Genomic DNA, 133582 nt, shown 5'->3' with positions numbered 1-133582 from the left:
GTTTATTAGCTGTTTTCTGTCATTGTAGAATGAATTATCAAAAAATACTAATACAAAATAAAAGCCAATTTAAGAACGAAAAGGCAACCGAAAACCCTAAATTGGCAACTTACGTAGTTTTGGAGATATCTCGTGAAATGTGTACGAAAACAGGGAAAAAATTACACTAAAACTGGTCGCATTTTTCAGAGTCATCTAATGTCACCTCCTTGGTCCATCCTATCGGAGGTTCCTTGCGAGTTTCGTAGCAATCTTGCTGATTAGATCCCTTGTTTGTTAGCCTTAGGTTCGTGACTTTCCTCTGTGGTTTGGTTACCCAATCTTCTATCACTCACCTGAGTGTACCGGGGCTTACCAGGCATCTATTCCGCTTGGTGGTGAACATAGGAATTGAGGAGAAGAGGCTATGTGTCGCATTTACGTGCACTATCAAATACCTATGCGATGATGAATGATACGCCGTTGAGTAACATGTTTCCAGACTGAAAAGTACCTATCCAGTTTGCCAAAGAAATCCTGATCTCTATGAGGAGCGTCAGGCGAGCCATTAAAAGGAATGAGATGATCGTTCACTTCCAGACCGTCCAGACCTTAGGAAGCTTCGGCAACTTCTGCCGCGACAGGGCTACAAAATAACGGGGCCCCTAAGGCTCAATATCTGTGATATTAGATTAAGATAGGTATTTTTTTTAAAAATTCAATCCAGCCAACTTAACAACAAAAAGCTTTTAAGCAAGCTAAGCCTAAGAGTACAGAATTGGTTAGGAAACCTAGGACGAAATACAGTAAAACACTAATGGCTCCGTTCAGTAATAACCTTTCGAAGAGACAAAGCCACTCCAAAGCCAAGCCAAACCCATTCGAAAATCTACCGGAAGGCTAAAGTGCAAGTTCACGTACTCGCCGCTTTAGCGCTGATTGTTCTGCCATTTCGAATTTCGATATTTTTGACACTTCAATCGTCAACAATGTCAACAACAGTGTGCAAAGTTTGCTGCAAAAAGTGAATTTTGTGTAGTTTTGTGGAAATTCAGGATGGCAGAACGTCTTAATTGCACTGTCACTCAAAGAGATGTCCTTTTTAGGAATTTGTTCATTTTTGTTTAACTCGTCCGTTTAAACGTTCGAACTTCCAACGGGTTTTTAGGTAAGTTCTCTCTGATATACCTTCAAATCGGTAAAGGAAAAACCTCTACCGGAGAGAGCTCTCAAATCGGGAAGGTTATTACTGAACGAGAGGAATAATGTTATTCTTTTAGAGCGAATTTCTTAACCGAATGGTATCATGTTTGAACTCGTTGGAAAGGCTTTTGCTTTCCAATCGGTTTTGAACCGGTACTAAACTGGTTTAGTTATTTATAAATCGGTTCAAAACGTTTAAAACCCGGTTATGAACCGATATGTAATTTTCGCCGGAAAATCAATTCTATTACTCCTAAAATTATTTTGGAGATCTCTTGAGTGATTTATGAATCGGTTGACAACCGGTAAATGCTTTGCCACTTTTTTTTAAAATTAATTTTGCCCACGATCCAAATTTACAATGAATGAATCACAAGTCCCATATGCTATTAAAGCTTACCACTGTATTTATTTTCTTTTAGAGATTCAGCACATGATTGTTTTTTTCCTGTCTTACATCAAATTAAGCAGTTAATGCACAAGAATCCCCCAAAAAATAAACTAATTCGACAAGAAGTTAACACATCGACCTTAATCTTAGGTTTTGGAGATGGCGACAATCGTTCCATATAGGCAATAAGAAAAGCCGAATTGCAGGAAGGAATAACAGTTTGGTTCCGGGTAGTTAGTTGCTGGTACTATTATACCTTGAACCACATTGAAAAAGGTTACATTTTGGGGAGCCACTTAGATATAGGTCACAGAGTGGGTAAACCGGCATCGTTACCAACAAATGATGCGTCCGATTTTGGAGAGGTAATAGGATAAAGCAAGGGATAATCGTATTGATTTCTATAAGATAGAGACTTGTTCCTTAATCCCCTATAATCCAAAACACTTCACTCATCTTGCTATCGGGCTACAATCTTGATTTTCGTGACTCAATTTTGTTCAAATGTCACAAAATGCTTTGAACTTTCAACTTGTGTTATCATGGTATACATCAAAGATGATTATATATGAAGAGTCATCATGAAATTAACTAGAAGAATATCTAATTTAGTTGTATAACATGGTTAATGCACCTACTCTTTCGAGAGCTTTGCATTTATCATGCTTTTCTGCATTAAAAACTTTGTTTTTTCATATGTAAATTCCATGTAGAAACCCTTTTAGAATTATGGTGAACGTTAAACATTTTCAGAGTATTATTTTAAATTTGCTTAAACACTTCGCAAATACAGTTATAAATTGACGTACAATATTCGCTATAAATGCTTCTGAAATATTAAGCGTTATTAACCTATTAGCTGTGTCTAATAATAATGCATGAGATATGATGCTCTTCATTTTTATAATTGCCTAAAATTGCTTACAGTATCTTGATTTATGTATTAATAGAATATTCCTTCGAATAATCCCTCAATTAAGTGATTTTTCTAAAAAGAATTTTGTTACACCATAATAAGTGAAAGTGCCCATACTCCGTACGATGCAAAGCTTCGTAATGGCTCTAAACTTCACAAAAGAGCAGTAAAATCAAATTTTCTCATTTTCCTCATGTTCTGTAATATGGGCGCTAAATGGTTAGAGATATCGACTTGGAGTCTTCGGATGACCCCCTAATAAGTCAACCTGGGTATTATTAATATGATTCTCATTGGCTCCGTTCACTAATAACCTTTCGAAAAGACAAAGCCACTCCAAAACCAAGCCAAACCTATTCGAAAATCTACCGGAAGTCTAAAGTGGAAGTTCACGTACTCGCCGCTTCGCTTCAGCGCTGATTGTTTTGCCATTTCGAATTTCGATATTCTTGACACTTTAATCGTCAACAATCTCAACAACAGTGCGTTAAACGTTTGCTGCAAAAAGTGAATTTTTGTGTAGTTTTATGGAATTTCAAGATGGCAGAACTTTTAAATTGCAATTTTATGTCTTTTTGATGATCTTGCTCACTTTTGTCTAACTTGTCAGTTTGGATGTTCAAACTTCCAACGGATTTTTAGATGAGTTTTCTCTGGTATACCTTCGAATCGGTAAAGGAAAATCGGAAAATCCTCAACGGGAGAGAGCTGTCAAATCGGAAAAGTTATTACTGAACGAGAGGAACTTTTTCCTATGTTTCTCAATAAATGTGATTGTTTTTCTTAATTAAGGGTTAATAGATTTCAGATAAATTCCTTTACTTTTTCGAAAATGGTTTGAGGAACTATATTTGAGGTATCACACTGTGCAATGACTCTTCGAAAGTCTCTTATGGTTCGTTTCTAAGATGAAATTCTCTCTGCTGTCAGATTTAATCCCCAAAGTGTGTCTTGGATAAAGCATCAATTTCAATAAAATTTCTCACTCTCTCTCTATAAAATCCCTGAGTCAAAACTGTTCAACTCCAATTTTTTTTCTAGTCACTTGAATCTCAATTTTGTTTAGTTAATGTATGAAAATAATACAAGTGCATTAACAAAAGGAAAATAAATCACCCAAAACAATTGAGTTTGGGTACAAAAACGTGTTAAACACTAACGGAAACAAAATGATTCACTTAAAACAATTGAAATTGGTACAAAAACCTGTTAGACATGATTAGTTGTTCCTCATTCAATACAATAACTCCCACTGATTCAATAAATTAAGGAGGATACATAAAGAAACCCCATTAAAACGTCGCTCTTTTGCCAACAAGAGTATTTTTGAAAATGAATAGAAAATTCTTTAAATAAAATTAGAGAAAAAGAAGAGAATTTTAAACATATTTCTTGGGATATTCGAACATGGTTGTTGTGGCACAAGACTGTTCTCAAGTGCTTCTACATTATCGACTTTGCTTTGTATTGGTGCCTGTCATGACTGTTTGGTAGTTTTAGGACATGGCAAAGATTGTCGGAAAACATTCGAGACATGAATCAACACAAAGAAAGGTCGATAATGTAGAAGCACTTGAGAACAGTCGTGTACTAAAAATACATGTTTGTATCTTATTGGAGTAGCACTCTCATAAATAAAACTGCCATAAGTCAATAATACTGTCCAACAATACAACAAATATAACAACAATACAGTAAATAATACTGTCCATAAGTGTGTAAAAGTGTCCACAAGTGGAGAATTTGATATTATCAGAAGATCCAAATTATTTGGGGGGATTAGGGGAATATTTTAATTAATTCGCTGGAGGTTATCGAAAGGAGCTATATTAAAGAACTTCCACTTAAAATTTCATTTTATTTAGTCAAAAAGAAAACGAATTACAAACCGTTATACCCTTAATCTGTCCATATGTGTAGACTCGACCCTATTTTCTGCAGAAAACTTAAAGATATCTGACGAAATTATTTGACGGGTGGCGTGATGCAGTTGGATGACAACTTTAGCCTCAACCGATTTTCGAAGGTTTTCCCGTGAGTTCTCAGTGGGTAAAAGTCAGCGACCAGCATTAATATTCTCTACTCATTATTTTCCTTGAAATGACGTATGGGAACAGACATGGTCTTTTTTAGTACTTGAGAACAGTAATGTGCTAAAAAACATGGTCACTTTTTCATTGGAATAGCACCATAAGGTCTTCGATTTCATAATAAACTTGAAAACAGTAAAGTACTAAAAATCCGTGTTCGTTTTTTCCGTTTTTTCATTGCAATACCACTATAACTGTGTCATTACACTTGCACATTAAAATATTATTATGATTCACATTAATTGTCGCTGGTGAGAGTCCAAATGTGAAATTTGTGTGTTTGAATCATTTTATATTCAAAATTTGATCTATTTTTTGATAAAAAGGTAGACTTGGCCCGCAAAATTTTTTATAAATTGATTTATAGCATTAATGCGAAAAATTAATGCGATTTTCTCTTTAATTTTTTAATGTGAAAAATATTTATGCTTTAGACAAATTTAAACTTATTTTTGCAGGCCAAGTCCACTTCTTTATCAATAAATAGAAAAATCCCAAATATTAATTCACTCAAAGACACAAATAACATATTTGGATGCTCACAAGCGACAATTAATGTGAATCACATTAAAATTTTAATGTGCAAGTGTGATAACGCCGTTATGCCGGCTTCAGAATTCAGGTCTAGCCCAGTTACCGATGGTCTCAAAAATCACAATAACAAGCAATTTTATTGATTTTTCAAAATCTAATGAATCATTTGCCCTTAATATTAAATCCTAAACAACAAAGAGATTTCCTAAGAAATCATGCTTGATGGGGAATTAGAGGAGTTAAACCAGATAGCTAAGCCTTAGGGCCCAAATAGATTCAGGCTGATCCTCGAGAATATTTAGCCTGTAGAACTTAACAATAAGGATTTATCCCAAACTGTCATTTACTTAGGGCTTAGGATCATCAGTTAGAAGTCCTTTGCATAAATTTCCTTTACGTAATCTTTTATTATCGAATTTTAAAACCTAAATACTCTCGAGGATCAGCCTGTATCTATTTGGGCCTTTAGGTCTGAAGCCCGTATAAATCACAGTAGATGCATGGTGGTCTCGAACTAAAATATCCATGTTTAAATGTACTTCAAATGAAGTTATTTTTTATTTAAATTTAAAGTTGAAAAATTAATTACAAACAAATGATGTGTATTGTGCATAAAATGCAATATTAATAAAATGTCAAATATGTTAATAAAATATCTCAATTAATTAACTCGTGGCTCATGATGACTTCAAAGGTGAAATGGGACAAGAGTGAGAGGTATTGTGCATAATTTTCAATATAGAGAGGAGTGCTCTCAAAGCTCTGCATGGGGTGACTATTATCAGTTATTTCATCATTAAAATCTCATATATGAAATATTTTGATCACTTGTGCCTGAGCATAACACCCGCTGAGTGTATTTTTGATGGTTTTGGTGGTTAAGCCTCAAAAGGTGGCATGAACCATAAGAAAATCACTTAATAGTTGGATCACGTTCTATATCTTTGCTGGGTTGATGGGTGGGTTGGGTTGTGTGCGTTTTCGTGGAAAATGGGCGGGTTTGAGACACAATTCAATCCCAGACTCTATGTCACGGAGTTAACATTTGTTATCGAAGCTCATTTAAACTAAACAAACATCAAGTTGAGAAATCCATGGGAATCAAGCCAAATCTCTCATCTCGTGTCACCACATGCGTCACACGCACTTTTATCAAAATAGACACACCAAATATTCCCTCGCATTTCACTTTTCCTGTTCCCACTGAATTTCCCATGAATTTTCCTCCACGACTAACATAGCCAAAAATTTTCCGCAGTACACCCATAACCTGGAGCTGCGGAAAATTCACCATCCAGCCCCCCTGCTACCACTACCACCCCCCTCTTCGTAGGGAAAATTTATCGCAATTGTCTCGAAAATACGAGGAACATAATTTAATTCGCACCAACATTAATCAGTCTCATATTTTTTGCATGATTTTCTACATTATAATCTCAGGGATTTTCATGGATTTCCCCACTAATTTTTCTTCTTGTGAAAATTCTACGGTGTGGAATTAAAATGATTTAACATTTTTCATGTACCCTGCCTGTATCCCTGCCCCCGTCACCCCCGCCCCCTTGCTATTTTAGTTTAAATTGTACTCGTTTTTAGGGCTAACGATCGATAAAAATCATTTGCAAATGTGAGAATTTTTCTCTATGATAAAGTACTTTGTTAATTCCAGAGAAAATGGTGTGAAATGTGTCGGGAGATAAAGTGTTGGAAAATTTATTCTTACATTTTCGCTCTGGTGAAAATGTCTGATTTATTTCAATTTTTGAATCAGCAGTGCATAAGTAATTCATTGCAATTCAATTTATTGGCATGAGAAATGGAAATGTGCAGAGAACTCTGCAGTTGAATCGAAAAACTTCTTTAGAAATTGAGTAATCAAAGAAGAACTAACAATTTTAATTTTTGGTTCTCCTGTATAATCACTATTTCAATTTATATTTCACAAAATTCCTGCAATGAAAATTATTAGGAACACTGAGGAAAATTTAAATGGAATTTTCTTAATTCTGTGTGTATTTTATTGCACAATTCTTAATAAAAATAATAGATAACAATTGGTTTATTGTTCTGGTTTTTAGTACAAATAAATAGAGACACATGAACATACAGTGGCGGCTGAAATAATATAATCACTTTAATAAATAAATATATTCATGCCTCACGTCAAATATGTCTTGTATTTTCCGTAAGAGGTCTCTATTTTGACACAGGATACGTCAATAGTGAAGTTCAACAAGGATTTTATTATTTTCTTGGTAACCTTCCCTTCATGTAGAAGTCATTCTTCATTAGAAGGTCTGGATGTCTAGCACCAGGTTTATCGAGTATTCTCATATGGCCTACTGGGTGACAACCAACCTTCCAAGTTCCAGCTGAGCGTAACCTTAGAGCTGCTATGCTCGCTTCCGATTTTATGAAAAGCAGTAGTGACGGCAAGATTAACATGACCTCCAGAGCAGCGGTTGGCGCTCTCCTTATAGCCTCTGTTATCGCAAGACAGGTCATTCTTTGAAGCCGTTGTAGTGCCCGCTCCGAATTTTTAAATTCGATACTCGGCCACCCTATCACAGCTCCGTAAGAAATTATTGGCCTAATGATAGCTTTGTACATCCATAATACGATGTTCGGCGAAAGACCCCAAATCTTACCGAAAAGTCATTGACAGCTGAAAAGCGATCTAAAGCGTGTCCGGGATTTAAATGCCAAGTTTTCGACATGATGATGGTCACAATAGGAATTGAGTTTTGCTTTGATTTTTTTTTTTGACTTTTCAAGAGAATTTCGTCAGCTTTTCATTTCTGAAAAAAATATTGTAAAAGGTTGTGTTTTGGCTGAGAAAAGTGATAAAAATGGAGAACCTGCGCAAATTGATCGTGGACACGTACCTAAAGAATCCAAAAGCGAGCTATTCTGAAATCGGAAGGATCACCGGAACGTGACCATCCACGGTGCGAAGGGTTATATTATGCTTCAAGGAACTCAGGACTGTTGTTCAAAAGACAGGATGTGGCAGAAAACCTGGAGCTGTAGACAAGAGGATGGAGAAGAGAGTGTTGGCGCTTTTCCAGAAGCAACCTTGCCTTTCAGTCAGAGATGTGGGCAAAAATCTGGGTATCTCCAAGAGATTAGTGCAGGGAATCAAAAAGAATAATGGATTGATAACGTACAAAGCTCAAGCTGCTCCCCATCGCACGGAAAAGCAGAGGCAAAGTGCCAAAACGAGGTCGAGAAATCTGAGTGATCGAGTTTTGAAAGGCTTTCAAGGATGCATTTTGATGGATGACGAAACTTTGGTAAAAGGTGAATTTACTCAGTTGCCCGGCCAACAGTTTTACACGGCGAAGACTCGTACGAGTGTAGCCAGCAAGTACAGGTTCGAAGAGTACGACAAGTTCCCGAAGAAATATGTGGTTTGGATGGCAATCTGCTCTTGTGGACGTCTCAGCGAAGAATTTTTCATGACAGGGACGATGAACGCGGATATCTACATTAAAAAGTGCCTCCAAAAACGACTTTTGCCACTGTATCAAAGCTACGACATCCTTCCTCTATTTTGGCCTGATTTGGCATCATGTGTCATTACGCGAAAGCCACCCTGGAATGGTTTTCCAACAACAATGTTAAATATGTAGATAAGAAGGTCAACCCGCCCTGCCTGCACTCGAGAAGTCCGCCCCATTGAGAAATACTGGGGAATTTTGAAAGGAGACTTGAAGAAGAAGGCTAATCCAGCCCAAGATTTGCAGGACTTCGCACGAAAGTGGAAGAAAGTCGCCAGAGATCGTGGGGACGACCTTGTCCAAAGCCTTATGAGGGGAGTAAAGAAGATGGTGCGAAGATTTCGCAGAGAAACCGCTTGAATAAAAAACCATAAAGTGGATTTGAATCACAATGAAATACCCTTTCAAGAAATATAAATAGTATTTTTATATGTACTATAGTTTTTTAATGAGAGTCATTTGTCTTTTTGTATTTAAATTAGGGACACGCTTTAGTTGCTGCATTACTGCGATTTTCCAGGTGTCCGTTCCAGGATAATTTATTGTCAAGTAAAATACCAAAGTATTTAACTTCCTTGTGAAGGACAAGTTCCTGCTCAAATAGCTTAGGTGCTCTGAGTCCTTCCAGTTTCGGTTTTCTCTTGAAAACGGTTAGTGCGATCTTACGGTAACTGACAGATTTCCGAGCAGAAACCTCTACAATTATATTTTTTCCATTTCCTAATCAATTTTTTATATTATATAGCCGTTTACGTGCGACTATTTGATAATTCCCCCGCCGTGTTTGACAGTACGTAAGAAATTAATTTGAACAATTCTTTGAAAAAAATCAACGGATTGGAAAAAATGTAAGAGTGAAAAAATACGTTTTTATTGGGTGATTTTATTATTTTGGCCGCTACTGTATATAAACAACAGTTCAAAGGGGTGGAGGAGGGGTATGTAATATGATAGTGTACAAAATGTTTATTGAAATATCTGTGAAAAATCAGCAAAATATCGGATGATGGTGCTATACCAATGAACAATGAAAAGAGGAAGTTCTTCTTCTGTATACTTTTTTAGTACATGACTGTTCACAAGAACTTCTCTTTGTGTTGGTTCTTGTCTCGACTGCTTTTCCCAGTCCTCGTTGTGTTCTAAAATCACCAAAAAGTCGTGGCAGAAACCAACAGAAAGAAAGGTCGATTACAAAGAATTACATGAGAACAGACGCGTACTAAAAAATGTTCAGGAGTAAAAATTTCATTTAGTTTCCCATTAGTACATTCATGTACTAAACTTGATGGCAATGAAAATTCGCTGCTTGGTGAGTTTGGAACTTATAGCGATCAGATTTTTTAGATTTTGCAAAATATGTGACTTTTTTTTAGTACACCCATGTGTACTAATTCAACTAAACTAAAATTTAATGTTACGCACTCGAAGCAATAATAAAATTTATAGTCAGTATTTAAAACGTCCAAATGACGTTAAATCATTAGCAGCACAGTAATTTAGATAACAATAAAAAAAACAAATTATTTTTAGTATTGACCTTTAAAATGAATTAAAAAATATGTTACACTTTTAGTGAAATTAATTTCTCTCTTTGTGTGTCAAAAGCAGAGGTAAAAAAGAAAAAAAATATCGTGCAATATTCAACCAATATAAACAATAAAATTTAATGACGACTATACTGACGATACTAACAATACAAATAGTGAGCAATAATAAAATTCTTTTGTGTATAAGTCCTGAAAGTGAATAAAAAAGTGTATTTTGCTGGTTTTATCATCACTTTTTGGCGTGCTATAGGTATAAAATATCTAACGAGAGGTAGCAGAGAATATGAGTAATTATTTAGATGAAAGAACGAAATGGTTCAATCTGTACAGTATAGCAAAATTTTGAAATAATGCATAAAGCATAATATAATTTAATTACTCCACCTATGTGGTATTCCACAGTGGTTTTGGTGAGAGGATATTGCTGGAATATTGCACGGGAGGAATCGTACAATGAAAACTTTTCACATGTGTTTACGTGAGCCTCAATAAAATTACCATGAAAATTATGTTTTTGAAGAGGTAGAATGAAAAAGATCTAGAGAATTTTGTATAATAATTAAATAGAGCGAGATTTTGCACAAAGTAACTTTTTCAACTTATTCCCTTTCTGGCAACATCTCTATATAAATTGCACAATATTTTATCTAAAGAGTATATACGGAATATAATGTGCAGCCGGGTAAAAAAAAGTTTGTCTTGATGACAAGATGGGATTTTTCTTTCTAACAATCCTTAAAACTTTTTATTGCTCTAACTCTGAGAAAGTACAATGTATATAATCCCTCGAATTTTCTTTCCCTCCATAACTCCATTTTCCACCCCTGAGAGGTTACAATTTCGCAAAGTTATGCGAATCTTATTTCCTTGTTCTGCCTTCAGCGGCCTAATGGCGAAACGGTAAGAGACATTAACTTTCGTTCTTTTGGTTCCTTACCGTGTATTTTTAAATTTCGAAAACGGCTTTTCAGATCTTATTTTGAAGGTTGTCTGGTTTAAGATTTAGCCTATAAACCATTCAAATGGTCAAATTTGGATTTAAGTAAAAGGTCTTAAGATTTCCAATCTAGCTGTATTGGCTTTAATCGGTTTTGAATCGGTAGAGTAGGGGCAGACTTATAGGCTTTGCACATACTCTACCTTTGAACATTTCATATTTTTCCCATATGTCTTAAACCTAAATGGAACTTAGCATCGCATAATTATTATTATCAATAAACTCAATGAAATGGTTATCAGAAAAATCACTAAGATTTTTTTATACATTTAAAAATAATTAATATCCATTGAAAAATACAGTGCCCGCTTTGTAATCCGGATGATTGGGAGACAATATGACAGATGTCCGCTTCGTAATCCGGATGGATTTTTTGAATTTGTTCAACGTCTCGAAAATATAATACAAGTCTTTTTCTAGAATTAGATTAAATGATTTAAAGAAGCTTTAAAAAGACATAATTAGAGAATTTTAAACTATTATACTTGATTTATTAAACAAAAACTTCAGAAGATAATTCATTTTCATTGCTGAACACATATGCTTACATGACCTCAAAATTATTTTAAATGTAACCGTCGATAACTCGTCCGGATTACGGCGATCCGGATTAGAGAGCGGGCACTGTATTTCACTTTAAGCAACATGACTATGGCAATACAATTTTTATAATTTCAATGCTCACCGCTAGGAGCGCGATATATAGTGTCCTTCATATATATTTGGTAGGGGAGACCTGGGCAGAATTAGGCACGCATAGAATTAGACAGTGGCTGAGGGATGTTATAGCGTGACTTTGAAGACCTATTGAGAGAACTACCAAATGAAAATTTCATTTGCTGGCTAATTCGGCCCCGGTCTCTCTTAAGGAGTATTTCCTATGGGAGCTTCTTGGCACCAAGGTATGATGGTGTCTTATGATTTTTCTGGTGCATATAGTAGATAAACTATTTATTTCCACCATCAGTTGAACAGCGTTTATGGCATGACGGATGGTTTCTCTCTCTCTGTTACGGCCTGGCCCATTATTTAAATTAAACATTTGTAAATTTGTAAACAAATTGGTATGAGAGAGATGACAATAAAACGAATGAATGAATATAAGGCTTAACAATTTGGTCAGACAGGGTATTCCATTTGTAATCACAAGCGTAAGATTCAGTTATTTCAAAACTGTATAAACGTCTATTAGACAGATGGTGCTATGAGTCAGGTAGGGGGAAGTGGGGCACCTTTAAAATTTGATTTTAAAATTAAAATTTAGTTCAATCTAATTTTGAGCGGGAGAGAATGAGATAGACATATGTAAAACGTATGAGAAAGAAAGTGATGTGAATTTTGATTTTATGAAATTTTTCTGATCTAAAATGTGTGCCGGAACTATAAGGATCCGTCTCATTTTTTACCCCAGGAAAATTTCACTAAAGCGAAATTCAGATTATTTTCATTCTGAAATGTTTTGCATAAATCTCTCTTACTCTTTCACACTCTTCTCTTCTTTTGAACATCACACCAAATTTAATTTAGTTCAATCTAATTTTGTGTGGTAAAGAATAAAATCAACATTTGCAAAACACTTGAGAGAGAAAGAGCTGTGACTTTAAATTATACAAAATTTTCCTGATCTAAAATATGTGTCCAAAATTACTGACTCAATTCCTAACCCAAATTGATTTTTCAATTACTTAAATGGATTTATTATGCTTCCAGCACACTTTTAGATAAGGAAAATTTCATTTAATCAAAATTGATAGCTCTTTCTTTCTCAAATGTTTTGCATTTGAATATTGATATTGGTGTGACGTTCAAAAAAAGAAGAAGAAACAAAATGAACGCAAAATGTTTGAGAAAGAAAGGGATATAGTAGACTCTCTCTCAATCGGGCATTTCGGGCATCAGAGATTTGGGCATCAAAAACATTGTAAATTCCACAAAAAGCGATAATATATGAAGAATCACGATAAAACAAGAGAAACTACAGCGAATTTGAACAAATTTGCTTTAAAATCTAACGTGATAATATTGTCAATAAAATTTTGCACCCGTTTGAGGGAGAGTCTACTGTATGAATTTTAATTTCATGAAATTTTCCGAACCAAAAAGTGTTCCGGAACCATTACTGTCTAAAAAAGATATTTTTTGCACAGCAAAATAGACTTTTTGACTAAGCGAATGGTCCTACTGATCAAAACTAGACTTATACTGAAAATTCTAATATATATAGTGATCAAATAAATCAAATTATAATTAAGGTCGGTCCTCAGGAATATTTAGCCTGTAGAATTTGGCGGTAAAGGATGAATCCAAATTCACTGAAATTTTAGAATCATGGATTAAAGTATCTTTCAATAAATTTCCTTTATATATTTCTTTACCGCTCATAAGACTTTACAATTTTGGGGCTAAATATTATTTAGGATCAGCCTAAGTCTATTTAAGGTTAGCTTTTTTCCCAGGACACTTCTAGAACCTTCGCAAGCAGATATTTCTTTTGAGAACTTCTTGAAGATTTCCGGATATACGATTTTTTAGTATCAAACATTAGTATATCCTTATGACCTTGAATTATTCTTTGCGATATTTTTTCAAGGTTAAAATTCAAAGGCCTCAGAAAGATTTTTTTAAAATTTTAATGTATAAGGATTCATTTAACATTAAATTAGATATAAACGAAGTATGTTAATGATGATGGAACATATTCAAAATGTCCTAATTTGTTCGAGCATTCTGCGAATTGTCCATTATGATTTTCTCTGGTAGTGTCTCATTGCATAGTTGGAAAATTGTCAAGAATGAAAAATTTGTAGTAAGACGGAAAATATTTCATAAATATGTTTGGAGTATTGTAAAAAAAATTATTGAATGACACAATTGTCCCCTCCATTCCCCTATATTCTACGCGCAAAATGTAACTTTATGGCTTCACAATTGCGCCTTGTTTCAACTTAATTAACCTGAGCGAATTGTTCACTTTTGGCATATTTTGTGAGGCTTCTGCAGTCTTGTTTACTTGATGAAGACATTAATTAAATGAATAATTTATAATGAAAGATTCCTTACAGATATGTACACTGCATCAGCTGCTACATGCAAAATTTTCTTTTTCCCATCTATATTTTTCCACTATTTGCATGTTAATAAAATTGTTCCCATTCCCCAGAATCCCCTTTTTTTCCTGCTACGAGCACTGTGTGTCACCAAGGGGATGGAGCTTTGAAATCCCTGGGTGAGGGTGCAAAATTCCCATTGGAGCAGTTTCTATTTCGAGAGTTTAGGGGGAATGGGGGAGACATGGTAGCACACAAAAAAAATATGAGGAGACACATAATGAATATTTTGGTGGGATTTTTTGGTCATTGAAGCATAAATTTCCATAATTTTTCAATCTTCAAATAAATTCATACATTTGTGTGTGTGTGTTTTTTTTTTCGTGGCACAAAGTGCAGATATATCATCGTCAGATATCATACTAGCTCTCCACTCAACTATTTACCAGAATAAAAAATTGCTTTTGTCCTGTAGATAAGACAGGGATTTTCCATTTTCATGAAATTATATTTACATCAACAGATGAGAGGGGTATTAAAATTTGATTTGCATATAGAGAAATGCCATGGGAGTAGAGACAACGTAATTTAACCCGTAATTTAGAATGACACTTTGTGCAATTATTTAAAATTAAAAAAAATAGAGAGAATAAATGTCACATGGATAACTCGGTGTAGCAATTTAAAATTTGAATTATTTCTTTCAATGCTGTGGGTGACACTTTAGACTTCAGATAAATCTGGATAATCCTGATAACATCGGTTATCGTTTTATTGTGATAATTAATCCGTACGTCAGGATTGTGATATACCTGATATCTCAGATAATCCTTGGTACACTTGTATAATAAGATCTGAAAGAGAAATACAACATTTTTACACAACATAATTTACGAGTGACAGTTTAGATATTTGACAATCTGGATAGCTACATCCTTCTTCTCTGACCTATGATATTTTATCAATATTACGATTTTCGATCAAATAGTTTTAAACTTTAATGATTGAGAAAAAATTGAATAATACTACGTAAGTTCCATATAAAATTTTGGATAATCCATCTGTGTCAGGATAACAAAATCAGTGTATTTTTTCAGTTTTTTTTCAATTATGTAAGCTTAAATTAAAATTATCTAAAAGAACTTAACTATATCCATACTATAACTGTTATGTACCTACAGGTATTGCATCTGACACCTTGGATAACTGTGGATAAGGTTATCCATGATTATTTTTATCTTGTTCTCCGGATTTTTAAGAGATGAATTCTCAATTTTCCACCTAAATTGCTTTAAAAATTTTAAGTGACCAGAATTTACATTAAAGGATTCAACTGAGTTATGCCTGAATATTTGGATAACCGATGATAATATAGATAACTACCTTCCACCTTATACTTGATTAAAATTTATCAGAAATCCCGAATTTTAGGACTTCCTTTGTTAGATTATTACTTAAATTCAGTTTTTCTGTCTAACACTAAGCAGTTATTTATCACCTGCTTGGATAAAAATGGATAATCTTGATAATTGTTTTTTAAATTAGTCTTCAGGTACTTAAAAAAAAGCTCAGCTTTAAATTATATGGATTTCATAGAGAAAAGGTATGAGAATATTTTTGCGCTTTAAATTTAAATTAAAAGATAATACAAATGAGGTACATAAAAAATTCGGATTATCCATGACAGCTTAGATAATTATTTTATCGTTTTTTTAAATTAACTTCTGAAACAATTATTAATTTTTATCAAAAAATTTCAAATAGAAGTAGAGAAGTAAGATTCAGTAATATCACGCAAGTTGCGATTAATATATTGGATAATGAAACCTCTAGGATACTGCAATATCTCTGTCATATCCCTTTTTATAAATTGAATCATTGAGTAGATATTTACTTTGAGTAATTCATACTAAGATAGTTGTGGCAGGTTAATTATTTTCATCTAATTCCTGAAACATCTGACATTTTCTAGTCAAATTTTATTAATTAATCCCCAAAAAAGTCTCGAATGGATCAAAAGCACAAAAAGGCTTAATTCCGAATATTTTAAAATCCCGAAGTCTCAATACAGAATGCTAAAATCCGAAAAGCTAAAATTCCGAATGGGCCAAAATTATTACTGGGTCGAAATCCCGAAAGGATCAAAGAAAGTTATGAAAAGCTAAAATCTCAAAAAGAAAAAAATCCGAATGGGTCAAAAATTTGAAAAGATAAAATTCTGAAAAGCTTTAATCCCGGAAGTCAAAATTACAAATTCTTAAATGTACTATCGCTACTGTCACGATTGCACTCGCTCTTGCTGGAGATAAAGGGAAATTTTCCATGTTTCGGAAAATTATTCTACACATTATCCCTCGTGTAATTTTATTCTTTTCAGAATTTTTTGACCCATTCGAGATTTTGGTTTTTCGATCTTCGGCTTTTCGGTATATTGACCCATTCGGGATTTTGGCTTTTGGGTTTTGGACCCGTTTATGACCTAGTTTGACAGAAGACGTGACTTGTGTTGGTGAAGACATAATGTAATTTGAATTAGAACGGATATTATGTCTGATAGGGTAAAATGAGGTAATTTGGAACCATTTACAATTTGGGACATTTTAGATTTTCTTATTGTTTCACAGATGAGCAAAGAGAAAACAAAGACCGCGAAATATAAAAAAAGACGATTATGAAGAGGAGAAGCTTTTGTTCCTTTTGAATATCTAAAACAGTGAGAAAATCTCAAATGTCCCAAACTGTAAATTGTTCCAAATTATAGGGTAAGGAACCTACGTAACAATTTATTGACAATAATATGGTGATCGTCGGATGGGAAATTTCAGTCCAGAGTAAAAACTCTTCTTTCCAACGGTGGGAAGAAGAGTTTTTTATTCTGGGCTGAAAGTTCCAAATGACCTCATTTTACCCTATAAAAACTTTTCATAGAGCTTTTTATTTTATTTTATCAAATTGTATTATATTTAATCATAAATCCTGGAATAAAAGGAAGATTTGTGACATGTCGCTTATTCAAGATGGTTTCTGAAAGAAAAAATAGGGTTGCCAGAAGGTATAAAAAATGAAAGAATCCTAAATTGAAAATTTGCGAAAAATTGTCCCAAATCGTCAAGTTGATATCGCGGGATGACTTGACGAGATGAGACTTAACGAAACTTTAAAAGTGACAATTGAGACAATTTTGACAGCTTGGATAAATGTATTTGAAATCTTCTATCCAATAAACGGGATGTCTAATGAATATTATCACAAATTAGAGAATCCTTATCGCTGTTTTTTATAATTCAGCTCGGATTTATGGTTATTCTCGCACTTTTTTTTCTGAACTATTTTTCTCCTCATTCTCTCAACATGGTACATGTGACTGTAATTATCAACCATAAATAAAAGTAATGAGATAGTACGTAAATTTTCAGTTTTTGACATGTTGATTAATGGTCAGTGTGTTACTCATACGTTCGTTGGAACTTTTTTTTTTGCCACTCAATCCCTCTGCATTCAAATGAAAGCTCTCACTTTCTGGTCCAAGCACAAAAAAGCTCTCTTTCCACCTCCACTCTCAACATTTTCCTATTCAAACTTTCCCCAAAAAAACCCCATATACATATGTGTGTAGGGTGAATGTATATGAAATTTTAATTTAAACTTTCACCCAGGGTGAACAAGTGCAACTAAATGCTGAAAACTCGTCCATTTGGCCGTCACAGAGAAAAGGGCTGAATTATTTGAGGAGGAAAAAGGTTAATGTTGCGTGGTCAAATTCTTAATAGACTTTTTGGATATTTTGGAGAAAGAGCTGGGCAACTTTATGATAAATTGCAAAAAATGTTCATTCAAAGAAATTTCTGCTCATACAGCTTCTATAAAATTTAATTGTCTACACTTTGGACCACCATACTAGCAAAAAAAAATGCATTACTTTTGTGGATACTACAAAAATAAAATAAAAATATAACCTGGCGAAAGGAAAAAAAAAATGAATAATTTACAATGTAGAAATTTTCTTTTGCTAGAACAGCATTTTTTCTCAAGATAGAGTGAAACTGAGGCCAGAAATATGCTGTGAAAAAGGGATGAAAAAGTTTTGTCTGCTGAAGTCAATTATATTAAATTTAATTATATTGTACTTTGAGATAAAATATATTCTCTCCATTTTTTTGTTCATACTTTTATTTGATTGTTTGCGAATGTAAAGGAAAAACTTGGCAAAAAAGGCAGGGAAATAGCACATTTTGCTTGCAGTTCCAAACAAGAACCGACGAAGAAAAGGAAGTAAGAAAAATGGGGCATAAAAAGACAATTAATTCACTTTGTGCAGATTTAAAACAATAAATAAATAAAAATACACAATGGAAATAGGGAAACAATGAGGAAACATTAAAGAATCTCTAAAGAGAGCAGAAATTTGAGATCTGCCACACTGGCGGCTGTTTTTTTCACTGACAACGATATGTTACGTAAATCAATATGATTACAAAAAGAAATAATTAAAAATTTTATTTTTATGTTTTTAAAAGTTAATTATAGAAATAAGAAAATTTAAACTTAGCACTCAAACAGACAATGAACTTAGTAATAAAATACTAAAATGTTTCAAATTTGAGGTTGTCTTTGTTTTAAGGTAAGTGCGCCAAATTTCGGCCACTGTGAGTGTAATTTCGGCCAAGCAATTAAATGAATTACAATTATGGATTTAATCTTCGAATAGTCAATGAATTTATTTTGCTTTTAAATATTTATTCATTTAATTATGTATTAACACAAAAATAGTTAAATGTTAGGTATAATTTGAATTCAAATCGTGTTGTTGAAACTCAATGTGGAAAGAGTATTACAAAAAATGTGACAGATCGCTTGTGTTTCTAGAAGTCGTGTGATTGTGGAGAAGTACAGAGGGTTTTCCTTCGATGTTTTCCATGAAAATTGATTAGTTTTCATTAAAGATTCTTTCTATTTAAGTTAATAGTGAATCATTCTTTAAATTTCGGGTGAAATTTTTTAGCTGGATCAGTACCGGCAAAAGTGAGCAAAAATATCCGGATCAGCTTTAAAGAAAATGTAAGCTTTTCCCGAAAAATCCTTATAGAACACAATTAGTAGCTTTAGAATAGATCTTTCAAGAAAAAAAATGCAGGTAACATAGGAATTAAATCAGGAAATATTTAATTTCTTATACAGAATAACAAAATATTGGGTCATTTTTCTGGGCACTGTATTTTTGGAACTGAATGAAATGTAGGTTCAAATTTGACATCATATTCAAGCTTTCCAAAAAAGTTTTTTGTAACATTTGACACACAATTGAAAAAAAACTGATCTTATATTAGGCTAAATGGAGAAAGAATCTGAAAATGGTGATTTTAAAAGGATTTACCTTTTGTAAAAAATATATTAGCACGTTTCATTTTATTTCAAAAATTTTATTTAAAAAAAATACTTAAGGTTCTTTGAATATAATAATTATTATTAGATAATTTCATTATAACCATTTATTTTTATAAGCATCAAAAAATTAAAAAGTTGATGTAGATGCCACAACTTTATGGAATATTTTTTAATGGCTTTCAATACATATCCAAACCCAGGGGCATGACATTTCTCATGTTTCCCATATGTTTCTAGCGAGCCGAAAAAACTTTTGAATTTATTAGCTATTTTCTGTAATTGTAGAATGAATTAGCAAAAAATACTAATACAAAATAAAAGCCAATTTAATAACGAAGAGGCAACCGAAAACCCTGAATTGGCAATCTACATAGTTTTGAAGATATCTCGTGAAATGTGTACGAAAACAGGAAAAAATTTACACTAAAACTGGCCGCATTTTTCAGAGCTAATGTCGCCCCCCCTGTCCAAACCATTGGAAGTTTGAACGTTTAAACTGACGAGTTTTACAAAAGTGAGCAAGTTCATGAAATGGACATTTATCTTAATAAAATTGCGATTAAAACGTTCTGCCATCCTGTAATTCCACAAAACTACCCAAAAATTCACTTTTTGCAAAAAGTGTCAATAATATCGAAATTCGAAATTGCAGAACAATCAGCGCTAAAGCGACAAACACATGAACTTGCACTTTAAGCTTCCGGTAGATTTTCAAATAGGTTTGGCTACGCTTTGGAGTGGCTTTGTCTCTTCGAAAGGTTATTACTGAACGAAGCCAATGAGGATCATATTAATAATCCCCAGGTTGACTTATTTGGGGGGTCATCCAAAGACTCCAAGCCGATATCTCTAACCATTTACCCCCCAAATTACAGAACATGAAGAAAATGAGAAAAATGGATTTTACTGCTCTTTTGTGAAGTTTAGAGCCATGGCATAACGAAAAGAACTATCAATTTCGTTTTTTATACAGTAAAAGTTTAAAAGATCTTCTAGTTAAAAAAATGTTAATTACATCTGTTAGGCTAGGATCGGTTGCAACTCACGTCACAAAAACAAAAAATAAATAAACTTTTGTAAGTTATATATATCCTTATACTTAGGAAACATTGTATCCTTTAGGCATGAAATAAACTTCAAAATTGAATTGAAAATCAGGTGTGCCGGAACGATAAAGATGTGACAAAAGCATTACTACCCCAAAATCGCTACACTGCTGCCGATAATCTTTTCTAAGAAGCCATCTCCAAAGTGATCCACATACCATCTTTTGGTGATAGTGTAAAAGATCCATAGTTAAAAACAGGGGGTATAACAGTCCTTGGAGATACGTTAACTCGGTATTTAGAAAGTAAGCTGGCTAATCCAATCTTAGCCTGCACCATGCCAAGTCTCATTGCAATACAATTCCTAGGGCCTTCTCCAAACGGAAGCCAAGCATAGGGATGACGGTTCTTGATGTTATCTTCGGTGAATCTTTCAGGATCGAATTTTTCGGGATCTGGGTAGATTTCAGGATCATGATGGATTGCATGTACTGGGATAGCTATATAAGTTCCCTTGTCGATCACATGATTGGTGTTAGGAACTGAATAATCCTGGCCACAGAGTCGTAAGAGATAATCAATTACTGGATATTTCCTCAATGTTTCTGTTCAAGTAGATTTTAATATTAAAATTTGGGAATTTGCATAATTTTACAAAATCACCTTTTATGATTTGATCGATATACTTCATCTCCATGCATGCTTCATACGTATATTCATCGTTGTATTTTTTCAGGATTCGATTCACTTCTTCTCTGGCTTTCTCTTGAATATCTTGATGTTGAGCTAGTTCATAAACAGCTAGTGTCAGAGTTGATGCAGTTGTTTCGTAGCTTGCATTGAAAATTGCGTACATCTGCGCAACCAATTCTTCAAATGTTATTTTTCCTAAACCCGTAGAGTCACTATCGAGTTTTCCCGTATTTTTGATTTGCATTAAGAGTGATAGAAAATCATCCCTCTTTATGTCATTCTTCTCACGATACTCAACGATTTCTTTGAAGAATCTCATGAAGAATTCTGCTACGTCGGTTTTGATAATTTTCATTTTCAACATGCGACTGAAATCTTGAAACATTGTTGAGAATATAACACGCATGGCCTCGAAGAAGGTAAATTCATATAATCTTTTTCCAATTCTTCGAAATTCTGTATTGGGTTTCTTGAAGCTGTTACATTCAATGCCAAAAGCACAATTTCCAATGACGTCAGTTGTGAATAGCAAAAAAATATTCTTAATTTCAATTGTTTCCTTCTTCTTTGCAAATTGCTCTAAATAATTTTGAAATTCTCTAGCAACATTTACTATTATATTGTGCATCATCTTCAATTTTGCTGTTGAGAAAGTAGGGCTCATTTTATTCCTCAAAGTTCTCCAACGTTTTCCAGATACAAATGCCAAATTACCAGATAGAGGATCGTCTTTTTCATTACAGTAGGTTCCCCTGTCAGTGAAGTACTGGAAGTCTCTTGTTAAAATACTTTTCAACAATTCTAAATCTGTTGGAATAACAACGGGCATTAGAAATATATAAATACCACCAAAAACGTTTTTGCCCTTCAATTCTTTATAAATTTCTGAAAATATATGGATTCGATGATTGGTTATTTCCGTCATTTTAGTAAATCCAAATGGAAATTTAGGTTTCACATAAGGGACTCCTCTCAATTCCCAATACTCAATCTTTTTCTTCACATACAGATATCCTGCCACAAATATGATAACTATTGCCACTGGGATTAGACTCAAATCCATTTTGGATTTATTGAGGCAAGGCACTGTCGCGGTCAATTTTAACTGGGCGAGATCTCTGAATGTACTAAGAAAATTTGTATGATTCGCAATTTGTATACCTAATTACCCTAATTATCATTACATGTTATTTGAATGATTCAAAATAAAAAGTAAGACTATTATTTGCAAAAATAAGGATTTAATTGGTGTCTTTAGCGAAGTCGTATTATAGAAATTTTTTCTCGGTCATTTTAATTTATTTCTAAATGTCATTCACAAATGTTTATTCAAAAATAAAATCCTAGCTCTAAAAATAGCTTATTAGAACTTTTATGTTCTATTCAGTAATAACGTTTCGAAGAGATAAAGCCAGTCCAAAGCCTAGCCAAACCTATTCGAAAATCTACCGGAAGCTTAAAATGCCAGTTCACGTGCTGCCATTTCGAATTTCGATATTCTTGGCACTTCAATCGTCAACAATATCAACTTGTCAACCAGTGTGTAACCCTATAAAAGAAAATCCTCGGTGCTTCTTCAAACGACTTTTCCAAGACACCAATTAAATCTTTATTTTTGCAAATAATAGTCTTACTTTTTTATTTTGAATCATTAAAATAACATGAAATGATAATTAGGGTAATTAGGTATACAAATTACGAATTATGAAAATTTTCTTAGTACATTCTGAGATCTCGCCAAGTTAAAATTGACCGCGACAGTGCCTTGCCTCAATAAATCCAAAATGGATTTGAGTCTAATCCCAGTGGCAATAGTTATCATATTTATGGCAGGATATCTGTATGTGAAGAAAAAGATTGAGTATTGGGAATTGAGAGGTGTCCCTTATGTGAAACCTAAATTTCCATTTGGATTTACTAAAGTGACGGAAATAACCAATCATCGAATTCATATATTTTCAGAAATTTATAAAGAATTGAAGGGCAAAAACGTTTTTGGTGGTATTTATATATTTCTAATGCCCGTTGTTATTCCAACAGATTTGGAATTGTTGAAAAGTATTTTCACAAAAGATTTCCAGTACTTCACTGACAGGGGATTCTACTGTAATGAAAAACATGATCCTCTATCTGGAAATTTGGCATTGGTATCTGGAAAACGTTGGAGAACTTTGAGGAATAAAATGAGCCCTACTTTCTCAACAGCAAAATTGAAGATGATGCACAATATAATAGTAAATGTTGCTAAAGAATTTCAAAATTATTTAGAGCAATTTGCAAAGAAGAAGGAAACAATCGAAATTAAGAATATTTTTTCGCTATTCACAACTGATGTCATTGGAAATTGTGCTTTTGGCATTGAATGTAACAGCTTCAAGAAACCCAATACAGAATTTCGAAGAATTGGAAAAAGATTATTTGAATTTACTTTCTTGGAGGCAATGCGTGTTATATTCTCAACAATGTTCCAAGATTTCAGTCGCATGTTGAAAATGAAAATTATCAAAACCGACGTAGCAGAATTCTTCATGAGATTCTTCAAGGAAATCGTTGAGTATCGTGAGAAGAATGACATAAAGAGGGATGATTTTCTATCACTTTTAATGCAAATCAAAAATACGGGAAAACTCGATGGTGACTCTACGGGTTTAGGAAAAATAACATTTGAAGAATTGGTTGCGCAGATGTACGCGATTTTCAATGCAAGTTACGAAACAACTTCATCAACTCTGACACTAGCTGTTTATGAACTAGCTCAACATCAAGATATTCAAGAGAAAGCCAGAGAAGAAGTGAATCGAATCCTGAAAAAATACAACGATGAATATACGTATGAAGCATGCACGGAGATGAAATATATCGATCAAATCATAAAAGGTGATTTTGTGAAATTATATAAATTCCCAAATTTTAATATTAAAATCTATTTGAACAGAAACATTGAGGAAATATCCAGTAATTGATTATCTCTTACGACTCTGTGGCCAGGATTATTCAGTTCCTAACACCAATCATGTGATCGACAAGGGAACTTATATAGCCATCCCAGTGCATGCAATCCATCATGATCCTGAAATCTACCCAGATCCCGAAAAATTCGATCCTGAAAGATTCACCGAAGATAACATCAAGAACCGCCATCCCTATGCTTGGCTTCCGTTTGGAGAAGGACCTAGGAATTGTATTGCAATGAGACTTGGCATGGTGCAGGCTAAGATTGGATTAGCAAGCTTACTTTCTAAATACCGAGTTAACGTATCTCCAAGGACTGTTATACCCCCTGTTTTTAACTATGGATCTTTTACACTATCACCAAAAGATGGTATGTGGATCACTTTGGAGATGGCTACTTAGAAAAGATTACCGGCAGCAGTGTAGCGATTTTGGGGTAGTAATGCTTTTGTCACATCTTTATCGTTCCGGCACACCTGATGCAATTAACATTTTATTAACTAGAAGATCTTTTAAACTTTTACTCTATAAAAAACGAAATTGATAGTTCTTTTCGTTATGCCATGGCTCTAAACTTCACAAAAGAGCAGTAAAATCCATTTTTCTCATTTTCTTCATGTTCTGTAATTTGGGCGGTAAATGGTTAGAGATATCGGCTTGGAGTCTTTGGATGACCCCCTAATAAGTCAACCTGGGGATTATTAATATAATCCTCATTGGCTTTGTTCAGTAATAACCTTTCAAAGAGACAAAGCCACTGCAAAGCGTAGCCAAACCTATTCGAAAATCTACCGTAAGCTTAAAGTGCAAGTTCACGTGTTCGCCCCTTAGTGCTGATTGTTCTGCAATTTCGAATTTCGATATTATTGAGACTTTTTGCAAAAAGTGAATTTTTGGGGTTTTGTGGAATTACAGGATGGCAGAACGTTTTAATCGAAATTTTATTAAGATAAATGTCCATTTCATGAACTTTCTCGACTTTGTGTAACTCGTCGGTTTAAACGTTCGAACTTCCAACAGGTTTTTAGGTAAGTTCTCTCTGATCATATGTTATATCATATCTCAGTTTCGAGGTCAAAAAACAGTCTGAGAGAAAAATTGCACATGGATTATGCAAATGTAGCTAATAAAATTCTCTAATAAAGCTAATAATAATTCTCTATCAAACCCAGAAAACAGATTGTTAGGGACAGTCCTAGTTTTCGAGATATTTTTGATTAAAGTTGCCAAAAAGTTCGATTTTTCCATGTTTTCTTACGTATATGAGACTACAGCGCCCCTGGTGTCAGCCAATAATTTATTGGGCATCTAAAGGAGAACAAATGTTCCCCTACTAAGAAATAAATCGGTTCAGCAGAATCGGAGATATAGGCACCCGAGTATCAAAAAAACGGCAAAAACGTTTTTTTTTGCCTAGATTCCATGCGGAAAAACAAAATAAAATTAAAATGATAAATATTTTCGTAAATCATTTGACCCTAGTAATAGAAAAAATAGCATGAGAACCCAGGGACAAAAAAAAGTTTAAAATTGTTGCACAGTGTAATTTTATGCCTCGACACGATTAATAATAATAGGATCCATATGATAAATTTATAAATTTATTTAGGTCTCATCCACTGAAATTGAATATCTAATTAAAAATAACGCAGGGTTTACAACTACCCCGTGTTTACAACTGCCCCAGTTTCCCCTATACCAAGAAAATGTGTGAAAGAAAAATTTACTGAAATCGTAAGAACGTTCCTCATATATTGGACCATTCCTCATTAAACGAAAAACCTTGAAAATCATTGAAAACTTCACTTTTATTATAATTATAAAAAGTCTTTAACCCTTTAACGACGAGACAGTTCTCGCTGACCGAAAATCAGAATAAAAATGAAATCGATAAACAAAACTTGTGAAACGTCTTATAACCTTCAAAAAGCCAAGAGAGTGATTTGGTGTATTTTTTGTCTTTATGGACGATAGGTATAAAAATAGCCAAAAAATTTAAGTAATTTTCCTAACAATACCAATGACTGATAATTTTCACTCTAATGAAAAATATTATGCTTAAGTATTGTAGTTTATTTTTCCAAAACGGTTTTGCTTAAAAAAATTGGATGTATAAAAAATAAGTAAAATCAATTTTCAATATGAGAATTGAAAAGAATCGTAATTTTTGAGCTTAAAAATTTACAACACAGCAAATAGCTGGAGACTTGCAAAAAATATCCTAGATTCATTCAATCTTCTACTTTGCAATTACGTACAAAAATGAGAAAAAAAATAACTTTAGATAGTCAGGAAAAATTCTTTTCTTTATGGGACACCGGTGTTCCAGTCGTCCTTAAAGGGTTAATTTCCTAACTGAAATTTAAATTCAAAATCTTACTTACCAGGAAGCTTTAAATCGATCACAGTGCCACCTGACATCCCGTCAATATGACATTTGCTGTCACTTTCTTGTGATTGATTTTGGCATGGCTGACAGTAGATGTTGCAGAATTTTGATCAGCCTCAGTTGAGGAGTTTTTCCTCAGAATTTTTCGGAAGTAATGCCTTAGACACACTTACGACTTAAGCCGAGAGAAGGCTTAATGTAATTGTAATCAAAATAATGATTAGATTACATTTCCATCAGTTTCTGACTAATCCGTCTCTAGGCTTGAGTCGAGAAACGGCTTAGTTAGTGGGAAACTGTATAGGGGAAACTAGGGGACCACCAAACACGGGGTAGCACTAAACACTGCGATTTTTTAATCAGATATTCTACTTCAGAGGACAAGACTTATAGAAATTTATAGGCATTATAGGGATGCTTGTCCACTGAAGAAATGGTCGATATAGTCCAAATAGTTTAGAACTAAAAATTAGTGGTTGGTGGTACCCCGTGTTTGATGGTGCCCCAGTTTCCTCTAAGGTTATAGTCGGATTATCATTTGAGTTAAATATTTGGTAATTCTGATAATTCTACTACAGTGGTAGCTTTTGTAATTTGCTGTACTGTCAGTCTAATGATAATAACGCCACCATTCGGTAAACAGGGACAACAATTCTTTGGCGAGTTAATGGTAAATCTTACGTTACTATTACCCAAAGATTAATTCCCCAGTTTAGAAATTTTTTTCAAGTAGTCTGAATCTTCTGCTGCTCCTGTTTTTATCTCACATCGTAATAATTCAGTTTCTTGTTCATTGTACTTTACGAAAAGTCTTTATTATGGTTCTTAACCCATTCAGTCAATGTACCAGAAATACTTGAGATAGAATGTTCATATTTTGGGATTAGTTTCCTACAGATTAGTAGATGAATTTTTTGAAAAGAAAATTTTTTTATCTCATATGGGGGCGCGGGGAGCCTCTGTCAAACACACGTCTTAACGGTCACTGAATTTAAATTTTGTGCATTAATTCAATACAAACTCTATTGCTTTAGATAGAGTAACTATCCAAGAACACCAATTGGCAACTAGAATTCAAGTCAGGAAAGAGGAAAGAGGCCAATTTTAACAAATTCGACGGGATGTCGTATTTTTCGTCCGCCAATTTGAGCAAAAATTTTGCATGACCTTCCGCGAAGCAAGAAAATAATAACAAAATGTATTTTCATCTCTGTCGGACTATTTTTCTCAAGTAACTGAATAACTAACGTTACTAAAAATCCATTCCTGACAGCAATGCAGATAAAAATTGCCCAGAAATAAATCATAAAAAATCACTCAATTTGCGTATGATGTATAATACAATGGTATGGAATGGGTTAATTAAATTGTTTGATATTGAATGCTGTCCGAAATTTGACACAGTTCCTCCATGTTCTTCTTTCCATGATTTCTCTACATTTTGAATTTGAATTTGTAGAGTGTACGGCCAATTTGACAATTGGTAACCCAGTCAATGGTGGCGGAACCCAGAAATTCTAATCTTTCAATTTTTTTATTTTGAAATTAAATTTATTCAAACTTAAAAACAGGAGCTTTTCTGTTGTTTAATAGAAAATCTTGACACAATTCTTTTTGTCCCCAGTGATACAAGGAACTCCAAAGCCTTTTCTATTTAAATACCAAAAAAAATCTAGCAGTGTCCAAATAACTTTTTAATTAAAGAATTTATATATCTTTTACTCATTTCCACGTTTCTTTGCACACTTTATTGCATTTGAATGGAGTCACAATTTTAGCAGGAAATCGAAAAGTAGCGGAAAACTTTTGGGGCAGGGGTTATTAAAAGAATCTTATTTTTCGAGATGTTATTTTCAATAAAATGTTTATTTTGATTTTTTTTCTTCATTCGGAGTATTTTCCTTGAGAGAAAATATATTTCACAATCAATTTTTTTTGTGGGAACGGAGAAACAGGAAGACATGGAAAGGGGGGAAGATGACAAAAGGACAAAAGGAAAATTGGGAAGAAAGATCAAAAATGAAGAGGGAAAATAAGGAACTTTTGGTATATTGTGATTTGAGTGGAAAAATTAATTGTTCCACAGAGTTGCACACAGGTAAACAATGTAATTTAATAAGTTTACATTTTGTCCTCTTTCACTGTCCAATTCGTTTGGGAAAATCCATCGGGAAAGAGCCATGAAATTGAAACGCTGTGGTTTACAATTAAATTGCTGTTTGTCTCTTTGTCTGGTTGTTTGCAATGTCTATTTGCCGGAGGAGAAAGAGGGATCAAAATTGTTTATTTATATATTATTTCTCATTTCTATTTGTCTAAGTCATTTTTCTATTTTCTTTATCTCTTTTTTTACTTTACTAAAACACTACGGACTCTCTTCACCGCACAAAACAGTCAAGTTTATGTCTCTGACAAATAAGAGCATCATCATCCACAAGTTTTTTTTCTAGTTTTTTTTTCTTGTGGAAAATTCTCAAATCACATTCAAATATGCGTACTTTTTATTATGGAGAAAAAATTTCACGGATATGTTTGTATAAATCGCGTGATGCTAAAAGATTTGGCACAACTACAAAATGGCATTAACTATTTGTTTTATGCAGAACGGTTCCTTCCTGAATAAGACACTATCCTTATGCGATTAAATTTTTGAATCCCAAAAAGTGCTTTAGGTACATCATGCATTCTGATTGGCAGGAATTTGAAAGCCTTTAGAACGCTCACGGCTTTAACAAATCGGAAAAATGATGCAATTTTAGGCCACGCCCCTAAGGTAGATAATTCTGATTTCTTTTGTATTTTCAATGTGCAATAATGGTCTGCTGCAAGACCTCTTGTTTAAATTATGCATACTGATTGGTTGGAATTTGAAAGCTTTTAAAATGTGAAGTTTCAGCCAAACAGAAAACGTGATAGAAATATAGGCCACGCCCCTACGACAAGTATTATCAACTTTTTTTGTATTTTCAATGTGAAGCAATGGAATACTACAACTTCTTCCGTTAAAAGTGCCTCCACCTATTCAATCTAGGGCATATCATGGATATTCTCATCGATTACAATTAAGCCACGCCCCTTTTAATTCTTAAATGAAGGCAAAAAGGATTGTACTGTAAGTGTGGGCGACTTTGCCCTCTACAAGTGACTTTGATAGCTTTGATATTCTTCTGTTCGTAAGCGTTTCTTTAATTTTAATGTTTAAGAATGGTTTTCACTAACCGGACATGGTAGGTCATATTCAGGGGAATGACATTTCCTATATTTCTAGCGTGCTGAAAAAACTTTTGAGTTTATTAGCTGTTTTCTGTCATTGTAAAATGAATTAGCAAATAATACTAATACAAAATAAAAGAAAATTTAGTAACGAAAAGGCAACCGAAAACCCTAAATTGGTAGCCTACGTAGTTTTGGAGATATCTCGTGGAATGTGTACGAAAACAGGAAAAAATTTACACTAAAACTGGTTGTATTTTTCAGAGCTAATGCCACCCCCCTGGTCATATCGGTAAAGACCATCCTTAAGTTCTAGAAGTAAGTAAAAGCTTATGATAACGTTTTTATGGATCTAGAAGGTTCAATCATTTGGGTAGCAGAGTCTCCATCTCTATAGCAAATACACTGTCGCGGTCCAGTTTTATTTAAAAATAAGAAAAAAAACTCTATTTTAAAGGTGTGACAAATTAAGAATTTTGGGAGGGGCAATAAACACAAGAGGGCGTGTCTTGTATTACGATATGGAATTATTTTCTTCCCTATGTCCATGATTTCAATATGGAAATTCATTATAAAATATTATTTAGAAAACAAAAAAAAAGTTGAAATGTTTAGTGTTTCTTTTTTAGATTTCATCCAATTGAGGGCGTGGTTTCGTTTTCTGGGATATGAGGCATTTAGCGTCCGTCCCAGTTAAATTCGTAAGTGTAATTTGCTATAGATATGCCCTACTATCCTCATATTAAACATTGAAAATTGAAGAAAAATCAACGTTAAGTCCGCATGAATCTCATAAGGGGGCGTGGCCTAAAGTCACTTTTTTAGGTGTAGCTTTCTGAGGAAGCTTGTTATTGCCTCTCTACATAATATGGAAATTTTCAAATAGTCATGCCATTCTGCAGGGATACCAATGAATTAAAATAAGAAATGAAAAAACTCAGTGATGATGAAATTGGACTTTTCATTCTTATCTTTCAAACTCACTACTATTTATCTGACCATTTTCTTTCATTTCTTTCTCTTTTCGATCTTATATATATATTTTTTTTTCTCTGTAGCTCTATGAGATAATTCAGCTTTCTGTCAATATTACAAATTGAATTACAATATGTTGATTCCCATTGTTGGTTCACTCAAGACATTCCCATTCATCTTGTGAGATTGATGACGAAAAATGCGAAGAAGAGAACTGTGTAGGGATCACCAACTTTCAGCTTTCCACCTTGTTGCATTGCAGCGGGATATTCACCTGGAGAATTGAAGAGATGGGAGAAAAGAATTGCATCACTTGAGGAAAAATCACAAACTCAGAGGAGCACATCCCAGGGGATTGGCTATCTTAAGAAGACCGCACAGTTGATAGAAATCATGGCATTTCATTGTAAATTTATATTGAAACAATTCTACAAAATCCTTAAGCTCAGATAACTTCAAGGGGCTGATCACTTTCAGTTTGCTTTCCTTCAAAGTTTTAGAGTATTTTGATTTGAAAGGTCTTTTTCGAAATAAACATTACTCAGGCAACTTTAAGATGGCTTATGGTGGTATTCCAATGAAAAATGAACGTATTTTTTGGATATTTTGCTGTTCTCAAGTGGTTCTGCATTATCGACATATTTTGTGTTGGTTCCTGTTTGGACTGTTTCTCCCCAATATTCGCTGCGTCTTAAAACCACCAAACAGTCGAGACAGGAACCAACACAAACATAAGTCAATAATATAGAAACACTTAAGAACAGTATTGTTCTTCTTTTAGCACTTTACTGTTCCCAAATGCTTCTGCATTATCAACTTTTCTTTGTGTTGGTTTCTGGCTCGACTGTTTTCCCTCTGTATTCGCTGTGCCTTAAAACCACCAAACAGTCGGGACAGGCACCAACATAAACATAAGTCGATAATATAGAAACACTTGAGAACAGTCTTGCGCTTCTTTTAGTACTTTATTGTTCCCAAATGCTTCTGCATTATCAACTTTTCTTTGTGTTGGTTTCTGGTTTGACTATTTTCCCCCTGTATTCGCTGTGTCTTAATACCACCAAACAGTCGGGACAGGAACCAACAGAAAGAAAAGTCAATAATACAGAAACATTTAAGAACAGTAAAATGCTAAAAAATATGTTTATTTTACATTGGAATAGCACTATTATTCTTGATCATCTTTTAAAGCATAAAATCCTCTCTTCATTTTTGTCGTGCACAAGACTATTATTTAACTTATTTTCAGAAAATAAATCATTGGACTAGCTATTAAAATGTAATATTATAATGGGTCAAATTCAATAAAAAACTTACTGTAAAAAGTAAGTTGTTCGAAGCTTGAGTCGTGCGAAGGTATCTCGCTTTCCCCTACAATACCTTTGCTGTTCGTTTTATGATCTTCATTTGTTCTAACTTGTCGGTAAATTAAAGACCTTTAACCTTCTCCTGGTAAAGATTTAAATCTGAGCAGTAGAATAGGAGCTATGGTCATCTGAATGCCGAAAAACGGCAGAAACAAATTGCCTAAATTGCAGGCGTTAAACAAACCCTGATACAAATTTTTTAAATAATTTTTGTAAATAATTAAACTCAGTGAGAATTATTAAAAAAAATAGCGCGAGATTCTCTATAATCTACTAAAAAAGGCAATAAATAACTAAAAATTAATTTTCCGTAGTGATTAGCCCTTTGGTTGACAATATGCCATCATATCTCAACAACTGTTCGATAAAGCTTCAATTGTACCATGTCTTTTGGTGCACTATCTTCTGAATTAAATACATGAATTCTTCTTGGAAATCCAGCTCAAGAACTTTTGCCCCATTTTTCCTTCACACCAACCACACCATTTTTCCCAGAAAATAGTGTTGATTCTCCTTGTGGGTGAATATATATTATACAATGTATAATATTTTGCTGTAGTGCTCGCAATGGTAAATGTTTTGTTGATATTTTTGTGACAGTTTTTGGAAAAACTTGTTTCACAAATTATTATACTACAAAAGCGATATCTTTCGGGAAGAATTTTCAGAGACTACAAAGTGGTAGCGTTCTGTAAATCCCGCTATATTCATTTTATTCATTTGTGCAAGTAATAATTTTCTGGAAATGCTAAGTTTTTATTAACCTTTGTGGAAGTTGACATTTTCAGGATGAATTTGAAAATATATTCATTTCTACATTAAATAACTAGAAAAAGCGCTCTCTCAGTTTAATTAACTGTCACTGCGGTTTTTGACATCTATCCTTTAAAATGTGACATTAATTTGAATTCGTGAAATTCATATTTCAATATGGAAGTTGTTTTAAAATTTTGAAAATATATATAACCAAAATAAGATGATATTTAACATATAAATAGAGCCCTATAATTTATACCTAAAATGTAAGATTAATGCCCAAAACTATGACTTTAATATAAACTCCTAACGACAAATTCTAAATTAATAGATTGTGCAATGTCACATTCATGATTGTCAATTGAAACCTAAAATTTAGTAACAATTCCTAAAGTCAAAGTTTCGCCTAAAATTTGACATTGGAAATTAATACCTACTCCTACTGTCAAATTTCTAAATTAAAACTTATACTTATTTTAACCTTATAATATTTCGTTCAAAATGGAGATCGACAATTTATGCTTAAAATGTTAGATTATTGCCCAAATCAGTTATTTGAATAGCTCAAAATAGAATATCTAAATCTAAAATAAAACAAAGTGTAATGAAAAAAAACATCATACACAAATAATTTGATATTTTATTTCAATGTCAAAAAAGTTCTTCTTCTTGTTCTCTTCTTTAAAGTTTTTGTAGGGGCCGGATGTCTCTTGACATCCACACAGCCCTTAAAAAAGCTCAAGAATTATTTTTGTAAATATGATATTAATGCCTAACGTCAGAATTTAAAGTTAATAGACATTAATGAAATGTCAAATCCCATGAATCGCAATTGTTTCTAAAATTTAACAATAATGGCTAACATTAGACTTTTTTGAATTCACTGTTGATTGCTTAATAGTGAATTCAAAAGTCTAATGTTAAGCATTATTGAAATTTCAGAACATTGTTAGATGTCTAGATTTGGCTATATAGACCCGAATGAGTCCGGAGTACCCTAAGACCCGAGTGAGCCTAAACGTAAAATAGAAGAAGTAGGGTAAAGTGATATAATTTGGAATTAGTGTTACAAGTTGGACAATTCGCCGGTACAAGTTGGACATGGCTTTTTTCTTGATAAATACAGTAAAAAATTTGTTTTTAATCACAAAGAACCAAATTATAAAAGTAAAGCATTAAAAATATACAAATAAAAATGAAGTACTAAATTTATCAAAACAAAAAGCCCTGTCCAAATTGTACCATTGTCCAACTTGTACCACTGCACTGTCCAACTTGTACCACTTTACCCTATGTCAAGATTTGAGATAAAGGAAATAAATTGTTCGGTATGAAAATAGTGATTGGTAATATTGCCTAAAATTTGAGCATAATACTCGACGTAAAATTTTTAAATTAACCGTAACAACCCGTCTGACACAGTTAATTCAATTCTTTCGCAAATTCTCAATTACTGTATTACCTCATTAAATACTCTGAACTACAAGATGAAAATAATTCAAGAAAATTGAAAAAAAAAAATAAAATGAAAATGCGAAAAACGGTGAGCAAAAAAAACTGTACGATTAATTTCTTGAACTGTGCAAGCAGGTTATCTGCAGCAATGTTCTCGCTTACTCGAGCGCAGATGGTGTACTCAAGTTCAAACTTAAACTAAAAGAGCACACATACTCGACTTACTTCGATGCGAGTATATACTGCTCGCATGAAGTATAGGGGTAACTTCAAAATCCACTAATGCGCGACACTCGTTCCCTAAAGAGCGCCGTGCAGCATCCCCTAAGCAGGGCATGCCCCAAAGCAGGTTTGCAACATTATTATTACATCAAACACGACTAAAATCTTTTGAAAAATATTCCATATTGTCAGTGATAGCTGAGCAACGCTCTGCAACATCATTTTCGTAGTTCCTGTGCTCATCTCTAGGAGCGCAAAATGGTGTTCTTTACATATATTTTCTAAGGGGTATTTTGTATGGGAGCTTAAGGTATGAAAAATTTGAAAGAGGTAAGATATGAAAGATAGGGGTTAATTCAGGCTTTAATTGACGCTTGCCTGGTCAGACGGCACAGGTCCAGTTCATACAGTTGTTTGAAAATTATTGCCTAATGTCCCGGCGGGACCAAACTACGTATAAATTGTGTATATACGTTGTACGAATACTCAGTATCATCATGTACGCCCATACATTTTACTCAGTACTATTTGCACCAAATGAGACCCGAAGTGTGCTTTTGTGTGAGTGTGTCCGTGTGAAGTATTATCTCTTACAGAGTAAATACGCAGTACTACATACATCGTAAATATAATAAAAACCCCGTATGACAGAAAATGCTGTTGGCAGGCGTGTTGTCAGCTGTTTTGATAACGGGAAATATTTTCCATTGGAATATTCTGTTTACAAATTATGTGTTACAATTATTAGTAATTTCAGTGATTAAATGGAAATATTTTCCATTGGAATATTCTGTTTACAAATTATGTGTTACAATTATTAGTAATTTCAGTGATTATAATAATATAATAATTATGCGACGCTGTGTTATCTGTAGAAAATAGTGAAGTGAAAATATTAAAGAAGTTGCAAACCTAAAATACGCGTGTTTTTATTCCATTCTGTGAGTGTTTTTGCAAAATATTTTTTTTACACGATACTTTGTGATTATCTAAATTGTTCAATCGTTGTCTCTGGTTAAATAAAATATATTAAAATCCTTGTGACTTCTATAATTTCCTCAATATTTGGAAATAAAAACGGCAGGTGCATGTGACAAGTTTGTTTGGTCGCCATTTGGTCGTGTGCGTCTGTATGTGTGTGTTGACAGTTATTTTGCAGTTACAAGTAAGTAGTTTATACGGAGTTTTCATACAAATATGTACTCTCAGTACAGAAATACGTAGTTTATACTGTGTATGTGAGTGAACTTGTATTTTTGAATGACAAGTCCTCATCAAATACATAATACATGTGTAACTATGTATTTTTCCTCCACGAATAAGTCGTATATACATTGTATGTCATGTGAACTGTGTATTTTGGTCCCGCCGGGGTTTGACAATCTAACCTAACGTCAAATTTTAAGATAATGAACACTGTTTCGAAGAGTTTGACAATTACAGTAGACTCTCTCAAATTCGGGCATTTGAGACTGAAATGTTACCCTAATTAGAGAGAAATTCGGGCATCAAATTTGGAATGCAACGATTTTTGTTCACCTGCATACTCAATATTAAGTTTACATGCTCATATTGATTATATGTTTCATGAAAACCCCTTAATAATACAAAATGACATCATAACTGAGACAAATCATGGCAAATCTGAGCATATTTGCTTCATTCGATATAATCAATCGTATTTGAAAAATGTCAAAAACTTTTTTTTCAAATTTAACTGCTGCCCGAATTGAAAAGTAGCCCGATGTTAAAGTAGTCGAATTAGCGTGAGTCCACTGTATTGCCTAACATTCAACGATAATTACCCAAGGTATTTAAATTAAAAATTACATAGTTTAACTTCGTAATTTTGTTTGGAAATTATTTTTTAAGTTTTAAGAATAATGCATAACGTCATACTTTTAACTTTACAGGTAAATGGGTAAACTTCATAGTTGCTTTTAAAAATAATTGTGTAAAATTTGGCATTAATATCTGACGACATGATCTGAACTTTAGAAAGCATTGTTCAATGTAAAAGTAGTGTTTGAAAATTATTGACAAAAATTGAAATAAATGCCTAAATTTCGAAATAAACCTAAAAATATTTATAGGCAGTGTTTTGTGTTTTTTTTAATTAAATATAAATGTTAACTGTCAAATTATTAAACTAACAGATAGGTTGTCTAATGTCAAAAAACTGTCAGGAATTAATACCCAAAAATCGATATTTTTGCCTAATTCCAAATTGATAAATTAACAAATTGATTGTCCAATGTCAAAAATCGTTTGGTAATTATAAACTAAAATTCAAATTAATTATATCTTTCGTAAAAATTGAAATTAACTGACATTTGTTCAAATGTTAAATTAACATTTCGGATTTGTTCAATAAAATTCGAGATTTTTGTCTGACGTCTAATGTCAAAAAATGCATATACTTTGGCTTCGAACACTTCAAATTTTGTCCGATATTCCGAAATGTGTGATAGGCCAGATTCAATGGGAAAAGGCCAGTGTTCAAAAGTGTTCAAAGCCAGAGTATGTGCGAAGGCAGAAAGACTTCCCCTAATACTTAACGTAATAATTTCGAATATTAATACCCTCAGAAATTCGACATCAATACCCTACGACAAATTCTAAAGTTAATGGGTATTAATCCAATTTGCAAGTAAATTTTTGGATTTATTCCCTTTTAATCAACATGATCAACATTAATTTCTAACGCCAAAGTTTAAATTTGCTGTTAAAATAGAGTTCAGTTAGAATAGTGCCTAGAATTTGACAGAAATGCCTAAGGTCAATTGTTAAATATTTGAGTTGCTGGAGCCAGAAATCCACAAGGGATCGTCTATTTGAAATGGAGAGTGTTTTGTGTGAAGAAACTTGAAAAGCTTCATCCAGCTGGGGGATTTTATTTATATAATGAAAGTTAGTGCAGGAGCAATGGGCAAAGGCCCCCAAGGGAGAATAAAAGAAGTGAGCAAGAGACCAGAAACTAAAGAACAGATATATGCTCTCAGTGAGAAGTGTTAATTGAAATATTTACCATTTAAGACGTGAACAGTCACTGTGAATGGATTGGCATTGGATGGTAGACAAGTGTATTTTCCCGAATCAGGACTTTTGGCTCTCTGGATGAGTAGATAGGATGTAGTGATTTCACCCTTTTCTGTGATTACAGAAACACCCCCACGTGGCGAATCATAATTAATTTCCTGCAGTGAGAGATTGAGAATTTTCTAATTAAACATCACTTGGCTCAAGTGAAAGACCACCGATGATTTTCTCTGAAGCTGCGAATGAAAGGGTACAAATTATTTTCCTATTTATTCACAATTAATTAGATTGATTAATTATAAGTGACTCTCTTTTTTCCAATGTGACTAAAATAACCAAAATAACCCAGGCAATATCAGCTACCATTGAGAGAAAATTTAACATGAACAATCAGGTTAAATCCCCCTAATGAATTTTCCATGATGTTCCCAACATCATATAATAGTAATTTTCAATAAGCATCATTAAAAATTCACCATCAACACTTACGATATTATTGTGTGTCCATTGCATGCCCGGTGGTGGTTCTGGTAGATGACGTACGATACACTGTAGATTAAATTGCAAAGTTATTTTGGTATGGACATTGCCCATGGGAATATTGTGGTGCATTTTCTCACCGTCAGATTCACAGTGGACCCTTTGTTCACGTACAAATCCGGACCACCGATGATTGTTGTAATAGGTTCTGCAACAGGAAGAGAAAATTGGAAAATTGAGGAGGAAATCTTATAAATTAATTACATTGTCTTATCACATTTTGGTTTTATTTGGTGCCTGTGGCTAAGAATCAGGCTCAAATTAAGCAATAATTGGACAACATTTGCTCCTCAATTTACACCATTTGTCGTGGACAGGATCTCTCGCACCAAAATAATTATCCCTAGCGTCTCTTATCACTTTTCCACCATCCTCGCACGATGATGTTTTCTTTTTCGGGATAGACAACTTTTTCGGGGGTGAGTAAGTCACTGGAAAACGAGCTTTTCCTTGCCAATTCGAAATTCAGAATTTGAATCTCTGTTTTTAGTACATGCCTGTTCTTATTTGCTTCTGTGTTATCGACTTTTCTTTGTGTTGGTTTGTGTCACGACTGTTTCTTTCAGTCCTCGTCATGTTCCAAAACCACCGAACAGTATGAAATGTATTCATTAGAATAGCACCATGCAATTTAGTAATTAGTACATGCATGTACTAAACATGATCTTAATGAAAATTTGCTTTTCTATGGAGCCATTTACACGGCCGCATTGGATTGAGATTGAATTGTCCCAAAATGGGATTTTGGGACAATTCAGTCTGAATCTAATGCGACAGTGTAAATAACCTCAATGAAACCGTTTAGATTGCGGCCTTAGATTGAGACTTAATAATCCAAAGTCAGATTTTGGAACAGTTCAATCCCAATCTAATGCGGCGGTGTAAATAGCCTCTATGTGTTGGAGATCACAAAGAAAGGAATAACCACAAAGTCGATTATGCAGAAGCATCTGAGAGCAGTAATGTACTAAAAGACATGTTTTCCCCTTTTTGAATCCTAAATGGAATAGCACATGATCTACATGATAATCAATTGTGAGTGATATCTTCGGCAAAGAGCCCGAAAACTCGCGTCCAGTGACACAGAAAAAAATGGATAAGTCCAGTAGGGGGATTCTGTAATTTTCGTGGCATTGTCATGCGTGAGTTCGAAACCTGACAATGCCAATCGAGCTTTTTTTTGTCATAGCATATGAGTTCGAAAATGCAATTCACGGATTTTTTAATGAAATGCCTTTACTTAGTGATATTATGCAAATACAGTCTGTCTTGGTTGATTCAACAACATTTAACAACATTCATTGTCATTTTAATTGCCAGAAATCTCAAATATGTGACTTCTGACAATGTCACGCGAGTTGAAATGGTAATGCCATGGCTACAGAATCGCATTTACGAAAAAGCTCTCCTGAGATTCAAACCCAATTTGTCATGTGGCATTGCCAGAGCGTTACAGAATTGACCTCCAGGAGATATCTTTAAAATAGGTTGCAGAAACGTCACAGAAACGACGCAAATTAATTTAGGAGCTAAGTTTTCGGCCTATTTTCAGTATCAAGTTAGTATTACCAACGGTTCTTAACCAATACCGACTAATATTCCTACGTAAGTTTTACTTCTTTTGGTTTTTCTTTCTTTTTATTATTAACTGATGTCATCGTAATTTAAATAAATAAGTTCTATCCAATAAAGACTTCCATTTAAAATGATTATTTCCATTTCGTTGACGTAAATCCTTTAAGTAAAATTCTCGGAAGACAAACCTTATTTCTTGAATCAGTTGAGATGTAATTATTTTCGGTAATAATAACGTAATATTCAGGTAAGACAGTGTATAGAGGTTAGAGAAAATTCGAAACAATTACAATTTATTTTTGAAGAACGTTTCCCTTTCGTGGTCACTAGAGTTGGAAAATTTCAAGAAATTTCATTAAATTCCGCCTAAAGTAGGTGGCGACTGCTGTGAAATTTCTGAAATTTTACCATCTCTAGTGGTCGCTGTCTGCTTCAAAGTCCGTTTCTTCATATACCGACTGCTACTGAGGTCTATCGTCAAAGTCAGTCATTGGATCTACCTCGGAAGACTCGACACGCCAAAGTTGGAGTAGTGAGGCATTTGCTTCCTCTTCTGGACAATAAGTCCGGTCTATTTCGTCGGAAAGAGAGACAAGATCACGGCTAGAGTACCCCTGAGTCCACACTATTCTGTGTTGGATCCTACTACTTAGTCGCCGTAAACCATCCGGATTTATCGTCAAAGTCAGTCATTGGATCTACCTCGGAAGAGTCGCCACGCCTTAGTTGGAGCAGCGAGGCCTATTCTCCCTTTTCTGGACAATAAGTCCGGTCTATTTCGTCAGAAAGAGCAACAAGATCTAAGTGCTCTCTAACTGGTAAAATTCAGTAAACTTTTTCCAGGAGCTAGTTCTGACTTTTTGGCTACAACACCATGGGAACGGAAAACCCAGGTTGACAAACGGCGAGCCTGCTGTCCTGGCCCTTACGTAGAAGATGCCGTAGCCGTATCTCAAGATGTGGGATGCTGCCGCATGAGGACGATTCTTTCCTACCAAATGAAATAACAACAGCTTGGCCTTGCGCGTTTGCTAAAGTTCTACGTCAGAAAATCGTTAAGTTTGAAGTTATCGCTACGCCTTTCAAATGTCGCTGGCTTAAGACTTGGTCTCGTCCACTTGCTTTAATGGTCGAAAAGTCTCATCCACAACAATATGATTATAATGTGTGTAGATGTGGTTTTCAATCATCAACATCACGACTTTTTTTAACATAATCTCACATTTGACATTTTGAATTTAATCGTTATTCGAATTTGTGAGTCTTTACTGTACAAACTTCATTACATTTGGAATTAAACTTTATTCAATTTTAAATACAATTTTCGTTGAAATGAGTTTTAACGAGCTTGGAATTTTAAAACTAAAATTTTAGATTTTGTTTCGTTAAAAATATATCATAAATTTCGTTAAGTACATTATTTAGAAGTGGCGGAGGATCGGAAGGTGTGGTCTGCTAACCTAGGTGTCCCAAGTCCGCGATCCTAATTCGGACTTGGACTTTCGTTAAGTTAGACTTCAAACTTTGTAAAACGTAAAATATATCATGGTATTTCTAATAAGTAGTCATGACTTCCTTCTCCCAATTTCTCAATTCAATTAATCATTCTCTTTTTGACTTCTATATCCCAAAGTTAGATAAACCAAAGCAATTACTGTTCACGTACTTCCATCTCAAAGTTACGTGCCCCCTGGAGCTTTCTCCTCATTTGGGGGTCTTCCTGGTGAGAGATATACGCTTTTCCAGCCCACAAAAAAAAGCGAGAAATTCTTTCCTTAGACATCCTCATTTGGAGGTTGCAGTGGGAGGATGATGACCAACCCCCAAAAAAAAGAAATCTTCCACGTCTATCGAGGACACAATGTTAATGGTAACACCCTAATTACTTTCTCAGCATCATACTGAATTTATTGCCTCCGAAATCAATGTGTATTGATAAGTTTTGCTCATCCTGCTGAAGCTCATTTGTTTGCAAAGAGCTTCTGAGGGAATTATTAACAATGTTATTATCTTCATTACAATCCAATCTATTGGTCGCAAGTCAATCCATCGCCTTTAATTCAATTAATTAGCAAGTTTGATTTTTCAGCTTTTGCCTTCCATATTCCGAGATTTTATTCCATATCCTTTTCCTGTGGTCTTCGCAGAGAACTACAAGGGGCTCCCTGAAAACTTTTTGATGGAAAATTAATTTAAATAAAAAAAAGACAGACGAAGATTGGCGAGAGGACTCCCCAAAATATTTCACAAAATGCCTTGAGGTGGAAATTTTGGCGTCTTTCGCAGAATTTGTTGATTATTTTTACGAGATATGGGGGGTTGAAACATGGTTCAGATTATATGCTTAGGTTAGACACTTAATTATTTCTCTTTTAATCCTCAGCTGTCTTAAATCTCAAGTACAGTGACTTTGAGAAAATTTTCGAAGAAGCCAATTAGAAGCAATTTAATTGAAAATGTGACACTTGAAATTCCTATGGGTGTTTTTGAACTGTTTCTCTTCTTCCAATTTCCTATACATTTAATTAATTAAAAAAACATTCAGTAATCCTTTGTTCCTTTTTAATGAAAAAAAAAAGAACTATATGCCAGAGTTATTGAAAATTAATTAGTTTGGCAAATATTGTTTAAGCATTCGAACACTGTATTCGTACACTTTGAACTATTTTCGGTATTTTATTGATTCTCTCCCAACTGAGAACTTCAGTTAAATACCTTAGCATAGGCGTGGTTCTATGTTGATATTTTACAGTGAAAATTCCCTGTTGGAATTTTCTAAATATTTTACTGAAATATTAATAATTTTGTCAATAACCATAGGGATTTATTAAATCCCATTGAAAAATTCTCGCATGAATAGGAAAGAGCTGATTTGCCAAATGGCATAAAAAATTTAATACTTCCAATAATTTAGTCCATCAAAACTGTAAAAAAAAGAATTCAGAATTCCGAGATAAATATTCCAAGACACATTAAATTCCTCAAAAAATATTATTTCTTTTTAAAATGGAAATATTATAGAATTTAAATGGGGGGAAGCAGCCGTAAGGCATAATGAAAATGAATTTTAATTATTTTTATATTACTTTTTTGAGCTATTGGCTCACATTGACCCAGATACTAGTGGAGCAATTAAACTACACATTTTAATTTATTTTTCATGACTAGAAAAAATTGTAAAATCCCAGTTAATTATAAAAAAAATAGTAAAGACTTCACGTTTCAGACGATCTCTGAGAACTTATGTAACGCTGTTTGTATGTTTGTCCATTCGTTCGACCGTTACCACGCATAGAGGCCAAACGGTAAGAGATAGAGACTTGGGACCTTCGTGAGACCTCCTCATAAATCGACCCTACAAGAGAATGTCTTGAGTACACTCAGTCCCGGCATTATGCACTTCGAAATTATGCATCCGAGGAAATTATGCAAGTTTGCCTACTTTCGGGAGTCAATTTATGAAATCATTTTTGAAATATGCCTGAATGTATACTATTTTGTGACGCGGGAAATTTGAAGACACTATGCTTATTTTTCAGTATAAAACTTCAATTTCTTTTATTAAAGTAAAATTATTAAATTTTCTTACAACTTATTGAAGAACTCTGGCCAAAGAGTACTGTTTGTTAATGAATTTCTTTTAAATAGTTAAATCTTTTTGTTTTGACTACTTTTACTCCGCGCGAAATTCGTTCTACGGCCGATTCATTTAAAAGAAATCGCCTGCGGGTATGCAAATTTTTTCGATGCATAAAGCCATTTCGCGCGTTTTTTTCGGTCCCGAAAATGTGCATAATCCCGGAACTGAATGTAATTAATCTGAATTGATTTTTTGAAAAGTTATTCCCGAAGGATAAAGTTGTAGAGCACTCGATCTATGATGTAAGTGTCCCGGGTTCGAATCACCTTTCGGTCACCAGGAATTTTTCTGGCATTAAAAGTATTCCGATTGGATCCGATGAGCTTCACTGCACTTGATTCCACGGGCATGCGACTTACAACCTCATCCCGTACAAGAAAAACTAATAATGCAAGTCTAGAAATCCCCTTGCGGGAAGACCTTCCCAAGCAGCAATTTTTTCTTAAAATAGTCTTGTAGAATTCCCTTAGTAAGGCACTATTGAACCAAAAATCTATTTATTTACCTATAACGCTCTTGCTTCCATCACTGAGATTACTATAAGTAAAGTGGCGCACTCTTAAGAATCTTAAGAGCAGCTATAGGAATTTCAAACAGAAAATTTTCACTTTAAGTCTTTTAAAAGTGCACTAAAAGATTTGTCTAATACTTGGTTCTATAAGGCAGCTATTTTGCTTCTTGGTTTGTTCCTTCATGGAATGTTGTGCCAGCAATATTGTTATTATTATTTCCGAGGAGTGAATAATTGGCTTTCAGAGTGAGCCGTGAGCGGCGATCGGCAAAATAATGCCGATCTGGAGCTAAAATCGACAAATCGGCACTATTTTGCTAAGAAGTTGACAGATCCGCACAATTCGGCTAGACATCGGTTTGGTGCCAATGATCATCAAATTAGAGTAGTTTTACAAATTTCGGCATAGTTGCATGTAAGCGTCCAAGTCTTAAGATTGAATTAGGGTAAGTGTGCCAAATTCCGGCCAGCTTGCAATTTCGGCCACCTTTTGTTCCTCGAATTTCCATGAACTTTTAGATTTTACGTACTCTAGAGATTATACAATGCAAAAGAATAACAAAAAATGTAGCTACGACAAACGAGATGACGTGAAAAAGGCATTGGAAGAATTCCCGATGAAGGGCAAGGAATATATGAGAATGAAGGTGGCCGAAATAGGGCACCAAAGCTATGTCTATATTTTTATTTATTTTAAAATGTATTAAGAATGATTTTAGAGTAAATAAAGACGGTAAACTCTTTACAAGCTTCCAAGCAACACTCTTTCAGAAGAAAGAATAAAAAAAATCAATTTGTATTTAAAAGGGACAGATAATCCTAACCGGCTTATGTAGGTGAGATTCTTAACGTGAGCTAACTCGGAGTGCATGCAAATTCGATTTAGAGCTGAAGTTGGGAGACGCCATTCAGTTATCTTGAATCAAATTCGTGAAATTATACAAATTTTGTATTTAAACCAAAATATCAAGGATTTGGATGAACTGATAGAAAAGTGATATATGGATGAAATGTAGACCAGAATGTTCTCTATAATTTTCCCATAGAACATGATCTCATCGATTACTCAGAAGCCAAGATAAGCGAGGTTTTTTGTTTCTTAACTCGTTTTTTCATCCAGAGTGCCCCAAGTAGTCATTTGTTGAGCTTCAACTATTTCAAAGAATTGTTGTATTTTGCGGGACTTTCCATTTAAAACCATATTTTAAGTGTCTTGGTGGAGTAGAGGCAGTCAAATTGGCATCTGAGTGATTTCAAAGTGTTAATATGGGAAAAATCAATTTTTTCACACTTAAACGGAAAAATCGGAGTGATAGCGTAGTCTGAGCGGAAAATGATGTATGGACGAAATGTAGAGACAAATGTGTTCTACAATTGTGTCGAAGTAATCATCAAAATCGGTTTAGCGACAGTCGAGATAATTGAGGTTATGTGATATTGAAATTGGTTTTTCGACTGTGGCGCCCCTGGTGTTGGTCCCACGAAGTTCAAATATTCTAGAAAGTTGTAGCATTTGGTGAGATCTTTCGTTTAAGCCCTCATTCATCAAAATCGGTCACATAGAACCGGAGATATGATTTTTTGAATTTCGTGAACTTTGACCCCTCATATCTCCGGTTCTATTGAAACCACAGCGCACATACGCACCATTTTGGAAACGTCCTAGACTGGACTACAACATACTAAAATTTCATTAACTTGCACAATGCCGTTTTTGAGAAAAATGTCTTTGAATTTCGATGAATTTTGACGCTATCACAGCGCCACCTGTGGTGACTTTTTGAACTTCCATCTGAAAGTGCTCATCGAGACAAAACCAAAAAGGTAAAATTTATGTCGATATGTTAATTAGAACCGGAGATAGAGGCCGGTCAATGTTCGAACTTTGACCCCTTATAGCTCGGGTCAGGGGTTATGGATCGACTTATGGTTTTTTTGTTTGATAGGTATAATCAACGGCTACAACATACTAAAATTTCAGCCCGATTGCATAAGGAATTTTTGAGTTATTTAACTTTTAAGATTTAAAAATTTTCTTTTTAATAATAGCGCCCCTAGCGGTGGTTTTATGAACTTGCGATGTTAGAAGGGGAAGTGGCATTTCACGAGAGCTTTCCAAAAAGCCCTCACTTTTTAAATTCTGACAATTAGAACCGGAGTTATGGCCATTTTAAGAATTTTTTTTTGGACCCTTATAGCTCGGGTCAGGGGGGTCGGGGGACCTTAAGTTTGGTATTGATGGAAAGCTCTAAGGCCCAGCTATAACATACTAAAATTTGAGCCCGCTCGATGCCATAGGGGCAGAGCTGTTGAGAAAACAAAAAAGGGGGGTCTTCAAAATGGCGGAAGGAGGGGTGGGGGGTGGGGGGTCAATGCACCATGTTGCAATTTTCATATGATATTTAACCTTTGCCGAAAACCGCAAGTCGATATCTTTTTTAGTTTAGGAGCTATTAAGCTCCAAAGAGCGGCCGGACGGCCGACCGGCCGGCCGGGAACGTAACTTAGCCCCCCATATATTCGTGATCAGGAAGTGGCGAAACACATTTTGGCCAAGTTTGAGCGCGATCGGAGGACATGAAATTTTGTTAGGATTATAGTAGGTGAGATTGTTAAGAATCTCACCTAATATTGGGGAAACTGTACCAAATTTCTGCCACTTTGAGTACAACTTCTGCCAAGCAACTGAATTAATTAAATTATGGATTGAATTTTGGAAAAATCATTTTTTTTTTAAAATATTAATTCCTTTCAGAATGAGGTAAAACATAGATCATTAAATTTTGGGTATTATTTGAATTAGAATAGATTTATAGAAAGTTCAGTGAGGAAATATCCTTACAAAAAAGTGATTCTCAAAAAATGTGAGTTAGTTCGCTTTCATTCAAATTGAGAAGTGTTAAAGGTGGGTTTTGTTTTTGTTGTGAATCGTTCTTTAGATTCCGAGTGGAATTTCCCAACTGGATAACTAACCTTACTGCTCGAACTCAAAGAGAGAGCAGTTATATAATCGTCTTTTTTTTCATCTTGTCACCGTCTTGGAGCTTAAACGGTAAGAGATATCGACTTCTGGTCTTCGATGACCCCCAATAAAAAAACAATATCTCCAGACGGTCATTGTTCCTTTTCCTAAAAACCATGTTTTTTTTTGTTTTTGGTTTTTCTCAAAATTGGCCCAAGATTTTTCAATGATTTTCGGATGTATTTTAGAGGTACTCCAGACGAAAATATCGTCCAAACATACCTATGACCGGATAATTCGCCATTTTCTATTATTAAATTATTTGCATTCCGCAAAGCTTTGACCAAGGCTAGGACGCTTTGCCATTTCTTGTGTAAAATTATAGACATATAGTGAGTGCCTTCCCGGTGGGGTTATGTTTACTACTTCGGCCACATCCTTTGCTTCCCTGAGTATCTTATCAATTTTAGTTTTTTTTCAATTTCTAAATTGTTAAATGCCCAAAAAAATAAGAGAGCAATTCCTTTATGAAGAGATATTGTGAAAAAGGTCTGGGAAGAGTTCCGGAAGGCAAGTTGCTATGGGAATCTGCTCGTTAATTTAGGGTGCCAAGGTTAACTGTTCAAGATAAATAAACGGAAGATATCAGGACTCTTTGGAATATTCTATCCGTTCCATTCGTTGTTTCACACAAGATGATAACATACAAAGTGGACGAAATTTCACTCAAAGTGGCCGAAATTCCATGCAAAGTGGCCGGAATACTACCAAACGCAATATCTGTATTTTTATATTATTTTAATGGATGTATATTTATAGTTTTAAAATATTTTTAAGATTGATTTAAAGAAAATAAAAATGACAAATTCCCATTTAAGGATCCACACAATACTCTTATAAAAGAAGTAACAAGGGATTTCAAGATGTATTGAAAATATGTCATTTCAAACTTGGTACTTATTTGGAACTATGCCGAAATTTGGAAGACTTTTTCTAATTGTTTTATTGTAAAAATTCAAATGCAATTTTTAAGTGCTTCTCTTAAAATACTTAAATCTCCAAAATGCCACTAAAATCGTCACTGTGCGATATGTCCGCGATTTATTTGTTTTCATTTGAATTATTATTTTAAACTTTTAATAAATGTCCTAAAAGGTTTTCAGGAAATTTTCCTTTATCGCAGTTTTGTAGCTTCTCTTTTCGAGGGAAAGTGTACAAAAGGTGTGTAACTAATTGCTGAATGTGCAAGGATCGATTGTCTTACACTGTACAATTCCAGTTCACAGAGGCGTAAAAATAATTGTGTCCCAATTATCCCTTCAATTGTCGTTATTTGGTGCTATAAATAGCTCCCTATAACTTGATTTTGTACAAATAGGTGCTTCATTTTACACAGCAATCTCGTGAATTTTCAATTTTACGCCATTCTCGCAAGCCAAAATAGATGTACAAGGGAGTGAATGTGAAATTTTAAAGTGCAAAGAGCTTTGGCATAAAGTTTATGGAAGAACCATAAAACAATCCCCAACAAGTCGTCATGGTTCCCTCTCACTTACTCATCAATATTTCACTTTAGCTTAAGTCGTTTCCTGAAAGTCTCAACGATAAGTCGGCCTTTGTGGATATCAAATGCCCCACTAAAAAATCAATTAGGCTTTTTCCCTAAATGAGTCTGAGAGAATGATGAAAAATTTTTCCATAAATATAGATAAAAGCACCCGAAAAAAGCTTCAAAACTTTCCTGCATTATTTGTGGGGATGTTCAAACTTTTGCAACATCGTTGTTCATCTCTCTTCCTGAACACAGAAAAAAACACGAATTTGCTATACGATGCCTAAACTTGCCCCTTGAGCTTTATGGTTAATTTTGAAGTGGTATAAAAAAAAACTTTTGGACCAGTTGAATGATCATACAAAAGCACATTCGAAATCTCTCTCAGTCGATTATTAGTTTTTTTGGGGCATAAAATTTATCTACTTGCAAAAGTTTATGGGAAAGCTCGTTTTTTTTGCAATGCCCATAAATAAACTGTAGATGTAGATAGTTCATGTAACTATTTGAATGACTAATCACCCAAAAATTCAGCAACTCTTATGCGTCATCAACAATTGGTGTAAAACAACCAGAGCTTTTTTGCTTCAACTTTTGAGAATTTATGGTGAAATTGCATGAGTGTAAAATATTCCTCTGTGTCAGAATTAACCAGGCGTACTCAACTTTCGAGATTTTATTCAATTCAACAATTTTTAGCATAAAATAAAGGTGAAACATTGTGTTTAAAATGGAAAGTATGATAGCGTTGTATAAAATAAAATTCTATAGAGTTTTTCCTGGTGATATTTTTCACAAAATAATAATTTAAATATGATATTTCTTTACTGTTAGAAGGTTCGTGTCTAATATAAAACTTACGTTGATCTGTTATAATCCCCTCAAGAATGTCTCAGCTAAAATAGAAAACCTGGAAGACTTTCTGGCAGAAAGAATTTTAATTTTTTCTTTGAAGTGATTAACTGATAAATTGGTGATAAGAAATTGAGGTAATAGTGATAAGAGATTAATTACGATTGGGGACCGCCTCATAAATCGGTCTCTGCATCATTAACATGACCTTCATTTTCACCCCAAACTTAGGTAGGTACGTTTTAGAGGTTTCTTAGGCGGACATTTCGTCCATATACGAAAACACAGTGGAAACATTCCTAATAACGGTTTCTCAAGGTTAAATTTTATAAAGGCTCTAGAGAGAGTTTTTCTCATCCGAATGGTATCAACTTTGGGCTCGTTGGAAAGGTCTTGGAATTTCCGATAAAACTGAACCGGTTCCAATTAGTTATGAATCGGTATAGGGGAAGGCTTTGATCGTTCGCACATACGCTACCTTCAAACACTTCACATTTCTCCCATATTCCTTTATGAAACTTACCCATGGCTATATATTTTAATATCTAGTCTTAAATCACACCTTCCCTGAAAAAAATGAGAGTCTAGCTCCTTTTTCCTGGTCTCAGGAAGCAAAAATTAGAAACAGGTCTAAAACTGTAATTTTGATGTACAATTTTGCACAATTAATATCACTGTTCTGAAGAACAAGTATCACAGGGCGTAGAGGGGTTATTAGTATTTATATTTATGTAAAAAAGATTTGGGCTAGAACAGACCGTTTTTGTGGGTGGAAGAAAATTCACAAACTTGACTCACATTGATCGATCGCACATAGAAGACATTGCTTCTTCGCACATTTTCCAGAAACTTCATTTTAGATTCGATCCTTCATATTCACATCTATTGTAATCTACCGATTTGATCCACCACTAAAAAGTAAAACTTAAAAACCTTGAATTTGATAAACAAGAAGTAATTTGACTCAAATAGTCCATAGTTGAGTAATTTTTAATCAATTTTGCATTTCTTTGATGTAAAAATATTTTTCAAGCTTGCACAAACTGAAAGTGCAATGAAAGAATCACATCTACCATAAGCTCACACAGCTTACAACTGGTTTTTTGAGCATATTTGACATAACCTCACTTTTGTGTTGTTTTTCACGTCAAAGAAAAAAAAATTCTTCGGAAGAAATTGTTTTGTGAAATTTTTGGCCTGTTCACCTGCTGAAGCTCAATCTCCGTCCTAAATCCCAATTCCTGTAGCTGTAGGGAGAGAGAAATCTTCAATGATGCGAATTCAAACGTTTTTGTGCATATCCGGCTCCGTGGAGGAATGGTGGAATCTTGTGCAGTCTTCTCGCTTGCAAAGTTTTAGTCAATTTTTAGCTTAAAAACTTATTGATTAGTGTAAATTTGGTGATATTTGGACTTTTCAAGAATGTATTCACCAGATTTACCGTTTCCAGAATAAAATTCTCATGGAATCAAGCAAAAACGTGGTTTTCAGTGTCATGAAAACATTTTTTAGAAAAGTTCCAAAAAAGTGATACTAAAACGTTTTATTCCTTGTACAAACGGTTTAGTCAAGTAGATTAGAAATTCCTTTAAACAATGATATGCAACTTTTAGTGTCCGATGCAAAATATGCAGTAAAAATGGGGTGTTCAATGATGACGTGAATCGTGTGCGAAGGTGGAAACTTGATTGAACTTTCGCACAAATCGCCATTAAATTTTCATTTTCACGTTGGAGAATGTTTTTCATGTTGGAGAATCGATACTGTTTGCATGGTCGTAAGAAAAAATCACTGAACTTGAGCATAATTTTTATGTGCGAAGCATCAAAGACTTCCCCTAATATTGCTTGACATTAATATTATGGGCCGCTCTGCATTTGTGGTGGGTCTTCCCTTTTACAATTGTGAAAATAGAACAAAAGGAAGTGAAAATCAAAAAGAAGTTAATAAATTCAGAGAGTATGAAATTTAAAAGAATTATAAAATAAAAGATTAAATCCTAGAGACTTATGGCCTCTACACATTGGGAGCAAATTTTGTCAAAAATTGCTTTTTTGAAGGAAAATCCCTGCAGCGTTGTAGGGGGAAACGTCAAATTTCTGTCAAAAACGCAATTTTTGACGAAAATTGCTCCCAATGTGTAGACGCCTTTATGAAATGCTCAGAAAGCGTATACAACCCATTAAAAAGTTTGTAAAAATTTGTACTTTTTGAGAAACACTGTTTGAAAAACGAATTCTTGACGATTATCTTTTGTTTTTTACAAACATTTGTTCGGACATTTTTGTTTATCTGGTAAAACTTTTCGAACAAAGACAAAATTTTACGATGATTGTTCTGAAGGTTTACGAACATTTACGAACAAATGTTTGTAAAAGAACAAACAATGCTTGTCAAGTAATTATGTCACGAACAATGTTTATTGATAAAACTTGTAAACTTTTACGAACTTTTTAGTGGGTTATGCCCTAGACACACTTACGACCTAAGCCGAGAGACGACTCAGTGGAAAATGATGGAAATTTAGTTTAACCATTATTTCGAATATAATTACGCTAAGCCGTCTCTTGGCTAATCCTCAGGTCTGTCAAGGCCCTTATGCCGGCTTCAGACTGGAGGTTTAGCCCAGCTCCCGATGGTCTCAAAAATCTTAATAATAAGCAATTTTATTGATTTTTCAAAATCTAATCAATGATTTGCCCTTAATATTCAATCCTAAACAACAATTTTCTAAAAAATCATTCTTGATGAGGAATTAGAGGAGTTAAGCCAGATAGCTAAGTTTTAGGTCTGAAGCCCGTATTATACTCTATACGAGCATTTCGTCACTCCCCAGTAGGAGTTCACAAACATTTACAAACATTTTCACGAAATATTTTTTTTCTGTGTATCGAACGGGATTTTTTCATAATTGTTTATCTAGGTAATCTTTAAATGTATCTGATCAATTTGTATACAAACAGAGCCATTGGCTGTTTTCCCAAAAATTTTCCAATTTGTGCTGAAAAAAATCTTAAGTGTTCGAATTATTCTCTTCATCTAGCCTTCGGGCCTTTGAATGTCGCAATTTGAAGTCATATTACGCGAGATCACTGAGAATCCTACAAAATATCAAATGGTATGTAAAGAAAATTTTATTTCGTACAAAAGTGATTGAGTCTCGAAAGTTGTGTAAACGTCTGTGAAGTTGATGAAAATTTCAGACATGTTTTGTGGGTGGACTTGGGATGATTGTGCTACGTTTTCTTTCTCGGTTGTGCGGACTTAAAGTTTGGCTAACAGCAGTGGCTTGAAGGGTCTTGAGGATAATGCAGTGGGAAAGTTTGATTAAAGTACTCACCAACAATGGACAGATACATGGAGTGACCAATGGGTGGTGTTGTGGAGACCTGGCACTCGTAAACCCCCGAATCTCTCTTCTGTGGATACCTAATCTGTGAGACGATACATCATGTTTAGCTATATAAGTAACATTAATGTGCACATTGGAGATATTTATTAAAATATCATTATCGATCCATGTCCTTGGGGAAGGAAAGAGGGTTACGAATCATCTTTTGGGGGTGTACAGAGTTAGTTTTGTGGGTATGAGAAGGAATGGTAATGAGGTTTTAAGCACTTGGTCATTTTCCTGCTACTCACCTGTAGTGTCCAGTCTTCAGTTTGTGGATTGTGAACGCTTTGGAATCTGAGGTCTGACGTGTACGTAAATCTTCCTGTTGTAAGCAAATGTATATCTCGATGTCGAATCCAGGAAACCTAAAATATGCCACCACACATGCATCAAACGTCTCCATCATGCAAATGTCTCTATTGAGGATTTAACACAAATAATACCACATCGTAAATTCTGTAAGAGAAATTCCCGCATGACCACATGACTTCCCAAAAGTTCAACCCACCGATTCCATACGACTTTGGGAAACACAAGAAAAAATCGCACAGTTGCAGTCAAAAGGGCATAAGTTGGTTTGTGCAAATAGTCAGTTAATTGAATTTGTTCTAAAATTTAGGGGCGGTCAACTACGATCAGCGAGTGAGCAGTGAGTGACAGATCGGCTGATCGGCGCCGATTAGTCACTTTGATTGACATCTATTTTAAACCGTTTAAGGACAGAATCACATTGACAGTAAAATGCTCGCCGTAGCCTCACCGTATTTTGTCAATTTACGCATTTTCATTGCAATTCTTACGCAAATTTTTCATTACCGTATTACCTTATCTCATACTCGGTGGCACTAGGTGAAAATAGTATAAGAAAATTGAAGAAATAAAACGAAAATAAGATAAACGGTGAGCAAAAAAACTGTACGATTAATTTCTCTTACAGTTTTTGTGCTCACCGTTTATCGAATTTTCGTTTTATTTCTTCAATTTTCTTATATTATTTTTACCTAGTGCCACGGAGTATGAGATAAGGTAATACGGTAATCAAGAATTTGTGTAAAAATTGCAATGAAAATGCGTAAATTAATGAAATACGGTGAGCATTTTACTGTCAATGTGATTCTGCCCTAAGGCTGTCTTGTTGATCCCCTACTTTATTAAATATATAAAAATATATAATATATATCTTTTACCTAACATAGTACTCAGTAGCGACAATACAAAATTACTTAAATTTTAAGTCGCTACTTATCCCTCGAGGTCCTGTATTAAATTTTGCATAACGGTGTTTAGGGAATGTTGTTATGTTATATATCAAGAATTATAACTATGTATCCTATGAATGATTGGCATATACAACCTGGGAAGGAGTTTTCCACCGTTTTCACTCCGGAGGTTGGTCATCAACGCTAAGACGGCGGTGGCCGCATAAACGCAAAACATATAATTACTTGAAAAGGACTCGAGTGTAAGCACAATAAATAATTTTTTTTATTTATTTAATTCATGTCCCTGTATACTAATAATACATTATGTGGCTATAAATAAATAAATAATATAGAAAAAGGAAAGATTTGTGTCTCCTGCTTCATTAGTTTTCTTATAAGTTATTCCTTGTTCAAACCAAAAAAAAAAACACTCAAAATCGCTCCAAATTAAAAAACAAAGTCGGTTATGTGGCATAACTTTAGCCTCAAGATAGAAGAATAGGTTCACATTTTGAAGTTATCTCCTTATAGGGTAACGTGTGGTATTTCGGGACACTCTTTAGCACTTTCAACTTTCAAACAACTTAACGACTTCTCAAATTTTTTTTTCTTTGTTGCTACAAATATTTATGTTCCTTATGCTATCCAGAATAAGATTCTTATCGAAAAATGTTGAAAAACGCATAATTTTTTATACAAAACAGCAAAAAATGTAAAGAAGTAAGAGTGGTATATTTCGGGACAGTTGGGTTTTTCGAAACAGACAAAAGTCGCTATTATGCAAATAAATTTCAGCGAGCCTGATTATTTACCTTTAAGTAGAAGTTCTAAACTTCACTCTTTCATAAGAATTTTGTTTAAATTTCACTTTTAAAACGACCTAAATTTAAATAAACTATGCACTTGTTGTGTTGATATCTGCAAAATTGACCACACTGAAGGGTCGTTAAAAGTGAAATGTCACATTCACAATTCACGCGTATTTAATACTTTAAATTAAATAAAATTTCAGAAGTTTTATGTTTACCTTAAACGTAAAGAGCTTAATATTTCATATAGAACTTAAAAATAATAAGAAAAGAAATATTTATAGGATTTTTGATGTATCCCAAAATACCCATATTATGTCCCGAAAAGCACCTTGTCCAGAAATACCACACGTTACCCTATAGCCAAAATCTTGAAAACCAAAATTCCGAATGGGCGAAAATCTCGAGCAACCACTAATTCCCTTTGCTACCACAAATGAAATTGTTTACTAAAATACAGAAAGTTTTTCTTTGCCCCCACTAACGAAACCAAATTTCTCAAATTTTGGCTGTACTTTATATTTTGAGGTTTTAGCCCATCCGGATTTGCTCCGGATTTTAGCTTCCGGGATTTTGGACTTTTCCTGATTTTGTCTTTCGAGATATTGAGCCTTTTTTGAGATTTTGGCCTTTTCTTGATCTTAGCATTAAATATTTTGGATTTTTCAGGATTCCGGCTTCGGGGAACTTTTCTTGATTTCGTCTATGATGATTTTGAACATTTCTTAATTTTGGCGTTTAAGATTTTGGCCTTTTCTACATCTTACCGTTCAATATTTTGGACTTTTCGGGATTTCGACTACCGGGATTTTGGCTTTCGTATTTTGGACTGTTTCTGATTTTGTCTTTCGGGGTTTTGAGCTTCATTGATTTTGGCTTCCAGGATTTTGGCCTTCTATGGATCTTGACGTTTAATATTTTCGGTTTTTCGGATTCTGTCTTTCAGGATTTTGGCCTTTTCTGGATCTTGCCGTTCAATATTTTGGAATATTCTATTATACTCTATTATACTCATAGAAATGGAATAAATACATACAATAAATACATAGTTTTCGAGATTTTGGCTACCGGGATTTTGCACTTTTTGGGATTGCATTTTTCAGGATTTTTAACTTTTCGATATTTTGTTTCCCGGTATTTTGAACTTTTCGGAATTTTGACTTCCGTATTTTTGACTGTTCCTGACTTTGTCTTTCGTGGTTTTGAGCTTTTTTTTGGCTTTCAGAGAATTGGACTTTTCTGGATCTTGCCGTTCAATATTTTTGAATTTTCGGGATTTCGACTTCCGGGATTTTGGCTTTCGTATTTTGGACTTTTCTTGATTTTGTCTTTCGGTGTTTTGAGCTTTCTTGATTTTGGCTTCCAGGATTTTGGCCTTCTCTGGATCTTGGCGTTTAATATTTTGGGCTTTTCGGAATTTTGACTTCTGTATTTTGGACTGTTCCTGATTTTGTTTTTCTTTTTTTTTCTTTTTCTGGGTCTTACCGTTCAATTTTTTGGACTTTTCGAGATTTTGACTACCGGGATTTTGAACTTTTCGGGATTTGGCTTTCGGAATTTTTATCGGGATCCCCAGACGATAACTTACTAAGTTGTTATGAAATCAGGAAAAATTATGGTATTCGTTGTTCGTGATTTTTATAAATTTTGCCAATTTATTTAGAAAAATTCTAAACTGGATATTACAATTATAGTTTTTATGAAATTACATATAAGTTCCTAAGTTTTATCTTGAAGTTAATTTATCAGAAATGGAAAAAAATTAATGTATTAAGACTGGCAAATGAGGTGTAGCCTAGGATACAGTTCATTAAAAAGGGTAGACAATAAGCCTGAGAACGCTTCAAAAACGTTTATATTTGTTGTCGTAACTGATTTTTACAATATATATTTTTTTAATTTGATAGTAAAATCTTCTTTTATTTACTAATCTAGTACAACTTTAATAGTGTCAATTTATTTTTTTTTGTATCTTAACTTCATCAAGTGGATCAAGTAAAGTATTGCTAACTTTCTTCTCAATCGATTTTTGACATGAAACCGATTTTTCGATCAGGGTTTCTTACAAAGTTTCCTGAAATGCAAGATAAATATTGGAATAAATATTGAAGCATCTTTAAAATAGTTCTATGCCGCTTTCACTGCAACTGTGCGAAATCAACCTCAACATCCATCGACCGTGTGGAAGTTTCGTGCAGAAGTAATTTTCATATACAACATTTTTCGCAATATAGTTTGAAGCGCGCCGGAAAAGGAGCTTTTTATTGCTGGCGGAAATGTCTCTATCTCATTTCACGTTCTACCCCGAACTCGTGGTTTTTTTTTGGTCGTCGCATAAACCTACACCGAATATATAAAAAAACAACAATAAATTCTTTCTTCTTTTCCCATTTGGCTATAAAATTATTGCGTGCATTTCTGTGTGAAGAGATCTCATCAAAGTTTTCCCTGCAGAATATTCCGGAATATGACCCATGTGCTTCAATCAAAATCAACAATATCCTCCTGGATATATTCCCCATTCACTAGACAAGAATATAGCCATTATCTATGAATTTTATGAATTAGTGGCAATTAAAAGCGGCAATGAAAGTATTTTATTGAATTCTCAATGCTGGATTGTTGTAAAGTTTTTACCATTTAACGAGAATCAAATAGTTCATTAAAAGCTCTGTTAGATGCATATCTGTTCACTGATTTAGCTTTAATAGCTCCATTAAGGACTTGTTAAGACTAAATTATTTATTAATATTTGTTGTGTATTAAGAATTAATTTTGCTCTAATCTGATAAATTCTTAAACACTTGCTGATTGTTTTTGAAGGATCGTTAAAGACGAGAGATTTTAAATAGGTTTGAACTACGAAAAAAATAAAGGAATTGACGAAAGCACAATTATAAATATTTTTTGACAATTTCAATATTCAATTATTAAAACAAAATAATTAAATTTTTGGGAAAATGAAAATACCAAAAATATTTTGTAAAATATTGTGCATATTGGCTGGAATTCAATTCGACGAAAAATAAAAACAGAATGTTTTACGAATTTTTTGCACAAAAAGCAATTTTTTCTAGGTTAAAATAAATAACCTAGAATTTCTGAATAATCTAAATTAATAAATAACCTAAATATCTAGGTTAAATAAATAGGGAAATCTGGGGCAAAATGTGACAAAACTGATATTTTCTTCATAAGCTCACAGGAAGAGATACTTCTAATCAACCTGGAAAAACAATCATTGTGGTTTGTTTCTAGGATAAAAGCTCACAGTCTGCTTCTTGGCTGAAGAAATTATCTGACAGACTTTAAAAAATAAGAGAATTAAAAAAAAACAACTCAATTAAATAAAATTTAATAGAAATTGTTTTAAAATAATTTGAAAAGTTCCACATTGTTTACCGTCACATATTTAAAATTATTTATTGTTGTGATGCGTAATATTCACAAAGCAAACTCAGAGGCGACCCACATGTAAACTCGTTGAAAATGCAAGGAAAAGGCAGACAAACAGCGCTTTTACATTTAAGACGATAATTCATGCGAGTTGCTCATATGCCACCGATAGACATTGAGGATTTGTTGGAAGGCAAAGCAAAATAAACTGTCCTGATCCTGAATGGGTTGTCCCTTGATTCAGTACCGTTGGCATTCAATTTCGTCTCCTTTAGCCGTTTGAGTGACAGCTGACAGCTGTTATTCAAACGGCTAGGTTGTGTTCTACAACCCTTTAGGAGGAGACAAGGCTTTAGCCGGTTTCCTGGTTGATATGGGTTCTCCTTGAGCAGCATGATTCTTGCTCTTCAAGGGTAACAAAAGTCTTCAATTTAGTGAAAATTGTGACCAAAAGCTTGATAATTAAAAATTAAGAACAGTTGCCAGCGCCACTCGTGGGAGACAACAGTGCCCTCAAGCGGAGGAATTGCTTGTCAGTATTTAAATTATTGACAATTTGATAATTTTATTTTTCAGCGAAATTAAAGGCCTCTGCACATTGGAAGCAATTTTTTTCAAAAATTGCATTTTTGACACAATTTTGACGTTTCAACCTATAGTAAGGTGGGGTAACTGGATCGTTTTCCGAAGAGTGCTACTTAAACTCTTGTTTTTAGACTGATGAAATTCTTTTCTACTTCTTTTAAATCCATAGAATTATCCACAGTTTCATTGAGAAACACAATATTAAAAAAAATTATCAAAAATATTAAAGAAAATTTATAAAATAATGATAATACTGAAATAAGTCAGCATGCACTAACTGGGTCACCTTTTCGCTAATTCACTTTTAATTAAACCTTTGGATTTAAAATACATTTTTCACAAGGAAAAAAAAAACAATAAATGTTTTCAATCAAGCAGCTGTCATTAGCGAAAATATCACTGGTAGAAAATTTTTAGTGAAGAACCCATCTGGCACAAGATTGAAATGAGTCGATTACACTCACTTATTTAATGCATAAAAATATTATTTTTGCTTTTTCTCAAAGTTGAATAGTTATATTATGTTACTGTAGTGACAATATTACGGAAATAAAAATAAAAATATTATTTTAAGTTGATTTGTCATAAACGATCTCCAGATAGCGAAACGCCCGGATTAGCACACTTGACTGTACGGCACTGCAGGTAATTTCCTTCATAAAAGCAATTTTTGATGAAAATTGATCTCAATGTGTAGAAGGCTTAAGCCATTTAGCTTTCTCGAGCTTTTAGTAGGAAAAATAATTAATATAAATATAAAATTGTTATGAAACTGTTTGTTAATTAGAGGAGTTTTGTTTAGTGGTTTACCTTGAGGTTCGTTAAACGAGTTATCTGGTTTTATTTTATAACAATCTGTACTTTTTTGAAAAATAAATAAATGTTTTTTTCCAGGAAAAATGTATACTCTGGATGAACTATCTTTCCCCACAAAAAATTTTCCAGAGTTAACATTTTTCCTATTGTTATTTTCTTATTGATTTTGTTGAAGTTGCTTACCAGGGAAAATAAGTTTTAACTACAGCATAATTCGTATAATCCCAAGGTATCATATATCTCATATTTTGCCTCAAATATCATTTAATTTTTTTTTTATGAAAAAATTGAGATTTAAATTTTAATGAAATCCTCATGCTGAGAAGTAAATTTTCATACCATCAAATCCCCTACCAAGCTTAGTTCTTTTTTTTTTCTTTTGGAAATATTGTTTTAGTATTTTGTTTAATTTACTTGTCAATTTGTTTTAAATGGTTTTTTGAAAGCGTCATTGGTGATTTTTTTGTTACCAGAAATCCAAATAAAAAAAGGATTGCTGTAGCATAAATATCTTTTTATGAGACCTTTATTGAGTGCTATTCACGAACACCGATTTATTGTTCAGATACTCAAATCGGAACATTTATGCGTGAAATATCGAATAAAAGCTTATTCTGTCAGATTATATTTAAACTTTTGCAGTATGAATGAACTACAAATTGTTTCACAGAGTTTTGAAATTACAAAAACTACGTTAAACCAAATAGTTTAGCTAGATTATTGTGGGTGTTGAAATGTTTAGTGATTAAGGAATACGGAAAGCTTGACATTGATTGATTAATGTAAGTTTTAATAACTCTGAAGAGTTCAGTGAAAACTTGTTAGTCTCGGGCTAAAGTTTTCAACAGTTGAATATGGAGAACATGAGACGAACAATACCGAAGACCGCTGTGACAGTCATTGTGATAACTGTCAACTATATCTGTCACTTTTCTGTCAAAATCAGATTTTAAATGACAGAAACTTAAAGTCTTTGAGTCTCCCACATTTGAATCGCGAAAATAAAACGAACAATGCCGAAGTGGAACGAATGGACATTGTTATGACAGTATAAATCTGTCACTTTTGTGTCATTATTTCAAATTATAGGAACATCAGGTAATGACCATTAAAATTTATCATAGTATAATGAAAAGAGATTATAATTGAGGAAAACGTTCTCTATTGAATTCTTCATTAAATGACTATCCTTCTCGTAATTATTCTATGAGACATGACAAAGATTACCTGCCATAAAAAATCCCATTAACCAAACACTTTCAGCATGAATGGCCATAACTGAACTCTGTAGATGGGAATATCTTTGGACTTGCCGAGCTTTCAAATCAAAAGTTATAGACATTAATAGATGACGGCCTAAAATACGATTCGTGTGAATTGCGCACCGAATTTGTTCCACCTGAAAAGTCACGTAAAAATTCGCCTTCCAGTGGAACTTTTACAGCCCGAAGAGTGCCAACGAAAAATGCAGGTAATTTCATTTTACGATCGCGATAAATAAATATTTTTGCGCTGCTGCGAGGCTGTTTCTGAGCTTTTGCTATTGCTAAATATTGTGGGTTATTTTTTTTTTTTTGATACAGAAAAGTATAGCTTGAATAAAAGGTATTCCTCTGGTTGATTATGAATGATGATTTTTCTCATTATTGCCATTAAGATGTTACGGCATTAAAACGCATCAGTATCAATTATACTGTGAAATTACGGCGCGGGGTGGCAAAAAAGATAATTTGCCCTAATGATAATCCTCCATCATGTATGAAAAGTCATCGATTATTGTTTTCCACCCCATTTTGCGCGAGCTTTCGAGATCCAATGGGATAATTTCCCAAGAGGTGAATGTTGTGGTTGGATGTGGTGTACCACTAACTCCTGTAAACATTATGTTACCAAATACGAAACTGCAGAGGAGGAAAAGGTAATTTTCACGTTATTGAAATTACTTAGGGGAAAGCGCGCAACCTTCGGACGACTCAAGCATCGTACAATTCAATTTTTCTCTATATTCCTTATGGATTTTATCCATAGGGTAAGTGTGCCAAATTTCGGCATAGTTGCATGCAAGCGTCAAAGTCTTAAGTTTGAAATGTAATATTTTAAATTCAAATTGATTTTTTTTATTCTTTCTTTTGTAAGAGTGTTGCATGGAACCTTGTAAAGAGTTTACCGTCTTTATTTACTCTAAAATCATTCTTAATACATTTTAAAATGAATAAAAATATAGACATAGCTTTGGTGCCCTATTTCGGCCACCTTCGTTCTCATAGTTCCTTGTTCTTCGGGAATTCTTCCAATATCTCTTTCAAGTTATCTCGTTTGCCCAAGCTACATTTCTTGTTATTCTTTTGCATTGTATAACCTCTAGAGTACGTAAAATCTAAAAGTTCATGGAAATTCGAGGAACAAATAAGGTGGCCGAAATTGCAAGCTGGCCGGAATTTGGCACACTTATCCTAGTTCTTTTCTGAAAATTTGAGGCATTAGACTATTAAAATACAATATTATAATGGGCCAAATTAATTTATAACACATAGAAAAAAAAATGATTTGTGCGAAGTATAAATTGTCCGAAGGTAGCGCGCTTTCCCCTACAAGAACGGTAATTCTATTAATACAATTCTTATGCCCTAGACAAACCTACGACTTAAGTCGAGAGACGGCTTAACGTAATTATAATGAAAATAATGATTTGACTAAATTTCCGTCAGTTGACCACTAACTAAGCTGTATCTCGGCTTAAGCCGATTGACGGATTAGTCAAAAACTGATGTAAATGTAATCTGATCATAACATTGATTATAATTACGTTAAGCTGTCTCTTGACTTAAGTCGTAAGTGTATGTAGAGCAGAGGTGTGCAAGAACCGTTTGAAACCGATCAAACGTCAAATGAAAATTGTACGTCAACGGTCAAAACGCTGCCCGGATAAACTTATTTTGACGTTTATTTGGTTTAAAACGGTTCTTGCTCACCTACGATAATGTGTTATTGTACGTCAGAAATTAATTGACTAATTCATGTGGACCCTCTTAAGATTATGTAATGAATTTATCGTTATAATAACGTAGGATTTTCGTAACAATATCGTAAGTTTTACTTGAGGAACTTTTTTTGGTTTACTTCTTATTATCGTTCATTTAATTGTTCACACTGTACAAATGATTATTAAAAAGTTATCTTGGTTAATAAAATAAATTTACGCATTATTTCAATTACAACTTTAAAATCAGTGAAAATATTTGGTAAGTTTTTCGCAAGTTAGCCTAAAAAGATCTTCCTGATATTCCCTATGAATTAGCTCAAGGGAAGAAATATTGAAAAAAACTGTACAATAATTTCTTTGTAAGACTTACTCGACACTTTCACAATTAATATGCAAAATCTTATTTACCTGTAGGTAAAGACCGGAGTAGGAATAGTCAGAAAACGGTTTTTACTGCTTTTCAGAGAGAGAGAGAGAGAGAGAGAGAAGTGTATGCAATAAGCTCTTTTGGAACTTGTTATCGTTTCGGAGATTAAACGGTAAGAGATATCAACTGCCGGTCTTCGGTAACCCCCCTTAATCATAAAAAACATTATTTACAGACGTTTTTTCTTATTTTTCACACCCCTCCGTTTTTGTGTTTTCTCGAAAATATCATAGACACGTAGGGTAAGATGGGGGTAATTCGGAATGATGTCTATTTTGAAATTTTGAGATTTCCTCACTGTTATCTAATACGGGTTTCAGTTCTGAGACTTAGCCATATGGCTTAACTGCTCTAATTCTTCAACAATCAAGATTTTTGGAAAAATTTGACTTTGTATTGGATTATAAAGGACAAATGACATATTACATTCTGAAAGAGCAATAAAATTGGTTTCTGATTAGGAATTATAGTCCGTCGGGAACTGGGCTCAATCTCTAGTCTGAAGACCGCTTTAAGGGAATCTTTCCTACTTGTTCCCTTATGCCGTCTAACTTCTCAAAACCATGTTTTTTTGAATTTACTTTCTTTCTTTCTGGATCCATGAGCGATAAAATTTTCGACATCGAATTTTCGAATATCAAATGATCTAAAGGCCCAATTTATCATCCGTATTGCTTAAATTTGGAAAGGAAACGAAAAGTAAAACGGAACAAAATGTGCGGACAAAAAACCGCGCGAACAGATAGGGTGGAATCACCACTTCTCGCCAGTGCCCCACTTCTCGCCACGTATATTGAAATCGATATTTTCCACGATTTATGAAATAAATGACCCGCAAAGTTACTTGTATTTTTATTGCTCCTAGCTCCTACGTATAGAGTCGAAAAACACTAATTTTTTGTTTTGAATTTAAATGTTTGAGCATTTTTTAGAGGAATATTTTAAGCAAGTGCATCGAATCCAATATTTCTTACCAAACATAGTAAGTGTCATGAAACTTTTATCGAACAAAATTTAATTTTTGAAGAAGTAATTTGCCTATTTAACATTTAATTATATTCGGCGAATACATAAAATTTGTATTTAGTTATTTAATATTTCATTTTATATAATTTTTATGCAAAATGAGGCATGGCGGAAAGTGGTAATATTCTAAAATTGATTCACTGCCTGTCGCCATAGCTTTTCAATAGGCGACGCTAACTTCACTTCATAAATTCTCAGTTGTCAAATCTACTTTGTTTACTTTCTGCAATAGGCCTATAATGTGATTTCTCAAATAAAAGTGAAGAAAAATTATTTAAAGTAAATACTAATAAGGTGTTCATGAGGAAAAAGAAATGCTGAATGTATTCTCTGCATATTATTGCTCAAAATAATCAAGTATGAATTTTTCCAAGTGGGTGGCGAGAAGTGGTTATAGAACTGGCGAAAAGTGGTAAAAAATGGCGACAAAGTGGGTATTTTTGCATTGTTAATAAAAACCAGTTTTTTAGGTACTCCCGCGTTAAATTGTTTTGACGAATCTAGAGTCAATATATCTAAGGAGCTTTGTGTAAAATTTGAGTTATCTGATAATAAGGGGTCAAAAGTTATTATACAATTAATTTCACTTTTTCCAAAAAGTGGCGATAAGTGGTTACTCCACCCTAATTCAAAAAGAGATCTATCTCGTGAGATCAAGCATTCCTTAAAGCTTTGCCATCTGTTTTTATCTCTTGTTTGGGTAATATTTTTTTTAAGGCAAACCATAATATCCTGGAAAACTATAATATCCTATCACTTAATTCTACTCCTGGATATTTCTATTGAATCATTTGTAATAATGGTTTTCAAGGTCAAAGGTTAAAAAGGTTATAGAGAGCGAATTTATCAACCGAAAAGGGTCATATTTGTTGTCGTTGGAAAGGTCTTGAAATTTCTCACAAGGCCGAACTGGCTCCAATCGGTTATGAACCGGTAAAAAAACCGATTCCCAGTAAGTTATTTTGAGTGAATGTTTTGAGTAATTGATGAATCGATTCAAAAAGTCGGTTGTGAACCGGAAAGCGATAAATGATGCGAAAGTCCTTTTGAGATATAGCGTCTAAGTCACGAGTTCGAGGACTTCACAAAGTTGGGACACTTTACCACCACTTTTTCCAAAAGCAGAAGTTCTATTCTGTTGATGATTGAGGGCAGGTCGTCTGCTTTTGAACAAGCCTTAATACCATTAGTGAATTTTTAAAATTCATTTCCCGATGAATGCAAAGAATGGATTATTCGTAGGCTGGCGCGTTTGGAAGCTGATCACCTTTCCCTAAATCTTGTTTGAAGTTCACCTTATGATTTCTTTTCACTTTTTTTTTATTTTCTTAATGTTGAGTATCGAAGAATTTACAAGGTATTCAAGAAGTGTAAAGTAATAATAGAAGTTCTGACGGATGCTTTAAATTAAATAATATTCTTGAAAAGTTAGAAATGTAAGGGATTTTCAAATACAAATTGTGAAGGTGTTGGGAGAATTGGTGTACAGCTTTTTAATCATATTATCCTTCCCTTGAAATTTTCCAACACCTCCCACGGCTTTCCCCAAAATCCACCCTCACCAGAAAAGGTGTCGACGAGATTGCGAATTTGGAGAAAAACAGACACGAAGAGCGACCTATAAAATTTGGTGTTAAAATTCGCTACATTAAATAATTCCTCTGTTGTTCTTGTGTAACATCAATTGCTTTAGTGGAAAATTTATTGGACTTTATCGAGTAAAATCCCGCGTGTTTTCTTCCAAAATACACGCCCCCTCGCACTCCTTGGAGCTTTTCACACTTTTCCACCATTCTCTATCCTGCTTTGCAGCCAAAATATCGAATGAGAAAACTCATCCCATGAACCACACGAACAGACAGTTGATGCAAAAATCAATTTTCAATTTCCAAGACCACTCACATCAAAATTGAAGAGTGATGGAAAAAAGGAAGAAAAAAGCATCTTTCATATCTCCTTTACACCTCCATACCTTGTGAAGTGTATTGCAAACAGTTAATCAACATAAGAGATTTTCTTATTTACCGAAACTGCTCAAGTATAGATTGTACTTCAATGGGGATGCTGTTTGGAGCACCTTTTCATCATAAACTTTCTCCACCAAAAACCATCTGGCCATCAAAGCCATCGGAATGCACTCCGACGTGACGGAGTGTGCCTCTAACAACATTTTGCATAAATTTGCAAAAATTATTCTTATTAAAATCTATGAGCGCATTTAAAACTTTTTTGCCTAAATTTGCTATTTGTGAGATTTTAGTGTGTAATTTAATTTGAGAACTTTGCTGAAATATATTCAGCATTAGCGTCATGAAAAAATTAAACGGCTATACTGTTAAATTTTAAATTTAAATTTGACACAAAAATGACACATGGAAAGTTTGTAATCATTCAGATGTTTTTCGGAGTTATTCGCTTAACAAATCTTTGTAAAGCCTTTTATTTCACTGAAAGAAACCCGAAAAAGTTAAAATAACTCTCCGGAAATGTTAATTTTACCCTGCAGTATTGACCCTAAATCGGTGTAAATATTACCCTTTTTAGGTGTGTTAGGGGTTAAAGTTACCCTTTTCACGTCAATTTTAACCTTAAAAAGGTGTAAAATTAACATTAAAAAATATTGATATATTTTTACACCTAAAAAGTGTTAAAGTTTTGAGGAAAAAAAGTTAATCGCATCCCAGTTTTTTTCTCAGTGTTTAAAGAGGAACTTTGATTCATAACGGCCGCCCCTTTCACTAAAATAAATATTTTAAATCAGTTACCAGAGTTATCATGTATAATTAATACAAAATTAGTTATATTATATTTATTGAATAATACACAAAGAAACTTTATTCAGATGAAGAAGGAAAATAATTGGGAGACTTATAAGGTAACTGCACCAAATTTCGGCCAGCTTGCAATTTCGTCCACTTCTTTTGGTCCCCAAATTTTCATGAACTTTTAAGTTTTGCATACTATGGAGATAATACATTGCAAAAAACAAAAAAAAAATATCGCTTTGACAAACGAGATGCTGTGAAAAAGGCATTGGAAAAATTTCCGGAGAAGCAAGAAACTATCAAATTCTAGGTGGCCGAAATATTACCCAAAGCTATGTCTACATTTGTATTCATTTTATGTATCAAGAATTATTTTAGAGAAAAGCAAAGACGATAAACTGTGCTTAGAAATAAGTCACAAAGAAATTCACTTTGTACTAAAATTATTACATTTCGGACTTTAGACTTTAGCACTTGGAGACAACTATGCCGAAATTTGACACAGTTACCCTAATGGATGCCCAAGACGTATTTTCTTTTCCATATTGTCTTGTACAATTCCCTAAGTAAGGCATTGTAGAATGAAAAATCTTTTAATCTCATTATAGCGCTCTTGCTTCTGTCTCTGTTACTACTTACAATAGGGATGGCTTTCAGGTTTCGTACACGCTCTGCCTTCGAACACTTCATATTTTTCCCATGTTCCTTTAATAATAAATCTGATCTATTTTTTTAAGGAAATGTGTAGGGAAAAGTGCCCATGCTTGATACCATTGGAAGCTTCGTAATGACTAATTTTTCCTATGTTTCTCAAGAAACGTGACTCCGCAATATGTTTTAAAAACTGTCCACTTTCCTATAGTTTTTAAAATATGGTTGCGATGTGTCACATATATAATATATTGTGAAACATAGAAAATTTAGTCATTACGAAGCTTCCCATGATATTAAGCATGGGCACTTCCCCTAAGTGTATTAACCAAATTTGCATTTTTAGTATAGATAGATAGTATAAACCTTATAAGTAAAAGACAGTATCGATGATGAATTTGAACACTTATTCAGGAATTTCATAAAAAGTAAAGAGTGGTTTATCAAACTGGAGATTTAGGGTTCTATTTTAATAAAAAATATTTTTTTAGAACTTTACTGTTCTCAAGTGCTTCTGCATTATCGACATTTCTTTGTGTTGGTTCTTATCAGAACTATTTGGCGGTTTTAGAACACGACGAGGACTGGGGAAAGCAGTCTAAACAGGAATCAATACAAAGAGAAGCCGATAATGTAGAAGCCAGTAGAAGCACTTGAGAACAGTAAAGTATTAAAAAAATGTTCAGGAGAGAGATTTTCCCTTATTAATTTTCATTGGTATAGCATCAATATGATGCTATTCCAATGAAAAAAGGAAAAGGGAAGGTCTTTCTCCTGAACATTTTTTTAATACTTTACTGTTCTCAAGTGGTTCTGCATTATCGACATTTCTTAGTATTAATTCCTGTCTTCACTGTTTTCCCCAGTGTTCGCCGTGTTCTTAAACCATTTAACAGTCGTAACAGGAACCAAACAAAGAAAGGTCGATAATGCAGAAGCACTTGAGGACAGTAAAGTGTTAAAAAATGTTAGGGAGACAGATTGCTTTTTATAATTTTTCATTGGAATATGTAGCACCATTATGATACTATTCCAGGAAAAAATGAAAAGGAGAAATCTTTCTCCTGAACATTGTTCTTAGTATATGACTGTTCTCATGTGCTTCTGCGTTACTGAGTTTTCTTTGTGTAGGTTCCTGTCACGACTGTTTTCCTCAGCCTTCATTGTGTGACAAAAGCACCTAAAAGTCGTGACAGGAACTAACGCAAAGAGAAGTCGATTATGTAGAAACACTTAAGAGCAGTAAAGTGCTAAACAGAATTTCTTTTTTCCTTGAATTTATGTTTGTAAGTTACTCCTGATTTGATGTACCTAATCCCGTATGACAGAGAATAGGAGCACCTTACCGATAAGATCTTAAATAATGGCTATTGGAATTATTTAAAGCCTTGACGATGAGACTGAAAGATATTATTTAATAGTTCTATTACAATGAAAAAATAACAATTTTTAATACTTCACTGTTCTCAAATGCTTCTGCTCTATCGACTTTTCTTTGTATTGGTTCGTAGATCGACTGCTTTCCACCCTACAGTTCTTGTCGTGTTCTAGAACTACTAGTCATAACAGGAACTAATCCAAAGAAGAGTCGATAATGTAGAAGCACTTGAGAACAGCAAAGTGCTTAAAAAAAAGCATCTTAATTTCTCATTTGTGTTTCAAAGCGAAAACACATAATTTTAAAGAGGGATTCATAGTTAAAAATCCAACTAAATTTGCTTTTTTTCTACCTCATCTTTTATTAAATGTCACAAAACCATGATTTCTTTAAGCTTACTCTTCATTTTGTCATAAAGATCTTTATAAGTAATGTGGTTCTATGATAAAAAGTCTTGAAGATTTCTTTCAAGTATGTTTAAGTTGCGTATGCCGCCGGATTGCCATTACTAGCCTTCTTAGGCAAACGGGAGTCCTCAATTCAAAAAATTAAAAAATTGGTTGTTGGTTCAAAGGTGCCTCACTTCTCCCTATTAAACGACAATGCCAACAAAACGAAAAATTAAAGAAACAAAATGAGAACGAGTTACAGTTTTCAATGTCCGCCGCCGTCTTAATATTGATAGCCAACCTGCACAGTAAAACGGATGAAAATCTCTTTCGCAGACCTCAATAATAAGAAGTCAATAATTAAACTCATAGAAAGCACATTTTTTGATGAGCATTGCGAATTTTTGGCAAAAGCTCAATAAAAGCAAATGCAGAACATAAATTTTGCCTCAGAACATTAATGCTCCTTGATTTAGTCCGCCGTTGTGAACTTTCGTGACCCACATTTCCGATTCTTTTGCTGTCTTCCCAATCGTACATCCGCAAAGATAGCGCAGTTTTCCCGCCACTTTTTCTGTACCTTTTCCCCAAAGTACCCACCAAACCCATCCCCAAAATAAAATTTATATTCATTGTAATACAGAAGGATAGAAAGAAGAATGATTGATTTATACCGTTTTGTTGCCCAAATTGTGTACACGACAATTGAGTTGGGCGGTTTTTCCCACGAGGGCTGTAACATTTTTGGATGCTGACACATCAAAATATGGTCCGTGTCTCTCATGATGTGGCACACTCAATTCCGTTGCAACCTCCATCACTGAATCATAAAAATTATCAATTTGATGCAGACTCACATCCTTCTCATCTGCTGTGTCAAATGTGTCTGTCGTTGCTGCTGCAGCATCATTTAGTGTCCATGAAAAGAGACAATGGGGAGAGAGAAAAAAAAATCGTTATGATGTCATACATTGAGAGTTCAAAGGTGACGAGAGAGCATTTTATGCAAGAATATTCACAGGGATTGATTTTTCTCATGGCAATAATTAATTTCAATTTTCCACTGAATGCTCTGGGGTACGCAAAATACATTTGTGAGAGAGCGTTTTTTCTCCATCTGAAACATTTAATCAATTCTACAAGCTATAAAAAACAATAGAGTGGGGGAAATTCGCTGGATTGTAGGGAATTCCAAGACCTTTCCAATAGTATCATTCATTTTGAAATCGGTTGAGTCATTTTGTTGAAAATAAAAAAACTACGTAAGGGAAAAAAAGGTCACAAAAGGTCACCATTTTTATTTTTTAAAGATTATCTGCCTGAGTACAAAATAATAACCAGTACCTAGAAATCTAGCTTGTAAGATAATAAAATCTCCTTACAAGATGTATTTGTTTCCATTATTATTAATTTTCTTGTTACTTGGGATGCAGAAGTGTAGAAACCGATTTTAATTATTTTGTAAATAGTGATGGAAAGTACCAAAAACGCTGTATTTACAGATCAGATTTAAATAACAGACTTTTGATCTTTTACGCTGTATTTAATATATGAAACTTAGCATAAATCATCCCAAGTAGCAAAAACTAGTCCTCATGACGCAGATCTTACTAAGACCGACGTAATGACTTATGACCCTGCTTACGGCCCCTAAATACTAGAGAAACTTATGTCCATATTTGACGATTTTCTCTAGACAAGCGTAGGTAATTTGCTCCAATATGTACATAAATTTCTCAAATATGTGTAGAGGCTATTAGTCATATTCGAGGTATTTAAAAGTTATATGAGAAGGGACAAATAAATTTAGTCTTTGTGTCTTGACATGTTCATCAACATAACATGTTCTTCTATAACATGGAAAAAATATCCCGAAAGAGATAAAAAATATAGTTGTACTTTTCTCGCCCTGCCGAAAGTTATGCAAAATGTATGCACGAAGTTATTCACGGAAAGTTTGACATCGCGCCGATTTTGATAATATTTTCTTCCATTCTCTTTTTTGTTCTGATTTCTTAGTGACAAATTATTATCTTAGATAGTTTCAGTACATAAATAAATGGTGTTTAAACCTGACTTATGTAGAGCGTACGGTCTATTCGACAGTTGTGAACCCAGTCGAAGGCCAAACTCACCAATCCTTATCCGTCAGTTCGCGCCACTTGGCGCCTTCGAAGTAGAAAGACTGACCCCCGGTAAGGAGAAATAATCTGATATCACCTACTTCTAGCGGCCCATCGATATTTAATCTTTGCCGAAAACCGCTTGTCGATATCCCTCAGTTCTCTCTTCAAAAGTGGTTATACGACGGACGGGACGGGACATCCACGAAAATTGATTTTTAGCACATTTGATATTTTTGTCTAAAGAACAAATCCGGTGATCGTCGGATGGGAGGACGGTCATCCCAGAATAGCAATTATTTTCTTCCCAAAGAATGAAATTTTCCCTACATTATGATGTTCGTGATCTATGAGTGTCAAAAAACAGGTAAAAATCCAAAATTTGGGCCCGATTTGACGGAGTTGGATTTCACTTCGGACCACAGAAGCTGAGATTGTAAAGAACCTCAGCTAAAATACGCCAATGCTTTTCCTATAAGAATCTATGTACGAATATTGAAAACGTGCTCCCAACGATTTTACATTAGGGGAAACCGGAGCATCACCGAACACGGAGTAGCACGGAACACTGTGATTTATAAAAGAGATATTAGACTTCAGAGGACGAGACCTGTATGAATTCATGTACCGCTCCTTGTTCGCTGAAGAAATGATCGCAATAGTCCAAGCACTTTAGAAATAAAAATCAGTGGTTGGTGCTAAATCATGTTCGGTGGTGCTCCAGTTTCCCCTATGATCAATAATGTTTCAAAATATGAGAAAAAATAAATATACATCAAGGGGTTATTCATATGCAAATAGAGTGGCTCGAGTTCCCGGGTTCCCTGAAAAAAAAATGTATGGGTTCCCCGTCAGTTCCCGGGGAGTTCCTTGAAAAAATATATAAGTTCCCCGGGTTCCCTGAGAAAATACATGGATTCCCCGGGTTCCCTGAAAAAATAATGGGTTCCCCGTGAGTTCCCTAAAAAATGTAAGAGTTCCCCGGGTTCCCTAAAAAAATACATGGGTTCCCCTGGTTCCCTGAAAAAATGTATGAGTTCCCCGGGTTCCCAAAAAAATATATGAGTTCCCCGTGAGTTTCCTGAAAAATGTATAGGTTCCCCAATTTCCCCGTGAGTTCCACGAGTTCCCCGTGGGTTCCCTGGTCAAACTGACTCGAGTTCCCCGAAATGAGTTACCCTTTGATATACATGAATATATGTACATAATTGCTTTTTCGAAGGAAACCGTCTGCACTGTTGAAGGTGGACATGTCAAAATTCTGTCAAAAATGCAATTTTTGATGAAAATTGCTCCAAATGTGTAGCGGTCTTAAAAGACATAACAATATTCAATTATTACTCATTCTAATTTTCCATTTGTAAGTTGAAAAGCGATTGGTAAATTATTCGTTACTGTGACGTCGCTCCGACAATACTAAGTTTACGTACTTTTTATTGCTGTCAAAGAAGTAAAATTTTAGTCATTCTGCTGACGTTGCAATCAAGGCGCTCAAATAACGTATTTGTAACCTAATATTGTATTCCGGTGTCTGGTCATAGAGTGCTACTTGGGCTTCACAGTATACCAAACAAACATTACATTACCAGATAGATAGAAAAATATTAGGAGGGAATTTCTCAAGAATTCAAGTACGCAAAATTAAGCTAAAACATTACACAAAGGGAATGGGGAGTCAGTATATGCTAATAACTCAAAACCGAGGGATTATATTGCTGTCTCATTGGCATTCAGGCAATAAAAAGTTCTTTTGTACGTGGAGGTGATGCTTATATCTTGTGAAAAACAGGTAGATTGGGTGAAATAGGTGGAAAATTCATTTTTAATGGCTAAATCATATTTCTGTCATGTTTAGGAAATTCCCTCATTATACACTCATCCCTGAATGAGAGGATTCAATGGGTAAATTTATAAATTGAAAGGGATCAATAAATCCAGCAGCACCCCATATATTCATATTTTCTTCAACAATTTTCTTTGGCATTCTTCCCTTTGCGGGGAGAAAAGGTTAAAGGGGGAAGGGGGAGGAGTACGGGGGCGCCAATGTACATGATTGTAAAGAATATTTTTACCCCATTTCCAACTGATTTATTGCACTTTTCTCTGCTCATGGAACATTTTATTGCAGGCCCCATTCTCTCAAGGGAACATCAATTGCTATAGAGCGTGAGTTCATGTTTGTTTCATTTTCCGGAAAATTACTTTTTGAAAATAAAATTAAGCGCGAATTTTCCACAAAACGATAATTTGTGATATAATTAAATAGCACTCGAATCCCAATGATGCAGTGCCCCCGAGGAGAGGAAAAAAAATAAATTACAGAAAAGAACTTTTCACCCTGAAAACTTTCCGCACCAAAACCACAAATGCAGTCACTTTTTAAGCTATTTTGTGCTTTAAGTGGCCGCAAGGGGTGTCAGAAAAGTTCCTCGGTACTCAAATTGGAGTGCCATTTAAAAAGACATAACATATAGTATTTAATATTTATCCGATAGAACCGCAATTATACCGAGTTTTGCAGCAAAGCTGGATTGGCTTTTCTAGTTGGCAAGCTTTCACCCGGCGCCCCCATCGCACCAACATTTCTATGCAAATTTTATTCATTATCAAATCCCATATAAAATAAACATCTATCCCAGAGATTTTCCTTACAATTTAAATTCAGATAGGCGGTCCTATGATGGCAAAATATTTTCTCAAATCATTGGACAATTGGTAGAATTTTTCGGTTCAATTTTCTCCCCGATAAAAGAACCATCTATTGCTTTTGTGCTTTTGTGAGTAGCTCAATGGGAAATTATAGACTACATTTATTGTCGAAAAAAAGTCCGTATACAAACTTTCTAAAGCCCACCCAGTGGACTACAAGATTATATACAGTGGAGAAATTATTCCAAAAATTCTGCACAATTTCCTTCAAATAACTCAACCATAATATTTTTTATAAAAATATATACATATTAGTCACGGGATAAATTTAATTTCATTTCTTTTTTATAATATGAACTTATCTGAGTTATTTTATTTTATTTTGTTCTTCTGTTGGGAGCCTCTTCAGTTTTTATTGTGAAAGCAGTGAAACCTCTCTTCATTACACCACACATGACAGCAATACAGATTTATTTACACGTAATAAATGTTGGGTAGTAAAATTTTATATAAAAGCTCATGATAAAGTACTTTTAGTGCAATTTTAATCATAAAAAGTCGTTACTTTTTTTTTATTGCTACAACTCCAGAGAGTGAGCAATATATAACCTGCAAATATTTCCAGCTGTCACCAGAATTTCAGGCCAAATGGTTTGAGACAGAAACTTGGGGTTTTAGAGAGACCCCATATAAATTACTATTCCCATAATTAACATATGCTTAATTTTCCATCTAGCTTGCTCTGCTTCATAATGTAGAAGATTTTTCCGCCATACAACGGCAAAGTAGCGATCGTGTCCTTACGCTCCTCGCCATTGGCAACCCTCCCCTATTCCAATCTCAAGGTTGCCTCCCTGACCTGCTTCAGAGTGTGTGGTATGACACCCTGGCGTCATGTTTGGTGGAGTCAGTGTGTCATTGGAAGGCTCAAAGTGCGAATTCTAGGCCTGCGAATCCCAAAAAGAGGGCCAGCGCCTGTTGAGTGTAAGCATCAGTAGTCGGGAAGGACTACATTAAGTTGAGAACAAATATTTTCTTTTACTTCACATGGAGTTCCGGCTTGAGTGAAAACGGATTGAAAGAATTTGCTATGAATCGCCTACTATTGGGAGCTCATTTGTAAAATTAATTTTGAAATACTCCCAAATGTATTCATTTTTTTCACGCGGTCAATTTGAAGTACATTTCTTATGAACCGTTAGTGCTGAAGGTGCTGAATATTGGCTGAAAAATTGGCGTCGAAAATGTTTTGCATACATCACGGTGTTCACGTAATTTATTCCAGAGATATCTCCTGCATGTATGTAATTTTTCTGTGTCACTGGAGTTAATTCGCGGGCTTTTTCCTGTTTAGAGATTTTCTTTGAAAGCTGAACTCCCTGAAGTTGAATTATAAGTGAGGTTAGAATTTTTAAAATATCTGTAGTGTTCTGAATAAAAGTACAATTGGCAAAAATTTTACAAACATGCCCACTTCTTTGTGAAAGAATTTAAAAAAGGAAGAATATATTCTAGGAAAAACAATTATTTATTAATAAATTTATTTGAAGATGCTTCATAGATGGCGCAACGCGTGCAAGAAACAAAAAGTTGCGTTCTAAGTCAGAGAAGGTACAAGAAATGCAGTAAATTGAAGTGAAATTACAAAATTCTCTATTTTATACCCTAAAAGAAGCTGTTTACTATCTGAAGACTATTAAGACTTCTGCATTTCAGGTTATGTTAAAAACTTTCGAATAGGGTAAAGTGGTACAAGTTGGACAGTCACTGAGAAAAAAGAGGGTGCGATTAACTTTTTTCCTCGTAACTTTACCACTTTTTAGGTGTAAAAATATATCAACATTTATTAATGTTAATTTTACACCTTTTTAAGTGTAAAATTAACATGAAAAAGGGTTACTTTAACCCCTAATACACCAAAAAGCATAATATTAACACCGATTTCGGATCAATAATACAAGGTAAAATAAACATTTCCGGAATGTTATTTTAACTTTTTCGGATTTCTCTCAGTGGTGGTACAAGTTGGACAGGGCTTTTTGTCTTGATAAATTTAGTACTTGATTTTTATTTGTGTATTTTTAATACTTTAGTTTTATAATTTGGTTCCTTTTGCTTAGAAACAAATTTTGTACTGTATTTATCAAAAATAAAGCCATGTCCAACTTGTACCGGCGAATTGTCCAACTTGTAACACTAATTCTAAATTATATCATTTTACCCTATAGTTTATTAGAACTAGCTTTTTCTTAAGATTGCATAGTCAGAGAAAAACTATGCGAAGCCATGGAAGATATGAGGAGCAAAGTTAAGGCAAACAGATCGTTGTCGGATTATAAATGAGATTATTGCTATTCACATTTTTTAGGTTACGTTCTAGTTACACTATTCTAATTAATTAATCCTTCTGCCCAAAAAAGTCGTACGCTTGATAAAAAATATTGCGTCGTTGTTTTCTCAAGTAAAATTATTAAGGTAATGTTCTGTAAATGCTTCACGTATGAATATATTTAAAATTTTTACCAATAACCTCAAATTTTTCCCAAACATTCGACATATTTTGAGACAGAGGGAGTACTAAAATTCGAGGGAATATTTTTTCCTGATTCTATTGATCAAGTATGGATAATCCCAGATGAGATAAAATACAACTATAGGAGAGTTCAAAAAAATTAGGAAATTTTAAAGTATGAGAAGAATTAGGAAAAAAAGATTTAGTATCCAAAAATCTTGAAATCCAGAGATTTTGACAGAATTTTGACGTTTCCACCTACAGAAATGCAGACGATTTCCTTTAAAAAAGCATTTTTTGATTAAAATTGCTTCCAATGTGTAGGGACCTTAAAGCAGAAAATGAATTTAGAAGTGCTTAAAGTAAAGGAGTTTAGCTCTATATTTAAATTTAGGTTCAGTTTCGAGGTTATGTTAAAAGATCTTAGGTGGTTCTATGTACTACAAGCTCTACCACTACTTAAATTCTGTCTTTCAGATTGCAATATTTTTTACTCCATATATTTTTGTGTAAGGTTATTGTTGAAATTTGCAAGTATCATATTTTCGAGGTTATGCTAAAACTTTTAAACTAAAACAGCTTTAAAAATTAGCCTATGCTCAATCTCAAATGTAGAACGTGTATAGACAATCTCCATAACGTTATAGCTCTCATTTCTAGTCTGAATTCTAAAATTCAGGTGTTAATTGCTGAGGTTTGCATAATTAGAACTTTTGAGGTTATGTCAAAAGTTTTATGAGGCTACGTTATTTTTTGTTCTACAAGTAGACCGAGCTCAAATTAAAGCAAATTTAAACAATTTTCAAAATTTATTTATTACAATTCTGGTTTAATTTACCAAAATTTGGTTATGTGTTGATTTGTAAGGCCGGATTGTTTGAGGTTATGTTAAAATCTTTAAGCTGTCATTTGCTAAATTCATCTTGTATCTGTAGCATTGTCAAGCTTTGAATATTATGACTATCTTTACTGAATTTGTTTGTTGATCTTGGGCGATTTGTGTGGAAATTTTTTAAGATTATAATTTTTGAGGTTATACCATGTCTGATCAGTATAGACCATACTTAAGTTCTAGAAATAAAAAAAAGCTCATGAACAGCGGGGGGTCGAAGTCACTCGTACTTACGGTACAATCCCCTACAGTATTTATTTACTTCTGAAAGATTTCTTTTTCAATTAAGTTTAAGGTGTATTAAATCGTGTAATTTAACATCATTGATTTAGCATGTACTGGAAAATAATTCATAAAGTGGAATGTTTAGCATAATATTGAAATACCGTAGGGGACAGGTGCCATGTTCCACTTTGCAAAATCCTAATTTGCCTGGAAGCTTTTTTGTAATGAAAAAAGTTTATTGAAAGTTTTCTATTTTTGAATTAAATCAATCTTCTAGTACTCGTGTACTGAATTTGTTGAAAGAACTATGATACCGCAAGATTTGAAATGACAGAATGATTTAGGGGAGATTGAGGCATTTTGGACATAATTGTACGAAAAGTTGATTTTTTTTCCTGAGAAAAGCTCATGAATAACTTTAATTGAGTTTTGCAATTATGAAATAAATGCAAAAGTATACCCAGCTGAAGAAAACAAAATTGGATAAACTTTTGTAAATATTTGGTGGAAAAGGATTAAATCATTTCTCAAGTATTCTCCTCATGAATTTGTGGTGTAGTAAATTGCGTGCCAAAATTCCATTTAAAATAACTTCCAACGTCAATTTATTGCGGCAAATGCGACAAATTCCAATTTCAACTTAATAAAACATTGATTTCGCTTGCAAAACCCTCTTCATTGGCGGTCCTTTTGGGGTTTTTCAACCCAAAATCACGCAGTGCTCGAAAGGAAAAATTTTTCGCACACAATTTTCTGGCACATCGACTGGGGGTGTTTTGAGGAGTTGATTTAGCCGTTGAAAAGTGAAAGGGAGAGTATACCAAACCGGAGTCCATTCTTCAAAATAGAATTAATTTATTTATAAAGCCCCATTCTCGTCATCAGAAATGCTACAAAAAAAAAAAAAACAAGAAGGATAAAATGAGGAGAGAGAGAGAGATTTTCCCATTATTTTAAAATTAATATTATGGGAAAATACACTCAAGGAGCATTATTTTTTAATTCACAGATTAAATATTAAAGTTGAGTTTTTCATCTCCGGCAAGTCCCTGACTTTTGCAAGTGGCGTATAAATAACTCTTATGTGCTCTTATGTTATGAGAATTGTGCGCTGTAATAAGTTTTGAAATGGAGTGACAGAGGTATAAATGGAACAATGTCCTTCCTTGTCGTAATTCAAATCCAACATATATACACAAGTGGAGCATCCCCCAGTTGAATAGGGTGCCAAGGAATGGGTTGAAGGTGATATTTGAGCTTTTTCCCAAGCTTGTCTACCCCACCCAAAAAAAAAAAAACGAAAAACCATAGTTCGGGACAATGGATGGAAGCTTGTAACGAGAGAAAACTCATATGTGGTGGGGGCAAGGGGGGTGGTGGGTAGAAGGAAGAATTATTTGCAAAAAAGGGGCGTGTGGATGAGTTTTCCATTTGAGAAACAGGGGAAATAGATGCCATGAAAAACTTCAGGAAATTTAAGAAATATTTCAATGTCGCTGTATCAACAATCAAAACTATTCATGGTACTCGGTGTAAAAGCCATTTTGTGGCGGAATTACAATTCTGAGTTTATGATGAGCTTTCATGAATAAGTTAGCACATAAGTCTGGATATAACAATAAAACGGCTCAATATCCGATAGAGGACCTAGACCTTCTCTCAAGTGAGATTTCTAGTAATGAATTATTAATTTTCATCCAGAAATATGATTGTTCAAGTTATCTGGATATATAACTCAAGCATCTTTAAGGCAAGTGAGTTTCTGGAGACTTATAGGATATCTTGAAAAACAGGGGTGGAATGATAACTTTTTGATACTATCTGATCGATAGTATCGATAACACTGTGCAACAAAATGAAAACTTTTTCCGTGTGATTTCAAATGACCGGTATTTTCGGAATCCTTAGTGTCTCCTGAGTGATAACTCCGAAGAAAGTTATGGTCTATCACGTCTAGTTTCTGAGCTAGATTAAGATGAAAATCTTTAAGAAATTGGTTAGAAATATTTTATGAAATTTGTTTTTCTCTCAAAAATGGTACATCCTGGGATGTTGACGTCAAAGGATGACTCAAGGATGTGTAGAGGAGGACTCAAGGAAAATTTTCCTGGAACAAACCATATCCCTATCTCCTCATTTTCTCTGAAGTATTTCAGATTTTCCTCATAAATCCCTAAATATCCTTAAATCCGTTAAAAGGATGCATAGGACGACTTACCTTTACAAATAGTCTATTCTTCTTGAAAAAAGGGTAAGGGTCTCTGAAAATCTTAGGCTCTTAAAAGGTATATTATTTAAGAATTACATATACAAAAAATAGATCAAAAAATTTTAATATAGCACAGAAAAATTATTTATTTATTCTAATATTGTAGTTTTGCTGTTGCACAGTGTAATTATATATCGGGTAGATTAAATTGTTAACGAGATTTTGAACGTTATTGGGCAATGGACTATACCGTTCTTGAAAGAATGTGACTGTTGATAAATATTTATATTAACAGATTTTTTAATAATTTAATAATTGTATTAAAAACTACAGAAAGTGCAGCTATCATTTCAAATTTTCAAAATTGACAGTTGCTACTATCGAAAAGAAGTTATCATGTCACCCAATCTGGATATTTAGGTGAGATTCTTAACAATCTCACCTACTATAATCCTAACAAAGTCTCATGTCCTCCGCCATACATGGATGGCTAAAAAACGTTCCCGTGCGTTCGTTCGTCCGTTCGGCCCCTCTCTGGAGCTTTATATCTCCTAAACTAAGAGAGATATCGATGAAAGTGGTTGAACAGACTTCTGTCCGCTTGGTACGTAATCCCAAGAAATTTTGTGTTTATGCCCAGAGAGCGATAATCAGAACAAGTGATTCCCTACCCACAATTTAACTCAAATAGAGACAGGAAAAACTTCCTGCCCCCACCCAGGCTTGAAATGGGGGCCTTTTGCAATCAAGGAGATTGCTCTACCAACTGAACTATGGGGGCACTAGTTCTGATTGCCTTTGCCACTGATTTCAACCAATTGCCATGTGCACTTCAACTGGGGAATCAGTAGCGCAATAGGCAAGGCCGTTGGCTCTTGGGTGGATCGAAAAAAAGCAAAAGTGTAAAAAACAAAGTGGAAAAAGCGAAGATTCCCGATCCCGCTATAAGGGGTCAAAGTTCCAAATTGACCGGCCTCTATCTTCAGTTCTAATTTACATTTTGACCTAAATTAGGGGTTTTTGGTTTCGTTTCGATGAGCACTTTCAGATGGAAGATCAAAAAGTCACTACAGGCAGCGCTGCGATAGCGTCAAAATTCATCAATATTCAAACTCATTTTTCTCAAAAACTCCTTTGTGCAAGAAATCAAATTTTAGTGTGTTGTAGTCTAGTCTAGGACGTTTCCAAAAAGTGGCATTGGTTCTCTGTGGTTATAATAGAACCGGAGATATGACGGGTCAAAATTCACAAAATTCAAAACGCCGTATCTTCGGTTCTATTTGACTAATCTTGATGAGTGAGGACGCAAATTAAGGACCTCGCAAAGCGCTACAACTTTTTAAAACATTTTAACTTGTTGGGACCAACGCTAGGGGCGCCAAAGTCGAAAAAATAATTTTCATAACACATAAACTCAATTATATCGACACGTGCTTAACCGATTTCAATGATTACTTCGGCATAACTGCAACACTCAAATAATTTCTAACTGAAAATTGTAATTTCAAATTTAAATTTACTTAAAATTAATTTTTAATGAGGAATTGACGATAGTAGCGACCCAAAAACAACATAAATTTTAATACTTTTCCTACTGTAATTAAATAAATAAGCACAAAAATAATTTCACTTTTGAGACTTGAACTTCCGCAGTACAATTATCTCAGTGTACACAACTTCCAAGAATATCTTCCCCATGATGTTTGTCATGTGATGATGTTACGAACAATGTTTGTGAAAAAGCACAAACTTTTACGAATTTGTTTGTGGGTTGTACGATTTACGAGCATTTTATAAGTTCTCATGTGGATATTTACAAAAATTTACGAACAATTTTATTAAATAATTTTTCTGTGTAGTTGCTTGATGCAAGTAGACTTCTTCTTCTTTCGTATGACAGGAAAAAACAACAAATAAATTAATAAAAGACAAGATTACAAGACATATGAACAAATAGCCTTTCTGAGTTGTCATAAATTTAAATCTAGGTTTCTTAAGTAATCGTGGGCCGCTTGAGGTAAACGGTCCAGACTACCAAGTCCACCCACAAAGCCTCGTCTTGGACAGTCGTATTCTCGGTGTAATATGACGCTATTTAACGGTTATTGTTTAAAATTAGTTCACACGCCAAATGTCAAAAAAAGCATAGAAACGGTTTTGCCTAGACTACGGATACAAGTGTTTATTGAACAGAATATTGTAAGAACATTTTTACGATTAATAGGGTAAAGTGGTACAAGTTGGACAATGGTAAAATTTGGACAGGGCTTTTTTCTTGATAAATTTAGTACTTCATTTTCATTTGTATATTTTTAATGCTTCAGTTTTATAATTTGGTTCCTTGTGCTTAAAAAAAATTTAGTACTGTATTTATCAAGAAAAAAGCCATGTCCAACTTGTACTGGCAAATTGTCCAACTTGTAACACTATGTCCAACTTGTATCACTTTACCCTAATCAGATTTTTTCATTTGAATTTTTAAATGAATTTCCCATGGAATTTTGGAAAAAAAACCTCAACTTTCTCTCAAAATGTATGCGCTAATTTAACATTTGAATTTATCTCTAGCATTGGTCATAATTACTGTGAGTGCTTTAAGCAAACCACAATGAAGTGCTAAGTCCCCTTTTTAGCCATATTTTGCAGAAAACCCTCCGCAATATGCTGAATTTCATGAAATTTCAGTGGTCTAATTGGGTAAAATTTACTACGAGGGGTATATATCCGTGCAAAAGGGGTTTGGTATAATCTTGTAATTTAGCAAATGGAGAAAAATGTCCAGATTGGTTGTTTATCTGTTTGGTGAATGGCTCCAGTGAATGCCATTTTATTAGATAAAAATCTATAAATTCTCTTGAGGGCTCAACTGTTTCGCATTTGTGTTTCTTTCCCAAACCCTCATACACCAAAAGTGCTAAAGATAAACAAATCTCTTATCTCACTTTGTCATACAATGGTTGAATTTTGAAGTAAAAATTTTTCGTGAATCATCCCTGTGGATGTTCCAAATGATGGAACGGGGGGGAAAAGAGGTCTTGTAATGGGAAAATGTGTTGGGTAGGAGGGTGAGATAGAAAACATTTTAGAAATATTAGATATTCTTGCAAATTGCTTCACATGATCTCGAATCACTTCTCTGTATGTGTCCTCCTATTCACCATCAACTTTTCCTGAAGAGGCAAAAAAAGGGGGAGGAAAATATATATACAGATACACAAGGACTCAGGGTGAAGAGATGAAAATGTGATGTTGATTTTGCTTTTTTTTGGCACTCTCCATTTTATAGAAAAGATATATTTCCCAACAATAGATAATGGTATCAAAAGAAATGCTATTTGCAAAAGTCTTTCTGAATGAGTGAACTTTTCTGAAAAATTTCTCAACAGAGAAAGAAATCTTCCTTTCATCACCTAAGCATATTCAATTGGAATATATTTTGGATGATCTGCTGAGAGAGTGAGATACGTAAAGTACATTTCTACAATTTATTCTCTATTTGATAGATTCTATTGCTTTTTACGCATTATTCGTCTTTTTCGACTTTAGACACCACAAAAGGCATTAGTGATACAAAAGTTGGATAGAATTCAGTCTGAGACGTACCCTTTATCGCCTCTTGGGATGCAAGAGGACTTTTACTCAAGAAAATAAATTCAGAAAGGTCCTTAACACCCGGAGAAAAGGATAAGACAATTAGCATCAGACTGCGCTTTGAGGTATTATATTGGGATTTATTTAAAACTCTTGAAAGATTTAAGCTGCTTGAGTTACTTTTAAGCTCTTAAATGGTATATTTATTCAACGTTGTATTCCGTGTAACTTCTTCGATTTTGTATTACAGCACTCAACCATTATGAATCGTAGGGGAAGTAGAGGTAAATCTGCACAAAATTTAATTAGATAAGATGATTGCATAGTTTCCCATGAAGCAAAACTTAACCAAAGTGTACTGTACATATACAGACTTGATATTTTCGAGCCCTAGGGGAGACCGGTGCAGAATTAGCCAGCAAATGAAACTTTTTAATATGTATAATTTGTAAAACAAAAAAAAATGTTTGCATCTTGCTGATAAATAATTGAATGAATAGGAAGACAAGTATTTACTTCTTCGCATAGGGTAAAGTGATACAATTTGGACATAGTGTTACAAGTTGGACAATTCGCTGGTATAAGTTGGACAGGGATTTTTTCTTGATAAATACAGTACTAAATTTATCAAGAAAAAAAGCCCTGTCCAACTTGTACCATGGTCAAACTTGTCCCACTTTACCCTAAGTACAGAGAAAAAAATATTTTGTAAAATTGTTCGTAAATGTTTGTTTGAATCGTATAACTCACAAAAAAGTTCGTAACATGACCACTTGACGGGTATTTTTTGTACTTTTACAAACATTTGTACGTAAATGTTCGTAAACATACAAAAAATGTACGAAAAAATTTGTCATTTGTTCGTAATTTTTTTTTTGTTTGTCTAAAGATCATTTTATGAACAATAGCCTCAATTCTGAGACCAAAATCAAGATCAAAATTTCAAGCTGTCAAATATATCATCCAAAATCAAGATTTCGTATTTTGAAGGATTTATGGAACTTAAAGTTTTAGCTAAGAACCAAGATTTCAAGATTTTCCCCACTTGCCAAATGTCACTTCTGACAAATAGGGTAAATGTCCTAATTCAAAACCATTTTCAGACGCTTTAGCTTTGACAGAAGATTCAACACATTAAGTCCATATTTTTTCTGAAGAGAATTACATAAATTTGCTCTTTGACTCTTCTAGAATGTTACTGTTTAGTGAAAATTCTTTAGATATAATTTAAAAACTTCTTAAATACAAGAAAAATACGCGAGTGCAAAATGCTTCTATTGGAAACAAATTAATCCAAATGGAGAGAAGGTAAAGTTTCTAATTGGAGACAAACAGTATATAAGTGAAACCGCAACGAAAGGCTTCCAAAACCTTATTGAGTTGCTGTTGAGTGCAGGATTTGTTCTTATTCCTGGTCTTTTCTCCTTTCCCATCTTAAACAATAAGAAAATCTCTCCAAAAAAATCATATTTCCGGGGTTTCCTATTGAAGCATTTGCAGACATTTCAGAAAAACCTTTTTTGTTCACGAAATAGGCAATTATTTCATTTGAAAACTTTACGTACCTTTAACAATAGAGATTAGCACTTAATTTAACTAAAATTATCCAGAAATATGACATAAATGTTAAACAAAACGAATAAACAACAGTCAATTTATTCTGTTTTTCATTGGAAAACATGGTCGATCGATGAAAAATTCGATGGTGAAAAGGTACGCTTTTAATTTTTCTGAAAAATTAACAAATCAAAATTTGTAAATATGAATGGATATTCGCTTTATTTACAGAAATATAATATATTGTATAATATACTATGTTATATTATATATTATATTATATTAGATGAGCACATATATTCTGTCAGTAGAAGAGGTCTAAAGTTTGTATTATATTGTATATTATATAATATATTTATAGGTTTGTAGAAACCCTGTTTGCGGGAATGTTTATTATTCATCTGTCAGCTGTCACCTAAAAATTCGAAAATTGCAAGTTAGGCACAGTTAACAGCGTCATCTGTCGAGTACTGGCCAGTCAGTGACAATGAATTCTTATCAATTTGTTTGTTTCCTTTTCTTGTTTTAACGTAAAAATATATGGTGAGCCTATATTGAGCTACTGAGGTATAGGATAATGCATGAAGTCAATTTGGGTGAACGATTCGACTAAACAGATGCAAAAATTGAGAACAGTTACCAGCGCCTCATACGAGAGAAAACAGTTTCCTCGTATGGAGAAGAAGTTTGTGAGTGATAATAAATTTCCCAGGATTTTTTTGTTTCTATTTTGCAGTGAAAATATTTTTCTGCAAAAATAAGTCATTTATTTTTCTCAAGATGGGAATTCTGAAAATAAATGCTGGAAGATACCGCAGATTAAGATCAAAATAATTAAGTGATATTTGAACTTAATTTAAAGAAGAGCTTTTACAAAGCTTTTTAAAAATCAGAAACTTAAATTTAATAAATTTATTTACATAGTTTTTTATACGAAATTTTAGTCAACCTTTAACCTTTCTATGCTTGCAAATATTTGTAAGAATTTTGCTAATATGAAATTTTGCGAAAAACATGTCCCCTATATTTATTTATTTGCCAATATTTTTAAAATTGCTGTTATTTATATAAATCACTGATTGAACTAAATGTGTTGGCAAATATCTAATTACAATAAAACAATTGAATTAAATTGTTTGCATTGATGCATGTTTTCTATTTTAACAGCGAAAATATTATTTTTGAAAATAATTTGAGCCCTAATGAAATGAAATATCGAGAACCAATTAAATCAATCAGATTAATTAATTCATGCTGTACTGGTACACTATGGAGGGAAAGTCAAAAAGAACAAAACATATTTTTAGATAATAAATCGTGTGGGGGAAGTTTGTGCAGCTTCGTACGGAAAATGAGGTCCTAATTTAAAAGTTTTTAATGAATGCCAAAAAAAATCTCTTATTTATTATGTTCTTAATTTCACATCACAAAATTTCTGAAAATCCTATAGAGGAAAATTAAAATTTAGCAGCGATTTTTACACAGTTAATTGACCTAGTTTGCTCAGCTTCGTACAAGATTTATCCACTTACGTACGCATTATTTTCACCGGATATATTACACCGGACACAAAAATTTGCACATAAGTGTTTAAATGGATCTTTCATCTACTTGTTGTAACCGTTTGTAAGAGGTATCATACGTTTTAATATTCCTTTTATGCAATTTTTCAAAAACATGTTTTTGTAACATTTAAAATTCTGACAGTCAATTAAGTATGTTATTATTCATTAATATTACAATTTTAGACCAATTTTTTTTGCTTTTTGAATTTAGGAAAAAAAGACCTAGGCTCTCAAGTTTGTCAGGAAATGTTAGTTGTTAGACTAACCATTAGCATATATGGCCATGAATTAGATTAATTTAGCAACCTATAAAATCACCTTTTACTAAGCTGCAACAATACGAAGCCGCAGAGGTTTCCTTTATTACTGCTCGAACTCAAAGGGAGAGCAGTTATATACTCGACTTTTTCCAACTTGTCACCCTTCTGGAGCTTAAACTCTAAAAGATATCAAGTTTTGCTCTTCGGTGACCCCCCAATAAAAAATAAAACAATATTTCCAGACATTTTTTTGATGTTATTTTGAGAACGGATCCAAATATTACTTTTATTTTTGAATATGTTTTGAAAATGGTCCAGGCGAGCATTTTGTTTTGTTTTGTTGTCTATGACCTACAAAAATCGTCATCTTTAAGTTTTGTAGGAAATTTTTTTTTTTACTATTTTAGAGGGTTTATTTTTCAATCGAATTGGTTAAATTTGAATTTTTTTGAAAGGTCTTGAAATTAATAATTTCAAGACCTTGTTAATTTTACACCTTTTTAAGTGTAAAATTAACATGAAAAAGGGTAATTTTAACCCCTAATACACCTAAGAAGCATAATATTTACACCGATTTCAGATCAATACTGCAGGGTAAAATAAATATTTCCGGAATGTTATTTTAACTTTTTCGGATTTCTCTCATCAGTGTAGTAAACACCTTCCTTTCTATTCATTGCAATATTTATCAGCCTGATACAAATATTTTTTTTTATAAATTATACGAATTTTCATTTACTGGCTAATTCTACCCCAGTCTCCTCTATCTAGCTCTAGATTGATAGGAGAACTATCAAGATATATGTATATTCATAAATTTAGATTTTTCTGCCTTTGAAGTCGTAATGTAGGCAAAACTATTTGTGCTGTTTTTTTTAAACTTAGATGAACATAAGATCTCTTCTACTGAACTGATTTAATTCTATGTCAAGGAAAGTTAAAGGCCTTTAAATGCTCTATGATTTTCTAAAACTAGTAAAGTTCGAAAAATTGACCCCAGAAGCGCTATGGTAGAATATGTGTAAAAGACAAGGAATAAGATATTTTCAAGAAACTTTGAACTGAGATATCTGAAGAACCAAAAGAGATTTATCAATTCTCTTTTTTGCATCTAGTAAGGAATCTTATTACCTCATTTAGTTTATATATTACTCTTCTCTACGATTTTTGCTACATCATGGTTTTGTGGTTCAAAGTTAAATATGGAATATTTATATAAGAAGACTCGAAGAACGAAGGATTACAGGCACTGCTTTATTTATTAATTTTGTTTTTTGAATTCAAGTAAGAAAAGAGGTCGGGAATTAGAATTTAATGCCCAGAATGGTGCATGGAAGCATGTGATATTTGTTATCCACGGCAGGTGGTGAGATAGTGCAAGAAAAGTTAAAGTGTTTCTGCGGTTTTCGCGCTTCACTAAGCTACCTGTGTACCGTGTGTAATTCTGATAACTTTATTTTCAGAATGTAAATTAAATTTGCGAAAATCATGCACATGTTCTAACCCAACTTACTATCATATGTACAAATGCCATGGGAGGTTTATGTAAGTAAAGGGATTTGAGGGTGCAGAGTGAAAAAAAAAGTTCTATGCTCTGCAGAGGGTTGAAAGGTGAAAAACAGCACGTGATTTATAATTGTATGAAATTATAAGCAAATTGTTTCTTGACTTCTCATTTTTCTGCACCTCGTTTACATTGCTATTTTTTTTCTCTGTTTCGGGGGTGCTACTGCTGGGGCGCCCTGTGTGAGACAGATTTGGGGTGAAAAGTTGGGAAGGTTAGAGAATCATTGGGGTTGAGTGTATTTTCATTTATTGTGAAACCCTTGCTGTTTTTTTCTCATACAATTTCTCTCATTCTATGTATGTGCTTTTTGCTTTTTGTCCCTCCCGATCCCCCCTCTGTACGAAAATTGGAGGGTTGCTGGTGGAAAACTCAGTCTCACTTTCATATACTCCCATGGAACTTTTGTTAAACTCTTTCACAATATCGCACAATAAAGTGTAGGAAAAATATGAACTTTTCAGCAACAATAATAAATTTGAGAAGCATTTATCCGCAATATAAATGTAAAATGTTGAATTATTTTTTTGTTGTACAAACTTAGCTCCACCTCATCATCCTCTGGGTCTCCCCAGGAACACAAAACATATCACATCCCCATCAATGACACGGCATAAATGAAGAAGTGTACTACGTATTATGCATAGCTGAGAAGGGAATTTTCCAGGAGATACACCCCCTCACACACGTTTGCCTTTCTCCACGGCATTTTGCACAATAATGCGATATTGAAAAGGAACTTCCACCGCCTCCATGTGAAAAATGAATGTGGAAAATTCATGAAAAGTCCCTTGATTTCTAGCTGGAATTCTTTCATTATCACAGCTTTTGTAATGATGCTGCTCGATGAACCACTTCCGATCGAGCTTGTAATTATTAAGTAGATACTTTTCAAGCACATTTGATTCTGAAAATACCCAAATAGCATTTCGGAGGAAGATTACCATATAATTACCCCAAATTGGAAAGATAAATTCAAAGTCTTTAACCAGCGGAATGATGTTTCCTATGTTTCCCATATGTTCCTAGCGTGCCGAAAAAACTTTTGAGTTTATTAGCTGTTTTTGGTCATTGTAGATGGAATTAGCAAATAACACAAACACAAAATAAAAGTCAGTTTAATATAGAATAGGCAACCAAAAACCCCAAATTGGTAACCTACGTAGTTTTGGAGATATCTCGTGAAATGTTTACGAAAACAGGAGAAAATTTACACTAAAACTGGTCGCATTTTTCAGAGCTAATGTCACCCCTTGTCTTTATCGCTAGTCAGAAGAATGACCAAAATTTTACTACAGTAGACTCTCTCTCAATTGGGCATTTGGAGCAAAATGTCATTCGGTTTAGCGATAGATTTGCCCAAGCCTTTGTAAATTCCACAAAAAGCGCTTAACTATAAAGAATCACGATAAAATAGGATGAACTATAGTAAATTTGAGCAAATTAGCTTCATAATTAAACGTGAAAATTGTCAGCAAAATTTTTCGCCTGATTGAAAAAGAGCCGATTGAGCGAGAGTCTACTGTAATTTGACTGCAATCCAAATAGTAAGTTTACTGTCGAAATACTGACGTCATGGTGACTATTAATTAATTATGCTCTTTGACTATTAAACGGGGGGTTGGGTTACATGTCGAGTGACAATGAATTTCGAGTGGCATTTCAGGCTTCGCACACACTCTGGCTTCGAACGATCATATTTTTCTCATATTCCTTTAATTAATTTGAGAGTTTATTAGAAATTATTATTAAATTATTATTTGAAAGTTAAATTAATTGGAAAGTGTGTGTCTTAAGACTAGGGGAAAGTACTCTCCCTTCGAACGTTCATGCCTTCGAATAATATGAAGTTGCTTTTAGTTTTCCTGAGAGACTTACACATTTCTATTAAATATTAGTTAGTTTATCATTATTTATTGATAATTATGTGATAATTATCTCTTAAGAAAAGTAGAAGAAATTTACATTATTCGAAGAGAGAGTACTTTCTCCTATTGATACACAATTGTGTAATTTGTAAAAATTTTGTCTGAAAATTGTGTAATTTAACACAAAATATGTAAGAAAATTTACACAACTGTCTAATTTTTACTGTGTGCTATTAATATATATTTCCATAGATAGATCAGATTCATTTAAACAAATATGGGACAAATTTTAATATTATTATAATAATAATAATTATTATTTATGAAGTGTTCGAAGACAGATTGTGTGCAAGCCTGAAAGCTTTCCCCTATTGGGAGTAACTTATTAAATCACCTTTAAAATGCCCTTTTCTTACGAAACATTGGCATCGAAAATGGGAACAATTGTCTTTAAAAAATGTTTCTCATACGGGAAACTGGGGCATCACCGAACATGGGGTAGCATTACTTAGACTATGACGATCATTTCTTCAGTGGGCAAACATCCCTATAGTACCTGTGAATTCTTACAGGTCTCGTCCTGTGAAGTTTAATATCTAGTTGAAAAATCACAGTGTTCGGTACTACTCTATTTTCCATAGTGCCCCAATTTCCCCTATATTAAGTCGTGGATATATTTTATTCCAAAGATATCTCCTTTTGAGGTGCAATTTTCTTGTGTTACTAGACGTGAAGTCGGAGGCTTTTGAGAGAGAGAAATAAGAAATATTTAATCTGTCGTTCTGTCTCTAACATCCCCGATCCGGGGCACCATGGGACAAGAATGGGGAAGTTGTGGACATGATTTTTTCTGGGACAATTCGATATTTCTTGCGATAAAGAGCTTCAGCTTTGGGTCAAGTAATTCATACTCTAATGTTTACAGCTTTCCTTCCGGAGACATTTTTCCAACATCATGTAAGGTTAATTTAGGGCATAAATGTGAGATTTGGCTTCAACAAAACAGGCCACATTCCAATGAGTTAACCTGGGTGTCCTAATCGTAAGTTCTGAATGAATGAATAGGGAAACTCACAGTTTATACGCTAATTCCTGATTTAAGACAGGAATAAGTTACGACAACTGCTGACCCAAACTGCTTGACATTGACTCAAATTATATGAAAACTAGGTAGTTTTGATAAAATTTTGTGGTTCAAAAGTACTTTTTTGATTACGATGATTTTTCTGCAAGGTTCCTTTTCGTGAAAAATTCTTGAGAAGTTGGAAGGTTCAGTCACGAATCGCCCTACGGCAAAAAATATTTGGAAATGTCTGTGTTGAATTAGGAAAATATAGACGGATTTCACTAAGAATTTGCAAAAATATTGTTACTGGTAGCTTATTGTAAAATAGTACATCTCAGTAGGCTTTATTATTGATTCTTATTGAGTACTTACGTCAATTTTGTGTTAATACGACAGAGAAACACTTCAAATGCACTGTTTTGAGTCTCTTATTACTCAATTGTGAGAGCACATTTTTTTTAGCAAAGCTTTTTTATTTGAATCCTCTTATGCTTTTATAAAATTTTCGGATTTGTGTATGCATAAGTGAATTGCGAATGGAATTTAAAATGAAAGAATCACTGAACCCATGAGTTTTTAGAAGCTTATCACTGGCTTTTCCGGGATGTCACTCTAGCATAAATTCCCATTATTGTCTCTTGCTCCAACATATAATAATGTTAAATATGTAAATTAGCGATGAATTCTCCTCACATATCTTTTCACCATTCCCCAAAGTATCCATAGACAAAAAATTGACCCCATTGTCATCAGACTGAATTGTTATTTGAAGCACAAAATGTTAGAAAAGTATTTGGGGAAACAAACTGGGTAGAGATTTAAAATCAAATACGGAAATTTCATCGAAAATGTCTAAAATTTTCAATATCAATTCGAACCTTGAGGCCATTTGAACGGGAAAACATAAAAGCAACTCACATGATACGGAGGAAAGAGCCATTTTCATGGTGACAAGTATTAAAACATCCACAATAGTCGCAACATTTTGCCCTGAACAAGCTGAATAATCCTGTATTTCCGACCGGAATTTCCAAATCCATCTGATTCCCAATCAATTATTTTAATATATAAATGCTTCAGTCGAAATGTTTTGAAGCCATACAGGGGACGAAATGCTAATTCCAGGATTAGCAGTGTTTTGGGAGTTGTATATGGAAAATTTGCAAACACTAAATTAATGTGATTAAGGGGTTGTAGGAAACGAATTAGAATTATGCACTTTTGCCTTTTAATGCTAATTCATGGAGAATTATATTTAAAGCATTTAACACCTGGGTGTACTAAAATATTACGTAGCAGACTCTTTAATATTCTCCTTTTTAATAAGTTCTTTAAGTGAGTTATACCATTGCCATTTTCTATGTTTCTGTTAAATGAGATTTAATTAATTATTTTATTGTCGCACATTTAGCACATAGATGTACTAAAAATTTTGGTTCTATTTTTTTATAAAATTCTTTAAAGTGATTAGTAACATTTTCTTTATAAAAAAGAAGAACAATGATACCTAAAAAAATTAGATCTTTATCTGAAATGTTTGTGTACTAAAATACTGTGTACTAGAATGTTGTACTTTTTCATTAATTTCTTAGAATCGGAAAGAAAAAAAGTGGTATGTAGAATAATAATACACATTACATCAAAATTTTGGTACAAGTTCTAAAAATTGGATAGTACTAAAATTGTAGATAATTTTTCAACATGTACTGGTAAAATTAATTTCAAATAGAAAACTTTACAATGTAATTTTTACTAAAAGTTGCATTTTCACTAAACAATATTTAAATACATCTTTTAGTATTTGTACTAAATTTCAAGGATATTGTAAAAATCAAGTTTAATTCCTTTTAGTACATGTCGAGCGAGCTACAAAATTCTCAAGTTAAAGAATATTTAAAAAAATCGAAAAAATCCAATCATAGCTGTACAATGAATATGTACTAAAAACATTTGCATTATTAACCCTTTATTTTTGCGTAAAGTAATAATGAAACCCGGAAAACCCTGACTATAAAAATGTGATACATATTTAATGTGTCTGATGGTTTCAAACAGGAAACAAACAGGAAATAATTTTACATGGGAATTTTGCTGTATTCGAGTATTTTTAGAAAGGGAATAATTAAATGAAATTGAACGAAACTTAATTGGTCTGAATGTGGTTCATATTCAGTTTAAGAATAAGCCTGGAACTAAGATAAATTTGATGAAGCTACTTGACCTTCTCCTAGTAAAAATAGTCAAAGTCTAGCTTGTTTTAGCACAAGGAAATATGGCATGCGAAACATCTAAAAAAGTGATAGTTTACAGCAAAATTTACCAGTATCAAAAAGAATTGTGCTATATTTAGTACAAGAAACAAGAATTTTGCAAAGTAATATTAAAATTAATTTAGTATATTAAATAACTACTAGATAATGCATTGTTCATTCACCTGAACTTTTATAATACTTGCAAAATTTCTGCCAGCTCAACTTTGTTTTTTAGAACAAGGTAAGATCTGTACTAATTTTCTTATTTTAGAAAATAAACTTATGTAATGATTTCAATTGCAGTTTTTGGTCTTGGTAATTGCAGAGGATTATGAATTTTATTTTTCAAAAATATTCATATGATTTTTTAGTACAGATCTAAAGGGTTACAAACAAGACGTGGATTGCAATCAAAATAAATTATTCTGCCTGGTTTTATCAATATAAAATTTGATAATATTTGGATAATATTTGAAAAGGAAACGCAATGGGTGTGATAAATTTTTTAGTACGAACATGTACTAAATTAATCAGAAGTTTTTCTTTGGTAAATTAATAGAAAATAGTGGTTAAAACTATGGAACGTGGAAATATGCAGCAGTGTAATTAAATGTAATTCCGTTCTAAAATACTAAAGGAGGGGAAGACTTTCAGGCTTCGCACATACTCTGGCTTCGCACACTTGACATTTTTCCCATATTCTTTTAATGAATCTCAAGTCTTAAGTCACATATTTCCTGAAAAAAATAGGTCAGATTCATTAAAGAAATATAGAAAAAATATAAAGTGTTCGAAGACAGAGTGTGTGCGAAGCCTGAAAGCTTTCTTCTATTAAGAATATATTCCACAAATATGCATTAACTAAGAGAAAAACTATGAACTCTTCAAATGCATATTTAAGGTTGTGCTAGAGTAATTTTCTACATTTTCCTTTTCTATTTGTACAACTCACTATTCCTCATCTAATTTTTAAAATAAATTTTCTTTTCCCGCAAATATTGAATTTTAAATTCTTCGCAATGTTCTCTTGAAATGAAACTTATTAAAAGCACTTGAGTCTGCCGTAATGAAGTTTTCCCAGTACTTTCAGAGTATAACGACACTTGTTTACTAAACCATCAACACCAATCTCAACGTGAGAATCATACTAATGCACGGTGGAGATGCAAATAAGGGTCAGTGAATCAAGTTGTAAAGCTATAAACTTCCCTAATAGATTTAGTAGCAGTTTGTGAGTAAATTTGCAAGAATTATTTTCACTATTTGACGATATATTTGTGTTTGTGGCACTGAAGACACCATAAATTCACGCATTAGACTTTCAAATATTGCAGACACATGTTGCAGCATTTTTTTTCTGCGGAGGCAACATACAATCTCCTGTTTCCTTGGCATAAGACGAAAAAAAAAGAACTGTAAAATTCTCCTTGGAAATATGCAAAGCTTCACACTTTTCCACGAAGAGAAATTGCTGTAAAGTTCTCAGCGTCAAGAGATATATATCTCCAAATGGAATGTTTCACGGGGTTTGCTTTCTGACATTTCCCCAAAGTGAAAAGTTGATTTTCCTCCTCAAGACTCTTGTCGACCGAAAATCCACTGGCAATACCCAAGTTATTGGAAAGTATTTTTAATGCATATTTTAAGAGAAGTCTCTTTTTTTTCTTCCCCCTGCAAAGTGATTCTACAGAAATTATTGGAGCATTGCAACTTACTTGTTTAACAACAAATCTCTATTTGCTGAATTTACTCTCGCACTTCCATTTTTCTTGTTCTTTTTTTATTTACCATTAAAAGAAACTGTTTTGAAGTTTTTTTTTGTTAAAAACAGGGGGCATTTAATCGAACAGGAAAAAGATATTTCGCGAAATTGTTTGCAAAGGTTTGTGAATTCTTACTCGGAGTTTACGAAATACTCGTATGTCGCATAATCTACTAAAAAGTTCGTAAATGTTTGTACTTTTTCTAAGAAAATTATTCGCAATAGTATCACTCGACATATTTTTTTATTCGTTTGCTAACATTTGTTTGTAAAAGTTTGTAAATACACAGAAAAATGTTTGTAAAATTTTGTCAGTTATTTGTAAAGTTTTGACAAATAACGTGGAAGAAAAAATTCTCCGTAAACTCCGCAAAAGAAGAAAAAATATCTTTTACATGATAATGCTTGCCATTAAAAATGTTGATAATTATAATGTCAACAAAAATATACAAACAAATGTTTGTAAAGGAACAAAAATGCTCGTTAAATGATCATTCAACGAACAATGTTTGTTAAAAAGTATAAACTTTTACGAGCCTTTAAATGGCTTATACGATTTACGAACATTTCGAATGCCTTCAATAAACAGAAAAAATATGTCGTAAAATTGTTCGTAAATGTTTGTGAATTCCTACTGGGTAGTCCAACAACAAAATGCCCATAAGTCGTATAACCTACTAAAAGGTTTGTAAAAATTTGTACTTTTTCCAATGAATCACATGATAACTTAAATAGCATTTATTTGTTATTTCACAAACATTTGTTCCTACATTTTTGTTAATCTCGAAAAAAAATTACAATAAATAACGTAATTTAATGAAAATTTTCTTGTACGTTAACGAAAATTTTTGAACAAATGTTTGTAAAAGAACAAAAATGTTAATCAATTGATTGTGTTACAACCAATGTTTTGTAAGCCCTCAGAAGGAATTCACAAACATTTACGAACAGTTTTATGAAATATTTTTTTTTATTTGAGTAAAATTTTCTGTGTTGTATTTGGCTTTGTTGCTCTGATTTTCAGACACGAGCAAAGTATTTAAATAATAATAATAATTTTAATAAAAATTATAATAATAATTAAAATTATAATTATATTTTCTATTTGTTCCAGTAGGCACTGTGCTAGTCAAATATTCGCAATATTTATTTTAAAAATAAATTTCATTTTCGGAAAATTTTTAAAGTTTTTCAATCATGTTTTCAGAATATTTGCGAAATATTCGTGATATTTGCAATATTCACAATTATAGGACAATTATAGGATGTGAGGCTAAACTATGGAGCTCCATTGATATTTGATTTTCTCGCAAAACCAAGTTTTAACGTAATGTGATTAAGATCTAAAAAATGTTGCATTAAATGAAATAATTGCAAGGTCCAGCTTTCTTTAAAAATAGGCGAAAAAATTGTATATCACTGTAACTCCACTGTTAAAAATAGCCCCACCTCTCCCTATTTGTAATAATAATAATTTTTGTAATATTCTCAACATTTTCAGTGTAATTGATATTCGCAATATTTAGAGAATATTTTTAATATTCGGAATATTCAAAATATTTGCAAGTTCTTTTTAAATAATAAGATATTCTAGATATTCCTGTTGATTCAAAATTTTATGTTATTAATAAATTTAGCAGAGCATTCGGAACATTTGTTAATTCCTATTAATATTTGGAATATATCATATTTGCAAATTCTTTTATATTGTGTTCTAAATATTATCAATATTCTGAATACGGAATAATGCTATAAATAAAGTATCAAGTAAGTGTTCATGTCTCTAATATTACTTGAGATATTCTAAAATATTCCCAATATTAATTCTATTTATTCGCACAAAATATTACCTGGACTCGTAATGAAATGCCCCTTGGTTGGAAAAATTCTTTTAAGATGTCCTGCACATTTTCAAGAAAAATGCAAAAAAAAATACAATAAGAATTTGTACAACAGTTCAAAAGATTTTTATTTAAATTGAAAAAAAAACTTTGCAAATTTTTATCCAAAGTATTATGGAAGCACGAGGTGTTAATTTGCAAATACTTTATCTTTTTAAATTCTGACACATTTCCAAGCTCCTTAGAAATTATAAAAAAATAAACTTTTAATGAAAGTGAATCAGATGCAAAACTATTTGCAGTGTCAGAAGCTTAAAACTTGAATCAAATGGGAGAAAAATTGGGAAGTATTAGATTATATTTGAGTAGGAGCTTTGCTGCTGTAGTAAATCAATAAACTCTCTCTCTCTCTACTAAATTTCAAGTGAACAATAAATCAGTGATTTTGCAACAGAATTTTTATTCAGTGACCGTCTATTTCGCGAGCTTCTACTTTTAGTGCTGCATACAAATCACTGACACTGACTATCTCTCTGCAAAATTCCCCCAACATAAATGAAAATGTAAAGATAAGGGTTGGTATTTACAAACACTTGCTGATTTATAGCAGAGATTTCCAAAATAGAATGCTCACTTGCACAACACAATGTGATTGTCAATTTTTGATTTGAATTTTTGCATATTGGAAATAAATGGGAATAATTGTGATAGCCGAATGACAAATAACTTAAATTTAATCTGAAAATGAGTAATATTTAATTGTGTTATTTATTTATTTCTGAAGAAGCTGAAAGTATAAAATTCCTTAAAAATATTAAAAAGAAATGGAATTAATTCTTTATTTTATTAAATTCGTTATTTTAATTATTTTAAAGGAAACACTAACTGTAAGTGCCAAAAAAAAATTGGTTAACCCTCTAACAGTGTTTTCTTTAATATGCGACAAAAAGTTCTAAAACAATGTTTTCTAGGGTAATTATGATCCAATAAAGTCACAAAACCCATCCATTCTTCATTATCTCTTTTAGTTTAGGCGCTAGGTGAGAAAATATAAATTTTTTTGAAACTCTTTTTGCTTCTAAAATTCACATTTTTAGTTTTTTCAAATTTTTTAAATAAAATATACAAAGTAGAATGGCACATCTTTCAGTAAAAAATAAATTTATTTTAGTCAGATAACTTTAAATCGGTATTTTTATGGAAATTGGAAATGAGTTTTTTTGCACTAATATTTTTGTTGCTTTTTTCTCTGACCTGTTACACAAAACTGGGAACAGCAACAAAACGAAGAGTCAAAATGAGTTCAAACTTTTAAGAGATATTTATAAGACTATTACCGAGGACACTATAGCACTTTTAAATAAATAAAACCTTTATTGTCGCTGTAAATGTGATTTTTGTGAAGACCGCCTGGAGGCGGTCTTACCCGTTAGAGGGTTAAAACACATCAGAAAATTTTTAAAAGTGTTCTGGATTTGATATTCTTCATCCCTTATGACAAAGAACAGACCATACTGATAAGACCTTAAATAATACCTAGATAATTGCGGTTATTTAAGTCTTAACGGTGAATAATGAAAAATAGGGCATAATTCAGCCATTTAGCCCAAATCATTCAGCCAATGAGGCCTGATTTTTGAAGCCTGATTTCTATTTCGAAAAATACTTTTAAAAACGTAACAAAATTTATGTGAAATACACTTAGGGGGAGATGGGGCTATATTGAGCTGGGGCTACACTGAAATCGCTATTTTTTCGCGTATTTTTAAAGGAAGCTGAGCTTTAACGTAATGTAATTTAGATGAACAATACAATGAATGATCTAAATTAAATTATGGCTAGGTCTAACTTCCTTTAGAAATATGCGGAAAAATATCATTTTCAATGTATCACCATCTCCCTCTACCTTTAATAAAGAATAAGTTTAGATTATATATTAATCCCGCGACCCCAATAGGGATAAGCGGTTGAAAATGAATGAATTAATTTATTGTTAAATAAAGAGAATATGTCAGGACATTCAATATAACATGGTAATATTGAGGAAGTACTAAAGAAAACAGTTCTACTTCAGATTCAGACACCATGCAAAACTTTCTTTACTTAAACCTCAAATTTGGGATTTTTAATATAATTGTCGCTTATATGTATTTCCAAATTTTATATTTGAGAAACTTGACTGTAGTTAAATTTGTCAAATAAGGAAAGAGTACCACGGATCGGAATACTTTTTCAACTATACTACTACTACTATTTCAAAATGCTATTTGGTATTTTTGTGCTTGTCTATTGGACCATTAATTATTCATTTAACTATATCTGTGCATTTCAATTTTAATATTTACAATAAATTAATAAAAAAATAGGTGAAATTGCAAACTTGAACTCTGTACCTCGGATGGTCACGAATTTAATCAGTTGTCTCAGGAAAAATCGGTTTTATAAATTAAATGTGATCTAATGCAGTGCAATCTTGTAAAAGTTAAATGGTAAAAAGTACCTAATAAATTTTAAAAATTCATTTTATTTGGAGCAAAATAGGGTAAATAATCTGACGATCCGAGGAACACTTCCGATCGCCCGCTCTTCCCTTATAAATAACTAGAATTAAGAATAAAATGAATAAAAGCGATTGACCAGAAGGACTAGTGAATTATTCTTCCTTTTTTGATACTTTCATATCACCGCATTCGTTAACATTCTCTCTGTTTTTGTAGGCTTTTGGCTAATAAAATGAACTACCATTATGTAAAGTATGAGCATGATGTCACGTATGATTTGACAGTTAGAGCAATCTCAGTGGGGATCTCAGTGGCGCAATAGACAAGACCTAGTCCCCGAAGAGTGGCCTTCAAAGTTCAAGCCAATTCCTTACTATCACATACAAATGCGTATGGAAATTTTTCTGCACTTGTGATCGTTATGCTAAATATTTAAAAAGTGAGAAGTTTTTCCGTATTATAATATATCTTTCCGTATGGAGGGATAAATATACTAATTTTTGTTTAAATAATTTTTTTCCTTGGAGCACTGTGAGTTGTGTCCGAGATCAGTTTCGGAATTGGCTTCAGATAGCTCCATATAAAAAGGCCACCTTGCCAGGCGCTTGGTCAAGTGAAACTTGTACGTCAATTGTCAAAATGCTACCTGAACAATCCTATTTTGACGTATATTCGGTTTCAAATGGTTCTTGCACACCCCTGAGTTAGAGCAATCTCAGTGAAGATTTCAGTGGCGCAATAGGCAAGACCGTTGGGTCTTGGGCGAATGAAATCTCTGACTCGACTCTTACAGCTGTGAACAGAGTTGTGCCTCTACATAGTAAAAAATATTTTTTACATTTTACATGTAAAAAATATGTAAAATGCAACAAAGGAAAATTAATCATTTTTGAATCTATTAAACATTTCCTGTAAGCAATATCAATATTGATATTTCTCGCGAGGAATATCAAGAAAACATTCTTGGGAAAGCCATGAACAAAATTTTGTTATGAAATTGATGATGTGAAGTAAATCAACGATTTTGTACACATAAAACATACTCTGTGGTAAAATAACGTTACTATTTTCTAATTAATCCTTGTTCTTCTACAGATAGGTATTTCAGAATGTTGCTTTAACACGAAAAGGTTAAAATTGCAAATAAAGACCGCACAGTTTAGCACAAAACGGATAAAATTGAATATAAAATCCTCACAGCTTTCGAACGAATTGATTAGCAATTTAGTCTTATTTTAGACGTTAGTCTCATTTTAGTAATAAAGCACGATGGTTTTTAGAATATTATCACAAAAACTTTCATTACCACAGAATCAATGTTAGCGAAAAGACACTGATTCTCTTAATGAATATTGTTTTCTGGAATGTAATGTCTTGGACAAGATATATAGCAAAATCCCCCAAAAACAATATCGTTATGAAGAAAGCAGGAAATATATCTTAAAATCAATTATTTTTACAATATTTAAAATTAGCAGAAACCACAGAATTGGAAAACTCTCTGAGCATGTAGATATAGAAGTTCAAAAATTATTAATTGTTTAGATGGTTACTATTATATTGGTTCAACCGGGTAGTAGAAAATTTGAATTATGATTCCAGTAAATTTCATCATGCATTTTAGACTAAAAGCTTTACAGCAAAAAGCCGCAAAATATTTTACTGATTACAACGAAATCTTTGATTGAATAAAAAAAAATTGAACTTGATATTTGATGGATATCAATCAATTTTACATTTTTTGCATTTTAACTTTACATGTTAAAAATGTAGCACAGGTTAAAGGTTTTTTTTACTATGTAAAAAATGATGTAAAGTGTAAAAAAATCGCTCAACCCTGGGGGTGGATTATGTAAGTAAAGTGAAGCCGGTGTATGATTCACTTGACAGCTCGAATGAACGTTTTACTAGTGAATCGCTGAAATAATAGAAATGATAATAACATCAATATAGTTATTTACAAAATTATATTATTATTATTATTATTATTTCAGCGGTTCACTAGTAAAACGTTCATTCGAGTTATCGAGTGAGTTAGAATTCCGCCCGGTGCAAACAACTAAATGTCTAAAAAAGATATTTTCACATGTAATAAAACGTATTAAAAGCCAGTGATAAGCCTAGATCAGCTTATAGAGGTGTGATTCCTTCGTTGCAAAATCGGATTGTGGCAAACTCGAACGATATTTATACATTAAATTGTATGAGAAATGCATAAAAGTGTCTGAAAATCTTTAAAGTTGATTATCTCGGAAACTATGAGAGATAGAGCCTCTGCCCAAATTTGTCATATGACAAATTTTCATGGTATTTCCTTAGAGAAATTCTGTAAGGGGATGATAATGTCATATGACAAATTTTCGTAGTAAATTCGAGAACAGGACAACGTTAAAGTCCAGTAAGCATCGAATGGCCATTGTGAGGAGCTCTATGAAGCTCTTAATAACTGATATGAATCTGATTTTCGATAAATTTTTCCGAAATTACCACATAAAAATTTTTAAATTTGTCATATGACATTGTCATACTGTTACAGAATTCTCCTACTGGAAGAGTTCGGATGGGGGAACAGAGCTGGATCGCTCCCGGTAAATTGGCTGCGTTAAGCCTTGGTCTCACTAAGGAATCTTTCAGGGCAGATGCCCGACTACACATGTGTCAAATAATAAAATTAATACACTCACAGCTCTTCGATATCCGGATAATTTCGGTAGAATATTATATTTAGATTTACAAATCTGGTTCACAATTTTATTAATAAAACTTTCACTTTAATACACAAGAAACTGCATGTTTAATAAATAAAACACTGATAATGTAATTGAAGAATAACGACTGTGGTTAATATGAGTTGGAAAAATTCGGTATAGCAGCCAAAATAAAAACTGGGCACTAGTTTTTACGCATCTTAGCGTAAAAACTCTCTCTTTGTACAGAGCCTGAGGAAGTGATCAAATAAATTACGAAATGTCGCTAAGATGCGTAAAAACTAGTACCCAGTTTTTATTTTGGCTGCTATACCGATTTTTTCCAACTCAAAACACTGATAGTTCATCAACTGTAAATTGTGTGACAGCTGTCATCCGGATATCAAAGTGACAGATATCAGAGAGCTAAGTGTACGTTTTATACCAGTTTTCCTGAAAAGGGATAATTAGTGAAAACCTAGTAATGATTGTTGGAAACGCGAGCGCTAACTGGCGGAAATATTTGAAGATTTATTATGTAAGCCCTTCCGGCACATTTGTCAGTCTTTTTGTAGAAAGCGTGGCGTGACGTGCATTTGTGAATTTTCATAGGAAAAGAATTTGCGTAAGTTAGGATATTTCCTCATGTTAAAAATCTATTTAATTTAGTAATATTTATTGGTTAGATTTGGCTGAACTCCTTGGGAGACGATCAAGCTAAGTCCTGAGTCAGGAAAAAGAGTTATATAACTTGGTAGGTTCGATAAACGATTGAAAGAAATTTAAAATGGCGTCAGGATAAAAATTATTAATTGAATTACAGGTTGTAAACTTTCAAAAAGCTTGAGGTTGGTGGAAGCAAACGGAGGCCGTTTGAGATTAAAGTAAGGATTGAATTGTTTGAATTAAAGAAATGAATTGAAGTGTATATTTATTTTAGGGACCACCAACATTCATTTATTCATTTGTAATCAGCCATTTAGTCATCGCCAAAGTAATCAAGTCCTTGCAGTCCGCCACGGGGAAATTGAGTTAATAAAAATAAATACAGTCCACTATCTCTTGATTTGTTTGACCCAGGGGACTTGGTCCCCAACAAGTGGTCCTTCTCACCGTGGATCAGTGACTGCAACGGACTGCAGAGGATTTGATTGTTCTGTCCGGAAAGGACCGCGATTGTCGCGATTGTGATTCTTGATTTGTGAGGGCTTTCCAGACGAATAGCACGATGCCTCGCAAGAGCCAAAGGGCAACAAAAGGTCGACCTCCAACTCGTTATGGCTTTGATGAGGAGGATAACGACCTTGAACTGACTCTCACTCAGGCTAAGATTGAGAGAACTCGTAAGGAAATGGAGTTTTTGTCATTGCGGGAAAAGGAACTTGAGTTGCGCCAAAGTATGATGAAATCTAAGCGGATGAATTCACCAACAATTCTGGGGGATGTCCAGGGGGATATTCCAAGGACCTCAACACCTTTTTCATCGAATTCACGCAAGAAAGTTGAACTTTTCAACCCTCTGGTTACGAGGGGAAATGTCGTGTCTGATGATGAAGAGGCACCAGTGAATCTGGACGTGATCGTTGACAGGTTTGCAGAGTTCCAGAAGAAACTGATTGACGACGCAGCCCCGAAGAAGGAAGTTCTCACAATGACAAATGATCAGTTCCATTCGGCAATTCAGGAAGCTGTGAAGGCTAAAGAGAGAGAAATTGACACCAAACTTACTGGCTCCAAAGTGAAGCAAAATGCCACTAATGATGTGGACAAACACTCAAAAACGTCATCGGATGTTTTGGAGGTTATGGAGCGTTTTCTTGTACGCCAATCTTTTGGAACAGATGTACAAAAGTTTGATGGGAGTGTGAAGGAATGGCCGTTGTTCCGTGCTTGGTACGAGAACACTACCCAGACGTGTGGATATACGGATGTTGAGAGACTCAACCTGCTTCAGAGGTGTCTCACTGGAGAAGCCAAAGAAACAGTCAGATTTCTTCTCTACTCAGCATCGAATGTGAACAAGGCTTTGTCGTCACTGGAAGAGCGATATGGACAACCTGAACATCTGATTCGCACCATGATTGCACAGGTGAAGGCTTACCCACCTGTAAGAGTAGACAAGCCGGAGAGCTTGGTTGAATTTTCCACTATGATGGTGAACATGGTAGCAGCGATTGAGGAATTCAACCGAATGTGCTACATTGATAATCCCCAGCTGCTGGATGAGCTTGTGCTAAAGCTCCCGATGTCAATGCAGATTTCTTGGTCAGAATTCCAGGTGACCAAGAGCTACGTGACAGTGAAAACCTTGTGTGACTGGATTGCGGTAAAGGCCAGGGCGGCGAATTATCGTGTACAGGTTAGGGACTCAGCGAAAATTGAGCAGAAACCTGTCAAAGGCAAAACCGTGGCAACTGTCAATGAATTGACCGAGCTGAGAGCCGAAATGGCGGCATGCAGCTTTTGCAAGGGAAAACATGCCCCACAAAATTGTGAGACTTTTAAGAAGCTCAAAATAAGCGACAGATGGAAGATTGTGAGAGAAAAGGGAGTTTGTTTCAGATGCTTGAAGCCAAATCATTCTCTCTCAACTTGCAGTGATAACGGAAAATGTCCAAAACCTGGTTGTGGTCAGAAACACCACAATCTTCTCCACAGAGATGACAAGCAGCAAATGTTCTCTCTAGCTCAGAGAGAAGATGAGGAGAAGCTAGATGCTTCAGATTTCCCTACTGAGACTGATCAGGACTCGGATCAGGAAGATGAAATTTCCCCACAGAGGGGAATTGTGATGACTGGAGCCACAGTGGCTCATGCCAATACGAGTAATAAGATTCTCATGAAGATACTTCCGGTGTATGTTACTGGACCGAAAGGTACCTTGAAGGTCTACGCCTTTTTGGATGAGGGCTCCATGCTGACAATGATGAAGGCATCTCTAGCAGAGAAATTGGGGCTTAGTGGACCAAAGTGCCCTCTGACGTGGCAAGGAGCTGGACCGACAGCATGTACTGATCTGACATCGACTGTTGTCAACTGTAGAATCAGAGGTACTCATCCCAAAGCCAAGGAGTATTTAATGCAGAAAGTTAGGACTGTCTGTGAGTTAAGTCTCCCTAGGCAGACAGTGGATATGGAAGCACTGTCACGGGACTGGAAACATATGGCCGATGGTCATTCTGAATCCATGGTGGATGCAGAGCCCGATCTGCTGATAGGGCTGGACAACACTCCCTTGATTGTGTCACGGGAGATTATCCACGGACCGTGGAACGCTCCCTATCTGGCTTTAACTTGGTTAGGCTGGGTAGTAATGGGAAAATTGAATAATCAAACCTCATGTGAGGTAAAGACCTACTCCTACTCTATTGTGGAACGCAAAGATGAGCTGTATGAAATGGTGAAGAATTCCTTTTCCTTGGAGGGCTTTGGTACTGAAGGTCAAGAGAAGGTACTCTCTCGTGAAGATAAGAGAGCTCTTGAAATCATGAAGCGCACCACCCGTAGGACGAGTGATGGGCGTTTCGAGACTGGATTGCTGTGGAAGCAAGGTCATCAACCAATTGTGCCAGAGTCAAGAGATGTAGCTGTCAAGCGCTTGTACACCATGGAGAGGAAACTAGACAGAGATCCGGCATTGGCCGAGGCTTACTGTGCCAAGATAAGTGATCATCTTGAGAAGGGATACTTGATAAAGCTCATAGAAGAAGATAGGATGACTCCTACTGGAAATACTTGGTATCTTCCACACTTTGCGGTTTTTCACCCGGCTAAGGGAAAAATTCGAGTGGTATTTGACTGTGCGGCTAAGTCAGGGAATGTATCACTTAACGATCTGCTGATGAGCGGGCCAGACTTATTGAAATCACTTCCGGCAGTGTTGGAAAACTTCAGAAAGGGTAAATTCGCATTCACTGGAGACATCAAGGAGATGTTTCATAGAGTTTATGTTAGGGCAGAAGATACCAACTATCAAAGAATCCTATGGAGAGGAATGGATAGGAAAAATGAGCCAGAAGAGTACAAGATGAATGTGATGACATTTGGGGCATCTTGTTCTCCCACTCTAGCGTCATATGTGAAGAATCTAAATGCCCAAGAATATGCCGAAGAATTCCCAGAGGCAGTGAAGGGAATACTACACAATACATACTGTGACGATTATCTGGGATGTGCAGATACCATTGAGGAGTCTCGCGGATTGATCAAGGATATTGTTCAGGTTCATAAAGCCGGTGGCTTTGATATAGTGAACTGGACAGCCAATGACAGCAGAATTCTTAATTGTGTGAGTGACACGATGAAAAGTTTGAATGCGAAGGATGAACCTGAAAGAATTCTTGGCTTGTGGTGGGACTCTTCTGAAGATGTCTTCACTTTCAAGACCACATTCCATCGCGTCGCATCTGATATTCTGTCTGGAGAGAAGATACCCACAATGAGAGAAGTATTACGGCTGGTAATGTCAATCTTCGATCCATTGGGATTTTTGGCTATGTTTTCGGTGAAAGGAAAGATGATTCTCCAAGAGATTTGGCGTCAGAAAATTGGATGGGACGACATCATTTATGGTGTGGCTTTGGAGCAGTGGCAAGCATTCATCAAGGAGCTAAAAATGATTGACACAGTGAAGATACCGAGATGTTATTCTCCGAAACTTCCGGAAGCAACTTCAATCCAGCTACACGTCTTTGGAGACGCCAGCGAGAGTGCCTATGCATCAGTTGCATATTTACGGATTGAAAGTGAAAATAGTGTTGAAGTGGCTTTTGTGTGTGCTAGAACTAAAGTTGCTCCATTGAAAGCTACCAGTATCCCAAGACTTGAGTTACAAGCTGCAGTGCTTAGTGCGCGAGTTAGCGTTGCGGTAAAATCATCTTTGGATCTTGAATTTGATCGAGTGGTTTTGTGGACGGATTCCCTAACGGTGATGGGGTGGATCAAAAGTGATTCTCGTAGATACAAGCAGTTTGTTGGACACAGAATAAGTGAAATTGACCAACTGACAGAGATTCATCAATGGAGATGGATTTCGACTACACAGAATCCAGCTGATTTGGCCACGCGTAGAAAGCCGTGTGATTTCAGTGCGTCCTCTAAATGGTTCACTGGGGCGCCCTTCCTGAAATTGGAGGAGGAACAATGGCCTCAAGATGATAAAAAACAAAAAGTTGCAGACAATGGAGACATTGAGGTGTTTCAAGTGTTAGTGAACGTTGAAAGGTTTATTGGAAATCGTCTGATTCCAGAGATGAGTCGTTTTTCCCGCTGGAATCGACTTGTCAGAGCGACTGCTCAAGTGAAAAATTGTGCGCAGTTTTGGTTGGAAAAGTGGCGTAAAGCGAAAGAAAATCTAAAAACAAGTGAATTACCCGGACTCAAAGTGAGTGATTTGATAGAAGCAGAAAAAGTGTTGCTTCAGGAAATACAGTCAGTGTACAGAAGAGAAATACAGTGTCTCCAAGAGGGAAAAGTAATTCCCAAAGAAAGTGATTTGTATCATTTGACGCCGTTTATGGATTCTGATGGATTATTGAAAATGAGATCACGTTTGCAAAATAGTGAAGTGCGAGTAAAGTGCCCCATTATTCTTCCGCCGAAGCACGTGGGGACAAAGTTGATTATTAGTGATTTTCATGTTCGGAATCATCACCAAGGACGAGAACAAGTTGTAAACAACGTTCGTGAAAGATTTTATATTCCAAGAGTGAGAGTGGCAGTCAAGAGGGCTTGGCATGAGTGTCAAATTTGCAAAAACAAACGCGCCCAACCTTTGATTCCTGAAATGGCCGTGCTTCCATCCGCAAGAGTTAATGATTCAGTGTATCCCTTTGTAAAGAGTGGAATGGATTATTTTGGACCATTAGAAGTGAAGGTGGGTCGTCGTGTGGAGAAAAGATGGGGAGTAATCTTCACTTGCCTAGCGACTCGTGCTGTGCACTTGGAAGTCGCACACTCCCTGACGACAGACAGTGCCATCATGGCAATTAGACGTTTCATGAATCGACGCGGATCTATAACTGATATGTTCTGTGATAATGGAACAAATCTTCGAGGAGCTGATAACGAATTTCGACGACTTTATGCAGCCGTAGATGAAAAGAAGATTCAGGAAACCTTCTCCGAAAAGCGTGTGGAATTTCACTTTAATCCACCAGCCGCACCACATATGGGCGGTGTTTGGGAAAGACTTGTCCGTTCCGTCAAAGTTGTATTGAAAGAGGTCATGAGGACACGGCATCCCACTGATGAGGAGTTGCACACATTCTTTATTGAAGTGGAGTATATTCTAAATAACCGGCCTTTAACTTATGTGTCGATTGATCCTGATGACGAGACTGCCATCACTCCCAATCATTTCTTGATTGGAAGATCTGGAGAGAACCGACCGATTGGGACCTTTGATGACAGCGATTTGTTCCTCCGCAAAGCATGGAGACGAGCTCAGTATTACGCAGACCATTTTTGGCGTAGATGGATGCGTGAGTACCTTCCCGAGTTGACAAGACGAACTAAGTGGTATTCTACCACTAAAACTATCAAGATTGGAGATGTCGTTGTTGTGTGCGATGAACAGTTACCTCGCAACCAGTGGCCCTTGGGTCGAGTGGAAGAAGTATTTCCTGCCCCTGATGGGAAAATTCGTTCAGCGATGGTAAGAACTCGCTACGGCCTATACAAGAGACCAGTTGCAAAGCTTGCTGTGCTGGACGTGGAGTAGGTGGGTGCAGGAGCACCAGAGGGGAAAATGTTGGAAACGCGAGCGCTAACTGGCGGAAATATTTGAAGATTTATTATGTAAGCCCTTCCGGCACATTTGTCAGTCTTTTTGTAGAAAGCGTGGCGTGACGTGCATTTGTGAATTTTCATAGGAAAAGAATTTGCGTAAGTTAGGATATTTCCTCATGTTAAAAATCTATTTAATTTAGTAATATTTATTGGTTAGATTTGGCTGAACTCCTTGGGAGACGATCAAGCTAAGTCCTGAGTCAGGAAAAAGAGTTATATAACTTGGTAGGTTCGATAAACGATTGAAAGAAATTTAAAATGGCGTCAGGATAAAAATTATTAATTGAATTACAGGTTGTAAACTTTCAAAAAGCTTGAGGTTGGTGGAAGCAAACGGAGGCCGTTTGAGATTAAAGTAAGGATTGAATTGTTTGAATTAAAGAAATGAATTGAAGTGTATATTTATTTTAGGGACCACCAACATTCATTTATTCATTTGTAATCAGCCATTTAGTCATCGCCAAAGTAATCAAGTCCTTGCAGTCCGCCACGGGGAAATTGAGTTAATAAAAATAAATACAGTCCACTATCTCTTGATTTGTTTGACCCAGGGGACTTGGTCCCCAACAATGATCATTAAATTTTCATGTCTAATTCAAGACTAAAATTGGGATAGATAAACCTAACCTTAACTAAAAAAAATTAGGTTATGTTTTTTTCTCCTAGAGTAAGACGTAAACTTTGTTTGAAGAACTTGAGAGATATTTCATAAATTGAGATATCGTCTTAGACACTTAGTAAATATTTGCAGAGTTCAAAGACTAGTCTTGGGATTGTATTTCAATCCATTTGGAATTTGACATGTGTCACTGGTAACAGTGTATCGATCATTTCTAAGTGGATTTAAGTGGAGTGAATTTGTCTTAAGTAATTCAGTGAAAATCTACTACTTTTTCCTCTCGAAAATATAGGAATTTATGGAGCCTTAAAGAAAAGCAGTGTGGATAAATTTGAGTATAAGAGTAGAATGATGCTAAGTGGGTAGACAAGTGAGAATTTTCCATGTAAATTGTTAGAAAATCCCCAACCATCCTTAAAAATTGCCCCCCATTGAAATGTATGTTGCTGTGTCTCCTATTTTTTTTTAAGTCGTTATTAAATTTACTCGGCATGGAGCTAAGAGAGAGTGGAAGTGAAATTAATTATCCAATCCAGAGCCCCAGAAGAGGGATGGTATATTGAAGAAAATGGTTGTGAGTTTGGAGGATTTATAGTACGTACTTTTGTGTATGGCACAGAGTAGCATCGTCACAAGAATGTACCCTTGAGTCCAGCTCGTTGGTGTCTCCATATTTTCAGTGAAACGAAGCATATTCTCAGTATCAACCCCATCCACCTTTTCCCCCCTCTAACACACGGATTACACTTTTGCTTGTGATTTACTCTTGCGAGGAGGCACAAGACTTTCAGCACTGAATTAATTCAATTACACTTAAACACTCTGTAAATTCTACGTTTTTTCTTTATTTTCTTGCCTTGCTATCCTTACTTTCTAGCACTTAAAACACTCTCCAAACTACATCCAATCCTACTTCGTTTTTACTTGTTTTTTTTCCTTTTGCGGATAAAATTCACTTTTTTCTCACCCAAAACTCTTGGCTTCAGTGGGATTTCACAGAAGGGATTTTTCCAGGATTTCCACTCACTTTTCACCTCCTTGAAATTTCATCCACTATTGAATATTTGCCGACGGAGTATTTGCTGTGTGTTAAAAAAAAAATCCATTTGAGGAGAAGGATGTTGAGAAATTTTCGGAATAAATTCTCTGGCAAGATGCCATACAAAATCCGTGTCTATTTCACTCCCTTCCAAGTGTATTGAGGAAACTTGTGGGGGATGGTTATAAGATAAACTTCAAATTCGAGATACAGTTACCACCAGAGGAAAATCTTCACTTTTCACTTTCACAAAATGTACGAGTGTCTCCAATTTGGAAAACTCGACAAGTAGATCCAACAAATGTTTTTTTTGGCATTCTTGCACATTTTCCTCCAGTTCTATCGTGGCTTCGGGAAATACCCTTTAACGATTCTGTCCTACAGACTTGCTGCCCTCACGACTGTACATTTGGTACTGAAAGTGGCGACAAGATTGGGGGGACTAACTGGGACTGGGGAAGAGTTGAGAGTCACTTGACGCAAACTCAGACATTTCCCCATGGAAAATTGGTGGGTGTCACACAGCAGATCGACAGGAGATGCTGCTGACGAGTATTTTGAGGAAATTCTTGTGGTGGGTTTTCCGCGAGAAATTTTCACATCAAAATTTCGACGAATTTTGCCCCTCGAGGAACAAACCTCGCAGCTTTACCCAGAAACTTCCGCATCTTGTGCTATTCCGCTTTCGCGAAGAACATTTTCCCGCCAAAATCATCTTCTCTTCCACTTCTGGAATTTTGAAATTCAACAGATATGATAAAAATACTCAATGAAAAATTTCTGAGCTGTTCCATTACATATTCTCCCAAGTAGCACAACATGACATTATAGTCATGAACACGTCGTTTGCACGTTCTTACTGCTACGTCATTATAATGACTAAAAGTTCACAAGTTTAATAACAATCGAAATGGATATAAAGAAATGTGGGGCAATTTCAGGGAGCTAAAGTTTATTTTACTATTCATTAGCTACTTGGAAATAATCAAACACATTTCCCCATATATTTTATTTAATTATTCTAAAATTCTATATATTTGAAAGTCACGCATCCTTGAAAGTGCAAAACTTTAATAAAACTTTGAAACCGTCCTTTCAGTTCACCATGAAAGTGTTGATGTCACGTTGGCCATTTTAATTGTGACTATTATTACCTTTGAATATTACTATTATTACCGATCAGGGAGCTGCATTCTTCATAGCTCACACTTTGTCAAGTGGATGACACTCTGGAATGACCTCCCAAGAAGCAAGTTTTTCCCAATGTAGTCTTGTAGAATTTCTCAAGTAAGGCATTATAGAACCAAAAAACTTTTTATTTGCTTATAACGCTCCTAGTTCCATCACTGAGATTACTATAAGTAAAGTGGCGCATTATTAAGGATCTTAAGAGCTTCTATGGGAATTTCAACAGAAAATTCTCACTTTAAGTCTTTTAAAAGTGCACTAAAAGACTTGTTTAATACTTGGTTCTATAAGGCAGCTATTTTGCTTCTTGGGCTGCTCAGAGAGAAGAAGCAGCAGCTTATTTTACCCTTTCCGTTACCTTAATTTTTACTGCTCTAACTCAAAGAAAGAGCAGTTATATAACCGACTTTTTTTCAACTTCTCACTGTTCTGGAGCTTAAACGGTAAGAGATATCGACTTCCGGTCTTCGATGACCCCTCCTCATTTCACTTGTCTTGCGTATTATAGTAAGGTGGGGTAACTGGATCGTTTTCCGAAGAGCGCTACTTAAACGCTTGTTTTTGGACTGATGAAATTCTTTTTACTTCTTCTAAATCCATAGAATTATTCACTGTTTCATTCAGAAACATAATATAAAAAAAAGTATGAAAAATATTAAAGAAAATTAAAAAAAATAATTATAATATTGAAATAAGTCAGCATACACTAACTGGGTTGCCTTTTCGCTAATTCACTTTTAATTAAACCTTTGAATTTAAAATACTTTTTTCACAAGGAAAAAAACATTAAATGTTTTCAATCAACTAGCTGTCATTAGCGAAAATATCACTGTTAAAAAATTTTTTAGTGAAGAACCCAGCTGGCACAAGATTGAAATGAATCGATTACATTCACTTAATTAATGGATAAAAATATTATTTTCGCTTTTTCTCAAACTTGAATAGTTATATTATGTTACCGTAGTGACTATATTACGGAAATAAAAATAAAAATATTATTTTAAGTGGTTTAGTCGTAAACGATCCAGATAGCGAAGCGCCTGGATTAACACACTTGACTATAGTTTTTCTTTTAATTCTTTGTTTAACTTGTACTTTCTAAATTTTGTTGGCTCAGACAGTTTATACAACCTGAGAAAGAGCATTTCCACCGTTTGGATCTGGTCATCAACGCTAAGACGGTGGTGGACGCCAACTATTTCTTCAATTACTTAAACCTGCCTGTTGATACGATACACCAAACCTCAAGTCCAGTGTTAAATCCCAATTTCTGGAGCTATTGGGAATTAGGAACATTCAGTTATGTGCCTTCAAAAGTGTTTTTGAGCATATCCGGCTTCGTAGTTCAACAATCGAACTTGTGTAGTCTTCCCGCTTGCAGTGCCCCAAGAGGCATTTATCGCTAGAAATGAGTAGAGATGTCTGATATCTATACGAAAACTATGACGAAGACTTTACAAATTTCTTCCATATAACCGTATAAAAGAGGTCCATATTCGAGTGAATGGGGAATTTTTACATCCGAAATATAACAATTTTCTATTTTAAATATAATCACGGCATTATGTACGGTAAAATGTATCGATTATGACTGAATAAAATATAATCACTCTGTAATGTCAATATCATAACTATCGGCTGAAGAGGTATCATTTCTTTTGAGTCTTTCTTTAAAACTTGCTCAAATATTTTCCTCTAATCAATAATTATTTATCTTCCACAATTCAGTAAAATTTTTTGTGCCTCGTGCACTTTTATCGCGTATGAAACTTTAATGCAATAATTGTTTTCCGTTTGAGGAAACAATTTTAGTGAACAATATTTCATTCCAGACTTGAAATTCGTAATAGAAAGTTGGAAAATCAAAGAAAATGTAATGGTGTGGTTTTATTGCTTTTACCATCATATCATTTAAAAAAAAGTATAGATCTCAGGTTTTTATTGAGTCTATTGATAGAATAGGATCGAACAGACTGGGCCATTGCTCTTTTAATAGATTTTCAAAGAAGCAATGGAGAAGTGATATGACACCTTCATTGTTTTAGATAAGATAACTCACTGAGAACAGCGCCATCCAGTGTACGTAAAATGTACAAGGCGGGAAATATTTTCAGTTGTTCAAAACAATGTATTTCACATTATTCACATGTATTTTATACTAAACTTTAATTTCACTAAGCCTAGACTCATTTTAAATGTATTTCAAAAGTTTTCACAAGAGTTTTATGAGTAAAATTTCCTTTGTTTTGATTTTTCCTGGCATCAGCTGATTTCGATGGTGGTCGATGAAATTTCGATCAGTGAATTCAAATAGAGAATGTTAACGGACTATGTGATATGGAATTGTCAAGAAAAAGCAATTGACCGGGCAATTGCTTTTTGCTTTTTGTTCAAAATATTTAAATTTGGCTAATTTTACTAAAATATCATTTTCTTTTTACAGAATATTGTCTCAGAGAACAGAAAAAGATCAAATTGGCGCAAAAATTGGTTTGATGCCGCAATTTTTTGAATGTTTTTTCCACGTGTAAAAAAGCAATGAAGAAGTAAAAAAACAATGACCAAGTAAAAAAGCCCAGTCTGTTCGATGTGAATATATCACTTTAAACACAATTCTGAACATAGAGTTCTATTTACCTTTTATCCAAGACACTATTGTATAATCAAAATCTATTTGTGTTTACACCCATTAGAGATCGTTCGTTTGAGGTTTCCAGTTCAATCCTGTAGGGGAATTCTGTAATTTTTCTGGCATTTTCAAACGTGAGTTCGAAACCTGACAATACTAATCAAACTTTTTTCTCATATCACATAAGTTCGGCAGTGCTATTCATTGATTTTTAATTAAATCTTTTCACTTAATTATATTGTGCAAATACAGCTCGCCTTCTGACAGTCTCACGTGAGCTGAAATGACAATGACACGTCTATAGAATCGCGTTTTCGAAAGAGTCTTCGGAGGTTCGAAAATTCCCCTACTGAATGGGGATTCCGTAATAATATGATAAAGTATAATATGATAAATTAAATTCTGGATCAGGAAAACATTGAAAGTCGATATGCATCGAATGGCTATTGCAAAGAGTTCTATGAAGCTCTAAGTCATTGATTATTATCTCGAATTTTTGAATAATTCTCCCGAATTTACCACATAAAAAATTAACTTTGTCATATGACATTGTCATAATGTTCCAGAATCACCCTGGGGGGTCATCGAATACCGGAAGTCGATATCTTTTACCGTTTGACCTAGTTCGAGAACAAATTAAAGGTCAAGTAAAAAATAAAATTTCCGAAAAAAATATTCAAAAATCGGTACTTAACCGATTAATTACCGATGAAGACAGATACAGCCAGATAAGAAATGTCAAGATGTAAGAGCTTCTTCTGTCTCTACTCGGGTAGAGATTGAGAATCTGGATATTATACGCTCTGACTGAAGCATCTTAAGATGTCAAAAGTAATTTTCTAACAATATAAACTCATATCGATTTTTGATCTGACATTTAAGAATACTCCTTTTTGCAATGGTGTAGAGGGCGCATATCGTCAATCCATTTATCCGGATTTTCGTTTAATGTATATACGTGGTTTTATTGGAAAATACGAGAATACGGATCTATTTCTCATGCAAAATTTCCTCTGACACAATACACTTCCCCCGCGGGAAAATTCCTGCCTCTGTTTATTTTCCATCTAAATGCACTGCTTTCCCTAAACAAATTGCCTGTCGTGTGTGAGTCGTGTTAGTTGGGGAACATGTGCAGGCTAAATATAATATACATTGACAAGTGATTATGTTATTTCCACACATCAATCAGACACTTTGTCACATAATTTAATGAAAGTCACCGAAAATGCCGCGATTGGAAATTGCCATTCAATATAAATGGTAAAATTGCTCCGTTGGAAATTGAAAAGCAACATTTGGTTGATTGCTGATGAAACCGCACATGTGAAAAATATTCGATAAATCACTTCCATGGAGCAAATTTTGCTGCCGCATTTCAAAAGACATTCTCTCGAGGACCCTGACAAACAAACCATGAAAACCATTGATGAAAGAGTCAAAGAAGTGGTTTACCGGGTTTACCTCCTATGTAAATAACTTATGTGTTACTTAAAGCTCCCTATTTGCCCAAACTTGTGGCTGTGACTCAAGAAATTTGTCAATTTGCTAAATTTCCCTCCCAAAAGAGCCCAGACTTTTCCTTTCTTTGCCACCCAAAATGGGAATAAAATTTTCCACATTCCTTGCCCATTGAGTCCAAAATTTGGGCAATCAAGGGTCAAATGTGGAACAATATTTGATCAACATTGTTTCTCCTACCCCAAACCAGAATAAACTCATAAGCTCATCTATGAATGACAAATTGCACTATATTCAACATTGACACAAAATCCACCTGAACATTTTAATAAATCATCAATATAGAGATTATAGGCGAGCAGATAGAAAACAAATAAGCTCCATAAAACAGTAGAAATGTCACTGAATTAATATAACATTGCAGATAGAGAATTATTTCCGTGCGGAATTGATGGGAAATTCGAGGAATTCTATGTAAATTTGCTTACAGTTTAGACGAAAGTCAATTAAACTCAAAGCCAAAATTTGTAATCAATTTGCATCGCTGAGCAAATTTCCCGTATCCATATCCATTAAATTCTAATCATAGTTCTTTGCTTTTTAGCAAAATGTAAAATTAGATATTTTGCATGTTTTGTAACAGAAAAATTCATATGATGTGTTTCTTTAAGAACGAAGAACTATTTCAAACCAAATCAAAATTCAAATGGAAGTCAAAATTAATGGCACAGTCACACCTTTTCGATTTAGCGATTCAGATAAATTAAATTAAATTAAATCCGATATATTTGTCTCTATCTGTCATACGAATATTATGGCGCTGACACACCTTTTCAATTGAAAAGGTAATTGAGTAAAATTCAATCAATTGAAATTTAACCTCTTACTCTTTGAAACTAAAATAAGATATGTTTATCTCTTTCTGTCAAAGGAAAATTGAGATTTCAATTTCAATTTCAATTTTAATTTAAAATTTCATTTAACAAAAAGAGACAGCTATAACTGATTTAAGTTTGAAAGAGTAATGGCGCTGGCACACCTTTTCAATTGAGTGAATTTCAATCGATTGAAATTTTACCTCTTACTCTTTCAAAGTGAAATCAGATATAGGTGTCTCTTTCTGTCTAATGAAATTTAAATTCGAAATTGGAATTTAAATTTAAATTTAAATTTTCATTTGACAGAAAGAGACACATATATCTGATTTCACTTTGAAAGAGTAAGAAGTAAAATTTCAATCGATTGAAATTCACTCAATTGAAAAGGTGTGCCAGCGCCATGAGAATTGAAATTTCAAGTGATTGAATTTTATTCAATTGAAAAGGTGTGCCAGCGCCAATTAAAATTGAAATTTGAAATTGATGACTCCGGCATACCTTTTAGATCAGAAAAATTTCATGAAGTCGAAATTAGAATCCCTTTCTTTCTCAAACGCTTTGCATATGTCTATCTCATTCTTTCGCACACTTCTTCTTCCTTTTAATTTCACTCCAAATTTAATTTAGCTCAATCGAATTTGGAGTGTGAAAAAAATGAGATAGACATATGGAAAACGTGTGAGAACAAAAACGATTCAAATTATGATCTAATTAAATTATCCTGATCTCAAAGGTGTGCCTAAATCATGAGATTTCAGTTTGAAAGAGTGAGAGGTAAAATTTCAACCGATAGAAAATATATCTCTTGCTCTGTTGTTGCTCAAATGGCAAACTTAAGCCTCTGGCACACCTTTTAGCTCGGTATAATTTCATAAAATCAAAATTCGCGCCCCTTGCTTTCTTAAAAGAATTGCATAAGTCTGTCCTACTTTTAGTCTCAAAATTGGACTGAACTAAATTTTATTTGAAGTGAAATTAAAAAGAAGAAGAAGACTGCGAAAGAGTGAGATAGACATATGCAAAGCTTTCGAGAAGAAAAGGATGTGAACTTTGACTTTATAAAATTTTGCTGATCTAAAAGATGTGACTGAGCCATTACTAATCACTTTCTATCAAATTGAAATTGAAATCTGTAAAATGTTGCAGATATGGCAACCCAAATCGGTCAATCGTGTTTACGCAAAAGAAAGCTCATGAAAATTTGAACGAGTGAATAAAAAAGTTTTTTTTTCTGGAAATTCCTGCTTGTTTCTTGAAAGAAAACTAAATGTCACTCCATTTTCAAATTCATGTTTCCGGCACACCTTTCAGATCAACAAAATTTTGTGAAATCAAAATTCACATACCTTTCTTTTTCAGACGTTTTGCATATGTCTATCTCATTCTTTCGCACTCTTCTTATTCTTTTGAACATCACAATAAATTCAGTTATTAACCCTTTAACCATTGTCGGTTTGGTTTAAAGGGTTTAAAACAATTTATATATAATATATTTTTAGGTTTTTATTGACTAAAATGTATTTTTTACTGATAAATTATTAGTCACTAACCAAAATACTAAATTTTTATCAATAAAAAACCAACTGAACAAAAATTCAATCGATTGAAATTTTATCTCTTACTTTTTCAAAGAAAATCAAGATACAACTGTCTCTTTTTGTCATACGAAAATTGAGTTTTCAATTTCAATTTGAGAATTGAAATTTGAAATTCAAATGAATGAAATGAAAATTCAAATTTCAACTTGAATTGTCAATTGATAGACACAGTCGAATGCGCTTGATCATTGAATTTCACTGAATTGAATAGGTGTGTCCCCTTAAAATATCAAATTTAACTTGTCGAACTGCTTCGAACTCAAAGAGAGAACAGTTACATAAACGACTTTTTATTCAACTTGTCACCGTCCTAGAGCTTAAACGGTAAGAGATATCCACTTCCCGCATTCGGTGACCCCCATTAAAAAAAAAAAACGACATCTCTAGACTAATTCACGGAGAGTTCTATATCGTGAGTTTGAGCATTCCGCAGAGCTGGGACGCTTTGCCATCTTTTTTGGGAGTAATCTAATTTTTTTTTAAATTTAATTGCTGAAATTTTAATTTTTTGCCGGGATTAACGGTATTAGACGATAGTTCGGCCGCTAAAACGCTTAGAGCCTAAACGGTTAGAGATAGAGACTTAGGAACTTCGGTTCGCAAAGTCTGGGACGCTTTACCACCCATTGAAACCTTTTACCATTTAAATGCTAAATGGTAAAAGATTGCGAATAATTTTTAATTTTTTAATACCGGCCACCTTTTTCACACAAAAAAGCGGCCGGAATTACACTTAAGGTGGCCGGAATTCTACCCAAAGCAATGTCTATATTTTTATTAATTTTTCAATATTTTAAGAAGTGATTTAAAGAAAACAAAGATGATAAACTAGTTTTCAAGGAAGTAACAAATTTCAATGTGTATTAAAAGTATTGTATTTCAAACTTAGGACTTCGGTACTTATTTGTAACTATGCCGAAATTCAGCACACTTACCCTACTTTGAGAATTTACAACACTTGAGTAACTCTATTTGTCATTTGACAAGTGAAATTTCACCTCAGACATACCCAATGATGGGAAGATGTTTTAATAGGGACACTGGAAGTCACTGGAAGAGTCCATTTTTGCGCGTCATATGTTAGTCGTGGGAGAGTAATCTCAAAGTTATTACGACACCAAATGATTTTCGTAATAACCGTTATATTATTCCCCATTTTCCGTCATTCGACGCTCTGACGACCGTCACAGGACCCGGTTTTGGAATCCAGAATACATTACATCCAATGCTAATTGTTATTATTATAAATTCACAATAATAGAGCCATCCCTTTTACAATTGTGAAAGGAAAAAAAATTAAAAAATCAATATAATAGAAGAAAAAAATTAACAAAGAATATGAATCAAAATACAAAAAAAGAAAAGTTGAGCTTTAATCTCTCAATTGTTCAGCCTGAAAATGCCGCCGAATAGCATCCGCGCAATTACGGCTGCTAGCAGGAATAGCATTATGTAAAATCTAATCTTATTCAAAATTGCTGTTTGGGTAAGGTGTGGGTTCATTTAAAAATAGGAGAAAAAAGCCCTACTACAAGCATGCCCCACTTACTCTACGTTCATTTTGATTGTTGTGAAACGGATTAATTTATGCTATTATGCTAATGTAGCATTAATGACGTTAAAATGACGTATTTTTGACCGTCTTGACCCAGTGCCATCTTCCTGCTAGTCATGAGGTGTTACTTGGGCTTCTTAATACCATGCCGACGTTTAAATTAGATTTACTTTTGATCCTGATTTTATCCAAATATTATCATAATGTAATGATTTCAAATATAATTAAACAATTGTATATAGTTTTAGCTGAAATGTTTTACAAATAGTCGACGGTAAATAAAGCTGGTATCTATTTTACTCAATTATTAGAAACAATTTAAAATTAACTGTCCTAATTTAATTTAATTTTACCTTTTTTTAAAAAAAAAATAAAAATGCATGAAGTAAATAAAAATTAAGTGGAATGATAATGTAAATAATAATAATAATGGCGTCATTTCGTATTTTTTCACAGTTTTTTTTATAGCTCTATCAGCAAATGTTTTGGTGTACAAATTAATGAATTTTCTATTACTGAACCTAAATTTTCATCAGGAAATTGAGAGTGGGAGTCACAGTTGAATTAAATTCATTGCAAAATTTATACGCTTAGTGAATGTACTATAATTCTATTTGCTTCATTCTATCTTCTCATGCCATTTGAAAATTTCGTGCATTCGAAAATAGGTCTTTGCATTCATTATACAATTCCCGTAAATTATTCAAGAAGTCGATTGCCGGATTCTTTGCTGCAAACTAACCGCGCAAAGTTCTACTCAACTTTCGTGCTTACCAAGCCTTATCTTAGTTATTCACTGAGATACTCCCGATCTTCTCAAGTCTTGATGAAAGCTACAAGAGCGTCAGAGTTATTTAATGAGGGTATTTTCATTATTAAAAATTTTATTACGCTTCTAATGCCACTATTTATGCTCCACTAGAGCTTCCTTGCAAAACACATTCACCATTCTAATCGTATTACAAGTTAGGCTCAAGAGAGGGAGAGGAAATGGATGCCAAGTGGAGGCGCCTGGTTGATGTTATATATATATCTATGTTCCATTGGGAAAATTCTCCCATGTGTATGAAACCCAGTTTATTCCCCCAAGAAAGGCGATAATTAGTTAAGTATCACCAATTATTTCTCCCGAATAATTAATTTCTCAGGCAAATTCACGAAAATCTTCCACAAGAAATTATTATCTTTGAGTCAGGATCATCAAAGGCAAAAAACTCAATTCAGAAAGCTTCTCAATTTAATTTTGTTCGAATGCCAAAATCTCTGAAGAATGTCATCACTTTGGTGAAAATTTATTTTATATGCGGGAAAAGGAGAAGAAATACCGCTGATTTGTGGAAATACTTTTGTATTTTTAATGCAAAGGAAACAGTCTTCATTTCCTCTTCTTCTTTTTTTTTGGGTGTGTTCCCAGGCACACAATGTGGGAAAAAGAACTCATGGTTTTTACAAGTCAATCAATTTCACAAATTGATTTTGTATATCCCCGCACTCTCTCAGCAAATTCCCATCCACTTGATGGAAGAGAAATTGCTGGGGACTTTTGGGTGAAATCCCATCAGTCATTCTTGATTTTTCCTTTCCCTCCAATGAAGATCCTCCTCACATGTTCCCAATAGGATGATGATGAATCTCATGAAAAAAAAGACCCAGGCTAATTATGGGAATTACACCTCACTAAAATCAAACCCACATATATACAAATTTACCCAATTAGGCCAATTGATCGCTCGACTTAGGAATTCTCACAAAAAATACACAATAAATTACTGCATTATTTATTTACATTGAAAATCAACTGAAAATTCCCAATATTTCTAAATTGAGTTTTCGCCCCAAAGCTTCTATTCTACATTTTCAAGTTTCTTGCATCCCAATGGAGGCATAAATAAATTATTTTGAACATTGATTGAACGATAATTCTGAGAAAATTGTGTATTGTACGCTATGTTTATTCGCATTTTCATTCCTCATTCAGAAATCGCAGAACAGTGGCTGGGAAAAGTTCAAGAACACCCCACAATGTTTGGATTTGCCCTCAGAATATTAGGATTTAGATGGAACAGTAAATTTGAAAATCAGACGAATTATTAGGGAAGGGTGAGGTCATATTGAAAACACTATTCTTTCGCGTATTTCTAAAGAAAGTTGGGCTTTAACGGCTTTAACGTAATGCAATTTAAATAAACAAAACAATTAAGGATCTAACTAAATTAAAATATGGTTAGGTCATACTTTTTTTTAGAAATATCCTATAAACAGAGTGGTAAAACGCCCCAAGCTTTGTTAATATTCGAACTTGTAACTGAGATGCTACACCTCTAAATTACTTTCGCATTATTTACCATTTACCGGTTCTCAAACCAATTTGAACTGTTTGCTAAATCACTCAAAAATCCCTCAAAATTGTTTTGAAAGTAATACAATTGATTTTCGGACAAAAATCACTTATATGTTCATAGCCGGTTCACTACCGATTCAAAACCGATTTGAATTTATTTGTGAATCACTTAAAACATTGCCCAAAATGACTTAAGACCAATATAATTGAATTGCGAATAAATAATAGTTATCGGTTATGAACCAGTTCATTACCGGTTTAGAACCGATTGGAGCCGGTTCAGTTTTGTCGGAAATTCCAAAACCTTTCCAGCGAGCCTAAACCTGAAACTTTTTAACACTTGACCTCCGTTATATAAAAGTTAGTTATCGGCTATAAACCAGTTCAGAACCGATTGGAACCGGTCCATAGGAAATTCCAAGACCTTTCCAGCGAGCCCAAACATGACCCCGTTTCCTTGATAAATGCTCTATCTAGTGTCTTTTTAACCTTTGCCCTTGAAAAACCGTTATTAGGAATGATTCGAATGTTCGCATTGGTGATCTCTAAAATATATCCAAAAAACGTGGTTTTGGAGAGGAAGAGGAGGGGTGGGAGAAAATCATGGGCATGTTAACGATCCTTGGCTCGACTTAAGGGGCGGTCACACAGGCTCTCTCTGACATCGTTTGATTTTAGAATACACAGAATAAAATATTTTGTAAAAATGTTTGTAAATGTTTGTGAATTCCTATGGGGGAGTTACGAAATGCTCGTGAATCGTATAACCCACAAACATGTTCGTAAAAGTTTGTACTTTTTTTCACAAATACTGTTCGTAACATGACCACTTGACGAGCATTTTTTGTACTTTTACAAACATTTGTTCGTAAATGTTCGTAAACACACAAAAATGTTTGTAACATTTTGTCATTTGTTTGTAAATATCGCAAAATATTCATTAAATAAACAAAAATTTACGAACATGACAAAATTTTGCGAACATTTTTTGTGTGATTAACTTTTCCATTAGACAAAAACAAATTGAATTCAGCAACCGTCGCATTTGACAGCTGTCACATGAATTTGAAATTGACGAATGTCAGGGGGATCTATGTAAATTTGATTTTGAAAAATGATACTAAAATGTGCTATAAAATAGTTATAGTAGAAACTCACTGTGAGTTTGAATGAAAAAAGTGTTCTAAATTTTTTTTTTAATGTTTTATCTCATTTTATTTATCTTTACCGTTACTAGAAATGCTATTTTTCAAACAATATATATTACAATTTTAGAACAGGGTTCAAAGCAAGGTTCAAAGTCATAATGCATCAAGCATCAAAAAATATATCAAGTATTTTTGGAAAGAGTTAAAATATGCTCGTAGTATTTTTTTTAGAACAGTTCTTGTTTATAAATTAAAATATGCTTGCTTTATTTACATGAGTAGAAAATCTTATACCTGTTAGTACTAAACACTAATTGTGACTTGTGCCGATATATGGTGCTACTCGAATTAAAATTGAAAAGGCAAAATCTTTCTTCTGAATATTTTTTAGTACAAGACTGTTATCATGGGTTTAAGCGTAATTGACTTTTACTGGGGTAGGAACCAACACGAATATTTTCCTCTAGTCAGCGTGTTCTAAAGCAGTCAAACAGTCATTGCTGGAACCAACACAAAGAAAAGCCGATAACGCAGTAGCACATGAAAAAAGTCATGTACTAAAAATATGTTCATGACGAAGGTTTTCCTTTTTATTTTTCACTAGAATGAAATTATTATGTAATACAATTTTGAAATATTTTTTTTTCACCTAATTCTTTATTGAGTTACATTAGTACAATACCCTTATAATGTATACTAAATCCCTGTTATCATTTTTTAAACAGTTTTATTGATCATTAAATTTCTTGACAATTCTAATTAAAATTAGAACAAAGAAATATTTTGAATAAATAGTTCTAGAATTGCGATTATAATAATTCCAAAATGTGTACTAAAATAATCATTTTCTTCTTCAATATTTTTATTTTTTAGTTTCAGTTAAAACCATGTCTAGTACTCTGAAAAAAATGTTTTATCAAATTAACAAGACAAGTTTGTAAAAAGGATGTTTTCCATACAAAATATGGAAAAGTTTTATCAAATCGGCGGCCAACTGGATCTTGTCAAAAGGGTGTTTTTCCATATAAAATGCAAGAAAAAGTTTTGTCAAATTGGTAAGTAACATCCATTAGACAAAATTTCAACAAAATGCATTTGTTCATTTAACAAGATATTTTTTTCAGAATACCGGTCTTAAATTAAATCTATGAATCATTTCGTATGACTTGTAATTGGATTATTCCTCACTTTCGTGCCAGATCAATCTGAAAGATGTACTAAAAAAGTAATTCAAAAAGATTGGCCATTTTTCTAGTCAATATTTCACCTTCAGTATTTACATTCAGCATGACAAAAATACCCCAGAGAATAGGAGAATCATGTAAAATGTAGTGAAATGTTGGAAATCGCATTTGGTGCCAAAGGAAATCAGTGACTATGTACGATCGTAAATCTTTTTGCACCACTGTATATCCGCTTGTGTTCATTTGTGCCCGGTGAAATGGATAAAAATTCAAAAATTCCAGCAGATGTTTTCCTCTCAGCGACTGTTCCCACCAGCCCAGGGGAAAAGCTCACCCCTGCACAATATTGTAGAACTTGGGCTTTAGAAAATGGCATTGTGGTGAGAATTTATTTCAAAGAGACACAGATTGAAACTACCATGCGAAAAAGGTGGAATGTTTCACGCGATGAAAACTTTTCGATTAATCAGAACGAAAAGTTGAGAATTTGTGATCCCAATACGAGTTTTCATTGTCCGAGGGGTGGGCCTTTGTCACAGAAAATGCTGAGTTAATTAATTCACAATATTAAATATTTTCTCATTCTTTCGATGAGGCACCTTATAGTGTTGGGGCTAATTGAAAGTATATAGAGGTGGGTTCTTCGTATTGTTGCTCGAACTTTATAGCGATAGCTCTTATGTAATCCATCTATTTGGGAAATTTAAAGTGATTTAGTAAAAAATGACGTGACAATGACATAAGAGCGTTTACGTCTGTCAGATCGTCACAAACAATGTTTGTGAAAAAGTACAAATTTTTACAAACTTGTTTGCGGTATTATACGATTTACAAACATTTCATAAATCCGAAATGGGAATTCTCAAACATTTACAATCAATTTTGCGAAATATTTTCTTGTGTCTATAAATTTTCTATTGAAATAGCATGTCTTTGTAAAGATTTTGTAAAATCGGAAACTGAAAAATCTTTGGACAGTACATTAGACTCTCGCTAATTCGGCTCTTTTAAGATCGGGCTACTTTTTAATTCGGACGGCAGTTAAAGTCGAAAAAAGTTCGTTGAAATTTTTTAAGTTTGATTAATGAACCCAATATGCTCAAATTTGCAATGGTTTGTCTGATTTTTTATGTAATTTTGCATTATTAATGGATTTTCATGATCTTTACCATAAGTATGAGTACGCAAACTCAATATGTGTATGCAGATGAATTAAATATCGTTGCATTTCAAAAAATTTGTCGCCCGAATTTCTCTCAAATTCGGATGACTTTTCGGTCCCAAATGCCCGAATTTCAGAAAGCGGTGACACAGGTCATTGATGTTTCTTTTTTTTCCGTGAGACATAAGAAATTGCTTTGGTTTTTCTTACTTTTTGCTCCATATCTTTTGTTACTTTTTACCCCAAGCGGGCGTTTAAAAAAACGTTATGTTTAGAAAAGAATCTTTGTGAAATGCTGAAACGGATAGCAGCTTCGTAGGGTCGAAGGAACACCTCTTCGACAGGGAACCCCAATTGACACTTTTGTAAAAATCTTGAAATTTATTTAAAATACCTAATAAAATGTAAATAATATGACGTTACTTCCTTATTCTACGTTTTCTGATAAGAATAGGTATTTAAATTTCGTTTTCCAAATGGGACAGAGTAAGGTGCTAATAGGTCCCGATACGACTTCTTAAAGTGTCAATAGGTGTTCCTTTAACCCTATTCAAAGAATCCAAATCATTTAGGAAATAATCAAGAGTGCATAAATTTTGAATAATAAGTAGTTAATAATTGATATATTCTTCAAGGAAAATATTTCAATAAGAGCTAAAAATTTCGATATTTTTTTTTACAATATTTTCTAAATTCCTTGTTCATTCTAAGAAACGTACAACATCGAAGAAAATCTATAGAGGCTATCTATGGAAAAAAATTTAAGCCGCTGTCTTATTTATCTTGGAAGATATTGCATTTTGAAATTTTTGCTTTGTGACTTTTTGCCCCAGTCTCCCCTATTTAAAGTTTCTCAATTATCTCAAAGTTCCGAATTAGACATGATTCCAAATTACCCCATCATACCCTAGTTCGATGACAATTTTGAAAAAAACTGCATTGAGGACACGAGTGCGAGCTTACTGCAAAGTTTGAGGCACTTTTCCACCAGGTTTACCTAGACAATGCTTTGCCAAAAGTGCGAATGAGGGAATTAAATGTTGAATGCGAGAGTTCAAGGAAAAGCAAATGGAATGTATAATTAGAATGATTCTCATTATACCTGACAATTTATGTGAAACCATTTCATGTTTAATCATTATCAGGAATCTTCGTCTCGGGGTGCTTTTGAGCGGGGAGGCGCGGATGACATCTCTTATCGAGTATCTCTGTTTGTTCTCCATCTTTTCCATCAGAACTTCCCAGGATGTGAGAATGAGACGACCAAGAAATATAGAGATCCTATCGTGCGTTGCTATTGTAATAAGGTAAATGCGTATATAATTGGATTCATATCTTGCCTTTTGGATCATGACAAAAGGAATGCGACCACGTCGACTACAGATCCAATTTTCTTCTTCCATTCATGGAATTGTTCTAAAGAAAGGCAGGGGCGGGAATGGCAAAAGAAATGGCAACTTTATATGCAACATACTGTGCGAATTGTGAAAAAGAAATTGGAATAAAGCTATTTGATATATTAACAATAATTTCCTTTGACGATCTTGTAGCATAAAATATTTTTGAGCAAAATAACATGCACAAGAATAAAAGTATCAAGGAGAAAATTTTCAATCCTCTTTTCGCCCAATGGAAAAATATTCCTTTTGCTACATCACCAATTGCTCTCTTGTTCTTTTTTTTCTGCACTAGAAATCTCCCTCAAGGGGCACGTATCGATGCGGAAGTGATGTACACTGAAGGTACAAAGTGCCCATGAAGATTTACAAGGACCTCAAAACTTTCAAGGGGATTTCCTGCTCAAACTCTCGTTCCTACTTTGTGATTCAAGCTGAACATTATCGTTTATTTTGGTGGTTCGTAAAATCTTCTGTAAAAAAGACCAAGAGTAGAGTTTAGTGGCAGTTTAATGTTATAGCTGTAGAATGAATGGTTTGGGCCTAAAGTGTATATAGCTAACTAGAAATTTAGTACATCCAGCATCCAACGTTGGTATCTATAAAAACACATTTAGATTAGGAACATTTTCAAAGTTATGAATGTCGTTAATTTTAGTTTATTGAAAGAAATTCATAAAATCAAGAGCTATTTTGCTCATGCTGTGAAAATAAATAGGGGAAAGTGCTCTGTTTTCGACCGTTCATGCCTTCGAATAATGTGATTTTTTTTTGGTTTTCGTAAGAGATTTGCACTAAATTATTACGGAATTATCAACAATTGATGAAACGCCAACTAATATTTAATAGAAATGTGTAAGTCTCTCAGGAAAACTAAAAGCAAATTCACATTATTCGAAGGCATGAACGTTCCAAGGAAGAGTACTTTCCCCTACCTCAATTTCTGTTTAATTATTCGCTTAATTATATGGATAAATTAATAAACTGTATAAATAATTCTGAAATATTAATATTTCATTTAGTTTGACATTCAATCAATTTTACATCAAATAAATTTTATAACTTGCACTAAAGAATGTGAAACAATCGAGTTTGATCGGTGACTTCTGACATAGAGAAACCAGGAATAACGTCTTGTATTTATAGGGGAATGTGGCTATGCTTCGTAAGATCCCAGGCTTCGTAATGAATGATTTTTTTTCTGTGTTTCTCAATAATTGGTAATCATCGTACCCATATTTTAAAAACTAAGGAAAAGGGCCCAGTAATTTTAAAAATACATTGCAAAGTCACATTTATCCAGAGATTTATTACGAATCTCTTGGTCGTACGAAGAATGGGCACTTTCCCCTAATACGATAATATTCGTCACGATCGTCATGATACTGAGAAAAAAAGAGAGTGTGATTAACATTTTTTGAAATTACTATTCGAGAAATTCAAGCGAATATGGCTACAAAACCTATAGGGAACCTAGGAAACCTAGGAAGCCTTATTTATTATTTAGATAAAAAGGGAATACGAGACACTCAAATTTCTCATGCCTTATGAGTTATCCCTTGTCTAAATCGAAATTTTAAGATTTCCTCACTGCATTAGTCCAAATGGACAAACAAAGATGTACACACTTTTTAAAAGTATTTCTTCAAGTTATTTTTTGTCCATCTAAAACAGTGAGCAAATCTCAAAATTTTAATTTATATTCTAATTTCAAATTAGGGTAGAGTAACCACTTATCGCCATGTTTAGGAAAATAGAAATTAATTTTATTATAACTTTTGAACTCTTATTACAAGATAACTCAAATTTGACACAAAACTACTTATTGGCTCTAGATTCGTGAAAACAATAGTCCTAGAATTTAACGCTGGACTACTTAAAAACTGATTTTTATTATGAATGCAAAAATAACCACTTCGTCGCCACTTTTCACCACTTTTCGCCAGTTTTGTAACCACTTCTCGCCACCCACTTGAAAAAGTCCGAACTCGATTATTTTAGTCAATGTTATAAAAAGAATACATTCAGCATTTCTTTTCCCTCGTGATCACCTTATTATTACTCACTTTAAACGATTTTCCTGAATTTTTATTTGAGAAATCACATTATAGACCTATTGTATAAAGTAAACAATACGGATTTGACAACTGCGAATCTACGAAGTGAAGTTAGCGTTGCCTATTAAAAATAGATGGCGACACCCAAAAAGCAAAATAGCTGCCTTATAGAACCAAGTATTAGACAAGTCTTTTAGTGCACTTTTAAAAGACTTCGAGTGAAAATTTTCTGTGGAAATTCCTATAGCAGCTCTTAAGATCCTATAGTAAGATCCTATTATAGTAATCTCAGTGATGGAAGCAAGAGCGTTATAAGTAAATTAATAGATTTTTGGTTCTATAGTGCCTTACTTAGGGAATTCTACAAGACTATTTTAAGAAAAAATTGCTGTCTGGTCAGGTGGTAAAATCAATTCCAGAAGATAACCACTTTTCGCCATGTCACATTTTTATATAAAAATAATATAAAATAAAGTATTAATTAACTAAATATAAACTTAATGTTTTCCACAAGTGTAATTAAATACTCAATAGACAAATTATTTATCCAAGAAGGTATTTTTTGCTTGATGAAAATTTGATGACACTTAGTATATTTGGTAAGAAATATTGGATTTGATGCACTTGCTTAAAATATTACTCTAAAAATATTCATAATCGTAAATCCAAAAAGAGTAATAATTATTTTTCGACTCTATACGTAGAAGCTGTAAAAATACAAAGAACTTTGCGGCTCATTTATTTCACAAATCGCGAAAAATAGCGATTACAATATAAGTGGTGAAAAGTGGGACACTGACTGGCGAGAAGTGGTGATTTCACCCTACCTCAGTGTAGTACATTCCCGGTCTAAGTTAAAGTAAAGATTTGTAGCATTTCTCTCACTCAGAGTGATACCTAAATCGATTTAAGATTTCTAAAAACTATAATAGAACACTCAAGTTTAAATTGAGATTTTCCCCAGATCACCGTGAAATCCGATTCTAAAATATGATATGTCAGACTAATAACCAATAAAATTTATTACAATTGGCTCCTGAAGTTGGAAAGGTGCGGTGTACACTTTCTGGCATTTGCATCTTCTCCTTGGGTACATTCTCTGGGAAATTGTCTGCGTATGGTAATTTGAATGGGAAAGTGCGGGGTAGAAGGTGGAAAAATGCCTTTGTCTATTTTCCGGGCCAAAATATGCTATTCGATGTAATGTAGAATATGCACATCTTCATTTTTGTTTTAGGGGAGGGTGGAATTATTTACCATGAGACGAGGAGCAACATAAATTTATTGCTGGCTCAGAGATTTCTTCATGGTGATATCATTTGAGAGAAAATTGCATAATATTTCAAAAGTGTCCCCATCTAAAAATTATTGTTGCAGGGGGGCGGAGAGAGAGAGAGAAAGAGGAGGGATAGTCGGCAAAAATTGGCGCCAATATTCACACCAAAAACCCTCTGTAGAACACCCACAAAATCCAACTCAATTGTTTATTTAATTACCCACCTCTATGTTTTCTCAGCATTTGCAACTCATGTATATTTCATCACCGAAGGGGGTTGTTGGGTGGAAAAACCAATACAATCGATAATTTAATTTTATTAGTGGTTTTGGGTCCTTTCAAATCATTTGAACACACATTTTGATGAATAATTCGGCATGACGTCATACCATTTGGGAAAAATATCTCACAAGGGAGAGTCTTTTTCCCGAAGTAGAAAAACCCCCATTTTCTCCCTGAAAAGACCAAAAAAAAAGAGCTCGGCGAATGTATTTCCCGATGTTTATTTTGCCTGGGTGAGTTTCGTAGCCAGGAAAAGTGGCCAAGATGAGGAAAACATTTTGGGGTAGCATACGCAGAATAATGCCTGTAGTGAGTTATTTGCTCTTCACGGAAGTAATTTTCGTGATATCTGTGCTTTGGGCACCGCTGAATGCACTCTAAAGGCTCCATGTGAAAAATATATAATGGGGGGTGTAGGAAAAAGTATACACACAAGATTTTCCCCGCATTTTGCCAAGTCCACAACTTTTACGATAGAGAAAAAAAAGGAAAACTCCACCGGATTATGCTGGCTTTCAATTCTATAGCCACAAACTTTCCTCCAGAGTACTTATTTTTAAATAAATATTGTGAAAACTCATTTTCAAAGTGAAAAGTGTATTTATTTTTGAATGGCCATGAGCAGAGGGACTCTCTGAATTAATTGTTAAATCTTGGTGGTGAGTGTTACAGAAAATCCCTTTCAAGATTTCTCGCGATACACGATCTTACAATGTCTCCAAGGGGGAGACCGTTTAAAATTAGAGACGTACACCATCGTACTAAAATTATATTAATTTAAAAAAAGGTGTTGTCGTTGTCACTTGAAGAGGAATAGAGCGCGCTACCTTCGGATGACCTCAAAAGCTTCGTACAACTCAATTCTTTTCCATGTTCTAAATGGATTTGACGAATTTTATCCATGGCTCTTTTTTAGAAAATTTGAGGCATTGGACAATTAAAGCATATTTGCGAAGTTCTGTTTTTCCTCTCCTCCAGCCACAGATCCTCAGCTCTAAGAGCTGATTTCGGACCGTGACACTGCCAAAAGGCACTAAAATACATAGGGGAGACCGGGGCAGAATTAGCCACGTATAGTATTAGTATAGTATAGTATAGTATAGTATAGTATAGTATATTTATTTAATCACAAAATAGGGTTCGTCCCTCTTAGATAGTAGTATCTTATAATTTGCTTTCGAAGTAATATTGAGGAAACCACTATTTATTGTAAATTACTTTCTTAAACTTATTAAATATTTTTATAATTAATTAATCTCAAATTAATTTAATTAAAATATTAAATAACGAAATATAATATAATAATTATAATATATATAAAAAATATAATAATAAAAAAATAATAATCAACAATAATAAATAATAAAATAAAACAAATAAATAAATAAAAAGATCTTAAATTAATTAAAAAAATAATCTTAAAAAACTTTAAAAAATCTAAATTACTAGAATAATAAAAATACCCTTACTATATTCCCATTGATACAAACATTTTTTTGTACAAATTATACGCAATGAAAAATTTCATTTGGTGGCTAATTCTACCCCGGTCTCTCCTACCACTAAAGTTCATTACGGTTGCCGATCAGCCGATGTATAAAAAGCAAAATCCAAAGCTTACTACGACTGACTTTACGTCAAGCGTTGGAGAAATTGTTTCATGCACACGCTTTATTTTCTATTTGTAAGCAAGTTTTCTGATGTAAATACCCAAGTAGCATCGAATTACTAGAGGCACGATATTAGGTAATGAAATGTTGTTTATGCGTCTCTTATGTTAGTCAGCAGAATGACTTGATTTTTACTAGTTTGACATCAATCAAAATATATGTAAATTTAGTGCCGAAGTACCTGGAAGAAGCACCGGAATATTTCGAATTAATTTAAATTTTGACTTTGGGGCAGACCTAGAACAAGCTAGGTTCTTTGAGACAATCTGTCCTTCCGGTGAGCGTCGGAATCTGTTGATCAAATCCTATGAATCAAACACACAATTTCACCAGAGCTTTCGACATCTATCGTGTCTTCCTCAGTGGTTCTTGGTTGGTTTTTCCTTGGAAAGTAGAGGAATTAGTAACAAAACTCCTAAAGAAACAACCAACCAAGAACCACTGAGGGAGACACGATAGGTGTCGAAAGCTCTGGTTAAATTGTGTGTTTGATTCATAGGATTTAATTGACAGATTCCGACGCTCGCCAGTAAGATAGATTGTCCTAAAGCAGACAAGCGGTTGAAAATGGATGAATGAATATTTACACAATTGGTAGTAGTCGGATAGGCCCTCAATTAGAATGCCTGACGTAGTATTTTCTTCTTGACGGTTTTGTACTTTCAGTTATATGATCTTCGAGAGTCTCACTAGTGTCTAAGTTAATACGGCAAATTTAGAGGAAGGATGATAGCTTCTGAAATAGCTAGATTTCGAATATACCGATTTTTCTCTGAGAAAAAGAAAAACATTGTAGTAGTCGAAGGTTGGCGATCCAGAGGCTGACTACCTCTCCCTACCTAGAGAAAAACATTTCGTAAAATTGATCTTAAGTGTTTGTGAATTCCTATTGGGGACTTACGAAATGTTCGTATATCGTATAAGGTGAAAGGAACACCTATTGACATTTTAAGAAGACGTGTCAGGATTTATTGACACCTTACTCTGTACCATTTGGAATAGGCAATTTGAACACCTAACCCTATCAGAAAACGTA

General features: G+C 33.9%; 3 protein-coding genes across 4 annotated transcripts; 1 reads left to right on the top strand and 2 right to left on the bottom strand.

The window, feature by feature from the left end:
• Positions 1 to 20821: 20821 nt before the first annotated feature.
• LOC129806800 (probable cytochrome P450 6a14) lies at positions 20822 to 22157 on the bottom strand. The gene is made up of 2 exons (XM_055855574.1): positions 21299 to 22157; positions 20822 to 21240 (listed from the first exon to the last, which is right to left on the bottom strand). The coding sequence occupies exons 1-2, from the start codon at positions 22155 to 22157 to the stop codon at positions 20822 to 20824; spliced, it is 1278 nt and encodes a 425-aa protein (XP_055711549.1).
• A 955-nt stretch (positions 22158 to 23112) lies between these two features.
• On the top strand, positions 23113 to 24682 carry LOC129806799 (probable cytochrome P450 6a14). The gene is made up of 3 exons (XM_055855573.1): positions 23113 to 23206; positions 23597 to 24205; positions 24264 to 24682. Exons 1-3 carry the CDS (start codon positions 23113 to 23115, stop codon positions 24680 to 24682), a joined length of 1122 nt encoding a protein of 373 aa, XP_055711548.1.
• A 3822-nt stretch (positions 24683 to 28504) lies between these two features.
• LOC129806257 (zwei Ig domain protein zig-8-like) lies at positions 28505 to 111137 on the bottom strand. 2 transcript variants are annotated; one of them, XM_055854721.1, is made up of 8 exons: positions 110284 to 111137; positions 69824 to 70047; positions 52971 to 53087; positions 52669 to 52762; positions 38317 to 38384; positions 38186 to 38245; positions 37686 to 37854; positions 28505 to 31131 (listed from the first exon to the last, which is right to left on the bottom strand). In XM_055854721.1, the coding sequence occupies exons 1-8, from the start codon at positions 110372 to 110374 to the stop codon at positions 31031 to 31033; spliced, it is 924 nt and encodes a 307-aa protein (XP_055710696.1). In that variant the 5' UTR covers positions 110375 to 111137; the 3' UTR covers positions 28505 to 31030. The 2 variants fall into 2 exon arrangements, with proteins under 2 accessions (XP_055710696.1, XP_055710697.1); XM_055854722.1 differs by having other exon boundaries at positions 69824 to 70044.
• Between the last annotated feature and the right edge of the window lie 22445 nt (positions 111138 to 133582).

Source organism: Phlebotomus papatasi, chromosome 3, assembly GCF_024763615.1.
Source record: "Phlebotomus papatasi isolate M1 chromosome 3, Ppap_2.1, whole genome shotgun sequence".
NCBI classification, from domain to species: domain Eukaryota; kingdom Metazoa; phylum Arthropoda; class Insecta; order Diptera; family Psychodidae; genus Phlebotomus; species Phlebotomus papatasi.
Note: the sequence above shows the minus strand (reverse complement) of the source record. Positions and strands in the feature narration are given on the sequence as shown.

What these genes read in the sequence shown, in the direction of transcription:
- LOC129806800 (XM_055855574.1), bottom strand. Translation starts at nt 22,157, where the DNA reads ATGCCCGTTGTTATTCCAACAGATTTAGAATTGTTGAAAAGTATTTTA. An exon ending in TATCGATCAAATCATAAAAG is followed by an intron (nt 21,241 to 21,298) that starts GTGATTTTGTAA and finishes CTACTTGAACAG; the next exon opens with AAACATTGAGGAAATATCCA.
- LOC129806799 (XM_055855573.1), top strand. Translation starts at nt 23,113, where the DNA reads ATGGATTTGAGTCTAATCCCAGTGGCAATAGTTATCATATTTATGGCA. An exon ending in TGAGTATTGGGAATTGAGAG is followed by an intron (nt 23,207 to 23,596) that starts GTGTCCCTTATG and finishes AAAATTATTTAG; the next exon opens with AGCAATTTGCAAAGAAGAAG. An exon ending in TATCGATCAAATCATAAAAG is followed by an intron (nt 24,206 to 24,263) that starts GTGATTTTGTGA and finishes CTATTTGAACAG; the next exon opens with AAACATTGAGGAAATATCCA.
- LOC129806257 (XM_055854721.1), bottom strand. Translation starts at nt 110,374, where the DNA reads ATGCTTCGTTTCACTGAAAATATGGAGACACCAACGAGCTGGACTCAA. An exon ending in CATGTATCTGTCCATTGTTG is followed by an intron (nt 38,385 to 52,668) that starts GTGAGTACTTTA and finishes TTCCTGTTGCAG; the next exon opens with AACCTATTACAACAATCATC. An exon ending in GACTGTTCACGTCTTAAATG is followed by an intron (nt 31,132 to 37,685) that starts GTAAATATTTCA and finishes TCAATTCTCCAG; the next exon opens with GTGAATATCCCGCTGCAATG.